Raw genomic sequence first — 124432 nt, 5'->3', positions numbered from 1 at the left:
CTGCTGTGTGAAATCTCGTCTCAAATAATTTTAATGTTAGCCATGGCCGGATGTAGATCACATTAATTTCACCATCGTTGCTAGCTTAGCTGTGTATGAGATTACGGAAACAACAGACGCTTGGACAGAAACAAATAAATAAAGGATTTATCTCCATCCACTCTGTGTGTGTTAATCCCCCAACACCGTCCACAATGTCCAGGCAGTCCAACCGAACAGCTGACAGCAAGAAGATGGTAAGAGATTAACCGCGAGTTTTCCTCCGTGCTAAAAGGAGCTAGTAGCTAGCCTAGCTTCCGCTGTGATGCTCGGTCCTGAGTCGAGCTCCTCTCCGATCTTTATTTCCTGTTATCGGGGGCAGATGTGATTAAAACATTCGGTGGAAATCTGACGAACGGACTGGAATGTTGTTTTGTGTTTTGGTTGTTTGTTTGGTTTCCGCGAGTTGTCGTTAGCTAGTAGTAGCCACTGCAGCTACAACGTTGCATTTTTCCCGGTTCTTATGCAGATCTAAAATGATTTGTTGTCATGAATTCACATAATTCCTAGATGACATTATGATATTTCATTGTTGCCTCTGAACCAATTATGTGGCGATTGAAACTGCAGTAGTTCTCGTCCATAGCATCCGCCCTCTTGAGACAGATACTTTCTGGACGTTAAAGTGACACAGCAGCAGCACCACCACCACCACCACCATCAACTAACTCTTCTTTGCTCTTTCTTCTTCTGCGCGCTGCAGAACTCGGAGCTGTTCACTCTGACCTACGGAGCTCTGGTCACTCAGCTCTGCAAGGACTACGAGAACGACGAGGAGGTCAACAAGCAGCTGGACAAGATGTAAGAACCTCAGAATACGACAGCCCGCAGCTGGTGGAGGTGGTGGCTCTAGTGATCCGAAATCTCTCTCTCTCTCTCTCTCTCTCTCTCTCTCTCTCTCTCTCTCTCTCTCTCTCACACACACACATTTAAATTTTTATTTATTTTTATGTATTTTCTGTTTTATACTTGATTCTGTGTCTATTTGGAGTGATCCGGTGGAATTCTCACATCACATTATGCATAGTAATCCACTTTTCTTTTTCTTTTTTTTTTTTATTTTTAAAAAAGAAGGAAAAATCTGATAAAGTCTCTTTGAAACATTAGTAAATGGCAGCACCCCCCCCCCCCCAAATGTTTTTAATAACTTCTACAGGATGCTTGTTGTAGGGTAAAACAGTATGAATGGCGATGACAAAAATATTTCTGCTGCTTGACACTCAGTCTTGGAACTAAATGATGTCCTGCTGCAAACATGCAATGGTCCTTGTGGCTGTTGACCAGCTGTGACCTGTGTTCCCTGTGAACTAAATACTATGCTCTCCACGTGTGAGCCAGAAGAAGAAGACTTCCTCTTCTTTTTTTTTCCTTCTTTTTCAAAAAAAGAACAGACCAGAACATTGATGTTTTGTTTTGTTTTCCTGGAAAGAAAAAGAAACCGGAATGTCTGGACGGCCTGGCTGCATTTCAGTTTTCCCCACAAAATAAGATTAAGACAAATGGGAAGAGTTCATACCTCTGGAATGCCAAACATCCTGCTGGGCCGACAGGACTGACAGTGGGACTCTGGGTGGACGTTCTTGTTGTTCTTCTGGTGAGCTGATTATTCTCAGCCAAACTTAGAAGGACGGCGGCTGTGGTGGAGCAGCTTCACCATTTTAGGATCGGAAAACACTTGAGCAGATTAAAATCCGCTGCTCGGAATCCTCCCTCGGTCTGTGTGTGTGTGTGTGTGTATGTGTGTGTGTGTGTGTGTGTGTGTGTGAGAGAGAGAGCCAGAAACTGGCGTCTCATCTCCACCTTCATGATCTCCTCTTTCTCCTCAGGGGCTACAACATCGGCGTGCGCCTGATCGAGGACTTCCTGTCTCGCTCCAGCATCGGCAGGTGTCAGGACTTCCGGGAGACGGCCGATGTCATCGCAAAGGTACATTGGCGTCCCCCCCCACCCCCCTCCGGTGGGAAGAGTTCAGAGGAGAGGTGCATGATGGGATGATAGGAGAGGCTCCTCCCATCCCATTTATCACCACATTATTGTTGGAACTTGCTCTCCATGTTTCTTCTCTCATAATATATAATATAAGTTGGACTCCCCTTCTTCCTCCTCTGCAATTAAAGTCAAAGGACCTCGGTTCCATTCAAAGTCTTGAAATATTTAAAACAGAAAGTTTGTGTTTGTAGCCAGAGACAGTTTTAAAAAGTTAATTAACTCCTCAGGCAAATATTATAAATAATCAGTTTTACTGCAAATAGTAATTCCCATTTCTTCCATCCCTATTGCCACAACGTTCAGGACACACAGATGGGAGGAGCCTCTCCTCCCATCATGCACCTCTCCTCTTGACCCCTCCCACCGGACCGCAGGGGGAGGGGCTTAATGCTCCTGTAATAGGAAGTAATGATAAAAAATAATGGCAATCATTCTTATTTTCAACACTAGTTTTCTACATCTGTTGCCAGAAGAATGGATTAAAAAAAAACACCCAACCTCACCATGTTGCTCTGATTTCCATGTTGTCCTGCCAGGTGGCCTTCAAGATGTACCTGGGCATCACCCCTAGTGTGACCAACTGGAGCCCAGCCGGCGACGAGTTCTCGCTCATCCTGGAGAACAACCCGCTGGTGGACTTTGTGGAGCTGCCCGACAACCACAGCACGCTCATCTACTCCAACCTGCTGTGTGGAGTCCTGAGAGGAGCGCTGGAGATGGTAGAGGAGGAGTAGGAGATCAGGGTGGAGCAGCTGGGAGCTCAGAACCCACCTGATGTGTGTGTGTGTGTGTGGTCCAGGTGCAGATGGCCGTGGACGTGAGGTTCGCCCAGGACACCCTGAGAGGAGACAACGTGACCGAGATCCGCATGAAGTTCATCAAGAGGATCGAGGAGAACCTGCCCGCAGGAGACGAGTAAGCCACACCCTCCCTCCATCGTCCAATCAGGCGGGAGGACGGGACCCCCAGGACAGGAGCAGCTCCAGGGACCTGGACCAGAACCTCAGGGTTCTTGTCTTTCGCGCTGCTGCAGTTTGAGAAGGTTTGTTTTTGAAACGAGACTGGAGAACCTGACTGGAGGTTCTGCTCCTGGACCACCAGAGAGGAAACACCTCAGACTGTTCAACCGCCTTGGAGGGAAGACTTCTTCTTCTTCTTCTTCTCCGTTGGGATCATATTTGTGGACTCCCCCCCCCCCCCCCTTTTTTTTTTGTTTCATTTGCTTTTATGTTTTATTTCTAATCATGACACTTCTCTGCCGCTCGTCTGCTCTCTTAATTTATGTCAGATGAAAAGATGTGATGTAAAATATATGACAGTATCCTGGTGTTTTTGTTTTTGATTGGTTTCTTTTAGCACACACACAAAAACACAGGCCTCTGTTCCGCGCGCGTGTGTGTGTGTGTGTGTGTGTGTGTGTGTGTGTGTGTGTGTGTGTGTGTGTGTGTGTGTGTGTGTGTGTGTGTGTGTGTGTGTGTGTGTGTGTGTGTGTGTGTGTGTGTGTGTGATCAGTGAAATCTTTCAAGCCGCCAGCAGGAGGTGCTGTGCACACATCTTCCCCAGGATCTCCTTCACGGTGGTGGAGGAGTTTTTCTTCACTCTCCAGAGGGTTTTTTTTTTCATGGTGGAGGGTGTGACGAAAAAGAAGGTGCAGAGGGCGGGTCATCAGTCAGGTGACCGGGTTCCTTTATTTTTATTTAGTTTTTCTATCTCTCAGTAGGATGACAGCAGGCAGATGTTGCACTTCAAAACCCCTGGCAGATCCCTCAGGAGGATGAACACACACACACACACTAGCACAGCGTTGTGTGTGACCTTTGGCTGCAGCAGCTGGAGGTCAATAACCTGAGGTGACCCTGAGGGAGGGATGGATGGACAGCAGCAGAAGGACCTGCTGACTGACTCCACCTGATGATCCACACACACACACACACACACACACACACACACACACACACACACACACACACACACACACACACACACACACAGGTGTGTTGGTCCAGCAGGTGTTCTAAGGCCATAGGAATGGGTGGGGCCTTGCCAGACTCGCTTTACGACTCTCTTCATGAACTGCTGCTGCTGCTGTTTTCCCAGCAGCCAGCGGTTTTAGACCTCCAATCAGCAGTCAAGCTGCCAGGACTTATTGATCAGCTTTATGTAACCGTGTTTTCAAAGGACTGGAAACACAAGTAGCCAGTCAGAGAGGAGAGTCGGAGCAGCAGCAGCAGCAGCAGCAGCGCTCCAAGAGGGATAAACACTTCCAGGTGTCCTTGATGGGAAACAACTGGAAGAGGGAAGGAGACTGTGGAGCTGCTGCTGTTCCTGTTGCTGCTGCTGCTGCTGCTGTTGCTGCTGCTGTTCCTGTTTCTGCTGCTGCTGCTGCTGTTCCTGTTTCTGCTGCTGCTGCTGCTGCTGCTGCTTTGTCCAGTGAACCACTCAGACGGCCAGTGTCGGCCTGCGCGCTCACTGCTCCGACGAACATAACTGCTGCTGTGATTTAGTGCGATCTCGGCGGCTCCTGCTGCTATTCCTCCCAGCAGATTTACGAGTGTTCACGCCTGGGCTGATCGCAGGTCATTAAGCAGCTGATTTGTTGTTGGGATGCAGCGCGTGCCCCGCCGCCGCCACCGCCGCCGAGGCATCTGGAGCCGATCTGCCGTGAATCATCAGCTGCTCCAGACGCTCCGCAGGGAGAACTTCCTCCTCTCCTCCTCTCCTCCTCTCTTCCCCTGTTCCCCCCTCCTCTCTGCTGCACAGCAAGGGTTGCGTCTGCGTCGGCATGGGAAGCCCCGCCCACTCACCTTCCCGGAGTATCGATCAGCTGCTGGAGCTCAAACGTCTCAAACAGGAAGTCCTGCAATATGTCGGCTCGCCAGCCAGGGCCTCTTCTTTTTTTTAACTCTCACAGAGGTCACGGCTCGACCCACACGCGTTCACTTGGGAAGTGCCTGCAACACGTTCAGACGTGTGTTTGGGGAGCATCGTTGGAAATGATGGTGGTGGCGACGGTTGCCAAACACGTGTTGTGTTGTTCTAGTTCAACACGCACACAATGGTGTGTGTGTGCTCCTGCTTCACCTGTGTGGGTCCCATCACTCAGGTACCACTAGTGGAGGTGCTGAGAGAGAGAGAGAGAGAGAGAGAGAGAGAGAGAGAGAGAGAGAGAGAGAGAGAGAGAGAGAGAGAGAGAGAGAGAGAGAGAGAGAGAGAGAGAGAGAGAGAGAGAGAGAGAGAGAGAGAGAGAGAGAGAGAGAGAGAGAGAGAGAGAGAGAGAGAGAGAGAGAGATATATGCTGGTCCAGTTGGTTGGTCAGGTGACTGGTTCTTAGGAGAGAAGAAGAAGAAATTAGCTGTTAACATGCTAGCAGCTTTTAGCTCAACCAGAACGCCGCTCCTGAAGCTTTACAACTTTCCCTTTTTTGCAGCACTTTCATTCCAACAAGGCTGATGTGTTGTTCCCGAGCGTTGTGTGTTTTCACAAGCCCGACCCCCTCCCACCACCAGTCACAGCGAAAACATCCAAGACCGGCCTGCTCACTTTTTCTTTTCTCTCTCTCTGTCTTTTTTAGGTTTTACTTGTCAGCGCAGCCTCTGAAAACAAACCAGCAGAGTCGTTAAAAAGGGAACGGTGAACGATGACAAAACAAACAAGTGAGTGTGTGTGAGCGGGTGGCGAACGTCACTCTGGGGGGGGGGCGGAGCCTCCCGTTGAACGGTCTCCTGTGTGGCGGCGGTGGCGGAACATACATGACGTGACTGGGAGTTTCCCACCGGAGTCGTTAACAGTGAAAATAAATGGGGGGGGGGCGCTGCTGCTAATGTGATGCTTTAACGTTGGGGGGCCGGGATGGTTCTAAAAGGGCGGCTTCTGAAAGGGCAGCCTGTTGGGCACCACACACAAACACCCCCACGTTGCCTTGCAAACAAACAGGGGCCTCCAGTGCAACGCCGCCTGGCGCGGGTCGCCGCACTGAGCACACGGCCTCTGGTGACAGAGAGACAGAGAGTGACGGCCGTTCCTCGGGGCGGCGCCGTGACATCATCAACCTACTCAGGTGTCACGAACTCTGTTTGCTTTTCCATCGCTAGCCACAGTTAGTGCGAGCGCCGCCGCCTGGGAAAACACGCCAACGTCAGCGCCCGCTGGCGGCTGCCTGTCAGTCACAGTGTGGCCCCTCCCCCGTCCCCTCCTTTCTGTCATCATTATTCTCCCAATGGTGGTAACTTTTGCCCCCGATGCCTTTTGACTTTTATCTCAAGTTTGCTGACGCAGAAGTTTGACCTCTGACCTCCAGAGAGAGTCCACAGTAGTCAACTACAAGATTTCTGAAAGTTTCAATTTTGACCACAGAGAAGTTTGAAGTTGAAACAACCAGCAGACTTGGGATTCCATCGTCACTCGGTGTAACTTATTGAAAGTTGACGCAACATAACGGCCACCAGGGGGCGACAGCACAAACACCTGCAGGCGTGGCAGATAGATGGCTTGTGACGTTTCGATCCCTCGACCTCCAGTCAGCTTTTCCCGACCTGCACCAGGAACAACAATGAGGCACTTGTGGCGGCGAGCAGCTCAGAAAAGGGGGTGTGTCCACACGGAAAAACTGACAGGTGTGGCTCCGCCCTCTGTGAGGTCACTCCGCTTGACAAGCTCGACAACCTGCTGCTGCCGTGGCCGCACCTGGAAATAGAAACACTGCTGAAAAATGAGGCCGATGTTTCCATGTTCTCACCGCAGGGTTTTCCTTTAAATGGAGGAGGAGGAGCAGGTGGAGGTGGTGAAGGTGGAGGTGGAGGCGGAAGAGGAGGAAATAGTGGAGGAGGAGGAAGACCAAGAGGAGATGGTGGAGGAGGTGGCCGAAGGTGTAGTAGGATAGGAGGAGGATAATGGAGGAGATGGTGGAGGAGGTGATGGTGGAGGTGGAGGAGGACAAAGTGGAAGTGGTAAAGGTGAAGGAGGTGGAGGAAGACGTGAAGGAGGTGGTGGAAGATGATGAGATGGAATACAAGGAGGTGGAGGACATTAAGAAGGTGGTGGAGGTGGAAGAGGAGGTGAAGGAGATTGTGGAGGAGGAGGTGGAGAAGGATGAAGAGGTGCACGAGAAGAAGGAGAAGGAAGAGAAGGCAGAGGTTAAGGAGTTGGAAGAGGTGGAGGTGTTGGAGGAGGAGGGGGAGACTGAACTGACTGTTTCTTCAGGAAAGTGGCTCATCATTTCTGGGAATTCTATGGAATTACTGAAGTTGTAGGAGCTGAAGTGCTGGACGGGCAGTGCAGTAGGATGCCGAAGTCTGCTGCCTCGGGTCACTCGTCTCGGGGGGTGTGGCCTTCTGGTCCGATGACATCACAGACAGGAAACGAGATGGTGCTCTGACCTCCGTCTGTGTGGACAGGAAGCTGGTTGACGCCTCAGGAAACACATCATTGTCATTTAATTCAAGGCCGGCCGGATCAGAACCAGCGAACCTACACAGGAAGTGGATCGTCTCCAGGACTGAGTATCAAGTCCTTGTTTGGAATCCAATCTTCTGTTCTGGTTTAATTTGTTTGTTTTTTTACAGCAACAATGTAGCCGCACAATTGTTTTCATTCTCTGCTGTGATAATCTTTGGACGTTTTCTCAGTGAAGAATTTCCAATGTCTCTCTCAGTGCGTCTTGTTTCGATGTTCCCGTCCTATCCACTATTTTAAATCTGTCAGTGGGACGACGGCTGTTTGCAGAGGCGCAACATCGTCCAATCACAACACATCGAAGTGTCATCACTCCTGCATTCCTGTGATAATATTTATCCAGGTGGTGAGCTCGGAATCCAGAGAGCTGGAGGAAATCCAGGCCTGGAGTTCCCTAGGAGGCCTGCAGGGGCGCCAGAGAGCCATTACTGGCTACCCATGACCTCAGCCCCGCCCACCCTCGGCCCCGCCCACCTTCACTGCTACCCTCTAATACAGGGGTGGACAAACTTTTTGACCGGTGGGGCCGCAATGGCATCTAAAATTTGACAGAAGGGCCGGAGCAGCGGCAGATGGATGGAGCGTTCCGGATTAAAAAGCTTAACGGGCCACACATGGCTCCTGGGCCGTAGTTTGCCCCTGCCTGCTCCAATACCTCAGCCCCGCCCACCTTCACCTCACAGATACTCATTTCAGCCCCACCCACCCACTGTGCCCCCTGCTGTCCCGCTGTGGACCTACTTTGTGAGACTCTCCTCAGCTCAGCAGAACCTTCTCAGCTCGGCCCCCACAAAGTAATCTAACTATCTCCCCTACTTGCTGGAACAAGGTAGGGGGGTGGGGGGGTGGGGATGGGGGCTCATTCTAGCACTACCACCCCCCGTCCACCCCTCCCGCCTCCTCCCCCCTCGCTGTTTTCAGTGTGGAGTTGTGGGTTTAACCCCCCGCTGCAGCCGTCATCGCACCTGATGGAGCAGAATCTGTCAGCCGCTGTTGGTTTTGGCTGGATGTGTGTGTGTGTGTGTGTGTGTGTGTGTGTGTGTGTGTGTGTGTGTGTTTCTTTTCTAGTCGGGTGTCTGGATGTGGAATGTCTGGAGCAGTTGTGTTGTTGTGTGTGTGTGTGTGTGTGTGTGTGTCACCTGGTTGGGGATGTGCTGCAGGTTGTGTAGTGCAGTTTGGTGTGTGTGTGTGTGTGTGTGTGTGTGTGTGTGTGTGTGTCACTGTAACTGAAGTGAAGTGGTTATGTTTTTGGGAAGCAGCAGCACTTTGCTGTTTTCAGCGGGTGGACAAAGGTTCCTGCTGCTCAGCTGCAAGCAGCAAAAAAAAAAAAAAACATACAATGGCTGAAACCGTTGCTGGACAAAAATATGTGCACACCAGCAGATATTTACCCCCGGATACATTCAGCCACACACACACACACACACACACACACACACACGCACACACGGCCCCAGATGTTCCCTCTCAGGCTGATCTCCAGGATCAGGAGCTGGTTTGAAGTGTCGGGCCAATGACGCGCTGCAAAGCCCCAAGATTTGGCCACCGGCTCCTGCCGGAGTCTTTGTCCTGCTCAGCTCCACTCAACTCCTCCTCCTCCTGCTCTTCGTTCTCCTCCTCCTTCTCCTCCTCTCCCCTCTCCTCCCAGGCTCCTAGACATCCCTCACCCCCCACTCGCACTGGTATCTGCCGGGACAAAAATAAGCATGGTACATATTTGAATGGTGAGCTCCTCCTCTCCCCCACTCTTCCACTTAACACCACCGCGAAACAAGAGGATTCAGCGCCACTGGCGGTTCTCAAGTGTGAGCGCGGATTCTCCTCTCTCACGTCCGTAGAGCTGGTTAGAGCTGTTACCATCGTCACAGCTGTTCGTTACTGTCGTGAGAATGTGACAGTCGTTAGAACCGTTACTGTCGTTAGCACAGTTACGGCTGTTTGAACCATTACGATTGTGAGAACTATTACAGCTGTTACAACTGTTACTGTTAATAGCAGTTACAGCTGTTAGAACTGTTACATCCATTACAGCTCTTAGAACCATTAAAGTCGTTAGAACTGTTACAGTTCTTAGAACCGTTACAGCCATTTGAGCCATTACTGTCTTGAGAATGTTACAGTTGTGAGAATGTTACAGTCGTGAGAATGTTACAGTCGTTAAAACCTGTTACTGTCGTTAGAACATTACATCTGTTACAGCTCTGAGAACCGTAACTGTTCTTAGCACGTTACAACCATTACATTTTTTTTACAATGTTACAACTCTTAGAGCCGCTACAGCTGTCTGAGCTGTTACGGTCGTAACCGTTAATGTGTTATTAGCAGTTTCAGCTGTGGAACTGTTACAGTTGTTGGAACTGTTACTTTCGTTATCTGTTACAGCCGTTAGAACTCTTACATCTGTTACAGCTCTTAGAGCTGTTACAATTCTAAGAACGTTACAGTTGTTAGAACCATTACATCTGCTACAGCTTTCACAACCGTTACAGCCGTTAGAACAATTAGAACTGTTACAGCTGGTCCAAACACAGAGCGCAATTACAATTACAGTCATTAGAATTGTTACATGTGTTCCAGCCTTTAGAACCATTAGAACCTTTAGAACCACTGCTAGAACTCGGTCGTGGAGGCACTGGTTCAGATTCCGACCTTCATGCGGCACAATTTCTAAAAAAAATTCCTGCGGCAGAGTCCTCGCTTTGATTTTTAACGGGATGAAGGCGGAGTTTGTCCCTGCGGTTGGTGGGTCTGACTTCCTGCCATCGGTCATCCGATCAGTTCTGGAACCCTGATTAGGTGGTGAACTGAGGCTGGACCGATGCCAGAACCAGAAGCTTGACCAGCAGTAGAACCAGAATCAGACCCTGGAAAACAACAAAAAGAAAAAACCTGCGCTGAAGCTTCAGAAACGAGCCGCCGCCGCTGCTGCTGCTGCTGCTGCTGCTGCTGCTGCTGATGCTGCTGAACTTTGTTTTGTTTAACATTTTGTTGCGCAACAGCAACAGCAGAGCTGCAGCAGCCGCAACGTGTTTCCACTCCAGCCCTGTAGAAGCTGCTGTGGAAACACAGAGGTGCAGCCAAGAACACTTTAGAAAACAAGGATATCAGAGGGGGAGAAAACAACCGAGGCCTTTCCTCTCTCTCTCTCCCGCTCGATCTGGACGACTTTCTTTAAATAGACCGCTGGTGGTGGGAGAGGGGAGCTGTAGGACTTCCTGTCCTGGCCCCTCCCTCCCCCCTCCACTCTAGAACTTTCCTCCCAAACATGTTCTGTGGAAACACCTCTCTGGAACCCCCATCCCAAAACAAAAAAACAAACAAAAAAAAAAATCAGTCTTGTTCTCAACTTTCCCAACGTCAAAATTAAGTTTTGGTGGATTCATCAAGGCTTTAGCATTAGCGTTAGCTTTAGCACTTCCCCACACCTAAGTCTTTGCATGGGAAAGAGCGCACCTAAGTCTTTGCATGGGAAAGAGCGCGGTTTGGATTTCACCAGTGAGTCAGTGAGTGACATCGCATTTACCGCTTACAGAGAACGTAGACCTAGCTATGCTAGCTAGTGGTGCTAGCAGGAGCTAGATAGCTAGTGTTCAGTGGTTCCCTGAATGAAAGAATGAGAAAACAGGTTTCACGTTTCAGTCCCAGCAGAAGAAGTTTTCATTTTTTAGAGAATGAAGCTAACAGAAACTGGCTGGCAAGCTCGCCAGCATTTTCATCGTCGGCTACCTTCTGTCGATAGCTAGTAGCAGTCAACAGTCGTTTCCTCAAAGACTCTGGTGCTCCACCACAGTCTGAACGCGGAGGAAGTAGCAGCCACCTGAGAAGCCGAGTACGAGGCGGCGGAGGGATTCTAACGAGGGCGAGGTTTTAACGAGAGGCTCCATCAATAATAATAATAACCACGGCGGCGGCGGCTGTTCAAGGACAAACCGCTTCACATCCACCGCTGCCCTTCCCCTGATTTCACCAAATTCCTTCTTGTTTCTGTGGTTTTGAGAAAGTTTCCACTGAGTCAACACAGTGTAAAAAAAAAACCAAAAACCTCTGCAGGCCCAGACGCGCGCACACACACACACACACACACACACACACACACACACAGACACACACGCGCTTGTGAAGGATGAGGATGGGATTCATTTTTGGGTTTGAAATGGAAAACAGACTCTCGCTGTGATTAAATCTGTGACAAAGCTAGGTCGGTAGAAATGTGTGTGCGTTCGGTGTATGTGTGTGTGTGTGTGTGTGTGTGTGTAAATAAATGTGTGTGCATTCCTATGTGTGTGTGTGTCTTCGGACACACTACATACACACACACACACAAGACCATTTTCACGATAATGAAGTCATATTTGCGATAGAATGTATGTGCATTGCAACCATCCCAGAGTTCCTCAGTTCCTCAGTTGCTCCCCCTAGCGTGCTCATTGAAAAATAATCTTTAATAATTATTAATTTTATTATTGCCTCCGTCAGCATTGTTGATATCGACTTTCTCTCTTGCAAATCTTCCCTTTCCGCGTTTCCTCGTTAGCAAGCTAGCTACTGAGTTTATATCTGAGATCCTATCACGCGCACCGCTGGGTAAGATCTGCACCGCAGCTCGACCTCCCTCCGGGGGCGCCGTCCACAGCAGCCTCTGTTTTTTGTGTGTGTTGTGCGTTGTATTTATGTGCTGTTGTGATGGTGTGAGTCCAACCGCAGCTGAGACAAAAACTTCATCATGTTTGCGGAGAGAGAGAGAGAGGGAGGGAGAGCGCCCCCTAGCCCTCACTGCTGACTGTTACCATGTGTTAGTGACGTAAACACCACATGTCATCAAACTAAAACAACAAGTGTCTGCATGACAATAAACAAACAAATAGATTTGTGTAACTTTTCCTTTATTGTGTTCCTCCTTCTCCTTCTTGGCTAGGAGCAGACTCCGCCCCCTCCCAGACTGACAGGAAACAGGAAACAGGAAGTGCTTGTTGCTGTCTGGACCGGAGGGGGCACACGTGCACGTGCACCAGGAGCACGTGCACGTGTTTCTCTGCTTTCCATTCATCTCTTTGTCTGTTGCATGATGGGAGATTAGAAGCGGAGACATAAAGTAACTGTAAAACTGGAGGAGTGGTCACCCCCCCTCCCCCCCACCTGCCAGTGATGTCACAGAGGGCACTGATGCGCTCAAGTATTCCCAGGTGAGTGACCATACACGCCACCCACCTGCCAGGTGTCGACTCCGCCCTCTTGTTTTGTTTTTTCTGTGGCCCTTTTTTCTAGACAGCAGTTTCAGTTTTTCAGAAGCAGGCTGCAAGCACAGGGCTAAATCAGCTGCTAGCCAGAGAGGGTTTTGGATGGTTCTTCAGTTCTCCAGCAGCTTCTCAGACTGAAGGAAATGTTTTTGGGGCGCCGTCTCAACATTCCAGCCAGCGACGGTGATGAGGGTCATTTGTCTTATGTGCTAACGAGCCAGTAACTCGTTAGCAGGCCGGACCGGATCTGATAGGACGCTGAACCGGATTCTGACCGGTGGGGGTAAGGAGACGGGAGTTGGGGAGTTGGGAGGGTGGGGCTTAGCGGACGAACGCAGGAAACACATGTGTGCAGACCGATAAAGTGAGAGGGTGGAGTTAGGGAATGATGGAGGTGAAGAAATGAGAGGTGGAGGAAGACTGGGAGGAGCCTGGAGGGGGCGGGGCTCTCTGAGGGAGGGGCGGACCTCTCTGGAAAACATTGAAACATTGTTTGATCACTCTGAAACAGTATGACCCAGTCCAGTCCAGTCTAGTCCAGTCCAGTCCAGTCCAGTCTACTCCGGTCTGGTCCAGTCCAGTCTTGCCCAGTATGACCCAGTCGAATCCAATCCAGTCCAGTCTGGCCCAGAATGATCCAGTCCTGTGCAGTCCAGTCGAGTCCTGTCCAGTCTGGCCAATTTTAACCCAGTCCAGTTTCATCTCCACATTCCCCTGGCCGCTGTTCCCCAGCGGTCCACCAGGAGCAGTGGCGCTCTGTGTTTGGACCTGGATCTTCTCTGTGATTGACCCGCTCAGCCTTCATCGTCCCGCGGAGGCTCAGGTGGAGCCTCCAACCGGTCCGGGTTGTGTTGGACCAATGCTGAAACATGAAGGAATGGCGGAGCGGAAACCAGAGCAGCAGAATGGAACATGGAGGAGAACATTGAGCAGAACATGGTGGAGAACATGGTGGATAACATGAAGGAGAACATGGTGGAGAACATGGTGGAGAACATGGTGGATAACATGGGGGAGAACATGAAGGAGAACATGGGGGAGAACATGGGGGAGAACATGGAGGAAAACATGGGGGAAGTTCTGCTGGCTGCCAAGAACCAACGTTCTACAGCCAGGGGCAGGGATCCAGAGATCCGTCCAATCAGGAGCTCTGAAGAGAGAAACAGCTGGCTGGAAGGGGAGCTGGAAACCTGCAGCCTGGAGTCATAGGTGGGCTAATCAGATTCCTTCTCTCCCATTTGGTAACAGAGCCAGCATTGCCATTGATTGGAGGGCGGAGCTAACTATGCTGACTGGCTGACTGTAGCTTCCTGCTTCTGTCTGTAGCTCCGCCCCTCACCCCTTCAGAGCACACTGATTGATACGGGCGGAAGTGGTTCAGGCCGAAGCTTTTCAAGGTGGATTCAGTAGTGAATTCTCTCGGTTCTGGGGCTTCTGGAGTTTCTGAAGGTTCTGGGGGGGTCGGGAGGTGGGTGAACTCCTCATTGAGGTCAATGCTGCCAGGGGGATCAGAGGAGGAGGAGCCTGTGGATGGTAGGTCTGGGCCCACAGCCCCTCGTCATCCATCACCTTGGTCCGCGCCGCTGGAGAGGTGGTCGTCACCATCGGCCTAGCAGTAAAGTGGAACCTCATATTTTCCGACGGTATGGAAAGTGGCTGTTGAACCCTCGTAAAGACCCGGAGCGCTGTGTCCAGGCAGCAAAGGAGGGAGGAGAAGAAAAATAACAACCTGGCGTCTCTGAGGGAAATATATCAGCAGTGAACCGTGACCTTCTGCTGCAGCCTGCAGGGGGCGGAGCTTCTCATCACTACTTTCCATCGCACGCAGAACCATCCAGAACACTCACAGATTTCAAGTTACGCAGAACTCCCAGGTGACTTAAAGCTTTTACATTTACACAACTTTCTCACGGTGTCTCTCAAGTTCTTGTTGGAAACAATGTAAATCAAGCGAACCAAACTTCTTCTCAAGTGTCTTCCTCCGTCTTGAAAAAAAAAAAAAACAACAAAAAAATCTGCGTCAGAGGAACATTGGGCAAGGAGCCGCTGGGTGGATGTCAGCCGAGGCTCCTGGCTGGTTCCACAGTCGGAACATGTTAGAAGGAGCAACATGACCACGCTGTGATTCACCAGGATGGCTTGAAGGAACCCTTTGAGTTGAGAACAAGAGCCGCTGTGATTCCTGGAGCAGGAAGTGGGCGACTCCCAGGGACTGGGTGGGGGAAGGGTCGGGTGGGGTAGAGGGTTACTGGGAGAAGTGACGGTGCAGGGGTCGGATGAAGGTAAGGACCATCAGCTGATGGAGGCTAGCGGAGTGAAGAACGGAGGCTCAGAACTAGAACTTATCATAAGAAGCGGCGAGGAAGAAATATTCGTTTTCGTCCCCAGGTAGAGTGGTCCAACCCAACTCATAGCAAGTGGGACCGCTCTGAAAACCCCAACCACAGAAGAAGAAGAGTTTGATTTAGGTCTTCACATTCTTTTCTTTTTTTTTTACAATTTATTTACAAAAGTAATTGGAAACTATGCACATTTTCACATAACACAAATTGGAAAATGGGAAAATAATGGAAAAATGAAGAAGTAAATAAAAATAAATAAATAAATAAAAGGAAATAATAAATAGGTAAATAATAAATAAAAACAAAAAGCCCAAAAGAAACCATCAATGTTTCAGAAAAAAAACAGTCCCGACTCTTGTCCTGAGCAGTGATTGGCTCTGGTCTGAAGGAGGATGAGGAGGCTTGCTGTGGGCATGTCCACCTTTGTTTGAAGCTCTAGATGATAAAATTGTTTGAACAATTAATTCCATGAGCTCTGGTTGATGGAGATTGTTGCTTCCAGATGTGGGTAAATGTTTGAGTTTGTCTGATTGGTGCAGAATCACTCGCCCAATGTTTCAGCAGCAGCATCAGCAGAAGGTCCTTCCTCCTCCTGTCAGGGTAGGAGACCTGGATGTGTTGAAGGCCACTGGAAGTTCTCAACAGGTCCACCTGCTCCACCTTAAAGCAGGTCCTGAGCAGGAGCAGCAGGAGCTGCAGGAGAAGCAGGAGGTGGAGGTGGAGTTGGAGGCCAGATCTCCCTCTGCTAGTCATTAGCCCGGCAGCCCACCGGTCCTGCTGCTGATGACGATGACGATGACGATGACGATGACGATGATGATGATGATGAAGATGAAGATATTTAGATATTTATTCCAGGAGACAAACATCACATTCCTCCGTCTCTCTCCACACTCAGAGTCTCCGCCCCCTTAATCCTGTTTTTTATTTTTAAAATAAACCCCATCAATCACAGCCGCCTTTCAACTGCTGCTGCTCTGCGCTGGAACTATGGCAAAAATGTGTGTGTGTGTGTGTGTGTGTGTGTGTGTGTGTGTGTGTGTGTGTGTGTGTGTGTGTGTGTGTGCCAGGCCCCTCCTGGAAGGAGGAACAAAGCCTCCAGTGCTGCTGCGATGTCACCTCACAGTTCTGCTGAGGAACCTCCACGGGTTCCGTGACCCTTGACTTTTGACAGCTGACTGATGTGGGAAGGACACGGAGACGGCGAGGGGACAAGCCGTGGTAGGACCTCAGGACCTTCACCCCCTCTGTAGAACTGAACCTGGAACATGGTGTTGTTGACCTCCTCCCAGACCTCCTCCTGACCTCCTCCTACTCCTCCTCCCAGGCCTCCTCCTGACCTACTTTAGACCACCTTTGCCACCTTGCCACCTTTTTTTTTTTTTAAAAAAGGCGGCAACACTTTTGACTTTTGGTTTGGCCCCGCCCCTCCACTCCCCATCCCCTCTTGTCGGCTCTGATTGGTCGTGTTTCAAGTTGTCTCTTTCAGATTTTTTGGGGTGTTTTTTCCCTCCACAGCTGGAAAACGTGTCGCCGCTCGGCAAAAACAGTCGACACATTTACATCAGTGGCCAACTCCAATCAAGCCCCTCCCTCTTCACCCTACTTCCCCCTCCCGCCCCAGGCTCCTGAACACGCACACACAAGAAGCCTTTCATTTGCCGCAGTCATGAGGTAAATGTGACGGAGCTTCTGGAGCTCTTCTGGGAGAAGAAGAAGGAGCTCTTGACAATTTGTCGAGTGACGTGGGACCAGAGCAGGAGGTCCAGCCCAGATTGGAGGTTCTGGAGGTTTGGAGGTTCTGTAGGTTGTCAGGGTTTTGCAGGTTCTGGGGCTTCTGGTGGTCGACTCCTCCTGGAGATCAATCCCGCAAGGTGGATCAGAGGAGGGGGAGCCTATGGATGGGAGAGGCCCAGCCTGGCGCCGCCCTGCAGGAGCTGCTGTGTCACTGAGGCCGAGAGGCTTTGTTCTTGGAATCACTGCCACTTTACCTCGATGGCAACCAGCTGGAGTCTCATCTATACCGCAGCAGAACTTCTAATCCAAATAAAGAGCCGAGTGGTGGGCAGGGCTTCCTCAGACACCTGCGGTGGCGGCACTTAGACGAGGGAATTTGCAGTGGCAGCAGAGATGAGAAGGATAATAAACCTCAGCTTCTGTCACTGATGGTGCAGATGTTCTGCAGGAACTCAGAAAAGGGTTTGGCTAGAACTTGCTGGTCCACTGGATTCAACAGAACTGTGAGAGTATAAGTTTGGACTGCATGGCCACACTTTAGTCAGATGCAGTATGATCTCCTGCTGCTAGTCAATCTTCCACACCTGGTTCTTCAAACATGATCACATTCCAGTTCTGAGAAACCAGTTGGACCGTTTTTTTGAAAGAGTAGCTGCACTAGTTGACCTCCAGGTTAGTGGTTGTTTTTGTAGTAATGTTGAGGAGAACCAGGAGGAGAACCAGGTGGAAAATCATGAGGAGAACCATGCGGAGAACCGGGAGGAGAATCTGGAGGAGAACTTGGAGGAGAACCAGGAGGATAGATAAATAGATGAATACTATATTAATCTCCAAGAGAAATTTGACAGACCATCCGTTCTCCTGAATGGATGGTCTGTCAGTGACTCCGCTCTCTCCCTGGCTCCTCCCCTCTTCTCAACAATAAACCCTGCAAAAATACATGCAGCAAGTTTCGTCCCAGTCAAACATGCGCAAGTTCGTCTTTTTTTCCTTTTTTACGGCCCCTCTGGTGGAACCACAGGGATTATTTAGGGGCCTGCTCGTGCATGTGCACTTCTGGGCGAGTTGGGTGGGTGGGTGTCGCGAGGAGGGGGGTGGGGGGTACGGGTTTGGGGGGGTAGGGGTTTGGGGGGGTCCAACCATGAAGTCCCCCATGACTCTTCCACTGTTTTGGTTTCACGTGCACAGCTCCTTGTCGAGGTCTCTGCTGGAGGTTCTGCTGCTGTTCTCCTGGACAAGTTTTGGGGGTGTTGGTTCGGGGGGGGCGGGGGGTTCCTGGCCCAGTTCCTGCTCCCTCCAGTCTCTGGACCTCCTCATCTCCTCCACTCTCCCTCCCGCAGAGCCGTTAAACTGCTGCCACTTTCTGCCGCCGTCCATCTTCAAAAGATTGGAGTTTTCTGGCAGCCGAGGCTCCGCAGCCACTCACTCCGTCCGGATCTCGCTGGAAATCCTCAAACACATTCTCAACTTTTTTTTTTCTTTTGTGCACGCGGCTGCTCCAAACATCAAAACAAAGTCAGACCACATGGCTCCAACCAGAGCAGCGATAAGAGCTGCCAGCCAGGGCCGCTGAGAAAGAAGAGGGAGGCTGCAGTACCTGAACTGGCCTGAGGGGGAATTGGGGTGCGATGGTGGGTTCTGAAGTTTGAAAATCTGGCTGCATGTAAAGACGGGCGGGGTCACAGTGGGGTTCGGAAGCCTAGACATTGCTTTTTTTCATTCACGGCCTGCGGCGCCATGTGTTTTGAAAGTGAAGGATTCCATATTTGGATGTGTGTGTGTGTGTGTGTGTGTGTGTGTGTGGGTGCGGGGGGGGCGACCAGGAAGTGAGCAGTGATTGGAGCATGTGACCCCCCCCAACACTTGCCCACCTATTGCCAGTTAGCCCCCCAACGTTTTTGCAACCAGCTGTGGTGCTCCTTGCTGGCCAAATGTTTTTGTCACTTCCTGTTTGACATCCTCTTTGGAAACCGAAGCTCCGCCCACCTTTTCCTCTGCAGTCGTCCCTCCTCCTCACTTGACCTGCTGGAAGGCTAGCTACAGCTAGCTAGCCAGCTATCTAGCTAGAACAACGCCACAGATTAAGACAGATTAAGAAGAAGAAGAAGACAAAAAAGTAGGAGAAGGAGAAGGACCAGAAGCCCTGCAGCAGGTGGAGGTGATTAGCGCAGGGGGTGGAGCCAGAGACCAGATCACCTTTTATCTCACCGAGCAGACCAGAGATTGTTCCAGAGGTCAACCGACTCTGCTGTTGAAGAAGGAAAAAACTGCCAGATTTGGGGGGGTCATTGGCTGCACCCACCCCCCCTCCACACACACACACACACACACACACACACATACACCACTACCACCACCACCACCACCTTCTTCTTCTCTGCTCTCAGGAATGTGTGCAATGCCTGGAGGAATCCTGCCTTGTTGACTTTGGTTGGGGATGAAAGCTGCAGCCTCGGCTGCTGATCCGGCCCCTGATTAGCCCCCGCCTCAGCCTGAGCCCGCTCACAGGCCGGCCGGCCCGCTCACACGGATTAGTCCACGTTCCTGCCGACCAGCAGGTGAAAGAGGGATGGATGGATGGATGGAGGGATGCATGAGGAGGGAGGACGCTGGTTATTCGATCGTAAGGTTTTATTTTCGGGGAGCCAAAAGAGGAGAAGGTCCAGGGCCTTGTGGGTGTGGCTTGTACAGGTGATGATGATGATGATGACGACGATGTTGATGATGGTTGTGATGATGATGATGATGATTATGATGGTAATGGTGATGATGGTGATGGGGGTAATGGTGATGATGATAATGATGATGGTGGTGGTGGTGGTGGTAATGGTAATGGTAATGATTAGGATGATAATGATCATGATGGTGACAATGATAATGAGGGTGGTGATGATTGTGATGATGGTGGTGATGATGGGGATGATGATGATGATGATGGTGGTGGTCAGGGTGATGATGATGATGATGGTGGTGGTGGTGGTGATGATAGTGATGATGATGATGATGATGTTGACCTTATATGGAGATGGTGCTCAGTGGAGGAACTGTCCTCCAATCCTCCAGAACCACAAAATGGAAATAATCCTAAGTGATTCAGATTCACTAAATCCTGAGTCGGGAGGTCAGGAGGTCGCTGTGGTTCCTGACTGCTGCAGCTAGCAGCTAGCTCCAGCTAACCAGAGTGCTGGACTGCATGTGAAGGCACCGACTGATTTTCTGGTTCTGAGTCTTCAGAAGAAGTGTCTCCAGGTTCACAAGATGTTTGTTGGAAGTGAAGCTGCTGCACATCTGCTCTTTTAATGTTGCAGCCAGAATCAGCCGGCCTCCCATTTTATGTTCTTTTTGGCTTTTTTTTTTTTTTTTTACATTTTACAGAAAAGCTTGACATCCGTTACAGTTCCACCAAAACTGCTTCTCCTTGCTGTCTGCAGTCCAACTGGATGTTTGGATGACGTCACATAATGGTGCCACATGATGATGTCACATGATGATGTCACATGACGTCACATAATGGTGCGACATGACGTCTCATGATATCTCACTGGTGTCCAGGATGTTTGCTGGATCACAGAGTTTCCTACAGAAGTGAGAAATTGATGAAATTGATGTTCTTCTTTTGTGCATACTGCCCCTTTAAATTTGGGGTCAAACAGCTTAAACTCTCAACCCCATTTGCTGCGGCAGCGGTCGATGCACCCCCACGCCCCCCCATCCCTCGTGGCCCCTCCACCGACCCCCCCACCCACCCATCCACTCTGCTGTTTTCAAATCAGGGCCATTTCCACGTTGCTTCCAGCCTCTGATGCACGGCCTGAGTCGGAGCACTCTGATTGGCCGGCGCCGGCTCTCCCGCCAACAATAATATTGTGTTTAATCTAGATATCATTACATGCAAAGTGAGACGGGGGGGAAATCCAAGGGCACCATTGTTTGGCAGAGGCCACGTTTCTGCAGGCTGCACTGATGGACTGTTTCCTTTAGAAACCCAAACCGGGCCGGGCAGGACGGACAGACGGACGAAGGTGGAGATGGTGCCACTCAGCAGAACTGACCCGGGGAGACAAAACAAAAGCGCAAACAGCTAAACGCTAAACGCGAAAAGCCCTACATGCTGCATTTCACAACGTCTGAATCAATCAGGAGCTCCTGAAGTGGAGACCAGAGTCCATTCCAGGAGGAAATACCTCGGCCTGGCAGGAAGTCCTGAGCCACAGCCTGTCAGCTGGTGGATCAGCACAGACCACTGGCATCACTACTGCTGCTGCTGCTGCTGCTGCTGCTGCTGCTGCTGCTGCCCTCACCAGCCAAGCATCTCCTCTAAAAAAAACAAAAGATGACCTGCAGCCAGAAGAAGAAGCTGCATGTGGCCAGAGGTAGCAAAATAAGTATTCACAGTATGCTGTACTTCAGTAAAAGTATGGATACTTGAGTAACACACACACACACACACACACACACACACACACACACACACACACACACACACACACACACTCTGGTAAAAGTGAAACTATTGAATTAACTCAATTAATGCCATTAATGAAACAACACATTTTTTGATAATTTTGCAAAAAAGGTCAAGAATCAGAAGGAAGGAAGGAAGTAAAGACAGAAAGAAGAAGGGAAAGAGGTAAGGACGTATTCAAGGAAAGAAGGAAGTAAAGAAGGAAGTAAAGAAGGAAAGATGGAAGGAAGGAAGGGAGCTAGGTTGGAAGGAAGGATAGAAGGGAGGAAGAAAGGAAAGATGGGTAAAGGAGGGAAGGAGAAGGATGGGAGCATCGGCGTCCTAATAAGTCCTGCGAGGGCGAGCGAGGGGAGAGGAAGAGGAGAGAGAGAGAGGACGAAGGCGGGCAGGCGGGCGAGCGGTGGCGCAGGATGTGATTAGCTCGGACCTCCGTTTATGATTTCTGTAATACAGCCGCCGCCGCTGCCAGACATTCCCTCTGTGGAAAGAATGTCTGGATAACCAGTTCCATGTGAACGGCTCAGGAGAGGAACCGCAGCGGGCCGGGCGAGAGAGAGGAGGGGTGAGAGAGGGCCGGGTCGGCTCCGTCAGACAGGGAGGGGGCGGAGCCTCCTGGCGCCGCTGGATGCTGCTGCTATTAGTGAGGAGGTGCAGCCAGGAAGTCCATGAGGATGGTTCCTAACAAACACACACTAACAACTTCTGAAGGGAACTTTGGCCCGGATAGAGCTGAGAGCAGAACCCAGTAGAACTGAGGAGAATCCAACAGAACCCCGCAGGAGCCAGCAAGACCCAGCAGAACTGAGTAGAACCCAGCAGAAGTGAAGTGATCCCAGGAGGACCCAGCAGAACTAAACAGAACTCAAGAGAACCCAGTAGGACCTATCAGAACTGAGGAGAACCTAGCAGAACCCAGTAGAACTGAGGAGATCCCAGCAGAACCAAACAGAACTCAGTAGGACTTGGCAAAACCCGGCAAAACCGAGTGGAATCCAGCCAGACCCAGTAGTAACCAGCATAACTGAGGAGAACCTAGCTGGACCCAGTACGAACCCAGCTAAACTGAACAGAACCCAGCATAACTCCCCAAACAAAACAAAAGGGGATCCCAGCAGAACTGAACAGGACTGAGGAGATCCCAGCAGGACGGAGGAGAACAACCCAAAAGAACCAAACAGAAGGACTGAACAGAGCACAGCAGAACCCTGCAGAATTGAGGAGAACCCAGCAGAACTGGGTAGAACCCAACAGACTACAGAATCACAACACCAAGGGCCAGATCCACAAAGGCTTTTGCGCGAATGATTTGCAGGCGCAAAAACACCCAGAAATGCAGCACCGAGGAGTCAGAAGTGCAAATGGCTCTCTAGTAGCGTGGCCGGGCAATAGCTTTCCACTCAGAACCAGGAGGTTCTTCTGAACCCCGGTGAGGAACCAGAGGTCCAGCTGGAGGTCCCAACCACCACCAACCGCCATCCAACTCTCTCTCCAGAGCCTCTCGATCCAAAACTGAAGAGTTTGGCAATGAAAGTATCGAAGCAAAAACAGAACATTCCACAGTGGGTTGAAAACGCAGGTGTGCCGTCCTAAATATTCCGAACAGCAATAGTGGTAATAATCATAACAGTCGGAATCATCATGAATTCCCCTGTCCGACTTTTGTTTTGTCTCGCAATGTCCTCTGCATCCTCACAGACGAGCGCGCAAACACACACACGCACATGCACACGTACGCGCACACACACACACACACACACAGCCAATGGCCTCTGTTCGCTCCAACAATAATGTTTGTCCGTCCGTCTCGGCGAAGAAAGGACACGCCTTCCGCTCGCCGCCTGCCGCCAGTCAAAGCAGGAAGTCCAGGGGTGAAAAAAAAAAACCCCGCTTGCACTAGTCATCGCTGGCGGTGATGTGTTTATGTGTCGCCGGCGACGGTAGAGGTGGTGGAGGTGGGGGGTGGAGCAGACGGACAGACAAACATCCAGTTGCAGAGAGATAAGCTAATGGTTGGAGCAGGAGGAGGAGCAGGTGGAGTGTCGGGTGGGAGGCGCTAAGTGCGACCTTTTGGGACCTTCTGAGACCATCATGGACCTTCAAGGACCTTCTGAGACATTTCTGGACCTTTAGGGACCTTCTGGGACCTCCTTGGACCTTCTGGGACTTTCTGGGACCTTCTTAGAACTTCAGGTTTTTCTGATGAGCAACATCGCGTCTCCAAAAAAAAACCTCCCGGAAGCAGAACAGTTAGCCCTGTGTTTACAGCTCGCTGCTGAACCTGAGGCTCTGTCGGACCCAGAACATGGTGGGTCTGAGAGGAATGGAGCCAAACGCCTGGCTATGAGGGCGTGGCCAGGAGTCGGTTGTCTGATTGGACGGGAGGTCTTCAGGAGGCCAGTGACCACACATACTTACATGTGCACACACACACAAACGCATGCACGCACGATTGCATACACGCAAATATGCATGCACATGCACACTTGCACAAATTCATGGACATCAGTCTGTGTGTGTGTGCGTGTGTGTACGTGTGTGTGTATGTGTATGTGTATCGGCCTGGCGGGACACGTGGAAGCAGCTGTTTTGGGAGGAACTTCCTGTGTGCCGCCGGCGGTGAGGAGGTCAGAGGTCAGGGACATGCTGACAGAGGTGGACAAGAGAGTCAGGTGGGAGCAGACGCATCGAGCAGGATGTGTGTGTGTGTGTGTGTGTGTGTGTGTGTGTGTGTGTATGTGTGTGTGCGTGTGCCTGCACGTGTCTTCCTCGTTTTGTGTCATTTACTGCTGCTTGCTGCGACACTGAATCGGCAGTGCAGAAACATGGGACGGGGTCAAAGGTCAGCATAGGGGATGTGCTGTCAGTCAGGGAGCTTGTGACCTTTATAAGCTAAGCCACACCCCTCCAGGTTGATTTGCTGGTGTTGGTTGGCTCCACTCCTGTGATAAACAGTTCAGTATGCATGATTAGCCGGTTAGCCAACAATAATAATCACCGCGGCCTCCCCGGCAGAGGGGGCACTGTTTCCCACCAGGAGGGGGTTTTTCCCCCACTTCATCTTATCAGGATGTGAATTGGATTTTTTTTAATCAACACATCTAAATGACTAGTTAGCAGGTTGGGTTGAGAGGGCGAAGGGGCGGGGTCATCCCAAAGCAGCAAGGGCTGATGGGTAGAGGGACATGATGTTTCCTTGTGTTGATGATGGTGATGTGATGGTGATGATGATGGTGATAATGATGATGGTGATGATGATGGTCATGCTTTTACACTTCTCACAGCCTCACATCCAGCAGCAGCAGCAGCAGCAGCAGCAGCAACAGCTCTGGAAACAATTACCAGCCAATAATCTTCACATTCTTTCATCCGGCTCAGCTGATTAGGATATTCACAGAGCGGCCTAGCACACACACACACACACACACACACACACACACACACACACACACACACATTTGGTGGGTACAATCGGCTGCTCTTGTTTCCTTTCACACTGCTGACATCTGATTCCTCACTGATGATTAATGTTCCAGACTTTCAGTCCAGACCACCCAGAGTCCAGCATCCGGCTGCAAACACCGGGCACAACAACACTGCGGCACCTCCTCCTCCTCTCCCTCCTCTCCCTCCACCCCCTCCTCCACCTTCATCTCTTCCTGTACCTCCTCTTTCTCCTCTGCCTCTTCCTCCACCCTACAGCCTTTCACCAGTGAGAGAGACGAAGACTTCCGGGGGGAAGGAAGGATGGTGTTCAGTCAGCCAGTCAGGTGGGTGGGTGGGTGGGGGCGGGGCTATCTGCTCTCTCCCTCCCACCCACTCTGTCCTGGCACGTCGGCGTCTCCCAGAAATGAATTTCTCTATTTTGTTCCCAGCGTGTGAAGGTCCATGATTCCTCCCTAGCTTCCCTGGTCCTCTCCATGGCCACGCCCACCTCCACCTCAGGCTCCGCCCCCTGACTAGTCCCGGCCCCGGCTAGCCCCGCCCCCCGACTGGCCCCGCCCCCTGGGTGTGTTCAGGAAGTCTCACAGTGAAGAAGTTTTTCCTGCATCAGAAAAAATAAACAAACACACAACACTGCAGTCATGAGGCGACTGTGTGTGTGTGTGTGTGTGTGTGTGTGTGTGTGTGTGTCAGTGTTGATGCACAAACAGCTCCGCCCCTTCACGCCACAGGAGGGCGAGTCGGCGTCGCACCACCACACAACACAGCACACAACATAACAGAGCGCCACACGCTGGCCGGATAGAGGGCCTGTGTGTGGAGGAGTTATTTTTAGCATCTGTAGGTGAAACACGGAGATGGGGGCGGGGGGGTTGGTTGGGCAGGGGGGGTGGCCCACAGTGATGATGTCATCACAGGGTTTTCCACTGAATGGCGCCACTGAGGTTGACGGCCAGGTGTTGGTGTTGTTCCGCCGGCCTCCACTAGGAATGTTTCACCTTGTAAAAGGTCGTCAGCGGGTGGGGGCGGGGGAGGTGGGGGGGGTGGAAGGGGGGAGGGTCGACAGGTGACACCCAGTGTGGAAAGGCCGGAGCTGTGAGGAGGAAGTGCAGTGTAACGACTCGTGTGACAGAGTGTGTGTGTGTGTGTGTGTGTGTGTGTGTGTGTTTGTGTTTCTCTTGCGTGCTGGTCGGCTCTGTGTGTGTACGTGTGATGAAGGTGTGAGCGGCCAACGCTCAGAAACTGGCCACACCTGGACCGATGAATGGGCGACCCTGACGACACACACAGGGTTCCTATTGATGACATCATTGCCGGGCGTCGGCCCACCCCACCCTGCTCCCCTTCCCTCCTGCCCCCCCCTGTCACGGGCCGCATTTAGCCTGGACACCGGAGGTCTTTCAGCGTTGCTGCTTGTTTTCAGCTGATTATTCAATTTCACCGCCGCCGCAGCCGCTGCTGGGGAGCGAAAATATTTTTCTCTGTGACTCACAATCGACAATCAGCCGGTTGACGAAGCTCAGAACAAGCATCTGTCAGCAGAGGGTCGGGGGACGAGGGGGGGGGGTCTGACATGTGACCTCTGAGTGCATGTTTAGCCACCCCTATGGATTTTTGATTGATATGATGATTTTTGCCTCTTAAAGCTTGCCACCGCCACCGCCGCTGACCTCCTGTGGGGGCCGCCGATCAAAGGCCAGACTGGCCTTTTCTGTGCCGCACCGTTTGATCGGCGCTGGAATGTTTGACTGTAATTGAAGTCGTCAATCAGAGGGAGAACAAAAGAAATAAAAATATGCGAATGAAAGTGATTAAATGAAAAAATCAAAAGATCAAAAGTCCGCCCCCCTTATTTTTCTTGACTTCTCCCCCACCCCTTCCCCTCCAGAACACCTCCTCACCTCCAGAACACCTCGGCCTGCCTCCCACCTGGTCGGCCAATCACAGAGCAGCACCAGCGGCGGCCCTGGCTAGCCAGCGTAGCACTAAAAGCTAACACTGTGCGGCGCCCGCTAACGATCGGATCCTAATGAATCACCTGGAGGAAAAGAAAACCAAAAAAAAAAAACCCCAGGGTGGCGTGATAGCCGTGTTTATTATTATTGATCGGCCGATGGAGGGAGGTGAGGGAGTGAGCAGGCACGGGATTGGCCAGTTGTGAGGCTCCACCCCCCTCAGAGTGAGGAGGGGGGCAACAAGGGTGGGGGACGGCGGTCAATAAAGTTTATCTGTAGAGTTAAAGTGACTTGATTCACACCTGGAGGAGGAGGTCACAGCGCCACACGATGGACGCAGCTGGTAAGTGATGGTTAAAAGAGCTACAAATAAAGATTATAAAGCTTCAAGAAAGTTAAAAAAACGGTGAAAATGAAAAATGTCTTTCAGCATCAATGAACAGTGAGTGAAACGTTCTGCTGAAACTTTTTTCTCCGAACGTTCCTGAGCCCCCCCCTCCCTCCTCCTTCCCCCCCTGGCTGCGACCCCACCCCGTCCTCCCCCTTCTCCCCTCCATCCTCCCTCCCTCCCTCCCGCCCTCCTGCAGCCCCGGCCGACCGAACCTCACACACACACTCACACACACACACACTTTGCTTTTTGTGCGTCTGGGAGGAGGAAACAATCCCGTCTGTCTTCCCTCCAAACAGCAGCCAGTCGGAGAGCCACGCCGAGCCAGCCGGCCGCTCCACTGCACCGCACGTTAAAAAGCCGCCACAGCTCCAGCTCCGCGTTCACTGCCTCCTGCTGCTGCTGCTGCTGCTCCTGCTCCTACTGCTCCTCCAGGAGCCCCCTGCTGCTGCTGCTCCTCCTCCTGCTGCTCCCACATGGATGGAATTTGACAGGTTTTGCTGGATTTCACAGAGATCAAAGTTTAACTTTCAGCTGAGAGATACTTTTCATTTTGAGTTTTTTTGTTTGCGAAGAAGGAGAAGTAGAAGAAGGAGGACGAGCAGGACGAGGAGGTGAAGGAGAAGAAGAAGAAGAAGAAAAAGAAGAAGAAGAAGAAGAAGAGGAGTTTTCCCCTTGCTGGAGCAGTTGGAGGTCCGACTCTGGTTGTTTTGTGTGATTAGCCGATGCGTCTCCTGGCGGCGGTGCGTCCCTGAAGCTCCACCCCCTTCGAGCTGATCCCGCCGCCGCCGCCAAGCACACCTGCACCTGCCGGGCGAGAGGGAGAGACAGAGAGAGAGAGAGAGAGAGAGAGAAGAGAGAGGTGAGCTCCACCTTCCTACTTTCTGTCCGTCTCTCTGGTTTTTCCTCTGTGTGTGTTTTGTGAATGTGTGCGTGTGTGTGACTGAGTGTGTGTGTGTTTTTTTTTCTTCTTCTCCTCCTCGTCCTCTTTCACATGTGGTCGCGGCGGCCGAGGCCAAGAGAAACACGGCGAGAGAGAGAGAGAGTGAGAGAGAGCGAGAGAGAACAAGGGAGGAAAAAATGTTGGAATAAAAAACAGACGGGGTGAGATCTCAAAGTCTCTTCGAGATCTTCGTGCAGTGTGACCCGCAGTGTCGTGCCAGGGCTGCAGGCTGGTCAGTTCAGTCAGCTCGGTGGACGACCTCTGACCCCAGTGACCCCCCGCCCCCAGTTGGTGAGGGCCAGGTGGGAGTGGTCTGATCAGCAGGCCTGGAAGGTTGTTGGTGCAGCTGAATTTCAACACAACAGCAACACATGGTGCGTCCATCGTCCGTCATCCGTCCCTCCGCTGTGACGCCACTGGCAGGCCGCACTGCATTCCAATGCAGCGGCATCCCTCCATCCCTCCATCCCTCCATCCCTCCATCCTAGTTGTGACTTCAACTCCTCAATTGTTCCTCGCAAAAGAAGTTTAAAAGGAGGTGAAGGAGAAAAATGGGATTTATTTTTTTGGATGGTGTGTGTGTGCGCCTGTGTGTGTGTGTGCGTGTGTGTGTTTCCTCTGCGAGAGGAAGGAGAGAGGTAGAGAGAGAGAGAGAGTCTGGAAAAGACAGCGGTGCTGGAGATCCAGCATCCAAAAACATTTGGCGGCATCCTAGCGTGGTTTCATTGGCTGTGTGTGTGTGTGTGTGTGTCTGTGTTACACAACCCTGAAGGTGCACGGACTCAGACTTGAGTCAGTGCCGCTCTGTTTCTGCTCCTGGCGCTGTGATTGGCTAAGAGCGGCCTCTGGTGTGTGTGTGTGTGTGTGTGTGTTTTACTGGTTTCCAGTGGCTCCTCCAGTTCAGCCTTTCTTGGCTTCCATTAAAATACCTCCAGGTCAGAAGATTTACGCCCTACGATCCCCCCGACCTCGATGACAACACTGCCCCCCCGTAACCACGGCAACTCGGCTGGCTGCAGCGCACACACACACACATGTACACACAAACACACTGGGAGCCCTGTGCTGAGACTTTATTGTGCACTTTGGACTCTTAAGACGCCATTAAGATGCCAAATCAGCTCTTTTTCTGTTGTTTTGGTCGGAAAATCTCTCAGTTGTGCTCTGAAGGGTCAAAGGTCATCTGACCGGACGCCTGAGATGGAATCTGTGACAGGTTCACATCCCGTCGTCTTGTCTCAGAGATGTGAGTGTCTGAGTGGATCAGGGCGACTCGGCCCTGCCAAGTAGCAGCTGCATGCACTTCCCAGCCACTAGGGGGCAAAGTAGCAGTTGGGTGACTGAGGGCTACTTTGAGGAGCTGCACCAATTAAAAAAGCCATCAACCTCCATTAAGTCTGATTGTGTGGAGGGAAACACAGCAACACAACCTTCTACCACTGCAATTTAGCTTCTTTATGGTCCTGCATATTTCTCTTTCTGTCTTTGTGTGTGTGTGTGTGTGTGTGTGTGTGTGTGTGTGTGTGTGTGTGTGTGTGTGTGTGTCCGCAGGTGTGTGTCAGGAGCCGCGCACATGTGTTTGTTTTACTCGCAGCCATAAGCTGTACGAGCAGGAAATGAAGGAGAATGCCGAAAGAGAAAAAAAGGACAAAATCCAGTTGTAGGGTTTTTTTTTCTGACTTCTAGGCAAGCTGACACACACACACACACACAGAATGTTCTCCCCATCTGGACGTCATAGAGTCGTCTATTTACGCACGCTGTGCAGCGCAGTCGTGAACAGAAGTCCTGTCTTGTGTTCTCCACCCTGAGGTTCTCCGTCCATCACCCAGGTGAGGAGATTCTCAGGTGTGGAGCTCCTGACGCTGCTCTGTTGTCAATCAATCAGACCGAGAGACTGAAATCTTATCGCTGGTGCTGAGTTTGAGGCCAAGATAATGTTGGGGAATCTGGAAGCTTTCAGGAGAATGTAGGTGAATGTTGGAGAATGTTTGAAAATCTTGGAGAAGTTTGGAGAATGTTGAGGAATCTGGAATATTCTTGGAGAATGCTAGAGCAGCTGGGAGAACCCTGGAGGATGTCGGAGAATGTTGGAGAACGTTGGAGGATGTCGGAGGATGTCGGGAATGTGGAAGATTACTGGAGAATGTTGAAGGGTGTCGGAGTATCTTGGGCAATGTTGTAGAATGTTCCAGGTTGTTGGAGGATGTTGGGGAATCTGGAAGATAATTGGAAAATGTTAGCAAATTCTGGAGAATGTTGAGGGATGTTGGAGTATCTTGAGGAATCCTGGACATGTGGATGAGCAGGAGCACTGGGAGTAAGAAGACCAGCTTTAGACAAGGGATTTCTCTTCTTCTCACACAGATTTATTTTCTCCTGCAGCTCCGGCCAGGCGGCTCATGTATCAGTGCATCTCTCCGTCACCCTTTAATCCCTCTTGTCTGTCCACCTGATCCGCCTTCATCCGTGTCCCGCTCGCTGTCCCGGCTCCGCCCCCTCATCAGTTTGTCTAGAGTGTCGTGAGGAACTCACCACAGGAGCCTCCAGCTGGGTGCCTCCTCCCTGCTCCTCTCCATCCTTCCCACAATCCTCTCTGCCATCGTCTCTATCCCAGTTTTCCGGGCCGACGGCGGGGGCTCTTGTTTTTCCAAAAGGGGATCTGACGGGAATCAAGAGGGCGGAGCCTGTGGGCGGAGACTCCATCTTCCTTAATGGGACGTGACCCTTGACCTCGCCCGGTTTCGGGAGTTCCCCCAATCCCTCCCAAAGCCCCCCAGAGTTCCTGCAGGAACGTCTGCGGCCTTCCACTGAGTCTGAGAGGGTCCCTGGATGGTTTATGTGGATGAGCATATGACCAGATGGGTGAGGCCAGTCTACCACCTTCACCCCCCCTCCCCCTCCCCCATGCAGTACCCTCCTCCTCCAGACAGGGGGCACTGATATTGCCTCCCACGGCTCCTGCTGGAACTAGCGGAGGAATGAGCTGCGAGGGGATCCCATGATGGCGGCCTGGGCCTGCTAATCCTCTCTCTAAATACTCTGAGCCCATTAGAACACATGTGTTTCAGAATGCGGCGCTCAGGCATTATGCAGCACAGCCACCACCACCGCGGCAGCACCAACACAAACAACACAAACGCCTCCTTCAAGGCTCTTTGCTCCGTCTAATCATTTCCTGTATTTAGCAGCAAAGAAATGAATTGAATGATGAAAAAAAAAGAATGATATTGTGTTCGTCTGAGAGGAACCTTTCCTGAGTGTGTGTGTGTGTGTGTGTGTGTGTGTGTGTGTGTGTGTGTGTGTGTGTGTGTCACTTCACTTGATCCCTGTGATATATGTGATGTTTCCTGGTGTGAGTCAGCGTAGCTAATGCCTGTTAGCTGCGGCAGCACCAAGTGCATGAGGAAACGAAATGACGTTTAAAATTCCTGGCTGTTATCATTGTTATTATTATTTATTATTATTATCATTATTATTATTGAATCTATCCGAAGCAGAGCTGTTTGTTTTTTTAACAACAAACACAGGGCTGACAAATCCAAACCGAGAGGCAGCGGGCGCTGCTGGAGGTCACATGATGCCGGTGGTCACATGCTTCCTCTGTCCCCTTGTGTCACCCCGCCACCAAAGTCAGTGGCCACACCCCCAGCCAGTTGCTGGCTCCACCCCCTTGTCTCTGCCTCCTTCCAGAGTCAATAAAGCACCAGCAGGCTTTAAACACAGGGCTAACACACTGCCAGGGGTGTGTGTGTGTGTGTGGGGGGGGGGGTTCTGGGGTGAAGCTGCTCCACTCAGTCCAGGATAAAACTGGTTCTGGTTAAATCCAGTTGCAGGGTCTGCTGCCCCCCCGCACACACCCAGACTGACTGACAGGGGGCGCTGCCCTCTCCTTCCCGGTCCTCCTCCTCCTCTTGTTTCCTCCTCTGGAAGCCGGTGGGGGAAAACCCAGCAGCTCCGCCTCCCAGTTAATCCAAACCAGAACCAGAACCAGGACCAGGACTAGGGGTCCGTCTCCTCAACACTGGGGCCCGGAACCGCTGTGATCTGACAAGACTGCCGGCGCCCCTGCTGAAGGAGGAGGAGGAGGTGGTGGGGAGGTACAGGAGAAGGAGAGAAAGGTAGAGGAGGAGGTGGAGGAGGTGCTGAACCCAGGAGGAGGAGGGGGAGGAGGTCGAGGAGGAAGTTGAGGAGGTGCTGAACCCAGGAGGTAGAGGAGGAGGGGGATGTGGAGAAGGTGGTTAAGGAGGTGGAGAAGGGGGAGGGTAAGGTAGAAGTGGAGGAGGAGGAAGAGGAAGTGGAGGAGGTGGCAGGGGAGGAGTAAGAGTAGGTGGAGGAAGAAGGTGGTGAGGGTGGTACAAGAGGAGGAGAAGATGGGGGGTGGGCTGAGGAGGAGGAGGAGGAGGAGAACCGAGATGAGAGGAGGAGAAAACAACCCCTGTCAGTCGAATCCCTGAAGTTTCTCCCTGTTAGCAGCCATGTGGCGTCTTTGATCGGGCCAAGATTTGAACTGCTGACAACAGAAACATGGCCGGGCCGCGTGGAGCTACATTCAGACTCACACACACACACACACGCACACACACACATCAATGTGCACGCAATGAGTTTCCCCGGATACAACCTCCTCATTGCTGCACTGCTGTGTTCAAACCATGAGGGGACGTTGACACGTTGTGTCTCTGCTGGGGAGCAGGAGGAGGAGAAAGAGGTGGATGGGGAGGAGGTAGAGGAGGGGGAATAGGAGGAGGAGGAGGAGGTGGAGGAGGAGAAAGAGAAGGAGTAGGAGGAGCTGAAGGTGGAGGTGGCGGCCAGAAGAACCTCGTGTTAGCAGCGAGGCGTTAAGAAAAGGTCTGGGGTGGGCGTGGCTTCACAGGCTAGTGTCAGTGGAACAGCAGAGGGCGCCAAAGAGACCAACAAAAACAGCACATGAGTGAAGGACAAGGCACTCTATCTAGTGCCATACCAGCAGGGGGCGCTGCATCACCCAACAGCACAGGGACTGTTCTCTCCCAGCCATCAGGCCATTCATCATCAAATTAAAACTCCCTGTCGTTTTAAAACAAAAACTCTTTGAAACTTTGTTGGCTGTTTCACTGACTTCCTGCCATGTGATTGGCTGAAACGTCCAGGGGTCGCTGGTTTGTGGGACAGAGGGGCGCTTAAGACCAGCCAGGCCTAGCCAAGTGGTGGGTGGCAGGCTCCTCTGATTCCTTGAAGAATTGGAACAGAGTGCAAAATTTGAAATAATAGAAATAATAGATTCATTTTACTTTTTTTTTTTTTCAAACTCGGCAGGACTTAAGATTCTTCTGAAGCTTTTAGGCACTTTGTCATGTGGTTCAAGTCAAACCCTGGCCTGCTTTCATCTCCCTTCCTCCCCCTTTTTGGGATTTGATGGAAACATTGTCATCATCATTGTATCATTGTTTTTAGGCGTCTTTGTGTGATGATGTCATAACGTGGCAACAACTACAACTACAACAACAACACAAAAATGTGCTGCATGTTGCTATGGCCACGGCCTTGCCATATTTTGTCTATACCACCACAAAACTGTGCACCGCAACTGCTTGATGGAAACACACGTTGAGACCAGGAGGGGGAGGAGCCAGAGACTCTGAGGGGGAGGAGCCAGAGAATCTCAGACCAGGAGGGGGAGGGGCCAGAAACTCTGAGACCGGGTGGGAAGAGCCATAGAGTCTGAGACCTGCCAGAAACCATATTAATCCAATAGTTGCCGGCGCTGGCAGGCAGCAGCAGCACAGTCACAGTGTTGGACTGACTTCAGTCTGGACTCTGGCTTCCTACTTTCTTCCTTTTCTTCCCTTTTTTTTTCTTTTTTCTTTCATTCTTTCTTTTTTCTTCTCTCTGCTAAGACCTGAACTGTTGGAACTTTGCTGTTTTCATGTCTCCTCAGGCCTCTTGTCAACACGTCTGCCTGTCTGTCTGTCTGCCAGTGCAGGACTCAGACCTGTCTGTTCTCAGTGATGGAGGTGATGAAATCTCTACCGGTCGTGACCTTCTCCTCCTCCTCGCCTTTCTTCTCCTCCCTCCTCCTCCTCTTTCTCCTCCTCCCCCCCCTCTTCCTCTTCTTCCTCCACTTCCTCCCTCCTCCTCCTCCACCTCCATCACTACCTCCTCTCCTTGCCCACCCCCCTTCCTCCTCCTCTCCTCCTCTTCCTACCTCCAACCCCGCCCCCCCGGCCACGCCCACAACCCTTTTCTTCCTCCTCGGGGCCGTATTGTTTTTCGAGGTGCCTGGACTCTGGAATGTGTCTGTGGCCACTTTTGCTGTTCCTGCCGACGTCCCCCAGAACTGTGAGTGGACGTCGGCCAAGGAAACCATTCGATCTTCAGATACTGAGGGAGAAGCTGGAGAACAAACAGCCTCTTTGTTTTCTTATTCAGCTTCCGAAAGATTTTCTTCACTCCAACACCCCCCCCCCCCCCTCCCACCCCACTGCTATCAGTCTAGACTCGCCTTGTTTTCACATCTGTGCTCCTGCGATAAGCAAATTGCAGCAATTACCTCCCGAGTGTGAAGAGGCCACTTGTGTTTTTTTTTTTGTTTTTTCTTCCTTCGGAGAGGAAACACAAGGAGGAAAAAAACAAAAGGCTGTTCGAGGGATAAGAGAAGGTCGGAGGAACACGACAGGAACCGCAGGGTTCTGGTTGGTTCTGTGGGAGAACGTCAGGAGCTGGTGGGTGAGACAAGTCTGGCACCGCCGACGGAAACCAGCACACACGGACGCACATACACACACACACAGACACACACACACACACACACACACACACAGGGGACAGGCAGCGGCAGCCATCATTGGAACGGCATGTTAACGGCCACTAGAGCCGTCCAATAAAAACTGCTGCCCTAATAGTACTGGGGGGGAATAGTGTGGTGCGGTGGGGGAGGGGAGGGGCGATGGGAGCGGGGTGGGAGGGTTGAGGGGAGGGCAGCTAAGGAGCGAATAGCAGGAAAAGAAAATGTTTGTGTTCAGGTCTGAGTGTCGGTGCTGCTGAAGGTCCAAAACCTGAAGGTTCCTGCTGCTGCACTCAGAGGAGCATCTTCTTCTTCTTCTCCTTCTTCTTCTTCTTCTTCTTCTCCTTCTTCTTCTTCTTCTTCTTCAACACGAGAAACCCCTCAGCAAGCATCACATTTAGCCCTCTGTTTGCACCCATCCTACTAGTAGAACACCTGAACACCACATGTGTGTAAGAGGGTGGAGCCAACACCTGGCCCAGGAAGAGCTGTCAGACTTTCCTGGGCTGTTTGTTGGTGGAGCCTGGGCTCCTGCTCCAGGGACACTTAACAGGAACAGGATGAGGGCTGCTTCCCATCACGACTGTAAACACTGGGCTAATACTCAGTGGGTTTGGAGGCTCTCTGCCCTGAACATCGTCATGTGACAATCTGTCTCTGGGAGGAGGAGGGGGGCTGAGGAGGGGTGGTAAGCGGGGGGAGAAGGGGGAGGAGCTATAGGCTGCGGTGTGGAAACGCTAGCGGTTAGCGGTATCAGTGGATCGGCGGAGGCTTTCCGCCCACGTCCTCCCCCCTCCTCCTCTCCCTCCTCCATCCCCTCCTCACCCGCAATTCCCTTTGAAGTCGGTGGAGGCAGAGGTTTTTCATCAGTGTGGCTAAGCTCAGGCGAAGGCCTGCTAAAGTGCAAAAACACACACGCGGGTCACATCTCCAGCTCCTGCTTATTGAAAATAATACCGACCAATGGGAGGCGGTGGTTTGAGGCTTTGATCGTCGCTGCTGCTGCTGCTGCTGCTGCTGCTGCCGCTGCTGGACTGAAAATGGCCCGACAACCACAGCAATTATAGCATTAATAAATACATCAATCAATCAATAGAAAGGGAGAAACATCCATCTGATGAAGAGCCCACAGGAAGAGTTTGGGGGGAAAAAGGGGGAGGGAGGGGCCAAGCAAAGTTTGACCAATCTGGTTTGTCAGTGCTGGTTTATCTTGGTAGTGCTCTGTAGGTGGGCGGAGTCAGCCAAGCTTCAGTGCCATGTGACCCTGCTGAAGGCGTTTGGTCTCCCGGAAGGTCAAGGTCAAGGTCAGACGTTCCAGGTGTGTGTGTGAGAGTGGGGTCCGGTGACCTTCACAGGGTCTGATCATGTGACCTCAGGAGGGGGACGGCAAGGCGGGGCTTGGGCCATGACCAATTGGTTCACATCCCTCTCTCATCCCCCGCTCTTGGAGCTGCGATGTGATTCGTCAGTGGGGGCAAGCGTGTGGATGGAGTGGGAGGGGCCGTCTGATGAAAAATGGGGCGGGGCTTCAGGCTGCTCGTCAGGGAATCGAGATTTTCAAGAGTTTGTTGGTTTCCTGGAGCTGGTCGACATTTCAGTGAGGTCAGAGGTCACTGGTGCTTCCTGAGCCGCTCCTCAGTGTGGGCGTGGCCACGCCCCCCACTCCTCCTCCTCCTCTCAACTCCTCCTCCGCTGCCCCAACTCCTCCTCCTCCTCCATATCCATCTCTTTCTCCTCCTCCCTCTCCAAATCCACCTCCTCCTCGTCCTCCTACTCTTCCTCCTCTCCCTTCTCCTCCTCCTCCTCCTCCTTCTTCTCCACAGAGCGACGTGTCTCACTACCACTGTCTGCTGTCGGTGTGGAACTTTGATCCTCTTCTGATTGGTTGGCTTTACTGCTTGCAGACAGGAAGCTCCTCCCCCTGAGGCCTCCCTGAGGCCCCTGAGGCTCCGTCGGGGCCCAAACTGGCACCAGACTGAAATATGTTGCTGAGGATCTTCTCCACAATGAGCCACCTAGCACTGTGTTTGTGTATGTGTGTGTGTATGAGTATGTGTAAAAGCCACCTCATTGGGCCACTGAAATCAAACCCTGACGTCTGATTGGTCGGCTTCCTGGCAGCGGCTGCACGGATTCCAGGAGATTCTAGGTGAGCGAGCCGCCCCCAGCCCCCCTTCACACCCTCTCCCGCTCGCCTCCACTGGCCACGTCCCCGTTAGCACCACCCCCTGGCGTCAAGAGGGCGCAGCAGAGACACTTCACACCCCATTAAGCAGAAATGTGGCTCCTCATTCGGCCTCTCACAGCTGCGGCAGGAGCATCAGGTGTGCTAACGCTTTGGGGGGGATCCTCCCCTTGACCCTCCTCTGTACCCGCAACCCCGATGGGCGGAGCCTCCTCTGAGACCAGGACACTGTCGTCCTGCTGCTGCTGCTGAGATCTTTGCTGCTTCTGAAAGTGACGCCACAGCAGCAGCAGCAGCAGCAACAGTAGCAGTAACAGTAGCAGCAGCAGCAGCAGCAGCAGCAACAGCAACAGCGACAACGCTGTCAACACATGTGATTCTTGATTCATTGGTTTTAAGCACAACAAACAAAAAATCAAATCCAGCAGCTACAACGTTGTTTGTCTGCACACAAACATGCTGTTCGTCGCTAACCACACACCGCACACACACACTGGGCAACACGAGCATTAAACAGAATCAGGCTGTTGGAACTTCTCTCGCTTCTCGCAGTCTCGTGTGAACCGCGCTGCCCTCTGGTGGCCTCCTGCACACACTGCACGGCCTGCTGCTGCAGGATGGTGGATGTCTCGCAGCACAGAGCACAATTCATACATTTTTACCTCCGAATGAATGAATGAATGAATGAAGTTCTGATAATAGATTCAATTTTCTAACTATGCTGCTTCCGCGTCAGTGTCAGTGGTGATCAGTGATACACCTCAACTCAACTCAACAACAATCTATCATTTCATAATGTTTTTCACCTTTTTAACTCACCTTTTTAATTATTTTTCTAGTTCCACAACAGTTTTAAAGATGCATGTTAATAATTTTTTTCCTTTTGCAAGCAGCCTAAAGCAAAGTATCTTGAGGCGGCCTGGTGGTGTTTCACAGCAGCACACACACACAGTTGGTCTGGGCAGCGTTGACTCAGTGCAGTGTTGCATTGTGGGAGGAATGAAAGGGTGTGCGTGTGTGTGCGTGCATGTATGTGCGTGTGTGTGTGTGTGTGTGTGTGTGTGTGTGTGTTCTCCTGTTACACAGGCAGCAGCTCACACACAGAGCTGCATTGATGCTGATGATGGGTGGGGTTGCACGCCGGTGGTCCGGCCAGGAGCGTGTGTGTTATAGCCCCCCCCAACTTTATTCCTGTGACTGTGTCCACTATCAGACGTTTTTGTATTCATTCAATCTGTAATTTTTTTGCTTTTGTTGTGTTATAATTGCCTTTTTGTGTTATATTCAGCTTTTTGTGTTGACGTATGTCAGAAGCGCCGCTTGGTTGTGTGTTGGTGCCACTTTGCCTCCTTTGCCGCCTGTGTGTGTGTGTGTGTGTGTGTGTGTGCGTGTGTGTGTGTGTGTGTGTATGTGTGTTTGTGTGTGACCCAGCCTGCAGCAGCAGCACAGAGGCATCTGGACTCCTCAGGCCGGATCTCAGCCAGATTTCCTGCCTCTTATTAAACCATAATCTCCTTTTCTTCTTCTGCTGCTGCTCTTTCTTCCCTGCAGTCCTGCGGGAAGACAGTCGCTGGCCTCGGCTCGCTGCTTTGGCTGCCAGCAGGTTGGTGGTGTGTCTGCGAATGACACGTGTTGCCTGGCGTGAAGCTCCACCCCTCTGAACCCCCCTCTCCCCACCCCGCATCCCTCCATCGCCTCTCTTCCCTTGGTAGGAAGATTAGCGATAGCTTCTGGCAACTACCTTCAGGTCTAACAGCGTGTGTTTATGACTGGTTGAGTGATTGACTCGCATTCGATTCGTTGACTCATTGATTCATTGAGTCATTGACTTGTTGACTCATTGACTCATTGACTCACTGAGTCATTGACTTGTTGACTTGTTTCTCCCCCGGACCTGTAATTCGTTGTCCAATTGTGTTTTTTTTCATCTTGTTTTGTTTCACCAGAACCGCGTTGCCAACTTTAAGCCACTTTGTTGCTATAGTAGTAGTAGTAGTAGTAGGACCTGCTAGCAACTTTTTTTTTTCTCCAAAAAGCAATTCAGGTCAAAGCTAGCAACTTTGTCTGCTGCTTTGGATGTGAAGCTGCAGCTCATCCATGCTTTATAAAAAGAGGAGGAAAAGAGTTGGAGATACAATTAAAAATGCGGCAGTGACATTATGTCATAGCACAGCCCGTAGCTTCTTGTCTCACTGTCAGCACTGCGCCACAGTGGGGATTTGTTGCGAGCTAACAGAGTTAGCGGAGTTAGTGGCTAGGGCGGAGGAGATCAGGAGTCTCTGGAGATTTCTGAGGAGGCAGAAGAATCCAGAGATGGACTCGGACTGTCGGAGGACTTTTCTGGGCTTTTCCCTCCTGGAAGTTTGAGGCTTTAGAACTTTAGAGAGCCGAAGCTCAGTACTTCCTGCTGGCTCGCCAACAACCAAAGAACCCAGACAGCCGATGGTCTGAGCCTGAGCTCCACCCCTCCTCTCCCTCCCTTCCTCTCCTCTTCTTTCCTCTCCTCTCCTGCGCTCTCCTCTCCAGGAAGAGAAGCTAGAGTAGAAGGTGGAGGAAAAGCAGGAGGAGAATGAAGCAGGAGGAGTGGGAGGAGGAAATAGAGGAGCTGAAGGTGAAGGACAAGGTAGAGTTGAAGGTGAAGTAGGAGCTGGAGGAGAAGGTGGAGTAAGAGCTGGAGGAGGAGCTGGACGAGGTGGAGGAGGAGAAGCTGGAGGAGAAGCTGGTGGAGGAGACACTGGAGGAGGAGCTGGAGGAGATTTTAGGTTTTCACCCTCAGCAGGAACGAAATACAAAATGCCTTCAGCTCTTCCTCCTTCCTATCACTGGTTGTTCTCGGTTCCTGCCTTCTGTTGCCAGGAGGGATGATGATGATGATGATGGTGATGATGATGGCAATGATGATGATGATGATGATCTTCCTCCACCCTCCCACCTTCTTTCTCTGTCGGAACACACCAGCCGCCTGAACGTGAGTTTGGTCTTTGAGCTCGATGCTTTTCTTGGATTCATCTCCACGTCCATGAATTTCTGGCTCTTTGGGTTTCAGACAAAACACTGCGAGCAAAAAAAACCTTCTCAACACAACACGACAGCCGGTGGAACGTTTCTCACTCCGAGTCTGAGTGAAAGGTGTGAAAACACCACACGTTTCTGTGTGTGCGTGTGTGTGTGTGTGTGGGTGCGTGTGCGTGTGCGTGTGCATGTGTGTGAGCATGTGTGTCTTCTGTAACACAAACATTGTGTAACTGTGGCTGAGCGACGGACGACCTGCGGAGGAGAGATGACCTCAGCAGGGACCAGGTGACTCTGTAAACACAGCCCCCGCACGCCCAATTTCCTCTCTCTCTCTCTCTCTATTTCGCTATTTCTCAAACACACACACACACACACACACACACACACACACACATGCACACACGTGTTGTGTAACAGCTGAGAACAAGGCCCTTCACACAGGGCAAATCTCCACAAGTCTGTTAACGCTGCCGTCTAGACGACGTCCATGAGAAAAGTGCAATAAATAAATCGGATGATTTTTTTTCTTTCTTCCTCCTCTTCCCCCCCCTCCTCCCACCTTTTCTCGTGCAGAAACTCTGTTTTTCACGGTGTCGTGTTCACTGTTTCGGCTCTGCTCACAGAACAAAAAGAAAAACAAAAAAAAACAACCTTCCACACTCGAGCGCTGCAGCGGCAGAAGCAGCAGCAGATGGAAAAATTCCCATAAACTGCAGTATTTATTTCACTACGTCCGTCTGGGAAAGAGCTCACGCAGGGAGAAAAAGGGGAGAGGGCTGGTCTCCAGACCAGAAGCTGATTGGACAAACGGTGCAATCAGCTTCCGCTCTCTACCAGCTACAGCCTGTTGGGTCACGGCACCGGGCCTCCTTCCTATTGGTGGAAACCTCCACGCTGACGGTGTTCACACTGCAGCTGCTTCCTGGTTTTCTTTTTTATTGTTTGTTTTTATTTTTTTACCTCATGCATAATGACCTTCCTGCTTCCGTCTTGACAAAGACACAAAGATGATCATCACTGAGTCGACACACAAAACTGACCAGAAACAATATGGAACCAGAGACTTTCAAGGCAGATGTGCTCAGATTCCAGCTCAGTGGTACAATTCCTGGTCCAGATTCTCCAGACCCTGATCTAATTAGCAGCTATAGTCAGCAGCCGAGGTGTGTGTGTGTGGGTGTGTGTGTGTGAGTGAGTCCTTCCAGGCCTGACACTTGAGACGCTGCTGATGAATGTTCTGGTCCTGGTTTTGGTCCTGGTTATGGTTCTGTCTCTGGTTCTGATTCTGGTTCCTGGTCCTGGTTCTAGTTCTGGCTCTGGTTCATATCCAGTCCTGGTTCTGTAGGTGACCTGGTGGTCTGCAGGTCTGATGGGCGAGCCCAGCTGGGCAGGAATTCCACCAAATAAACACAGTGGAATTGGATCCGTGTGCTCCAGACGGCCGTAATGTTCTGACACGGAACCATTAACGAGGCCTCTGGAATGGGTCTGACAGAAGAACCGCCGACTGGTTTCAACATTAAACACCCAGAACTCGCAACCAGGATGTTTGCCTGCAACGAAAGTGTTGCTCGTTTGCAAAAAATGTGAAATAATATTTTAACGTGCACCAACTCTGTAGCCGTGGGCATGAAACCAGAATCTCCCCTGTAGACTCTACATCCTCCTTCCTCCATTGGATGGCGAGGGGTCACATGTTACATGTCACATGACACATGTCCCCATGCAGTGCCCGGGTTTCTCATCGTTCACCAGTGCATGCTTTACTCAGCAGCCGTCTGGAAGTAGCAGCAGCCCGTTGGACCACTGGTGAAGTTCTGACCCTCTGCAAGGTTCCTCAGAGTTCCTCACGATTCCTTATGGTTCCCTAAAGTCCCTCAGAGTTCCTCATGGTTCCTCAGAGTTTTTCAGGGTTCCTCAAGGTTCTTCAGGATTCTTGCACATCTTCTGCAACACGTCCAATGAGCCTTATTATTAATTCTTAAAGTTTTCAGACGGAACCTTCGACAGGTCTTTGGATGTCTGAGTAGTCGTGTTGTGTTGTGTTGAGTTGTTGTGATGTTCTCCTTGCGCTGAGTGTTGTGGCGTCGCAGTCATGTTCTCTCAGCACCGTCTGCTGAACTCTTAGGCAGAAATATAGAAAAACAGATTGTGGAAGTGTGTGTGTGTGTGTGTGTGTGTGTGTGTGTGTGTGTGTGTGTGTGTGTGTGTGTGTGTGTGTGTATGTGTGTGTGTGTTTATGGACGCCTGCAGGGCGATGGGCATCCAGAGGCGTTTGTTAAATTACATGCGCGCACAAACCGCAGACGGCTTCGATTCCAGCCAGCCGGCAAGTCGGCCAACCTCCTCCTGTTTATTTCTCCAGTATCTGTCTCCCTCCCTTCCTTGTCTCTCTCTCTGTCTTGTCTGTGTGTTCTTTTTTTCTTCTTCATCTCCTCCTCTCACATGTTCTCCAAAACCTCGGCAGCTGGCCGAGCCCAAACCTTCTCCCCTCTCCCTCCCGCAGAAACAATACAAGCACGTTGATTCATCCATCACCATGCTGCTGACTGATAGTCCGATGGTCCGATGGTCTGATGGTCTGATCTTGGAGCTCGTCTGGTCCAGACGAGGCGCTCCGAGATCAGACCATCAGTCAGAAAATCTTGTTAAGAAAACAAACAAAAAAAACTGCTTTAGTTTTGTGCTTGTGCTTGTAACTTACATGAACGACTCCGCGACTCAGCGACTCAAGGTCGTTCGGAACTATTTACAGTCCTGCAGCAGCAGTTGTATCCTGATGGCTGGCTGGAGGGAGAGGAGAAGGAGAAGGAGGATGAGGAGGAATAAGAGGAGAAGGAGGAGGAAGAGGAAGAGGAGGAAGAATAAGAGGCGGTTGGGGAGGAAGAAGAGGAGGAAGGGTAAGAGGAGGTGGTGGAGGAGAAGGTGAAAAGGGAATAAGAGAAGGAGGAGGAGGAGAAATACGAGGAGTAGGAGGAGGAAGGAGGAAGCACAGGAGAAGGAGTAATAGGAGGAAGAGGAGAAAGAGGAAAGGACAAAATGTCGATGCTAAGCCAGCTGGGAGGGGATCTGGCAGCGCTGGCTGCTTTCACACCTCGTCATCATCATCGTCGTCGAGGTCTGAACACACCTGCGGTCGCTTACGTGTGCAGCAAACACGCCAACTGTCTGCCAGCGGTTTGGCTGCAGGAAAATATTTGGCCGCCGAGTCGACAGCAGGAAGTGACACAGCCAGCAGTGGCAGCGGCTCTCGCACCTTGTTTGCTGACTATGAAATTGTGGTCGGCCCATTTGAGTGTCACGTCCACTCACTGCTGCAGAGTGTGTTCAAGTGTGTACAGCAGAGTATGTGTATGTATGTGTGTGTGTGTGTGTGTGTTTGCTTCGAGTCAACACAACCTGAGAGCAAAAACCAAATTTTTAAAGCAGCATTTTCCGGCATCAGTTTTTTTTCAATGTGTTTCTAAAGTCTCTGAAGAGTTCTTGCAGTACCTCTGCCAGCCTGGTGGAAGCGCTGTATAATTGTGGCTGCCTGCCCAGCACCTTCTCGCTGTAGAGCGACACCAAGTGGGGCTAGCCAGCTGTGTGTGTGCGTGTGTGTGTGTGTAGAGGGAGGGTTGCGGGGTAGGTCCACCAAAGCTATGCAGTCCTGCACCACACTATAGGGGGGCGCTGTCTCATTGCCATGAGCGCCCTGTTTCCCTCACCCCCATACAAGAGTCATCGAGTCTTAAAAGGGAGTTGGAAACTAGCATTTTAAAAGCTAAATAAAAAACCACAATGTGCATCTTTAAGGTTGAGTGGAAATCTAATCTCTCTCTCTCTCTCTCTCTCTCTCTCTCTCTCCCTCTCTCTCTCTCTCTCTCTCTTTTATGTGTTCAGCTGTGTGTCTGTGTGTGTGTGTGTGCGTGTGTGTCTGTGTGTGACACCCAACGTCGAGGACTGAGGCCACCATGCTGCTGACGGGCGTCTGCGTGCTAGTGGTGCTGGCGGCTCAGGCCCAGGCCGGAGGATACCCGCCTATCGCACACATGAAGTACATGCAGCCCATGATGAAGGGGCCCATCGGACCTCCCTTCAGAGAGGGCAAAGGTCACTATGTCGGTGAGTGTTGGGTCATTTCCCCTCCATCTTCTGTCCAAAGAAACACAAGCAAGATTCTGAGAAACATGAGAAGATCCTCGAGGTTGAGTGTTTAAGGCTGTGAATCCAAACTCTGGAATTTTGTAGTTGATATTTAGATCATCATCATCATCATCATCATCCAGAAGAATTGAACTGAGGTCATGTGATTGCAGTTACAAGTGTCTCTGCTGCCACTCAGTGGTCATAAACTGACATTACAAGTCCTTTGGAAATGTCCATGCAGAACAGACATTGGCAGTGGCTTCTGAGATTAAAAACCAACACAACCTGGCGGGAATAAGAAAAACAACAACAACAACATGAACAAAGTTCTCTGAAATGATCATCACAAGTCAAAGAAATGATCAAACCCCAAAACAGAAATCAGAATCTGCTCCAGTGCAATATTATTTTTAGTTGGTCATCCCACCTCTCTCTGATTGTTGAGTCAAGAAATCCCTGATTGTTGAGTCATGAACTCCAAAGCAGGAGAGCAGATTTTAAATGGACGTTTTCATTCGAAGATCTTTAGTTCTTAGTGTGAGAGAATAAAAGGTCAAATGTTCTAACGGAAAATGTACATTTGATAGACTGTCTCACTTTTCTCCTTTCAAAACACAGTTGCGAAGAAATTTTTAATTTCATAATGTGCATTTAATACTTGTGTGAAAGTTATTTATGGATATATTTCAGCTGATAATGGAAGTTTATATCTGCAAAGCAGTAATTATGTGCAGAATTGCCAGGGCTTTGTCCTTCATCCAAGTTTCATTTCATGTTTGTTTGTTTTTATACTTGTTTAATTGTATGATAATGAGGAAATTGTACTTCTCTAGATATGCCACCAATGATAGAGGTGAAGGGAGAACCTGGCCCCCAAGGAAAACCAGGGCCAAGAGGACCACCTGGGACACCAGGACTTCAAGGAAAACCTGGACTTGGCAAACCCGGCCTCAATGGCCAGACCGGTCCACCGGGGCCTTCTGGATTTCCAGGAATTGGCAAGCCTGGACTTTCAGGCCTTCCCGGAAAGATTGGACTGAAAGGAATGCCAGGACACAATGGTGAGATTGGCCCTCGTGGTGAACCTGGCTCAAGAGGTCCTCCAGGGCCTCCAGGACTTCCTGGACCAGCGGGCCTATCTCTGAATGGAAAACCTGGCCTTCCAGGCATTAGGGGGGCCCCTGGAGCCAGAGGTGAACCAGGATTAAGTGGTGGTCTTGGCCCACCAGGTGAGCGTGGTCTTCAAGGTGAAAATGGAAATGGAAAACCAGGTCCTCCAGGTATAAGGGGTCCTCCTGGACTAAAAGGCAGCTCAGGACCACCAGGAATTCCAGGTTTTGGTAAACCAGGACCAAAGGGTTTGAATGGGCTGCCAGGTCCTAAAGGTGATCAAGGAATTCCTGGAGAGAGTGGACTACAAGGACAGCCTGGACCTCCAGGTACCCAAGGTTTGCCAGGACCAGTTGGAATCGGAAAGCCTGGAATTGATGGACTTCTGGGAGCACCTGGTTCGTTTGGTCCTAAAGGTGAGCAGGGGCCAAGGGGTCTACCTGGATTTCCTGGCACCCCAGGCTATGGAAAACCTGGTTTAAGTGGACCAAAGGGAGACAAGGGCCATGGTGGGTTGCCTGGTGCACCCGGAGAAAAGGGAGAGGCAGGAATGGTGGGACCGGCCGGGGAGACAGGCCTTGATGGACTGTCAGGACCTCCAGGGCTTCAAGGCCCAATGGGGCTTCCAGGAAAACATGGAATGCCAGGGCTGAAGGGAGAGCTGGGCCCGCAAGGTCCCCCAGGACTGCCTGGTATCAGGGGTGACCAAGGACCAAGTGGAATATCTGGTAAACCTGGCATCAAAGGGGATAAAGGCCTTCCTGGGCCAAATGGTCCTATTGGCAAAACTGGACCTAAAGGTGAGGCAGGGCATGGTGGCCTCCCTGGAAACCCAGGACCAATGGGAATTTCAGGGCCCAAAGGAGAAACAGGTTTTATTGGGACTCCGGGTCCTAGGGGGCAGTCAGGTATACCTGGTCTTCAGGGGCCAATGGGTCCCATGGGACCACAGGGTGCCCCAGGCCTAAAAGGTGAATCTGGACTTACAGGGCCGCCAGGACTTGGGAAGGTGGGAGAAAAGGGCCTAATGGGTCCTCAAGGACCTCCCGGGAAACCAGGTCCCGCTGGACTTAATGGAAATGCAGGACAACCTGGTCCTCCAGGGCCCCCCGGGCCTCCAGGAAATGGCCAAACAGTTGTTGCAGGTCCAACAGATTCTCAGATAGAAGGAGATGAAGTACCAGGGGACCGGAAGGGACCTGCCTACAGTCAAGTTCCGCTGTCTGCCTCCGTTGCTCCCGCCTTCACCGCCATCCTCACTACACCATTCCCCCCCTCGGCTATGCCAATCAAATTTGACCGGACCCTGTACAACGGGCAAAACGCCTATAGCACCACAACTGGCATGTTCACCGCTCCCTTGTCCGGTGTCTACTACTTTGCGTACCACATGCATGTAAAGGGAACTAGCCTGTGGGTGGCACTGTACAAGAACAATGTGCCAGCCACCTACACCTATGACGAGTACAAGAAAGGCTACATGGACCAGGCGTCCGGTAGTGCCGTGCTGGAGCTGAAGGAGGGTGACCAAGTTTGGGTCCAGATGCCTTCAGATCAGGCAAACGGCCTCTACTCCACCGAATACATCCACTCCTCCTTCTCAGGATTCCTGCTCTGCCCCACATAACCCCGTCCCCGTCCTTGAATTGGCAGCGCAAATACCTGCAGCCATGAAAGAAACATGAAAACACATAGGATTCTTAAATATTCCTGCCATCCTCTTCATTCGTCAGTAAACCGTAAAAAAAAAAAGAAAAACTTTGTGAACGACTTAAGGAAAGTTCTTAAAGGCAGGGGAAGAGGAAACTTCATACTGGGCCCTTTGTTTCTTCAAAAATTAGGGTTTGTGTGGTGTTTTATGTTGTTGTTTTGTTTTGTTTTCTAGCCTGTATTATTTTAATAATTATATTGTAATAATTTTATTCACATTATTTTGTTCCTCCTCATTGCTGTTTCTTGGGATTGAGACCATTGAGTCTCTTTGTATTGCCCTGCCTTCTCGTACCTTGTATCCCCCAGACGTGAGAGGTTGATCAGTGCCTCCAACTGCAGTCACGTCCACCTTGTTTCCCCCCAAAAAACATGCCAACGCAAAGAGTAAAACGTTTTTGGGATGCCGCAATACATTTACCCACCTACCTGCTTTTTTGGGTACTGCAAGCTGCTTCCTACCTTCAGATGGGAACGTTATCAGGAATGAATCATTCTCTCTGATCATTTTGGTGCTTTCTTTCCCACCCCTTTGAGTTTGGTATCAGTCCATCCAAACTACCGCAACCTTACTTTTGTAGTAGTAACAAATATGACTTCCCAGTAGTTGTTGTCACAACCAAACTGCCTTAAGACACAAACATCACGTGGGGGGAGGGGTGTTTTCTAGTTTTTCAGCATGAAGTTGACGGAGGATGTGTATGCATAGAGTCATTGTTTACATACATTATGATACCGATACTGGGAGGAGGGGGTGGGCAGCTAGCAAATGGACTGGTGATGGGTTGCAGCTAAAAGGTGGATCAATGTCCTGTTTCCTCGCATTGATCCGGTTCTCCCAACCACCGGCTCTCCGGCACCCATCCACCCCCCACACTCCTCCCCACACACCAGACTCCTCCCCACCCTAACCCCTCCCTCGGCTGTGACATCACTACCTTTAAACGGCAAACTACCTATGGATAAATTAGCGTCCCAATATATGGAGTCAGGTATTTTTTTGCAGAGGGCTTGCTCTAAAAAAATGGCGTCTTTACGTAATGCCTCTCGGCAAGCTGGAGCTTTTCTGAATCAGGAGACGGTTGATGAGTTATTGTCAAGCTGTGTGGAACGACAGCGGCAGCGGCATCGGGGTAACAAAATGTTTCAGGGGGGAGGGGGGAAAAGTCAAAGAGTAACAGCTGGATAACAGAGAAACGTTCTGCATGCACACCGTGACTTGGGTGAAGGGACTGACGGAGGCCCAACAGGTTGTGAAATGCAGCAGGTTATGTAATGTTTTAACAGACTCCTGCCAGATTTCTGGGAGAAGTGCAGGCTAGTGCTAGCCGGAGGTGAGAGCTGCGTATTTACTCAACTCTGATAGATGAGGCTGTGTGTGTGTATGCATGCATGGGTGTGTGTGTGTGTGTGTGTGTGTCTTTTTTTTAACATTGTTCCCAGGTGGGCCTTGAGGTCACACACCTCGAGTTAATCAGAGATCAAAAAGCAACCTGGTTCGAGTCGCAGCAACATGAGAGAAACTCCAAGCCCCGTTAATGTTCCACAGGAAGTCTTCAGACGTTCAGAGAGGAGAGGAGAGGCTCCGCAGGAAATTCCAACACCTTCAGTTTGGAATTGACCAGGGCCGAATGTGTATATTGTGCAACAGGTAGACGGGTTTAATTAGGAAAAACTCTGGCAGGGGGAGGGGGGGTTGAATAAAATCTACATATTATCAGGAGTTGACGGAGAGCATTTTTTTTTCTGGAACATGGCGGCAGTCCCGTGGAACAGTCGACACGTTTTGAGGCAGAATAGATACATGTTACTTCTTTTTGTAGGTTTTGTTTTTTTATCTCGTTTCTCGAGTCTTTTAGGTTCAGACAGGATTGACCTCCATCCAACCCTCCACAGAGAACCACAGAGAAATATCTCTGCTGTCAAGGTGACGACTGTGCCAAACGCTCAGCTTGGCGGTCATGACGAAGAATGTGAGCCCTTTGTGTGACCTGTAGGAGGCGCTGAAAGTCATACACCCCACAGGCTTGTGTCAGTAGCAGTGAAGCAGCACCGCCAGGGACTCGGCCCAACCAGTATTCTGCAAACATTGCACTTGTTTTTTGTCCCCCCCCAACCCCCCGCCCTCCTCTCTGACCCCAATTCTCAGAGACAGAGACAGTGCCACCTGCCTGCAGTGTGTTGCAAATCATTCAACAAATGTCCGAGTTGCGCCCCACCTTCCCCTGAATCAATCATCAAGGTGTTTCTCTTCTGCTTCTATCTGGATATAAAAAATAAATAAATTAAAAAAAAAAAAAAAAGAGGAAACGAATTAAATGAAATATATTGCTTCGGTTCTTAAGGGATATTTTGTTTGTGCTAGTTATACGATGAATACGAATGGCCGTTCGCATTTGCACATGAGTTTGATGAAGATGTATTTATACATTTATGATAATTTAATAGGGATGCCAAAAACCGACCACCGAAGCCAAGAACATATAGATGGTATTTAACAGCATCGACGAGTTACCAGCATTTACAACATGTAGTTAGCATTCTAGCATCGTTTGCAAAGGATTTGGTTGTGATTTTTTTTTTGGTTTTGTTTTCCATTGTGTGTGTAATGTTCATTGTATCAACCTATAGGATGGTTTGTTTTGTTTTTCTGTTTTGTTTTTTTGTTTTTTTTTGGCATTCGAGACAATTGCCGGCACTCTGAGCAATAGAATTTGGGTTATTATTAAAATGCACACATGTTGATTGAAAGAAAAATAAATATTTGTCAGCTTATACAAAAATCTACAGTACTTGATTGTATTGATACCATGTCAATAAAATCCTTCTTGTACGTCAGTGTCAGACCTCTGCTTTATTTCTACAACAGAGGAGGCAAGATCCGACATAGGGTGAGGTCCCACAAACTGCAAATTGATGCCTTTTGTGATTTAGGAGGACAAAGGAGGAGGGGGGGTCGGGGGACTCTTCTCGTTTATGAGAAGTTTTAGAGACAGAGGAGAGAGGCGTGTGTTATTGTTGAAGCGCATGCTCTATCTATCTTCCTGGACCTTTGATAATATTAATTGCGGGAAATCGCATTCGGCCAAATTAACACTAGAGGGAGACACTCGTTTGTAGAAAAAAAAAAAAAGAAAGAAAAGAATGTAATGTCTCGCTTGTCTCTTTAAAGCAGGTATACGCGGAATAATAAGGTCACCAGGTCCAGCAGCGGAAACTGTGAAACCAGAAGAGTGGTGGCCGTTAAGAGTTGCTGGAGATAATTTATTATATTTATACAAGTTATCAAATACCTTACATAAAAGAATGTGTGTGTGTGTGTGTGTGTGTGTGTGTGTGTGTGTGTGTGTTGTAAGTGAACCCTTGAGAGCAGGTTTTTTTTTTCTGGAACTGTCGTCACCCTGATGAGCTGTCATCGTGCAACCCGGATTCTTCGTTTTACGTCGTTCTGACGTCAGGCACTCCACGCGGCGTTCGCGTGACAGTGGTAAAGCTTGTACATACAGACGGCACGACGGCGGAAGGGTGGGGGCGGGGGTTGGCAAATTTGACACACTTTTATTTGATCCACACCCAACCGGAAATAAAAAACAAAACAAACAGCTTAGACTGTTAGGACCGCTGATCTTAAAATCACTGTGTTACAAATAAGAGCCTTTGAGACGCTGGAGTGCAATAAGAAAAAAAAATCATGGTGCAGAGGTGCTTCCGGTTGGTGGATAAAAGAGACGAGGCCACAATTCATCCCGGTGGGCTTTGATGTCTGAGCTGGTTTTCCTTAAATGCACACGTCCCTAACGTCAACATGTCACGTAAGTTAAGAGAACAAGACACACTGGCGGTTTGTTTCTCCGTGTCGACGGCGCTGGGTCGGGGAGGTGCCCGGATGTCCGACAGCCCGCGAAGGCGCCTCCAAAGAGAGGGAAGCTCCGCCCCCCGAGGAACAGTTGCCGACCTACGCCGAGAAGAACTCGGACTGCCACATTGAAGAGGAACAAAAAAGGCGAGCGAGCGAGCAGCGCGTCCCACCCTCCCTCCGTGTTTCTCCGGCGTAGTCACGGGATTTCAATGTTGAGCCTGTCGTTCGTAAGTAGCCCGCTAAAAACTTTATCTTACACAACGCACACACGGACAGAGACGGCTGTGCGCTGGTCAAGCCGATACGACTGTCCACGATTGCAACACACATACACACAGCCCCGGTGCAAAGTTGGCTCTTCAACCGTGGAGCGATTAGCAAAACACACACCAGTGACTCCACTTGAGGGAGAGACCCTCTCGGGTGTGTGTGGTTACATTAGCCGCGTTAGCTCGCAACCAGAGCCTCGGCTAGCAGAACCGTTGAGAAATTGTGGGTTCGTTGCAGCGGTCGGTTGCACTCGAACTGCTCGCCGTCGACGGCTCAATCTCTGGAGTTGACTGGTTATCGTGAGCCCGCTGAGCTGTTTGCTAATACCCATTGTAAAGGCGGCGGGGGCTAAGCCTAGCCGCGTTAGCTTCAAGTAGGGGGCTATGGCTATGGCTATTTCCTGGACGGGGTTGAAGCCCAAATCCTTGGCTAATGTTCGGACCGGTGTCATTATTCCCCACTTTCGAACCGTCTGGCGACACGGGCGACTGTTTGTTGTGTCCCCTTAAATCACTGCCGTTTGCCTCCAACGAAATGTCGAGTATTTTTTGTTCTTAAACTGGGACCAACCTTGATACCTGTTAGCTTTTCCGTAAGCTCTTTGTAGTTCGCGCAGTCAACCGCTAGCCTAGCCTTACAGGGAAAGTGGTTGACGTTTCACCTCCTGTTTTCTGTTACCCACTAACTGTGTGTTAATATATGACGTTGTCAGTTGTTCTGTCCTAGAGTTGCTTGGTTTTCTCTGGGCGTTTTGTCTCTGGAGGCTTTTGCTCGCTTACACCGCTGGGTGATATTTGAACCAGCTGGCTGCTGCTGCTGGTGCAGCTGCCTTCCGCCCTTCGGAACAAATCTTGACCCACACACAGCGAGTTAGTTGGGCACGTTTATTCCCATCCAAACCGAACTAACACGGTGTTTGTAGCCTATCGGATGCGTGAGCAGCATGACAGTTGTCCCAGTTCCGGTCGCTATCTTTGACTTTCTGCTCCCCTTTGTCTGGTCAACTATCTACTCGAAGTCGCTGCTGTGACTCAATAAATTCGTCAGCGCTCGGTTGGTGGAGGGAGAGGAGGGGAAGGGAAGAAAAAAGAAAAAAGAAAATCCAGCGTGAGCTAGCTGACACTGGTTTTAGGTGGGGTCCATCATTTAAAGCGTGCTCGGCCGGCCGGGCCTCTCTGAGGAACGGGGACGGCGGGCCGACCTCTCCGCCGTGTTGGCGCTCAAGTGAAACGAGGAAACGGCTCTCGCTTCGGGAAGGAAGTTGCGCGGGGGAGCCAGCTGTGTGACACCGAGGCCGCGGCTCGTTCCCATGGCTCTCAGCTTTCAACTGGTGACCTTCCCGAGGAGCTCTGCTCAGCTCGGAGCTCGGCCCCACCACCACCACCACTACTACTACCACCACCACCAACTACAACACACACACACACTCAATATAAAAACGAGCCCTGCTCTCGAATCAACACTTTACTCGCTGACTCATCCCGACCACATGAGTCAATGAGTGACTGACTGACTGGTTGAACAGGTAAACTAATTATACATTCCCCCCTGCGTGAGTCATGGCAAGGTGACCCAAATCCACTGTGTGGAAGATGAGCCGCTGACTAATCATTTATCAAAGCAAACAAGAGAGTGGGGCCTTGTGTTCTAATGTGGCCTTTCAAGTTATCAGAGTGACCAACCAATCATTTCATGTTTGAGTTTTTTTTTAAATTATTTTTAATGGCTTATTCTGGACATTTCTTGTGCTGATAGGAGCTCAGCCAGGACTGAACTCCCACAAGAGGGTGTATTATCATTATTATTAATAATAATAATAATAATAATAATCTTTGTACACGCTCCTGACGTCGATGCCAACGGCGGCAGTAGCAGTGGCGCTCTGTGTTTTTGTTCACGTGACTAATCAGCGTTCACATACATATGTCACCACGCCGCTGCTCCTGTTGTGCCAAGTCCCAACAGAATTTCAGGAAGTTCAGATAGTCTGTTTCCCCCTCGTCCAGGCCACCTGGAAGCACACGTGCAAGTCTCCAGACTCCCGGGACTTATTTTACTTTCTAAACGCACTCAGTCAGGTTGAGCGTCCTGCCAAAAAAGTACATTCTGATCTCCTATTCCTGTTTATTTTAACCAAATTAACTAAACAAAATCTATCAGATTAGGTTTTTGTGCAAGCCCCGTCACGAGCAGCTCCGCTATCAGCAGCACCGCTCCCATTTTTCACATTTAGTGTGCTTGCTGGAAGTAGGCCACTGGCACCGACAACCTGCGCTGACACATGATGCACAGCCTGCACTAGAAATAGCCAAAGTCCTCTGGAGTCACGTCGAGCGCCGCCTGCAGCTCCATACAACCACCGCCACCACCCCACACACCCCTGATGGGAATGTGTTCACGGGATGCCACCACCCGGCCCGTTCAAAGCGCCTGTAAATTGTAGGTCCGCGTCTCGCTTGACACAAATTAATAGCTGTGTTGTCGCACAGGCTGTACGAACCTGCGAGGCTAGCTTTCGCCTTCGCCAGCCAACAGCTTGCCAACAGTTCCTCTTCCTGTCAGAGAAACCCCAGGTGACCTCGTTCTGTGAAAACTTGTTCCATCATCAGGTTTTTATCTGTGTCATTTTGCTGTTGTGTTGCTGTGGTGTTTGTCAGCCCATAAAGCCAAATAATTGTCCTCTTCCCACAAGCGTGTTGTTGCCGTGATGTCATTAAAAAGCCGGCGCACCCTTTAAAACGGTGCGCTAGCCGTGTGTTGGCGCTGTATTCATACAGCCACGGAGGGGACGGTGCGTGTCGCTGTGTTTTGTGACACAGTGCTTTGTGTCTGCAGTTCACACAGTTCAAGGTTCTAGTTGTGTCGAGGAACCTGCTCCAGAGTGCAGTGAGCGCGTCTTGTGTGTGCATCCGTAACCACGGACACCCCAGCGCCGCCGTGGTGCGGCTTCACTGTTGTTGCTGCTGCTGCTGCTGCTGCTGCGGGATAAAGCAGCTGTGTGTGTGTGTGTGTGTGTGTTGCTGTGTTTGGACTAGCAGCAGAGTGACGGCTCTTCTTCTTCCCTCCTGGAACTATAGCAACAGGTAGGAACCAGGGCACCGCTTTTCTATCCGCTGGCAGCTCGCACAAACACACGACTGTTGTTGCCGTTGTTTTGATGCGGGGTTTTTTTTGTTTGTTAGTTTGTTTATTGTGTAGAGGAGCTTGTTGTTTTTGATCCAGAAAGCTGCTTCTTGTTTTCGGAGGCCACTGGTCTAGAAACTGCACCGTTCTTACACACATGCATATAAACAGACTTGTTGTGATGTGTTGCGTTGCGGTTGTTGTTTCTGGACATCCTTATCGGCTTGTTGGGTGCATTACACACAAACACACACACGTGACTCTGTCTCATCCAGCTTCCTCAGCCTTGTGTGTGTGTGTGTGTGTGTGTGTGTGTGTGTGTGTGTGTGTGTGTGTGTGTGTGTGTGTGTGTGTGTGTGTGTGTTCTGCTCTGATCGCTTCTTTATGGGGGGGGGCGGGGGGGACAAACCGTTGTAGAGCAGTTGTTGCTACTGCTTTGATCGCTGTTGTCACGGCGACAGGTGCCCCCCCCCACCCCACCCCACATACGCACACACACATTCTGCCGTCTAAGGGTCTCGTTTTGGTTTCCCAAATGTCAGAGGAGTTGATGTCGCAGCGGGACTCTGCAGCTCGCAGCCAGGAAAGTGAGTCGACATTTTAGTCTGTTGCTGAGCGTCGTTGTCGGCATGATGATGATGATGATGATGATGATGATGATCCCACCACAGATAGTGTGTGCGTGCGCGTGTAACTGAGGATGTTAGCCGCTAATTTAGTATCACCTGGTTGTTCTTTTTACCCGCCTGTGGTGTGGTACTGTGAGAAATCTAAACACCTGTGATTTTGTCACTGACTTTTGGACGTCAGCACGACGTCATATTGATTGTTTGTGTGTTCTGGAATAATACACAAACGTCAATATGACATCATCATATTTCAACTCAAGACAAGTAAAAGGTTTCAGGTACAATAAACTAATTGTCAGCACGTTATTGCAGCATATGGTCACCTTTCTTATGACATACTAGTTCCAAATATTGTATAAAGATTCAAATTCTTCCAGAAAAAAAATCTGATCAGCAATTGTAAAATGAAATTTGCCTGATTTTTATTAACACCGGATGAATTGAAAATACAAGATGTCCCTGTCGAGGCCCAGCAGCTCAGGCTGTGACACTGCATCCGTGGTATTGGTGGTGGTGGCGGTGGTGGTGGTGGTTCCGGGCGGCCGACTCCCCCTGCAGGCGCTCGCTCACCTATTAACATGTCTGAAATGTTCCAACGGGCTCCGGCTGCCTTCCCCTGTTTAATGTTTTATCTCTTTGAAATTCCTCTGTTTTATGCCACAAAATGTTCTCTCTCTCTCTGTCAACGTCCCCGGCCTCCTTTCATCCCTCTGAGAGGCTTTTTGCTTTGTGTCTCTACTGGCTACAGGCTGCCGTCGCCCTGCAACAAGTCAGCAGAGGCAATACAAAGTGGACACTTTAATACATGCATGCATACACACGCGCATACATACAGACGTGCATAAATACGCATGCACATGCATACATATGCACGTACCCACACACATACATACATATATACAATACATAGGCACGCACAACATGCATGCATACATACAGACATGCGTAAATACGCACACACATACATATATACACACGCACATACGGTGCATACACACGCACAACATGCATGCATGCATATGCACATACATACATAGGCATGCATACATACACATGCACATACATACAGAGGCACAAGCCCAGGCGTGCATGTATAACACATGCATACATACACACAAAAATATACATACACACATACACTTGAATACATACACTTACATACATACACATACATACATCACAGTGATTTGGGGGATATATTGTGAGAATTAAAGCACAAAGCGGCAACCTTGCACAACATAAAAATGAAAATTATTAATACGGAGTTGATGTGTGACAACTGAAACTTTTGTCTTGGTCTCGTGGTCGTTCAGAGAGGGAACTGGTTTCTATTTATTCATTCTGTCTTCTTCCTTCATGCAAATCGCCAGTCAAATGTCATGTCTGCCGTTTGACTTCTTCTATTCAACTCACTGCTGTTGGGTTTCCCGTCAGTGTTACTTGAAGCGCAACACTGTTGCTGGTGTTGCGTTTGAATGTGTGATTTTATTTTATTTTTGTACTCTCTTTCTCTCTCTGACTACTGCTGCTGTTGTGAGTCTAGTGTGTCTGCGGCAACAGAGTGGAGGTCCGTCCTATCGCACGCCTTTGATCGACCACGCTGTTTATCTGGCCCCTACAGCGACCGTGATAAGTGGCCCTGTCATGGGCCACTTGTGTGCGTAGGTTTGTGTGTGTGTCGGTGTTGGGGGAGAAGAGGGCGACCTGTTCGTGGAAACGCTGGGCGTGTGAGTGTGTGGGACAGAGGAGCGACAGATGTTCTGTCGAAGTCAGAAACGTGAAGTGGCAGCAACACCTCACATCTTCTTATCTCGCAGCCTGCAGGGTTTTTTTTGTTTTGTTTTGTTTTGTTTTGTTTTGTTTGCTTCGTAACTTCTGACCAAAAAAAAAAATTGCAAAACAAAGCGGAATCAGCGTGCGAGTACGCAATGTGGAAGTTACACATAATAAACATTAAACCCCTTCGCGTCTGCTCTGTCAACAAGTGCAGCAGGGCATCATGGGACTGTTGTCCTTTAGCTGGGCAGAAGTTAGCTTTTAAACGCACAAGGTGTGAGTTTGTAACTCATCTTCTGGCCGGTTGATGGCTGATGCATGTGTTGGACCCCAGAGGGTTGTTCTTCTCGTGTTTGTGTGTCACGTCAGACTGGCTGTGCACGACCGTCCAGTTTGGTCAGGTTGGAAAGTATTTTGCCCCACCAGTTGTTGCCGCGTCCCCCATCATTATCATTGTGATTAACAGTAGCAGTGACTGCTGCAGCAGTCGCCAGTCAATAAATAGCTTTTCATCTTCCATCCCTGGATCTTAGTGGAGCAGCAGTGTTTGTAGAAAACCTTGGTTGGTAAAGGGAATTTTTTTTCACAATGCTAGTGTTCTTTATTTACACACAGTTGGGTGTGTGTTTGTATCGTTAAGCTTCTTCACTGCTGAGGAGGAGGAGGAGGAGGAGGAGGAGGAGGAGGAGGAGGAGTGGTGGCTGAAGGTCCTCCTGAGAAGCTGCCGTGGTTCCTTGCCCTGCTCCTCCTCACTCTCCTCCTCCTCCTCCTCCTGTCCTACTAAACACACCAGTTTCATTCTATTCCCGAGCCAGACGACCTCAGGGTCCTAAAGCCAGACTGGTCACCTTGACCGTGCAACAAAAACAGCCGGTGCCAGGGTGACTCTCTCTCTCTCCAGTCTCTCTCTGACTCTGGTGGTGGTGACCAGGTGTGGAGGTTAAACGTTGGAAGTCAGCTACCTCCTAACCAACCACTCGTGATTGATATTGTTGTTGTTATAGTTGTGTACCCTGCTGTCCCAGTGGATCAATCACATCAATCAACAAACACAACAAATATTTGTCTTAGCACGGGCCTCTCTCTCACTACTGCCCCCTGGTGGCTGCTGCTGTCACAGCCTTCATTGGTGTTGTGAGAAAAGCTGCAGGTGAGCATGTTGTTGTGGTAGTGGTGGTGGTTGTCGTCCCTCCGTCCACACACGCTGCTCGTATCAGTTTCAGAGCTGCCCCTGCAGGAGTGCAGCTCCCTGCTCGGCGGCACCGCCTTGTCCCAACATGCCTGCAGTGGTTAGCGTTTAGCGTCGTTAGCTCGTTTTACTGGAAAAACCGACCGGGACTCTGCAAAAGGTGTTGGAGAACCTGCTCGGACAGCTTTGACTTGAAAGGCTTTGTGTTTTCAGTCCCCCTTTTCAGGACGTGTGGCCCCTGTGTGATGTTTTTGGGCTCTCGTTTGGTCGGTCAGTCAGTCGGCCAATCAGCTGGAAGGAAGGAAGGAGATGATCTGATCCAAAGCATCTGCGTGTGTGTCACTGCCAGGCAGCACCAGCAGCAACAGCTGCTGACCTCTGCAGCAGGTGCAAGCGCCTGTGTGCTATCAAGTCTTATCTTTTATTTGGAAGTAACAAAGGCCATAAAAAATAGAAGAAGAACAAGTCGGAGTTGGAGGGGAAGGCTGAACTCGGTGACTGGCTTGATGGCCTTGTTTCAGTCACTCTGAGTTTTGTCGCAACCACCAAATGTTCCCCCAGGTGCCTCTCCTGAACTTAAAAATAACGCCAACCACAGTCTGGTCTGGTCCAGGCTAAACACACACACACACACACACACACACGCACACACAGACAGGAGCTGTTTGATTGAACTCCAGTTCTGGTGCTGTTTGTGACTTAGAGGAGCATGATGACCCAACCGTGGTCCTCCTCAAAGGTCAAAAGTCTGAGAAGGTCAGGTGACAGGAAGTGGAAGCTCTTCAGTTGACCAACAGATGAACGAGTCTTTTGGTTCTGGTTCTCTTTCCAAGGTTGTTGATGCAGCGCCGCCCACAGGTGTGGAGGTGGAAAGTGCCATTCAGAAGGTGCAACCCCCAACACCTCCTTCCAGTTGACCTCTGACCTTTAGCATCCTTCCAGAAATGTATTGACTGTCCACGCTATCTCAGTCCATCTCCGTCATCACATCCTCCTCCGTAATGGTATAGCGGCGACCCCTGCCCTCTGAAGGTCCTTCACTAGGTCTTTCTCTTTCACCGTAGCCTCAGCCAGAAGATGGTGAAGAGCATTGCTCCTCCCAGAGACGGAGGCTTGACTGAGGGCGAGAAGACGCTGTGTAACAGTGTGTCGTCTGCGCCGCCATCGTCTCCATGGAGACGTTAATCCTGCCGTGGTCGCTGTCAGCTCTTCCCAGTGTGGCTCAGTGCCGTTTAATCGTGGCCAGACAGAACCAGCAGCAGCAGCAGCAGCAGCAGCAGCTGATTGGTTTCCTCAGACCACCTGACCTCCAGGTTCCTTCAGGTTCCTCAGAGGGCCTCTGGAGATATTTTCTCTTCTGGCTTTTTGCCTTTGTGACCATCCAGACTTTCATCCTCCTCATCCTTTTTTTTTGCTTTCCTTTGTTGTGAATGCAACAATTTTTTTTTTGCTTTCTAAATTTAGCCGCCGCCCCCTTCACCCTGGTAGCCAGCACTTTGCTCCAGCTAGATTGTGACGCAAGTCAGGCTACTGCTGATGAAGCTGTTTGTCGGCTCTTTTTTTAAGAATGCCTTTATTTATTCCCCATTTGGGAAATTTGAGTTCTAGCAGCATGTACAGTGCAAAGAGAAGAACTTTAAGAGTGCAATAGTGATTTAGTAGTCATATTAAATAAAATAAATAAAATATGTATACAAAATATTTACACATCTGTTTAAGTGTTAAAAAGAAGTGTTCATAAATAAGTGTTTTATTGCACTTGTCGTGAAAATGTCAGAAGTATTTTTACTTCTCTTTTTCTCTTTTTGCTGCTGCGCCTCAAATTGTGGCCTGCTGACCTAGCGGAGGCGGAGCCAGTGATGGTGGTGGTGGTGGTGGTGGTGGCCACCACCTCTGCCCTGGTTCCCATTCTTCCCCCCCCCCCGCAGCCTAATCACCTGTTTGGCTTCTCCTGCTTCGCCTCACTTCTGAGATAAGGGCTCCTTATCAGCTCATATGGCTGCTCGCCACTCTCACACTCGGCACCCCTTCCCCCCTCCTCTCCCTCCACCCCCATTCACCCCCTCATCCCACTCCTCCCTGCCAGCTGATCTGGTACTTTCTCCCTGTTTGGACTCCTCCCCCTCCGGCAGCAGCCAGGCCATGTGATTGGCACTGATGATGATGATGGAGGGAGAGGCGGGGGAGGGGGGGGTCTCTGAGGGAGTTCTCTCCGGGCCTCCCTCTGTGAACTTTCTCCTACTTTACTATACATAACTGCAACACAGCGGCCGCAGCTTAAAGGGCCCAATGCTGCTCTGCTGGGCTCCTCTGAAATTCTGCCGCTGCCCCTACTGGCCACGCTGGGGTACTGTAAATCACTTACTCGCTTGAAGCCATTTGTACTTCTGCAGTGTTGCACAATGTTATGATCATTATTATTGTTATTATTAGAGCTTCACAGGAAGCATGTCCCTTTTTAAAGGCCCATATTCTGCAGGGGTGTGACCACCAACAAGGCAGAGGGGTCGCTGCCCTTTGTGACATCACGTTAAGTCTCAACTTCCCCACACAATGTGTTTTAAGGGACCTTTAACATTGAACATCTCCACTCATCAACACTCACCTGAGAAGGGGGAAAAAAGTGTGTGTGTGGTGTGTGTGGTGTGTGTGTTAAAAGCTGCTGCAAGCCTTCGTCCACCTCCTCTTCCTCCTCCGTCGTCATATTAAATCACTCTGCTCTCTCTTGAGCGCCGAGGTTCCTGTTTGCTCTGCATCTCATTTCCTGTGCGGTTGAGCGATGTTTTGTTTCGACCAACACATTTGCCGCGTGTGTGGTTGTGTTGTGGCGCTCGCTGCACCTCCTCGCAATGCAACAGACTCGCTCGTTTCCACTGTGATTTGCATCCCTAGACGAGCCGGCGTTGGAGGAGAGCCTCTGCTGGTTTTATTCATCCATCCTTCTGTCATTGTGAGCTGGTTCAACACTCCAGGGGGTCCAGTCCCAGGGTCCAGTCCCAGTCCCTGGTTGTAGTCCCAGGTTCCAATGTGAGGTGACTCCTGTTTGCACTCAGTAGCTCCCCTCCTGTATGAGGCCTTTTTGTCTGACAGTTTTGTTTTGCAATATTATTTCTAGATTTGGCCTTTTGGGGGCGCTAAAGTCAGTCACACAGGTGCCACCTAGAGATGGCACTTTCAGGCCTTGGTCATTGGAGAGATAAAAACAATTGTTGGGTTTTTACAAGGAGATGGAAGGAAAAAAGTGGGTGATGTTTGACTGGTCTGCTCATTGACCAGTACTCGGTCTGCTCTGTAGTGACCCCTACTGGAGGGTGCTGGTGCTGGTGCTGGTGCTGGTGCTGGTGCTGGTGCTGGTGCTGGTCTGAGGGACGACCCAGTTTACAGGGAGTCTTGGTTGAGTGTGAAGGTGAACCCGGAGCGTGAGACCCAGACAGTGCAGCTCCTGGAGCTGCTCCCGCCCTCCAGTCCTCACCTTGTGACTGGAGACACGTGGCTCAAGTCCGACCCCCCCCCCCTTCCCCCTCCCCCGCCGGGCTGCTCCCAGACGGTTCCAGCCAGTTTGTGGCGGCTGGGTTTAGTCTGCTGGCTGCTGGCAGGCGCAGCAGACGTTACCTGCTCTGTGAGCCACTGTGTGAGCTTCACGCTGGGGATATTATTAGTTTCCATCCTGGACCACAAAAGGTGATTTGTTGTAATCCAAACAGATTCCAGGCCGAGCCGGAGACTCCTGGCCCTGGGAGTCGCTGCTGGTGAAAAACACTCTTGAGCTGCAACACCTTTATATGGTCACCATGGCGACCATGTTAAAGTTCCAGGAGACACTTGTTCGCAATGTACCGCCATATTGACATAGTACTGACATCACCAGCTTCCAGGTTTCAGCCCCGGGTCGTCAATCAGCTGGCTGAAGTTCAGTATCCGTGTTCAATTAAATGCTGCAATATATTTTTCTACCGTCGGCTGACAACGGCGTGTATGTTTTATACATTGCACAGTGTTTCATAATAGATTGGCCATTTCACTGTGTGCCCCTTCATCGTGCGTATGTGTATGTGTATGTGTGTACACACACACACACACACACACCAGTTTTTGCTTAGAAACTTCTGCAGTGTGCTGGATTATCATTGTTATTTTTTTGCGGTTTGAATGTTTCTTCTCTGGAGGTTGCACTTACTTACTTTCACTGTGGGTGGAGCTGTCGGAGGCGACCAACCTGTCCCTCCACCCCCACCCCTCGGACTCTGGACCAATAACGACCCTCTCTCTCCCTCTCTCCTGCAGGGTTTCCGCGTCGACGTGAGCCTGCGCTTCTATATGGCGTGTGTGAGTGGCGACTTCTGCCAGGCACAGCACCTCACCGCCGAGTGAACCGGCCCCCCGCCCAGGGACTACGCTACCCACAAGCCCCCCTGACTGACCCCCACACCCCGTCGCCACCTGTCTACCAGCCTGTCTGCCCGACTGGCTCGTCTTCAAGGCCCCACCCCCTTCTACCGGGATACTGCATAGTCCTTGGCCCCGCCCCCCCTCGCTTCCCGGCCCAAGCCAATACGAACACTCGCTTTTGCCGCTTTCTCCTCCGACAAGCACATCACAAACAGCTCTCCTGAATGGGGTAAACTGATTGGATGACACCTGGATAGTTCCTCCATCTTTTTTCCCCTCCTTTTTATTAATTGATTATTTTAGTTTCTTTTTTTTCACTTGTTTTAATTCATTTTTTTATTTCATTTTTTTTCCTGAGCCCACCACGGTCACTTCCATGGACTAGTTCATCCTTGTCCTTGTTTTTTCTCTGTCCTCCATCACCTGTTAGTGGCCTCGCCCCCCTCAGCCCCTCCCACCCTGCTCCCACCTACCTGTCATCTTGTATTTTTATTTTTTTAATAATTTATTTTATTCTCCCCCTGTGTTTTTCCTTGAACACTCGACTACAAGCAGATTAAGTCTCTCTGAGCCGTCAGTCAGTCCGTTTTTTTTCTTTTCTTTTTTTGGTTTAGTAAGATTTTTTTTTGTCTATTATTGTGACTGTGTTTTCGTCCCTCAAGCCGTCTCGCCAACATGCACCGCCCCGCCGCTGTAGAGATCGCCTACAATTGCATGAGGTTCCTCATCACCCACAACCCCACCAACGCCACGCTCAACAGGTTCACCGAGGTACGGCTACTGGCACTGGTACTGGCACTGGTACTGGTACTGGTACTGTCACTGGCCCCTCCCATCCTCTAGCCCCGCCACCCCCTGCTCACTCGCTCTCTCCTCCCCTCTGTGTCTTCCAGGACCTGAAGAAGTCCCACGTCAACACACTGGTCAGAGTGTGCGACGCCACCTACGACAAGGCGCCGGTGGAGAAGGAAGGCATCCAGGTGGTGGTGAGTAGACCCTGCCCCCCGACTCCTCTCATTGGTTCCTTTTTATTTAATTCACTCACTCACTCACTCACTGAACTATTTTTTTTCCTCCTTCTTCGCTCCCTCGCCAGGATTGGCCCTTCGATGACGGGGCTCCGCCCCCAACCCAGATCGTGGAAGACTGGCTCAAGCTGCTCAACACCAAGTTCCGAGAGGAGCCGGGCTGCTGCATCGCCGTGCACTGTGTGGCTGGGCTCGGACGGTGAGTGGCTCCGCCCCCTCCGGAGGGCTCCACACTGCCCCCCTGTGGTTGCATTTTGTGCCCCCTAGAATTTGAGAAAGTGCGAGTACGTTTTCCATCAACTTGTGGTGAAGAAGAGATGGAAAATAAAATATTTGTAGGGTGAAAAAGGGAAAAAACAAGTTATTGACATTTTATGAACAGCTGGATTATTAACAGCATTGTGACATATAAATAAGTTTGTAATTTAGATTCTCGAAATGTGTTTGTGGAACTTGTCCTTGTCCTATTATTACTTATCATTCCATTATTCTGAAAGTCTGGACCCACTTCCTCGGCCCTCTCCTTTCCTCTCGTGTCCAACATCCAAGCAGCAGCCGCTTGCTTGCTAAAGTAAACAACAGTCGGAGTTGGTCATCATGCCCCTGCCTCCTCCCCCCACCCTCCACCACTCAAGGGTATAGCTCCGCCCCCCGCCTCCCCCCAGCAGGTCCGCTTGGGGGTCTGAAAAAAGGAAAGGCAGCACTAGTTGGGGACTAAATTTAGAGGCAGTTGGGTTCCTGCGGTGGGAACACTGGGAGCTGGAGGAGCTCTGGAGGAGGAGCTCTGGTGGAGGAGTCCTGGTGGAGCTCTGAATCCTGGTGCTCCTCTGGTAAGGAAAGTGTCTCCTGACCTGCTGCTGCTGTAGAACCTCACTGGGTCTGTACTCAGGTTCCAACCCAACCAGGAAGAAGCTGGCGTTGTCAACTAACCTTTGCCGCCTCCTCCTCCTCCTCCTTCTGCTGCTTCTTCTACTGCTGCTTCCAGCCATTTGCGCTCATGCACAATCTTTAAAAAAAGAAGACAAAACGGAATGTGATCATGTGACCGTCTCAGTCACAGGGGGAGGGGCGAGTTGGGGGCGGTATTTCCTTGGCAACATGTCAACAGTCATCTTGAGGTCAGGGTTTGCAATAAAGTAGTTGGCAGAGTTGGAGACAAAGAGGGGGCGTGTCCTCTCTCTCTCTCTCTCTCTCTCTCTCTCTCTCTCTCTCTCTCTCTCTCTCTCTCTCTCTCTCTGCCCTCACTTCGTGTTGTGTCGGAAGATGTAACTGCTCATGTAAATCTGATTGGACGGCGTCCTGAGTGACCTTTCACACATACTTCAGAGTCCCGACCCTGAAAAAGATAAGATAAGATAAAATAAAGTAGCGCACTGTCCCTTTAAGAGCCGGGCATGCGCTCTATATCGCCCTCTGGATTTTTATTTCTTTTTCTTCCTATATTCTTCAACTTCTGCTTCACTGAATTTTTGAACGCAACCTGCTGGGGGGAGGGGGGCGGGGGGGCGGTTTCTTCCCGTAAACCTCGGCCGCAGCAGGAGGGCGTGAACTCACCGCCGCCCCCTGCTGGTTTCCCAGGCTCCATTTCCCAGGTTTTCTTTTTTTTTATGGCCTCACCGTCCTACCTGCAATAGTGTGTGTGTGTGTGTGTGTGTGTGTGTGTGTGTGTGTGTGTGTGTGTGTGTGTGTGTGTGTGTGTGTGTGTGTGTGTGTGTGTGTGTGTTACACGGTGTCTAACCTGTTGGTGGCGCTCTCCTCCTCAGAGCTCCGGTCCTGGTGGCCTTGGCCCTCATTGAGAGCGGCATGAAGTACGAGGATGCCGTGCAGTTCATACGGCAGTAAGTGTGTGTGTGTGTGTGTGCGCGCTGATTTAAGGGGCTTAACAGCCTGGATTTATTGGCTGTAATTAGATCATAAAACAAATGAGTGTCTGTCCGTCTGTCTGTCTGTCTGGTCTCCATGGTAATGGCCTCCCTCTCTCCCCTCAACCCCTCGGCAGGAAGAGACGCGGAGCCTTCAACTCCAAACAGCTTCTCTACCTCGAGAAGTACAGACCCAAGATGCGTCTGCGCGTCAAGGACGCCCACGGCCACACCTGCTGCGTGCAGTAGCTCCTCCTCCCCCGCAACACCGCATCCAGCCAGCGGGGGGGTCGTCCGCGAGGAGGAGGAGGAAGAGGAGGAGGAGGGGGGGGTGGGGAGCGGGATGGGCGGAGACAACAGCAGCAACAACAAGAAAAAAAAATAAAGAGCGTGCTATCGATAATTATTGTGATTTGTTAACTCTGAAATAATGGAAGAGGAGAGAAGTGAGCAATGATGGATGGGTGACGGATGGACGGACGGATGGACGGATGAATGAATCCAGGTCTAAGGGTGGCGGGGTGGAGATCCACCAGCTGAACCAATGAATGGAAAGCACACAGGCAGGCCCCGCCTCCTGTCTGTCTTGACTGTCCAATCACAGGCCAGAATCACGCCACATTGAATCCATCCTCTTATTTTTCTCTTCTCAGTTGTAGTCATGGGATAATTTTTTTTTTCTTTCCATAGTTGTGAATTATTTTACATTTTTTACACCACGGTGATGAAATGTTGAAAACCAATATTTTTATTTTCACTTTATTTTATTTTAATTTTTTTTTTGGGGGGGGGGACGAATCATAATCAGGCCAGGATGACAGGATGGAGGTGGGAGGGGCTGGGGAAGAGGGGGTGGGGGGGCGGAGCCTGTTTCCACTAATGTCCACGCAGTGACGTCATTGTTTTGTTTTGTTTTTTTGCCACGTTGCTTCCGGTCACTTTTCAGTTTGTCTGCGGTATTTATTCACAACACGACTGGTGTGACGGTCTGGCAGCGGCGCAGCACAGTGTCTTTTCTTCAGAGCCATTTTATATTATCATTATTATTATCATTATTATTATGCATCTTGTTGGAGTGCAATAATGGATCCACCTCAAAAGCCCAAGAAATCCTGCTGGCTGCCCCGCGCGCGCACACACACACACACACACACACACACACACACACACACACACGTACACACACGTACACACAGGTACTCCTCCTGCTCTCCTCCATTCACAGGGAGACGCCAGGACGCACCTGAACAGGTTCATCACAGCTTGTGTTCATGGAGCCAGAGGTCCAACATGAGACAAAATGTGGAAGCGACTGAAAATGTTTTCTCTTTTCTTTTTTTTTTCTTTCTTTTTTTAAAAAAAAATTTGTTGTATCCAGTTTTGACAAACATCTCCATTCGTATTGGTTCTTTAAAGACAAATAAATCGAAATAAAAGAAAGCTTTGTTCGTTATTATTACACTATCCCCGTTCACCGGTGGAAGGACACGCCCCTTGCTGTCGTCATCGAGGAACTGCAGACCGTCACCGCCCTGCGTCCAGAGCGTGGATTCCTGCAGGCTTGATGAACCCTGGTGATCCAATGAGAACGGTTGAAACCACCGGGGGCTCCTGTTCCCATCACACACCCCACAGAAGAAGAACCTTCTAGTTCTGATCGGTGAGTTCTGGTGTCTGGCTGGTCTCAGCAAACAGCAGCGACACCGTGTGGTCTCACTGCGTCTTTGTCCAAACCACCTCAGTTTTGTGTCGTCCTCCAAACGAAACCGACTGTTTCTCTCCTCAGGTAGTTGCTAAGATGGACAGCAGGTGGCAGCAGAGGACTGTCTGTTTATCCAACGCCGCCTGAGCGAGAGCTAACAGTAGCCAGCTGCGGACTCGGGGGAGACAGTTTCAGGTACCGGAAACTGGAAACACTTTCAGGCACCTTTATTGTCAAATAAAATGTATATTCATCACGTTTATTATTTTGCGACCCGACAAATTGGATGACTCCAAATGCAAACAACATTTTATTAATCTCAATTTTTATTCGCCACCCAACGAATTGGATGAATGCAAATGAAAGGGTTTACTAATAACTGTTACTTCAAATGGTCAATTTGTGTTTTTTTGTTTTTTTAAATAGTTCAAACAGACTTAAAATAGGTTTAGTTTATTCAAAGTTAAATAAACACAAATAAGGACAGTTAAATATACCAGCTAAATATACATTAATTTATTCTTACTCAGTGAATGGCGTACAATCTGTGAAATCATATGTGGTCATAAGATATTTGAAGGTTTGTGGAGACGCGGATTCATTATTGAATATGTCAAAGGGTTTGTGACATAATAAAATTATTATTACTATTATTATTACAACAACCTGGGTTCCTGCATGTTTTCATACGTCAAGTTCATATCGTATAAATATGAATTACAGTCAAAAGACTTTTTTTTATGGCCTCACCGTCCTACCTGCAATACTGTGTGTGTGTGTGTGTGTGTGTGTGTGTGTGTGTACACATGCACTGTATATACATACATACATATATGTATGGAATGAACCTCAATTTAAATAATTTAAACAATAGCACATATTAAATCTCTATTTTAAAGAGTGTTCAAAAATCAAACTCACAAGCTCCTTGTGATAATATTTATTTTTCACTCGTACACACACGCACACATACACACACACAATGTAAGTAATACGCGCACCACCAAACCCCCACGATTTTTCCACTACATACAAATAAAAAACATATTGACTGGTTTTGCCTCCAGAAAAAAAAATATGCTAAAAGCAGTGCCAGCCTTGCAGACAGCGCCTCAGTGTGGGGAGGTGGTGGTGGCGGCACTGTTGGCTCCGCCCCCTCGCTCCAGCTCGCAGATGAAGCGGCGGTCCATGCTGCAGGGGCCGTCGTACCAGCTGCGGATGGCAACCCGAGTCTTGACGATGTAACCGCAGTCCTCGTCATTGTGGTCGTTGGGCTCGCCCACTTCCCAGAACCTGGGGAGAGGCGGGGGATGGGCAAAGATACATAGCAGAATGGCAGAATGACACCAAAAAAAACACAGAAGAAGAAGCAGAGGAGGGGAGGGGGAAATGACATATGAAGTGTTTAGAAAGAGTTTCCAGAATGAGGAAGAGAAATGGGAAGTTCGACTGCAAAATGTGATGAGCTGGTTCAGAGTCAGAGAAAAAACCAACTAGACCAGCAGTTTGTGGCTACGCAGCAGCACTTCTAGCAGCCACTGGGGGCACGTGGGGTCGTTACGCTAGCGGATCAGAGTGCAAGTTGAGAAGAGAAGAAGAAGTTTCAGAAACTGCAACAAAACAAATTGAATGTTGAAATATTTTGATGTGTGAAATGATGTGTTTCGTCTTCAGGTCGGGCCACATTTTCAAAGCTTGTGCAGCCACCAAGTGGATGCATTGTAAAGTGATATGTTTCAAAGCACCCAACAACAACAACAATACAACTGCCCTAATTTTGATTAACAGGAAAAACAGGTTGCGTCAACAACTTTTTTTTTTTAGATTTTGCCTCTGAATCTTTTTTTCTTAGCCTCAGATTTGGGAAAGACGCAGCAGAACAGCAGTGGATCTGTTCACTGGGCGAACAGAAATCAAGTTTGAATTCTAACTGTTAAGAGGCCAAAAGAGGCCCTCGTTCACCTTGTGAGGGAGGAACTTCACCGCCAAGGCACCAATTCATTTCACCACCAGGGGGCGCTGCATTGGTGGCCAACAAGAGCTTTTTTTTTTCAGTGTGAATCTTAATTTAATTCAAAGGCATAAAGGCAAAAGATTATTGCTTGTTGTAGCTGTTTGACCTTTGGCCCCTTTGGCCCTCAATGCTTCAACTTGTTCCTCTAAGTGTTATAATTATTGGAGCAGGAAGCTGCTGCTGCTGCAGGTTGGGATGCGCAGATGAAACTGGAGCATCAGCGGTCCCGTGGTGACAGAGCAGCTCCAGGATGTGGCTCCGGAGCAGAAGACAAAGCAGGAGGTAAAAGAGTTGGTGGAAAAGGAGGAGGAGGTAAAGAAGATGGAGGAGGAGGAGGAAGAGGAGAAGGCAAAGAAGGTGGATGATCAGGAGGATCAGGAGAAGGAGGAGAAGGTGGAGGTTGAGGAGGAGAAGTAGAAGAAGGAGAAGGGGGAAGAGGGGGAGCAGGTGGTCCTACCCTCCGACCAGTGGAGTCCCGTCCACCCAGGTCCACTGGTCCTCGGTGTCCTGGTCAGTGATGCCGAACCAGAAGGGGTTCCAGCGGCCTCGGGGCAGGAGGTTCCACACGAAGCTCTGGCAGGAGGAGCAGCAGGAGGTCAGGGGAGGACTTCCTGCTTCCGCCCAGCGGTGGCGCTGCTGAGTCCTACCTGCTCCTCGGCCGTGGTGATGATGGCCAGGTGGCCTCCTTTGCTGCTGCAGTCGTCCTTGCTGCCGCTCCAGCTCTTCGACGTCTTCGACACCATGTAGCAGCTGCTGTTGAAGGTGTGCCAGCCGTCGGGGCAGGGCAGCAGCGTCGGCGGTGGCCCAGAACTCTGCTGTCCAATGACTTCTGGACCTTGAGGAGAACCAGAGAGCAGAGGAGCAGAGGTGTGTGGTTTTTTAAAAATATTATTTGTCATCATTGATTTCATTTAGCCCTGCCCACCTTTAGTGGCGCTCAGCCTGGACAGAAGCTCCGCCTTTTCCTGCTGCAGCTGCTGCTTCTCCTGCTGCAGCTGCTGCTTGTCCTGCTGCAGCTGCTGCTTCTCTTGCTGCAGCTGCTGCTTCTCCTGCTGCAGCTGCTGCTTCTCCTGCTGCAGCTGCTGCTTGTCCTGCTGCAGCTGCTGTTTCTCCTGCTGCGACTGCTGCTTCTCCTGCTGCAGCTGCTGCTTCTCTTGCTGCAGCTGCTGCTTGTCCTGCTGCAGCTGCTGCTTGTCCTGCTGCAGCTGCTGTTTCTCCTGCTGCGACTGCTGCTTGTCCTGCTGCAGCTGCTGCTTCTCCTGCTTGTCCTGCTGCAGCTGCTGCTTCTCCTGCTGCAGCTGCTGCTTCTCCTGCTGCAGCTGCTGCTTCTCCTGCTGCAGCTTCTTGATGGAGGCCACCAGAGTCGACACGTTCTGGCCCTGCGTCTGTAGTGCCGAGGAGGAGGAAGAGGACTCTTCAGCGCCCCCTTGAGGCTGGTTCTTCTCTGTTGTGGTGTTGAACGCCAGGACATTTCATCCAGAACATGAAAAAAAAATAATTAAAAACTGGTTGTTAATTTACAAGGTTCATAAAATTTCCGACTTATCTTTTCGTGGAATATCAATTATTTCCACCAGAGGGCACTTTCTCCTTCAAAATTAAACAATATCAGATTAGGATTCTTTCCACTTATCTTGTTGACTGTCAAAACCAAAAAAAAAACATAGATGCCCATTTCCTCCACATGACTCTACTACGACCACTCCCCCTCCCCTCTCGCAGCCCATTGCCTGTGAGAGGCGAGCCAATGAGAAGCCTGAAAAAGCATAATCAGCAACTTAAAAGTCACAGATGACCTATTGGCTAACAATGTCCACCATGTGAGTGTTGCAACCGCACAGATATAGATACACAAACTCGACTAAACTGAATTCTGATGCTTCAATCACGTCCATAGTTACTAATATTTCCTGTTTGACCTCAGATTTGAGCAGTTTGCTCAGAAATAATTCTCACAACTAATTTATTTATTATATATTATATATATCATATAATGGGCTAAATAGCAAATATGTCATAATTAGTGTGTGTGTGCATGCGTGCATGTGCGTCCTCACGGTGCTGAGCCGTGACGATGATGACGGCGACCAGCAGGGCGGCGCTCAGCGCGACCAGGCAGAAGGTGGCGAGGCAGTACGGCTGGGCGACAGCCAGTGGGCGAACTGGTCGGAATCCGGGACGAACTGGGAGGAAACATGATGCTGGTTTTTAAATCTGTTTTTTATTGTTCAAAACCTGGGGAACTTTAACTACAGTTGATTGACTAAAATTATTACTTTAGACCCAAATTATTAGTTTAGCAGAATCAACACCTTTTTGTTGAAAAATCAACACCTTGCTAATAGTAGGTGCTCCTGCCTTAGCCCCACCCACACCTCCTGGTGGTTAAATACCTGGGGCTCTCCACTGAAGAAGCCTTTCGGATGAGAGGCGAGATCACAAGAACAAGTCCAGTTGCCCTAACGTAACCCTTCTACCCTTCTGATCTCGATGACTGTGAACCTTCACAGACTTTGCTGGTGTCCATTTAATTTTGAACTCCAACCGGCAAGAAACATAAATCGGCGCTTAAAGGTATTTTTTAAAAATGCCTTCTTCCTTCTGTCCCTCACAGAAGTTCAATGAGGCGCCCGAAGTGGCTGAAACGTTGCCGGTAGTTTCTCACCTCCGACCGCCGGCTCGATGGTGAAGGTGCCGTCCTCGTCCAGGACGTGGCTGTACATCCCCTCACCAGCAGGGGGCCTCCCGGGACTCGACATCCTGCTGCACCGGAGAGTAAGACCCCGGGGAGCCGCCTGGTTTTATAAACAGACCCCGGCAGGCGGAGAAAAATGTGACTTCTGGTCCGTTCTTTCAAAATAAAAGCCAGCGGAGCGTCACGCCAGGTGGAAAACGTATGAAAACACCGAGACACACCGAGAGGTAGTGGGGAAGGACACAATCAACACAGTTGCGGTCACCTGTTATAATGCTGACATGTATTTATTTATTTATTTTTGTTTATTTATTTATTCATTTATTCACAGTCATGAATCCATATGAAAACACATTGCAGACCTGGCAGTGCGATGCTGTGACGCCTGTGTAAACTACCGTGTAAAATACCATGTAACTACCAAACTACTACTTTTGCTAGCAATAGTAGAGAAACCACAACAAAATCAAACACAATCACCAACATGTTAATGACTCATTTTAATGGAGCTCTGGACCTCCTTCCTCTGCCTCCTTGTCCTCTTCCTGCTGCGCCCCCTCCACCTCCTTCACCACCCCCAAACCTTCTTCCTCCTCCTCACTGCTCCCTCATCCACCTTCTCACTCCCCTCTGTACTTCTTCCTTCTCCTCCCTCCTCTTCCTCCTCCTCCCCCTCATCCTCACTCCTCCCTCCCCACCTCTTCACTGCACTCCTCGCCTCCTTCCCTCCTCCTGCTCCTCCTCCTCTTCACCCCTCCATCCCCTCCTCCTCCTGTCCATCCTTGATGACGTTCCTGAACAGAGTGATCAGCGGCCGCTGGCTGCGCTCATCTCCACCCTTCATGAAGCCGCCGTAGCGTTTGCTGGCCAGTAGGGGGCTCCAGCGAAGCTGAACCCTCCTTCCCTCTCTGTTCTTGCTGAGCTGCTCCTCCTCCTGCTGCTGCTCCTGCTGCTGCTGCTCCTCCTGCTGCTGGGTCACATCAGCTTCTCGCCTCCTCGTCTGTCCAGCCGTCCCGTCCTCCTCCCACTCCCCGTCTACCTCCCTGGGGAAGATTCCAATTGGATGTCGCTTCCTGCCCACCGGCTTCCCCCAGCGGAAGTGCTCCAGGGAGTAGGAGGGCATCCTGGCCCCCGCAGAGGGGGAGATGGAGGGGGGTAGGGGAAGGAGGAGAAGGGGAGGGGACGTGGAGAGGAGGTGAGTCGGGGTGGATTTGGCTGAGTGGAAAAAGGAGAAACATTCCTGCAGAGCAGAACAAGTGCCATGGTGAGGGGGCGGGGCTTAGTGACAGGTGGCCCCGCCCAGTCATCAATACATCAAATCAAGAAACTGAACATCCCAAATGAAGGAATCAGACTGATTTGTGTTTATTATCCAAATGAATCACCATCAAGCGGCACTCAGAGTCGACCTCCGCACACCTGGAAGGCTGCAGGCACTGACCGGTGGCGCCCGTGACCACGCCCACCCCCATCAGGGCCACCAGTAGCAAAATGGGAGACATCCCCGGGCGACCAGACACTGCACAGCAGGACAAGACACGACACCAACACTGCGTTCACATCTGACTCGGAAAAAATGTATCTGATCTGGTTAAAGTTTCAATTTAGAAAATAGAATGAATAAAACAATAGAAAAATAAGAAAGTTGGGATAGTGTATGAAAAGGTAAAATATTAATACTCACCTAGTTCTGATTCTCTGGCAATCTGTGTTGTTGTTGTTTGGAGGATGTTCTGCTTCTGAGAGCGTCTCCAACCAGCCGCCGCTTTATAGGCTGTCAGTCAAGGACACACACAAACACACACACAAACACACACACGCATGCCTGGATGACAGCGTCACTGCCTAAAAAGCTCCACATCATATTACAAGTATGATAAAACAACATAATGCTGTAAAACAAAATACATTTCAATCAAATTAATTGTTTTTCCTAATTTCTCCTAATTGGGTTACTGCATGTTTTCATACGTCAAGTTCATATCATATAAAGATGAATTACAGTCACAAGACTTAGAACTAGCATAGTGCAGAAGGCTTTATGGTAGCTGTTGTGTATATGTGTATACATGTACTGTATATCCACACATACATATATGCATGGAATGAACCTCAATTTAAATAATTTAAACAATAGCACATATTAAATCTCTATTTTAAAGAGTGTTCAAAAATCAAACTCACAAGTTCCTTGTGATAATATTTATTTTTCACTCGTACATGCACACACACGCACATGTGCGCGCCTGCACACACATACACACACGCACACATACACACACACAATGTAAGTAATACGCGCACCACCAAACCCCCACGATTTTTCCACTACATACAAATAAAAAACATATTGACTGGTTTTGCCTCCAGAAAAAAAAACTATGCTAAAAGCAGTGCCAGCCCTTCAGACAGCGCCTCAGTGTGGGGAGGTGGTGGTGGCGGCGCTGTTGGCTCCGCCCCCTCGCTCCAGCTCGCAGATGAAGCGGCGGTCCATGCTGCAGGGGGCATCGTACCAGCTGCGGATGGCCACCCGAGATAGAACCCGAGTCTTGACGATGTAACCGCAGTCCTCGTCAATGTGGTTGTTGGGCTCGCCCACTTCCCAGAACCTGGGGAGAGGCGGGGGATGGGCAAAGATACATAGCAGAATGGCAGAATGACACCAAAAAAAACACAGAAGAAGAAGCAGAGGAGGGGAGGGGGAAATGATATATGAAGTGTTTAGAAAGAGTTTCCAGAATGAGGAAGAGAAATGGGAAGTTCGACTGCAAAATGTGATGAGCTGGTTCAGAGTCAGAGAAAAAACCAACTAGACCAGCAGTTTGTGGCTACGCAGCAGCACTTCTAGCAGCCACTGGGGGCACGTGGGGTCGTTACGCTAGCGGATCAGAGTGCAAGTTGAGAAGAGAAGAAGAAGTTTCAGAAACTGCAACAAAACAAATTGAATGTTGAAATATTTTGATGTGTGAAATGATGTGTTTCGTCTTCAGGTCGGGCCACATTTTCAAAGCTTGTGCAGCCACCAAGTGGATGCATTGTAAAGTGATATGTTTCAAAGCACCCAACAACAACAACAATACAACTGCCCTAATTTTGATTAACAGGAAAAACAGGTTGCGTCAACAACTTTTTTTTTTTAGATTTTGCCTCTGAATCTTTTTTTCTTAGCCTCAGATTTGGGAAAGACGCAGCAGAACAGCAGTGGATCTGTTCACTGGGCGAACAGAAATTAAGTTTGAATTCTAACTGTTAGAGGCCAATAGAGGCCCTCGTTCACCTTGTGAGGGAGGAACTTCACCGCCAAGGCACCAATTCATTTCACCACCAGGGGGCGCTGCATTGGTGGCCAACAAGAGCTTTTTTTTTCAGTGTGAATCTTAATTTAATTCAAAGGCATAAAGGCAAAAGATTATTGCTTGTTGTAGCTGTTTGACCTTTGGCCCCTTTGGCCCTCAATGCTTCAACTTGTTCCTCTAAGTGTTATAATTATTGGAGCAGGAAGCTGCTGCTGCTGCAGGTTGGGATGCGCAGATGAAACTGGAGCATCAGCGGTCCCGTGGTGACAGAGCAGCTCCAGGATGTGGCTCCGGAGCAGAAGACAAAGCAGGAGGTAAAAGAGTTGGTGGAAAAGGAGGAGGAGGTAAAGAAGATGGAGGAGGAGGAGGAAGAGGAGAAGGCAAAGAAGGTGGATGATCAGGAGGATCAGGAGAAGGAGGAGAAGGTGGAGGTTGAGGAGGAGAAGTAGAAGAAGGAGAAGGGGGAAGAGGGGGAGCAGGTGGTCCTACCCTCCGACCAGTGGAGTCCCGTCCACCCAGGTCCACTGGTCCTCGGTGTCCTGGTCAGTGATGCCGAACCAGAAGGCGTTCCAGTGGCCTCGGGGCAGGAGGTTCCACACGAAGCTCTGGCAGGAGGAGCAGCAGGAGGTCAGGGGAGGACTTCCTGCTTCCGCCCAGCGGTGGCGCTGCTGAGTCCTACCTGCTCCTCGGCCGTGGTGATGATGGCCAGGTGGCCTCCTTTGCTGCTGCAGTCGTCCTTGCTGCCGCTCCAGCTCTTCGACGTCTTCGACACCATGTAGCAGCTGCTGTTGAAGGTGTGCCAGCCGTCGGGGCAGGGCAGCAGCGTCGGCGGTGGCCCAGAACTCTGCTGTCCAATGACTTCTGGACCTTGAGGAGAACCAGAGAGCAGAGGAGCAGAGGTGTGTGGTTTTTTAAAAATATTATTTGTCATCATTGATTTCATTTAGCCCTGCCCACCTTTAGTGGCGCTCAGCCTGGACAGAAGCTCCGCCTTTTCCTGCTGCAGCTGCTGCTTCTCCTGCTGCAGCTGCTGCTTGTCCTGCTGCAGCTGCTGCTTCTCTTGCTGCAGCTGCTGCTTCTCCTGCTGCAGCTGCTGCTTCTCCTGCTGCAGCTGCTGCTTGTCCTGCTGCAGCTGCTGTTTCTCCTGCTGCGACTGCTGCTTCTCCTGCTGCAGCTGCTGCTTCTCTTGCTGCAGCTGCTGCTTCTCTTGCTGCAGCTGCTGTTTCTCCTGCTGCGACTGCTGCTTGTCCTGCTGCAGCTGCTGCTTCTCCTGCTTGTCCTGCTGCAGCTGCTGCTTCTCCTGCTGCAGCTGCTGCTTCTCCTGCTGCAGCTTCTTGATGGAGGCCACCAGAGTCGACACGTTCTGGCCCTGCGTCTGTAGTGCCGAGGAGGAGGAAGAGGACTCTTCAGCGCCCCCTTGAGGCTGGTTCTTCTCTGTTGTGGTGTTGAACGCCAGGACATTTCATCCAGAACATGAAAAAAAAATAATTAAAAACTGGTTGTTAATTTACAAGGTTCATAAAATTTCCGACTTATCTTTTCGTGGAATATCAATTATTTCCACCAGAAGGCACTTTCTCCTTCAAAATTAAACAACATCAGATTAGGATTCTTTCCACTTATCTTGTTGACTGTCAAAACCAAAAAAAAAACATAGATGCCCATTTCCTCCACATGACTCTACTACGACCACTCCCCCTCCCCTCTCGCAGCCCATTGCCTGTGAGAGGCGAGCCAATGAGAAGCCTGAAAAAGCATAATCAGCAACTTCTTGTTTTTGATTTGTTTCAACACGGTGAAGATGACCGACGTGTGCAGAAACAGAGCATAAAAGTCACAGATGACCTATTGGCTAACAATGTCCACCATGTGAGTGTTGCAACCGCACAGATATAGATACACAAACTCGACTAAACTGAATTCTGGTGCTTCAATCACGTCCATAGTTACTAATATTTCCTGTTTGACCTCAGATTTGAGCAGTTTTCTCAGAAATAATTCTCACAACTAATATATTTATTATTTATTATATATTATATATATCATATAATGGGCTAAATAGCAAATATGTCATAATTAGTGTGTGTGTGCATGCGTGCATGTGCGTCCTCACGGTGCTGAGCCGTGACGATGATGACGGCGACCAGCAGGGCGGCGCTCAGCGCGACCAGGCAGAAGGTGGCGAGGCAGTACGGCTGGGCGACAGCCAGTGGGCGAACTGGTCGGAATCCGGGACGAACTGGGAGGAAACATGATGCTGGTTTTTAAATCTGTTTTTTATTGTTCAAAACTTGGGAAACTTTAACTACAGTTGATTGACTAAAATTATTACTTTAGACCCAAATTATTAGTTTAGCAGAATCAACACCTCATTGAGAATCAACACCTTTTTGTTGAAAAATCAACACCTTGCTAATAGTAGGTGCTCCTGCCTTAGCCCCACCCACACCTCCTGGTGGTTAAATACCTGGGGCTCTCCACTGAAGAAGCCTTTCGGATGAGAGGCGAGATCACAAGAACAAGTCCAGTTGCCCTAACGTAACCCTTCTACCCTTCTGATCTCGATGACTGTGAATCTTCACAGACTTTGCTGGTGTCCATTTAATTTTGAACTCTAACCGGCAAGAAACATAAATCGGCGCTTAAAGGTATTTTTTAAAAATGCCTTCTTCCTTCTGTCCCTCACAGAAGTTCAATGAGGCGCCCGAAGTGGCTGAAACGTTGCCGGTAGTTTCTCACCTCCGACCGCCGGCTCGATGGTGAAGGTGCCGTCCTCGTCCAGGAGGTGGCTGTACATCCCCTCACCAGCAGGGGGCCTCCCGGGACTCGACATCCTGCTGCACCGGAGAGTAAGACCCCGGGGAGCCGCCTGGTTTTATAAACAGACCCCGGCAGGCGGAGAAAAATGTGACTTCTGGTCCGTTCTTTCAAAATAAAAGCCAGCGTAGCGTCACGCCAGGTGGAAAACGTATGAAAACACCGAGACACACCGAGAGGTAGTGGGGAAGGACACAATCAACACAGTTGCGGTCACCTGTTATAATGCTGACATGTATTTATTTATTTATTTTTGTTTATTTATTTATTCATTTATTCACAGTCATGAATCCATATGAAAACACATTGCAGACCTGGCAGTGCGATGCTGTGACGCCTGAGTAAACTACCGTGTAAAATACCATGTAACTACCAAACTACTACTTTTGCTAGCAATAGTAGAGAAACCACAACAAAATCAAACACAATCACCAACATGTTAATGACTCATTTTAATGGAGCTCTGGACCTCCTTCCTCTTCCTCCTTGTCCTCTTCCTGCTGCGCCCCCTCCACCTCCTCCACCACCCCCAAACCTTCTTCCTCCTCCTCAATGCTCCCTCATCCACCTCCTCACTCCCCTCTGTACTTCGTACTTCTTCCTTCTCCTCCCTCCTCTTCCTCCTCCTCCTCGTACCCCTCCTCCTCCCTCCCCACCTCTTCACTGCACTGCTCGCCTCCTTCCCTCCTCCGCCTCTTCACCCCTCCCTCCCCTCCTCCTCCTGTCCATCCTTGTTGATGACGTTCCTGAACAGAGTGATCAGCGGCCGCTGGCTGCGCTCATCTCCACCCTTCATGAAGCCGCCGTAGCGTTTGCTGGCCAGTAGGGGGCTCCAGCGAAGCTGAACCCTCCTTCCCTCTCTGTTCTTGCTGAGCTGCTCCTCCTCCTGCTGCTGCTCCTGCTGCTGCTCCTCCTGCTGCTGGGTCACATCACCTTCTCGCCTCCTCGTCTGTCCAGCCGTCCCGTCCTCCTCCCACTCCCCGTCTACCTCCCTGGGGAAGATTCCAATTGGATGTCGCTTCCTGCCCGCTGGCTTCCCCCAGCGGAAGTGCTCCAGGGAGTAGGAGGGCATCCTGGCCCCCGCAGAGGGGGAGATGGAGGGGGGTAGGGGAAGGAGGAGAAGGGGAGGGGACGTGGAGAGGAGGTGAGTCGGGGTGGATTTGGCTGAGTGGAAAAAGGGGAAACATTCCTGCAGAGCAGAACAAGTGCCATGGTGAGGGGGCGGGGCTTAGTGACAAGTGGCCCCGCCCAGTCATCAATACATCAAATCAAGAAACTGAACATCCCAAATGAAGGAATCAGACTGATTTGTGTTTATTATCCAAATGAATCACCATCAAGCGGCACTCAGAGTCGACCTCCGCACACCTGGAAGGCTGCAGGCACTGACCAGTGGCGCCCGTGACCACGCCCACCCCCATCAGGGCCACCAGTAGCAAAATGGGAGACATCCCCGGGCAACCAGACACTGCACAGCAGGACAAGACACGACACCAACACTGCGTTCACATCTCTGACTCGGAAAAAATGTATCTGATCTGGTTAAAGTTTCAATTTAGAAAATAGAATGAATAAAACAATAGAAAAATAAGAAAGTTGGGATAGTGTATGAAAAGGTAAAATATTAATACTCACCTAGTTCTGATTCTCTGGCAATCTGTGTTGTTGTTGTTTGGAGGATGTTCTGCTTCTGAGAGCGTCTCCAACCAGCCGCCGCTTTATAGGCTGTCAGTCAAGGACACACACAAACAAACACACACACACACACACACACACACATGCCTGGATGACAGCGTCACTACCTAAAAAGCTCCACATCATATTACAAGTATGATAAAACAACATAATGCTGTAAAACAAAATACATTTCAATCAAATCAATTGTTTTTCCTATTTTTCTCAGGATTTCACCTTCAACATTTAAACAAAGATCCTTTTCATTCTTTTCATTCGTCTGTGCTGCTGCTGTTGCTGTTGTTGTTGTTGTTGTTGTTGTTGTTGTTGTTGTTGTTGTTGTTGTTGTTGTTGTTGTTGTTGCTGCTGCTGCTGCTGCTGCTGCTGCTGCTGCTGCTGCTGCTGCTGCAACTAGCCACCAGAGGCCTCAGTGACAGTGACGGTTTCAAAGTTCAGTACCTTCAGAAACATAAAAGTTTCTTCGGAAAGCCAGAGGAAAACCATCGTAACAAAAATAATGATGCTAAATGATATTTTCCATCCATTCAGCATGTGTTTGCTTCATCAACACTTGAAAACTTTGGTGTGTTACACTGACAGTATAACCTGTCTGGGCTAGTGATGCTAACAATGCTAAAAACACAAGCTTCTCCCTTACTTTGCCATCAGCTGGGATTTTACAATGCTATCAACATCATTAGTTCACTGCAACACAACAGTCAACAGCATCTGAGGAACCTGACACCTGGTGGTGGTATGTGCTGTCGGTCGACGGTTGCATGATTTCTTTGTCTTCAGAAGTTTGAAGATTTTTAGTTTTTTTCCTGGATTCTGGACGCAATCAGAGAGTTTCACCGTGTCGCTCTGGCAGAACACACTGATGGCCGGCAGGTAAAAATAAACCCATTAGACGACTCAGTTGGCCTTGAACCTCCATTCCATCGATTACATGTACAGTCTGCTGCTGCACCGTCCATCCGTCCATCCGTCCAGAACATTTTGGAAATGTTCAGTGACATCAGTCGGTAAAAGTCAAGATTTCTAGAGGTTTGAGTGGACGTGACCTGCTGCCGAACCCCGAGTCCCTTTATCCAACCCTCCCTGACCTCTGCTGGCCCTGCCCGCACATCCGACACCCCCCAAAAATTTTTTTTTATCTCTGTCTATGTTCAGTCATCATCAATGTGGCTCCTTTCACATTGTAACTGTAACTTTAATCCCATTGTGAGTAATCTATTAACTCCCGGGCCAACAGATCCCAATCCTCTGATGGGATTATCAGGATAGGATGTCATCAACACAAAAACACACACACACTGACACACACAGTCTGCTGGCCATCCTCTCGTGGAGGTGCAGTGCGTCATCAGGTAGCTCCTGCTGGAAGTAACGTTGGTAGTTCAGGGTTTTGGATTTGGTTAGTTCAGTCCCAAACTCACAAAGCTCTTTGACTGATCGTGATCGCTGACAAAGATCTTCTCTTTTTTCATTCATACCACTGCAGTGGTATTGGAACTATTTGGTCTCTGTGTCTCGCGCCATCTGGACGGTCCTGGATCTGAGTGGAACCGCGGAGGTCCTGAGATTTGAACTGAGATGTTGGACCAAGATGCAATCTGGTAACCTTGATCCAGGGACGGGTCGGAGGTCACAGTGACAGGGGCACTTCCTTCTGAGTGCACGGGATGAAGTGGAGATGTGTTTTTATGGTGGAGTGGGTCCTGCTGATGGGCTGGTCGGGCCTGCAGTGTCCCACGGTGGCCACTGACGAAAGGCCCGACGTGGGGCACAATGAAGACGTTCACCCCAACACTCTGTTGGAATCTACTAGGGATGTATTGGATTTCGGAGACTCCGACCTGGAGGAGGGGAGGAACTGGGACCCTGACTGGCCTCCTCCTCCTCGCTCTTCCCTCCAGGAGAACCGCCCTCGCCTGCCACCTGATGCCTTACCCATCATCCCTGACAGCGTCCCAGCCATCGACAACAACAACAAGACTACCGACAGCCAGAACACGCGTTGTGGCGAGTACAGTAGCCGCCTGACCGCCAACCGCCAGTGCCACCTGGTGGCCACGCTTCCCCCCGTGTTGGTGGGAACCTCCCAGAAGCGCTGCCCAGATATGTTCCGGTGCACCGATGACATCTCGCACTGGCTCCAGGAGAACCAGGAGAGGAAGGAGCAGCTGGAGGAGCTGACTGAGACTATGTCGGAGCTGCAGGAGGAGCTGAGGAACCACCGGCACCGGGTCAAGGCCCTGGACACGCAGGTCCGCCAACATTGACCCCAGACCATGGTCACTGTACACAGTAAAGTAGCTCCAGAGTGCCCCCCACCAGTAGGTTTTAGTTATTACGACACTGGATTTTCTTAAAAGAGTAATTCAGAGACCATACGACGGTCAGACAGAGTGACTTTGCTAATTCTGGACCAGCGATTGTGTGTCTCTGGTTCCTGTTGAACAGACCAAATAGCAGCCAGGCTGGTATTACACACTCTCTCTCTCTCTCTCTCTCTCTCTCTCCCTCTCTCTCTCTCCCTCTCTCTCTCTCCCTCCCTCCCTTTGTTCCTGTCTGTCTCTCTTTATCTCTCTTGTCTTCACACCTGCTAAGACCTCCTTGACCCTTAATGCTAACAGGATTAGCCGCAGGCAGTTGCGAGTCCTGTCCGGTGTGTCTGGACTGAACTTTTTTTTTTTCAGATGCTCACCAGACACACAGTCATCCTCCACGCCACTCTCACGTCTTCTTCTCCCCAACCCTTCCCCCTCCCCTCCTCCTCCTCCAGAACGAAAGAAGCGCTAGCCTGAATGCCACAACATTGGACCGGCGGCTGCACTTCCTGGAAGCACGTCATGCAGAGGCCGACGCCCTCCTCCACGTGCACGCCTCGCTGCTGTTTGAGCTGCAGGTGCAGCTCCGTAACCTGTCGGCCACAGTGCAGCAACAGCAGCAGCAGCAGCAGCAGCAGCGTCCCGGCGGTTGTGGTGTCATCAAGAGGCCGTCTCTGCTCGGCATGCGGGATTTCCTGCCGCCAGGTTGGCCTTCAGCCACTGGGGGGCATTTGAGAGGATGGGAGGGGTGAACATAACTGTTGTCTGATTGATGAAACTCTCTCTCTCTCTATCTCTCTATCTCCCTCAGGTGGGCAGTACCTGTCTCTCTGCCAGACTGACTGTGCGTCCCTCTATCACAGTGGCGTTCGGCGTTCCGGCGTTTACAACATGGTGCTGCTGCCCGGAGAAAGGCTGCCCGTCTACTGCGACATGGAGACAGATGGTGAGACACGTCAGTCGGCGCCCACCCATTCAGAACCATTAACCACCGTGACCCCCGTCACAGAAGGCCATTCAGAGTTCTCCCTCACCAGTGAAGCCGCCAGTTGGCAGCAACTCCAGAAGGTCCGGAGTCTAACTCAACCTGTCCAAATCCAAAGCCACGCCCCCAGGATCTAATATGGCGGCCCATTCATTTCAATGGAGTTGTTAGTTAGTACAGTTACATGGCTAGCTAGCGCATATGCTGAAAAAAGTCCACCACTTCCGAAATCGCTTCCTGGTTTCTTCCACATCATTCTGAGCCCATAGGGCATGTAGCAGTAGTGTCACTTCCCACCATGCCTCTGTAAGGCACGTGATGCATCAGCCAAGCAGAACGAGCCGGGACACAGCAGTATGGACATCATGTGACGTCATGCTGGGAACATAAAAACTCTTTTGTGGAGATTTTGTAGCCCTTATTACAAGTAAAACAAAAATATTAAAAGTCCAGGACTTCAGTAAGATCCGTTGAAAGATCTATTATGAACCATGATTCCAGGTCACATGGTCGTCCTGTTAGCCACGGACATTTTTTTTTAATTGCGGTCTCATGGAGTAAAAATGCTTTTTGGCGCCGTATGGGATTTTTGGTTGCAGAACCTCGAGTGACCACTAGAGAGGGAAATCGCTACACCGCCAGATTGGAAGTCTGGTATCCACCTCGTTATAATACATCCATGGGTCACATTGACACTGTTGTCGCTCTTAATGATCTAGCAGCAGCTTCCTGGTTCTGGCTTTTGAAGCCCCGCTAACCAATCAGCTGGAAAACATCTCCAGAGCGGAATGAGGTTCTCAAGATCGCATCCGTGTTTCTCCTCTAGGCGGCGCCTGGACAGTGTTCCAGCAGCGCCGCGACGGCTCGGTGAGCTTCAATCGCGGATGGTCGGACTACCGCGATGGCTTCGGCGATCCGCGGGGGGAACACTGGCTGGGGAACCAGGCGATCCACCTGCTGTCTAACCACGGCCACTACAGCCTCCGCATCGAGCTGCAGGACTGGAGCCGTGAGCGCAGACACGCCTCCTACCACTCCTTCAGGTACGGGAGGGGGTAGAGGGCCTTTCTGATTGGAGGATAAAGACAGCTGACTAATCGTATAGTTCCAACCGTCCAATCATGGGTCACCTTTATTCCCGAAATTAATTCCACTGGCAGTTGGCACAAAGAGTTCTTCTTCTTCACATTGAATGATTCATTAATAAATGTATTGATTTATTTATTTAGTCACATTTATTTTTCTTTTGCTTATTAATTTATATACTATTAATTTATTTATATTATTATTATTATTATTATTATCATCATCATTATTATTATTAGAATACATTTATTGTGTATGTAAAAAAAAAAAAAAAAAAGAAGCATAAATAGTAATAAAGTGCGGTTGTAAAAATCTAATCTTCTTCTCCTCCTCCTCCTCATCGTTCCTGCTGCAGAGTGGAGAGCGAGGAGAACCGCTACCGTCTCCATGTGTCTGGTTTCAGTGGGACGGTGGAGGACTCGTTCGGCTGGTACCATAACCGGCGGGCCTTCAGCACGCCGGACACAGGCAACATCTGCGCCGAGATCAGCCACGCCGGCTGGTGGTTCCACCAGTGCTTCAGCGCCAACCTCAACGGCGTCTACTACAAGGTGGGAGTAACCTGACTGCCTTCTGCCTCCAGGGGGAGCAGCGACCCACTTTGACGTGGCATGACCTTGACCTCTTCTTCCACCAGGGGGGGCGCTACTCGCTGAAAGCCCAGAACCTGCTCGGGCCCGACGGCATCGTCTGGTTCTCCTGGAAGAACTCGGACTTCTACTCGCTGAAGGCCGTCACCATGATGATCCGGCCGCGCAATTTCCGACCGCGCCTGTCACCGTAGCGACCGAGTGACTCCTGAGTCCTGACTCATGACTCACAGCCCCTTTTGATCACTAGCCAGCAAGAACTCACAACACTTATTGTTACACTGCTAAGATTTTTTTGTTTTCCTTTGCGTGGCAGAGGTTCGCTGTGGAGACTCAACAGTGCTCCTTTTATCTGAGGGCTCCCTCTACAGGACATCACGGAAGCAGCTGGTGTTTAAAAGATCCATTTTCTTCAATCTTTCCCTTTTTCCTGCTTGTCTTACCAAGAGACACTTCCAGAAAAGTCCACCCTTCGCTTCTCCTGAGAAGTCACAACATACAGTTCAGGAAAGCAGCCCTCTGTGAAGTCACCGAGGGTGGCACTGCTACCTCCCCCAGGGTTAGGAAGCAAACCCTTTTAGAGGATTGGCTGCCGACTATCTGGTGACCTTGGAATAAAATGAGATGCTGAATTATTATTTTTTTGGTTCTTGTTGGTTTGTTGTCAGTAACTGATTGACTATTTTGCTGCCCTCTACTGGCCGAGTGAGGTTTACGGTTTCTCCACCACTTCCTGTGTGGGCTCTCAGAATTCACAAAACTATGTTCTGGATGATAAAAGTCTATTATTGTTCAAAGTTGGTTGACTTGAATGGCAGTCAAATGTAGACATAGTGTTGGACACAAAAACGCACATCATTTCCATTGTACACATATTTAATAGATCATCAGTTATTCAGTGATTCATCCACAGGACTCTGTCATCTTCTCCCAGTGCTGCTGCTATTGGGAACGCTGTAATGGTGCCAGACACCCTCTGGTGGTGTGTGTATGTGTCTCTGTGTGTTTATGCGCTGGGGAAGGAGTTTGTATTTATATTTTACACGGGGCGTTCCCTGGCGCGGGTGACAAACTGCCACCACATAGGGGGCAGGTCGCCCTCCTTTCGGGCCGGAGGCAGCGCCTCCGTCTTGGGCCCCTCGGCCGGGGTCTCGGCCTGGAGCTGGGCCACCTGGAGGAGGCACAGAAGAGGAGGGCGGAGCTTAGAACCAAAACACCAAAACATTTGCTTCCCCGTGACCCCGAGCAGCTCGGCTGACAGAACTCACCTCCTTGTCCCAGCTCTGCATCCTGAGCATCTTCCACTGCTCCCTCTTGGCAAAGTAGTCTGGGTACATTGCCTTCTCAGAGGGGTGCCAGCTGTCCAGCGCCCACTCAGGGACCTGCAGCAACAGGGCAAAGTTCACACGTTTTACGGGATTTGAGGAGAAATGTCTCGACCAAGCTGTTTAAAGCCGAAATACGCACCAACGCTAAAGAAAATATATGTTGGTTTGCTCTTGCGGAAAGCTCACCTTGTAGCAGTCGTATCTCTCGTACGAGGTCCCTCCAGGGGAGTCAGGGAAGATGTAGGGCTGAGTATGCTGGTTGGCCCAAAACTCCTCCTCACCTGCCTTCAGCATCATGGTGGCCTTCACCATGTTCTTCTCGTTCTTGTTGTCATCGAAGCGAGCCCGCATCAAGCAGGCGTAGAACCGGTATTTATCTCTGGAAGAGCAGAAAAAGAATAAATAAAAGCAATAACTGAATATCTGAAGAGCATGGTTCCCAAAAGGTTAACAATGTTTAGTCAGCTGAAAGAATCTGCTAATCATCAATGAAATTCTTAGATATTGATGTCCAAGATGTTAAGAGATTTTCATTTAAAGTTAAAAAAAAAAAAAAACAACAACAAAAAAAAAACCAAACAAATAAAAACAACAAACAGACATGTAGATATCTGATTTAGGGCTTCATTGACGGAGTAACATTACGATTAGATTTGATAATATTTTAACGCCGATCTTATCGTGATAATAAACAAAAATCTAAAATAAGTACATCGGCAGGTGTTGCATGAAGTCAACACTAGGTGGCCTCTCCTAAAAACAGCCGTGAATCTCCCGTCAGAATTCGCCCACTATATTGTTTAAAATCAATACCTGCTGCTGTTGTTACGCACTCCTGACGGATTGCCACTGCTCAACTGAAGAGTCATGCACGATATCACCATTTAACATGACATGAAACACACTTAACGAATGAGTGACCTAACTAGCGGTTAGCTTAGCCGCTAGCGTTGCAGATGAAAGTGGCGTTCCGCCTGCAGTTTTAGCGAACCTGGCAGCAGAGTTCGGCCGCGGTCGGTTCGTCCTACCTGTAGATGCACCACGACTCCAGGTGCCTCAGCGACTTCTTGTACAACCGCAACACTTTCTGCTGGTGAGTGAGGTAGGCCGAGGCCATTTTCACCGTCCCCGCTGTCACCTTCTCTTTACACTTAAAGCCGCGGCGAGCGGAGGATTCTGGGATTTTGTGGCGATTTGAGGCTGTGTACCGTAAATTGTAAGCAAAGTGCGCAAACAACTTTTTTTCCCCTCACACTTTTGTCCTGTTATTATATTGACTTGGCAACCGTTGTCAACAGGGTTTCCGCTACTTAGTCACTTATTACAATAGAAATGTACTTAGAATATTTTGCAACAAAAATAAGTAAATACGTGCAACTAGCAGATAGTGGTGGTCGTTAGGTGTCCCTCCGCAATAGTTTTTACGGTAATGTAGCACAATGACACCGGTCAGACATGCGTGTGTAGTTCTTTCCAGAGGGTTTACCCGCTCAACAATGGCCCAACCAAAGTTTATTGGTAAGACCTGCGTCTGTTGAACAGCTTCAGGCATAAGCATTGGCCAATGAGCCCCTTTATTTGTTGGGTTTCATGTCTGTTGACTGTTTGGCTAGTTAGCCAAACGAGCCATGTGTTAGCCCCACGGATAAAATGAGCGCAGCAGCAGTGCGTGTCACGCTGATTGTTTTTAGCATTTAGCACTGTCGACAGTGAGTGACGTCGAAGGCAAGTGTCAGCTGGTTCTATGTGTTGGCACACCGGGGGAAATGTGTTAAAGCTAACAGCGTAAATGATAAACGCCAAGGGAACAAATCATCCCATAACACAGCAAAATTTGTGGATTTCCACAAATGGGGGTGAGAAATGAATCCCCCGAGTGGGTCTGAGTAATATTAAACTACTCCCCTCTCCCAGATATCGGTGTCAACCTGACGGACCCCATGTTCAGAGGGGTCTATAGAGGGAAACAGAAACACGACGGTGAGCCACAAGCAGGTTGATTAAACAAAGTGACCTGAGAGCAGCTGGAAGTCTTCTTCTGTTTTAGTTATGCTCTCCCCCCCCCCCCCCCTTTTTAATTTAAACAGATGACTTTGATCAGATCATCGACAGAGCTGTCAAAGTTGGTGTGGAGAAGGTGAGCCACAGTGAAGAGATGTGAAAAATTAACCTTTTTTTTCTTTTTCTTTTTTAAATTTACCTTGAAGAACAATGTAAGATGTTGGTCAGTGGCACCTGTAGGTAACCTCTTGGTTCTGTGCAGTTTATGATCACAGGAGGAAGTCTGGAGGACAGCAAGGAGGCGCTGAAACTGGCTGAGACGAGAGGTAACGGCTTCATAATAATCCGTGTTGTTTTCCTCTCTGTTTCTGCCCGACTAACGACATCTTCTCTTCCCTCCCACGATGAAGACGACTTCTTCTGCACCGTCGGCTGCCACCCGACCCGCTGCAGTGAGTTTGAGCAGAGTGGAGAGTCGCAGTACTTCTCAGGGCTGAGGGAGCTGGCGGCGGCGCACCGAGGGAAAGTGGTGGCCGTGGGCGAGTGTGGACTCGGTGTGTGTTTTTACTCCACGACACATCGCATCTGAAAAATGAAAGAAAAAAAAAACTTCAACAACAATAAACATGCTTCCACACGAAATTATGTGGGTTTTTTTCCCTCTCGTTGCAGATTTCGACAGGTTGGAGTTTTGCCCCAAAGAAACTCAACTCAAGTAAGTTTTGGGGCGAGAAGTGCATCTGCTGCAAGTTTGGTTTGCTCCTCAACTCTCACTTCCTGCTAGATGACAAGTTTCAAATGTTTCATATATGAGACTTTGTCTTCTGATTGAGATGTTTGATTTTTAGATTCAATATTTTGGTCCACCCAAACCTCATATCTCTCTGTGTTTGCTCCTCCTGCGGTCTCCTCTCCGGCAGGTACTTTGAGAAGCAGCTGGACCTGGCGGAGGAGACCCGGCTCCCCATGTTCCTCCACTGCAGGAATTCACACCTGGACTTTCTCGGTGGGTCTGTGCATCTTCACAATCCAGTTTGAGAGACGTGTTTTCACAATAACTTCATTTATCTGTGTGTGTGTGTGTCAGAGATCATGAGGAGGAACAGGGACCGATGTGTCGGAGGAGTGGTGAGCAGGTTCCAACAGTTATTTCAGATGTATTTCAGTGTTTTCGCCCAACATTCTGCAGCCATACAACACAACGTAATGCATTTAATGCATCGTGGAAAATTAAAAGCTGAAGGCACCTTTACATTTGCCCGGCCAGGTTCACTCGTTTGACGGGAGTGCAGAAGATGCAGCTTCCATCCTGGACCTCGACCTTTACATCGGGATCAACGGCTGGTGAGAAGATCTGCGCTTCCCCGAGAGATCAGATATTCACTGTAAACCACCGCCGCTCTGCTGGAATCTCACCTGTTTTTTGTTTTTTTTGTTTTTGTTTTTGTTTTAGCTCTCTAAAGACGGAGGCCAACATTGAAGCCATGAAGTCGATCCCCTCGGAGAGACTGATGATAGAAACCGGTAAGCAGCAGCAGCAGCAGCAGCAGCAACAGTAGCCTCTTTATCTGCCCACCATTAACATCTCAGAGCTTGTGATTATAACCTAATGACCTTCCTGTTTGTGTGCAGACGCTCCGTGGTGCGGCGTGAAAAACACTCACGCCGGCTCTAAACACATCAAGACAGCGTTTCCCACCAAGAAGAAGTGGGAGGCGGGGCACTGCTTGAAGGACAGGAACGAGCCCTGTCACATCACGTCAGCACTCGTTTCCTTTGCTTGCTGCCGTCCAAGCAGGCGTTCAGTCATGTTTCCAAAAATATTTCGCCTCTAAATATGACCGACTGAAACCCAGATTTTCCTCTTTTCAGACAAGTCTTGGAGGTGATGGCGGCGGCGAGGGAGGAGGAACCACTGGAGCTGGCCAACACCATCTATAACAACACCGTCAGAGTGTTCTTCAGCTCCAGATGATCCACACCCAGACTGGCCCAGCACTGCTTTACGTGGTGTAGATATAAATTTGTAAAGTGCCAAATGTAAGAAACTCTGAGTCTGTCTTCATTTAAAATGTAGGGGATTGTTTTCTTGTTCTTGTTATGTTCTTCTATATGAAGGGATTAATTAACTACTTAACATTTTTTCATGAGATTTAGTGTTTTCTACCTGTGAGCACGACAACACAAAGACACAAAACAAATACAGACATTAACTTTTTTTTATTTATTTTTTTACAGACATTAACTTGTTTACAAAAGCAATGAGCAGTATGGTAAGAAAAATGTGAACGCTGTGAAAACTCTAGACAGTGTGTGATCCCAGATTTTTCTTTTATAACAATATTTTCAATTGGATTTAGCATGAAAAAATAATAACATAAAAATAAAAATGCAAACGTGTTTTACAGGTAGGTAAACAACGACTATAAACTGAGATAGCTCTTTTACCTCGTTTACATCAATATAAGATGAGCCTTACTGAATGAGAAACCCTCCGCGTAATATTGCGTCACGTGCCACACCCTCCGACGTTGCGAGGTCACTTCACGTCACGTCACGTTGGGGATCAGCAGGCAGGCAGGCAGCGTCGCAACTTCTTGCGCTCCCATCAAAGTCGCGATACCTGGTGGAGGAGTTTCCTCAAGGACCGTCCGTCTGGCCGAGCCTCGTGTCCAGGGAGAACCACTGCTGACAGCTGCCTGCGTGGCCGTCAGTAGACCCCGCGCACGAAAGCAAACAGGAGCAGAAGAAGAAGAGGAGGAAGCGGCGGCAACAGGAGGCGGAGCTGCGCGGACATGGCGGATCGCAGCAGGTTCCCGGTCACCAGATAATCGACCGGGCAGCGGCTGGAACCCGCTGACGGCTCCTGAGCTCTGGGAGGGAGGAAGGAAGGGAGGGCGAGCCGCGCCTCCACTGGACCCCGGAACCTGTCCCGTTCCGGCCAGCCCCGAAGCCCCCATGGCGTCCACCCAGGTGCGGCTCGGCCAGCAGGCCCTGGCGGTGCTGGATGTGGCTCTCCGGGTTCCCTGCATCTTCATAATCGACGCCATCTTTAACTCGTACTACGAGCCCGGTTCGGGATGGGCCGGCGCCACCGGGAAGGTGCTGGTCCGAGTGACGGGTAAGAGCTACCGGGAATAGAGGCGACATGTCAACAAGCTAGCTGGCTGCTAGCTGTCTGACCGCTGCTACAGCTGCTGCTAGTCGTGACGTTAGCCGGTAGCGGTGTTGTGCAGGATCACCGCCACCTGTCAGAGCGGCTTAAGCAGCTTTAACTTCCTGCTTCAGGATCGAAACAGGCCGGATTTGTCACCAGTGGTGCTGCAGGCCCTTCATTTTTATTTATTTATTTTTGACTCTGAAAAGAGGTGGAAATTGTTTTTGGTGACGTCGCCAGCTAGCTGCTAGTAGCGTCTTGTTATGTGATCCACAAGGTGTTGTGGTGAATGATGCAGCCCCGCTGGTGGTGGGGATCCAGTGGAAGTTTGATTCAGGGGGTCGTTGAGGGTTGTCCGGCCGTCTGCCTGTCAAAATATACCTTTGAACCCAGACTTTTAGTCTGCACCTCTGGTCTGTACACCGCCCTGTCCCGGCCCGGCACATGGGGGTGGATAAACGTTGTTTTGATCAGTATCAGTGAGACAGTTTACAAATCCGGAGGTTTTTGTATATTCAAATATATATATATATATATATATATATATATATATATATATATATATATATATATATATATATATATATATATATATATATATATATTCAGTTTCATTTTCGACCTCTGCCAGAGTGCCAGAGAGCCTCAACTATTCACACAACAGTCTCTTTTCCTTCTAGCTCGCTGGTGACTCAACAACATTTACTGACAAACAGCGGCAAGATTACATAAGGCTCCGTTTACACTGTTTATTGACCTTTGGATGGTTCAGCCGGCTCGACATTCCACCTGTTGCAACAAGGCCAAAAGTTAAAAGAGGCAAAGAGGCTAAACGACGTCCCGCTAACGGATGTGAACTCAAAATGACTTTCTGTGTGGACGACCATTCTGCCCGCGTCCATTGGGCTGTATAAAATATGCTATGGCGGATACTGAGTAATGATCATGAGTCAGTGAACGCCACATGTTCTTTTAGTCAGATTTATTTTATTTTTTTTTTTATAAGACAACTGACTTCCTGTTTTTGGAGTCATTGCTTAAAATTCACATCTGAAAACTTATAATTGTGATTTTACTTTTCATCCTCCTGCAAGAACCAATGAACAGAGAGAGGTTTTTCTTTGTTTTTTTCCAGCCTTCGTGTTGTGTTTACAGTGCAGCTGCAGGATATTGATTTCGCTCCTGTTTAGGGATACCGGTATTGGATATTGACACCTATACTGGGGTTGAGTACTCTACTCACAGTCGTAAAAAATAACATGCAAATATGTTTATGCATGTATACGACAATTTTGTTAAAATTCTGTTTGTACTGCAGTGAAACTTGTGACAGTCAGAAATAAAAAAAAACATGCTAAAGAAGTGTTGATCAAATAACCGAACATCTGTGGAAATTAAAAAATAAATAAATAAATAAATCGAAGGAATTCTATTAAGTACTGAAATGCAAATACTGTTACTCTACTTCCTCTCTTAAAAAAAAAAAAAAAAAAAGTGTTCCTGTTGATGCTGATGCTGCTCCTGGACCAGTTCTGACCCCCCTCCCCAAATTGTGCTGCAGGTGTCCTGGTCTCCACCGTGGTGCTGCTGCTCTCCCAGAAGGCCCTCTTCAAGTTCTACACGCTCTTCTTCGCCATGCTGCTGGCCGCGGCCGCCGTCCTCTTCAACTACTACGCCACCTCCCACGCCGACTTCTACGGCGCCTACCACAAGGCGGCACTGGGCCTCCGCCTGATGCCCCGCGGCGGCGCCACCCTGTGGCTGGCCATGGCGGCCGTGCAGCTCTCATTCGCCGTGGCCTACGTCTTCCTGCTGCGGCTGCGCTCGCTGTTCGCCGCCCTGGTGGTGCTGGACGTGATGATCCCGCTGTGGGGCCTGATGATGGAGCTGCCGGCCGACGTGCGCCACCTGGTGGCCGTGCTGTCAGGCCTGGCGCTGGCCCTCAACACGGCCGCGTGCCTGGCAGCCCGCCTCAAGTGGTTCTACTACTCGTGCCGCTACGTCTACCTGCTGGTGCGCCACATGTACCGCATCTACGGCCTGCAGCTGCTGCTGGAGGACACCTGGAAGAGGATCCGCTTCCCCGACGTGCTGCGGGTCTTCTGGCTGACCCGCGTCACCGCCCAGGCGCTCATCCTGGTCTACGTGGTGCGAGCGGTGAGGAGGGAGAGCGTCGACGCCGCCGTGGCCGGGGGCGGCGGTGCCGACGGGAGCCCGGAGTCTCAGGTGAGGAGGAGAATCCTGAAGGTGTGGAGACGACGGGATGAGTCGTGTCAGACTTCTTCAGCTTTAGATGATCCAGAGCCAGGCTCGCACTAGTTTAGAGGAGATATATGTGTTTGTGTGTGTGTATATATAAATCTATATTACATCATTTATATATACATCGGCGACCTTGAGTGCCTTGAAAGGCTCCTTATAAATTAAATGTATTATTATGATATATATATAAATATATATATATAGGTGTATATATATAATGAAAATAGATTTTTATTTATATTGTGTATTTAGATCTTAATTTAAAGAAAGTGTCAGTCCACCTACATTAAATATGTGAAAAATTATCTTTTGCTCAGATGTTCTAAACTGCTTGATTTTACTTTCATGAGATTTTGTGGGGTTTTTTTTACCCGTGAGCACGACAAAACAAATACCGATGCTGAGTTGTTTACAAAAGTAACAAAACAACGTAAAAAATAGTAATCCCAGATTTGAATAATTTCTTAAAAATATTATAAATGGGATTAGTTAGCATATAAGACAAAGAAATAACATTAATAATAACAACTGTAACTGCAATCTTATTGTACGGGCAGAAAAACTGAAATTGACCTTGTTTGCGCCGATGGAATCAATAGAAACGTCTCGTCAGCTTGGATATTATGATTTTATCTAAAAAGCTCTTTTTCATTAAAAAAAAAAAAAAAAAAACGCAGCCGTGACCTCAAGAAGCTCACGGCTGCAAGTTTGTTCTGAGCTTCAGCAAAGCTCCAGACCTCCATCATGTCTCCATGGTCCTGCTGGTGTGTCTGGACCACTGGCTGGCTGTGTCTGGCCAGAGTGATGAAGGCTGATCTGCTGTTGGGTCTGCAGGGCCATCTGCTGAGCTGGGACGTCTTCTGGGAGCTGAGCAGCAACCTCATTATCTCGGGCTGTGACTCCACCCTCACCGTGCTGGGCATGAGCGCCGTCATCTCCTCCGTGGCCCACTACCTGGGCCTCAGCATCCTGGCCTTCATCGGTAACCACCTGCTCTGTTGTGGTTCCTCCTCCTCCTCCTCTTCCCTCCGTTCTTCCTCCTCGTCCTCCACCCCCCGCTGCTGCTCCTCCTCCTCCTGGTGGAAGGTCTCCTGAAGGTCGGTGTGTTTTCTTCTCTCAGGGTCGACAGAGGAGGAGGACAAGCGTCTGGGCTTCGTGGCTCCCGTCCTGTTCTTCATCCTGGCCCTGCAGACCGGCCTCAGCACCCTGGACCCCGAGGAGCGCCTGGTAATCATGGAGCTCATATCTCCAATATCATGATGATGATGATGATGATGATGATGAGTGTGATGGTGCTGATGAAGATGATGATGATGATGATGATGAAGTTGAGGATAATGGTGATGATGATGGTGAAGGCGATGATGATAACAATGACGGTGATGATGAGGTTGAGGATGCTGGTGAAGGTGGTTGTGGTGATGATGATGGTGAAACTGATGATGAGAATGATGAGGGTGATGATGACGATGAGGTTAAGGGTAAGGGTAATGATGTTGGTGGTGGTGATGATGATGATGATGAGGATGGTGATGAAGATCTTCATACAGGTTCTGACCCACCTCTCTCTCTCTCTCTCTCTCCCTCCCTCCCTCTCTCTCTCTCTATGTCTCACTCTCTCTCTCTCTCGCTCTCTCTCTCTCTCTCTCTCTCTCTTTCTATGTCTCTCTCTCCTCCGCCCCCCCACCCCCCCAGGTCCGCCTCAGCCGCAACATGTGCCTTCTGCTGACGGCCATCCTGCACTTCATCCACGGGATGACCGACCCCGTCCTCATGTCGCTCAGCGCCTCCCACGTGTCGTCGGTGCGGCGCCACCTGCCAGTGCTGCTGGTGTCGGCGACGCTCTTCGTGCTGCCGGTGGTGCTCAGCTACGCCCTCTGGCACCACTACGCCCTCAACACCTGGCTGTTCGCCGTCACCGCCTTCTGCGTGGAGCTCTGCCTCAAGGTGAGACCACGACCTCCGGCAGCTCCTGAAGGTCAACGGATCTGAAGAACTAGACCTTCAGGATTCGGGCTGGTGATCGGGAGCTGCAACCGGCCGGTTATTTTTTTTAATGCTTTATTTTCTTCAGTGAATCGATGAATTAATCTGCGAATTGGATAACAAAAAAAACATTAATTTCTGGCGGTACAAATTCTCAGTGCAGAACGTCTTCAGAAAAGTGCACAAATGGGTTGATAAATAATCTCCATGAATTCAGTGTGGAAAAAAATACAACATGGGCTGGCAAAAAAGGCAACATACACACGAATGCTTTTTAAATTAATGGAAGGAAAAAATGAATCAGGTTCAGGTCTGTTTTTGTTTGAAATGGCCCTGGGCTTCAGAACAATCAGTGATAAACAGCAAATAGAAATCAGATCACTTCACTCAATTTGTCACACTACTTTCTAATGTTGCACACTACATTCACAAAGACGCACACACACACACACACACACACTCACACCCTCATCCGTTTTTGTAGTAAGTGTGAGTAAAGTTAATTTATTTGTTTATACACAATATTTAAATGCAACATTTCACTGAAATAAAAGCAAGTACAGAATGTATACATGACAATATAGTTCAAAGATGACTGGCTGGGCCAAGGAGGGCAACAAATGAACCAATGATAAAAATGTGTCTTCAAGTCTTGCAAACTGATCCCACCTTCGCGAGTCGCGACCCAGTAGTGTTTCTTGATCTTTCTTTGTCACGGATTGGCTGTTGCGGCCCTGAGTGTTGGTGATTTAACCTTTGACCCCCACCAGGTGGTGGTGTCGCTGACGGTCTACGGCCTCTTCATGGCCGACGGCCTCTCCAGCGCGCTGTGGGAGAAGCTGGACGACTACGTCTACTACGTGCGCTCGGCCGGCAACGTGGTGGAGTTCCTCTTCGGCGTGGTCATGTTCGGCAACGGCGCCTACACCATGGCCTTCGAGTCGGGCAGCAAGATCCGCGCCTGCATGATGTGCCTGCACGCCTACTTCAACATCTACCTGCAGGCCAAGAGCGGCTGGCGCACCTTCAGCAACCGCCGCACGGCCGTGCGCAAGATCAACTCGCTGCCGGAGGTGCGCGGGCGCCGCCTGGCCGCCGTGCAGGACGTGTGCGCCATCTGCTACCAGGAGTTCTCCAGCGCCGCCCGCCTCACGCCCTGCCGCCACTACTTCCACGCCCTGTGCCTGCGCAAGTGGCTCTACATCCAGGACACCTGCCCCATGTGCCACCAGCGGGTGTACGTGGAGGAGGAGGAGGAGGAGGGCGGCGGCGGGGGCCGTGCCGCCTTCTCCAACAACAACGGGGGCTTCGCCGCCAACCGGGACGGAGGCCCCGCCCCCCAGGCCGAGGCCCCGCCCCCGCCAGAGGAGGGGGGCCGCGCCCAGGAAGCGGCGGCGGCGGCGGACGAGGACGAGCAGCCCGCGGGGCCGGCGGCGGCTGAGGACTACGGCGCGGCGGCCGGCGTTCATCCGCCAGGGGGCGCTGCCGAGCAGGAGCTGCTGGAGGACAACGACAGCATCGAGTTCGACAGCATCGAGTACGACGACGACACGGACGAGGAGTGGGGCGCCCAGGGCGGCAGCACGCCCCTGGAGGAGGACTACATCAACGACCACGACGACGAGCACGACGCCGACTCCACCCGGGCCTGACCCCACCCGGGTCTGACCCCACTGACTGCACCCCTACCCACGCAACACACAGAGAAAATATCTATCTTTATTATTATATTTAAGTAAAAAAAAAAAAAGAAAAGAAAAGAGAGAAAATTATAAATGTGACTTATTTTGTTGAAAAAGAAAACAAACTGTCAGGGATGTTGTTCTGGCTTCCTGTAGCTCCCTTTGTCCTTTGTCTTTGAATCCAGGGGGGCTTTAACTCTTAAAAGGGCTCAAGGAAAGAGTAACTGCTGCTCACACCGTGTGTGTGTGTGTGTGTGTGTGTGTGTGTGTGTGTGTGTGTGTGTGTGTGTGTGTGTGTGTGTGTGTGTGTGTGTGTGTGTGTGTGTGTGTGTGTGTTGAGGCTGCGGTACCAAAAACTCTTCTTTTTTTTTTTTTAATCCCTGTTTTCACTAAAAAAAAAACCTGTGTTTCACTGCTGCTCCGTCGACTGTTCAAACATCACCACGACTCTCTAGAGCCCCCTCTAGTGGGCCACGGGCGCCATTGTTCTTGGCCAGTTCACAAAGCATTAGCGTAGTTTAGATTATTTTAGCAACGCCTTGACTTTGTCAGTGGGCGGCGGGAAATTAAAGTTAAACTGGACGTTTGTCTGGGGCCTCCTGGTGGCCGCTGGAGGAGTCACACGTTAAAGAGGGGTTTCCACACAGCTGGTGCATCCAATATTTACTCCATGGTTGGAAGATGGAGGAGGAAACCAAAGTTTCTGGCCAAACTAGCAGATCGTTGTTGGGGTCACGAGTCTGTTGGTGGTGTCACAGTTGCAGCGTGTGTGTGTGTGTGTGTGTGTGTGTGTGTGTGTGTGTGTGTGTGTGTGTGTGTGTGTGTGTGTGCGTGTGTGCGCCTGCCGACAACAACAATGTGTTGAGCTGATGTCTTAAAAAGATGCAGAAACACCTTTAATGTTCTTGGAAGACAAAACTGTGAAGCAACATCCGACCACCTGAGCTTCAGCCAGCCAGTCAGTCAGTGAATCAGTCAGTCAGTGAATCAGTCAAACAGATTCATCAGCACCAAAAGCAGCGCTTGTCTGGTTTCCTGCGGAGCCGAAAACCATCAAGTCACGCCTCTCTCAGAGTGATGTAAATACACACACACACACACACACACACACACACACACACACACACACACACACACACACACACACACACACACACACACACAGGGCCTTCAGCAAAGCAACCTCGAGTGTTCCCGACAGGATTGCAGCTCTTGTTTGTTGCCACTTGCTTCACAGTTTTGTCCTGTGAAGGAACAGAGGTGTGACACTCGTCCTGAATGAAGACAGAAGAGAGAGAAAGAGGAGAAAGTTTTTTTTTTGTGTGTGTGTGTTTCTTTTATTTCCTGATCAGTCTGACTTCACAACCGCAATCTCTGAAATACCTCCACCGCCTCATTACTACTACTACTACTACTACTACTACTACTACTTGGTCTCTTGTGCGACCTGGCTTACATTTTGTGTACGTTCTTGTACATATAAACACAACAAACGCGTGCACACAGACGTCCTCCTGCTGTAGGATCACCATTCTCACTTTCATGTCTCCGCAGATCATTTCAGTATTTGGGTTTTTTTTCCCACTTGACGGCTCAAATGTTACGTTCAGCAGAGCGAAAGACGTTTGTGAGTCCAGAAAGGTGCCACGCTTCCTTCCCATCTCCACTTTTGTACGTTAGTTTCAGTCTTCAATGGTTTTATTATTATTATTCACGAAATGCACCTTTTTGATTTTAGTTTCTAATTGCTGGTACAGACAAGTTGGCTCAGACTGCTCCTAGTCTCAGGGTCAGAGTATTTCTGAATTAAAAGACTTCTTCTGCATGTAAAAATGTTCTTTTGGAGGCTACACTTACATGTGTTGGACGATGGGGGGGTGGCGGGTGGTCTTTTCCCAGCGGCGGTGAAACTGTTTGAGTGGGAACTCTTTCTGGCCGTCCTCCTGAACTTTGACCCGCCGCTTTTACTGCACAGCAGCAGGAAAACCTTCACCTTTTACTGACGGGACTGCTGAAGAATTTTTATTTAAAAAATTTTTTATTTTTTTTTTTAAAAAAAAGCTCCTCCTCGAGCACACTCATTAGTCTGAAGTATTCTAAGGTTTAGACTTGCACAGCCTGAACATCTTGAAAGGGGGTTTGACTTTGACCCTGCACTTGTTGCTCTCAGGTGCTCAGAGAGACGTCAGGCAGTAAGGACAGAGAGGAAAGGCTCCGACTGTGTGGAAAAGCAGTGCTTTTATTGTTTCAGCTATGAAGGACTTTGATTCCTAGTTTGATTGTTCTGGGAGCTTTTTAAAAGAAAAGAAACATAAGTTGTTCATTTTGCCTTTTGTTTATTTCAAAGAAAAAGAGAAATTATGTAAATAATAAAAGTTAATCTTTTACATTGTCCCAGGAGTGAATATATCTGTTTTGACCACTTCGTTCACGCCAATATAGAACAGATTATACCTGCTATGTGCAGTACAACAAATTTACCGGCAGATGGTAAGGTGGTTCTGCCATCTGACGGTGGTATTGACGGCGAATTTAAGGCACTAAGGCTGGTTCTTTAAACTCCTTTTCTGTGAAGGATTTAGCGGAAGTGCGAGATCTTATTTTGAAAGGTGTCGCGGAAGCATGCCGCGGGTTCCTTCCGACTTGACGGAATCATCCAGGCGGTGCTCGCTCTCCTTCCTCGGCAGCAGCATAGCAGGAGAAGTTGAGGCGGTGAAGTCCTGACCGGCGGCTGGCCAGGGAATCATGCGAGCGCTCTTCGGCAGGGCAGCGGAGGCGACCAGAGGACGTGTCGGCGTGGCCGGAAGTTAGAAGAAAGAAGGCTTCGGACTGAAGTCACCGTTTCACGTTTAAAGGGGCCGAACACGGCGAACTTGTGGCCGGTCCTCCCTGACGGACGACGTGTTTTTTTTTTTTGTTTTTTTAAAGCAACTACAACAATAACAACAACAACAACTCCCGGCACTTTATTTTTATTACTCGTCTCTTTTTTTTTGGCTTTGCGCCGACTTGTGGTGCTGTTTATTCGCGCTGCTACCATGTTGCTGAGAGCGCCCACCCTGCTCCTCCTGCTCCGGCAGGCGCCGGTAGCCCTACACAAGTTACCGGCGGCGGGACCGTGGCTGATGCTCGAGGCCGCGGCGGGAGCGCGCTGCATGGGCACGCGCGGGCGGAACGAGCCCAAGGAGCCGCTCAACTCGCCGAAGGGCGCCAAGGAGTTCATCTACCGCCTCCAGCCGGCCGAGAGGAGGTGTCTGCTCCACGAGCTGCAGACCTTCGAGTCCATCGCCGTCGCACAGGGTAGGAGACTTGAGGGCGGGGCCTCCCCTCCCCCCAGCCAGCCGCGCACATACACACACACACGCACACACACCATACCAGTGGAATCATTACACTCCGCCCGGTGTAATGATTCACAGGTGTGTGTGTGTGTGTGTGTGTGTGTGTGTGTGCAGGGTGAAGGATAGTCACGCGCCGGCGTCTTCCCGCCTTTTATCGACAGGCGAAACAGAGAAACTTCCGTGGGAAATGATTCCAACGGGGAGACTCAAGCAGTTGGGCGGGGGCAAGAGGGCGTGCTCTGCTGCTGCTGGACACGCCCACCACACTGTGAGCCTCGTTTACATGTGCGCCACTATTCCGTTTTACCCAGATTATTCAAACGCTCGCGTGACCAGTGTAATCACATAACCTATGGATATTTGATTTTGAGAATATTTTAAGACACCTTGATTTTAAATTCTCAGTGTCCTATTTAAGTCGTCAAATGTTTATGGCCCAGATTTTACTAGGTTATTATTATTATTATTATTATTATTATTATTATTATTATTATTATTATCTGTACATGTGAACTGCAGACTCATCTGCTTGTGCTTGACGACGCTGAAGTTGGCACCACATTCGCCGCGGTGCTTCTTAGGTTTCAATTCCACCTTTAAAAAAATTCCGCAATTTGACCGCTAGATGGCTGTGCTTATCCCAACACTTTTCAACATAAAATTCAGCAAATCATTATGTCTATGTTGAGGTGGATTTTTTTTTCCAAAATTATACAGTAGAAACGGACATGTGAGGTATCATTGTAAAGCATGGGAGCTCTACTATCACAATCAGTTGAGATATTTTATGGGAAATCATTTTTGGCCCTTTGGTGGGACTCCAAAGTTGACAACTTTACCATTGACATCACAGTATTTTTCAGTATTTCAGGTGGATTTTTTCCAAAATTATACCATAGAAATGGACATGTGAGGTATCGTTGTAAAGCATGGGAGCTCTACTATCACAACCAGTTGACATATTTCACGGGAAATAATGTTTGGCCTTTTGGTGGGACTCCAAAGTTGACAACTTTACCATTGGCAAATTCGGCGTGGGTGCTTCTTGGGGGCTCCTGATGAAAAAGCAAGTGTCCCAGAGTCTCTAGGACATAGTTGAACTTTGACCCCCATAGACTTGTATGGCTTTAGGGTTAGCGTTAAGGCTGAAATTAGGGTTAGGGTTACACTTAAGGCTGAAATTAGGGTTAGGGTTTTTGGGTTCCTCACGCGCTAGAAGCCCCAAATCTGGCGTGTGCACTTCTTGAGGGATCCTGATGACAAAGCAAGTGGCTCCAAAAATTATTTCCCGTGAAATATGTCAACTGATTGTTATAGTGTATACAGTGTATACAATGATACCTCACATGTCCATTTCTACTGTATAATTTTGGAAAAAATCCACCTCAACATAGACACAATGATTTGCTGAATTTTATATGTTGAAAAGTGTTGGGATAAGCACAGCCATCTAGCGGTCAAATTGTGGAATTTTTGTTTAAGGTGACATTGAAACCCAAGAAGCACCGCGGCGAATGTGGCGCCAACTTCAGCGTCGTCAAGCAAAAGCAGATGAGTCTGCAGTCGTGAAATCTTCCCTTTTAAGAACAGTAACCCAAGTTGTCAGAGTTTTGTCCTCAGTCAAACTGTTGACTTTATAGTTGTAGAGGTACCATTTAAACATGTTGATCTGATTATTGCAATTATATCACTATGCTGTCTTTATTATTGTTGCTGCTGCTTCATCAACAACAACTGTGTTCATGCAAACATTCTGGCTGACTGGCAGTGAAGGAACCTTCACATCTAATTTTGGCTTTTGGCAAGGTCACAACATCTCAGCTGACGTGGAAATCCGACACTCGCTGGTCATGATCTGTGTGTGTGTGTGTGTGTGTGTGTGTGTGTGTGTGTGTGTGTGTGTGTGTGTGTGTGTGTGTGTGTGTGTGTGTGTGTGTGTGTGTGTGTGTGTGTGTGTGTGTGTGTGTTAAAGTAGACCAACACGCACCCACCCACCTGGAGTAAAACAGTTAATTTGCAGGCGTGTGCGCAGCCAAACCGGGCCAACGTGTTGTGAACAAATATTCCTTCCAACAGACATTCCTGAAACATTCCTTTAACATTCCAAACACTCCTCAGCGCTGAGCTTGTCTTATTTTATCACCAGGTCCTCGTTGTGCAGTGTTTGTTTTACCATCTCGGTGGTTTTTTAACCACCTGAAGGTGTTTTTCATTGGTTCAAGAGTGGGAAAAAGAAGCTCTGGAAGTGGAAGGAAGTGGAGTGACTCACTCTGCAGTGTCGCAGGAAAAACCAGCGAGTCAAGTCTTTTTCTGAGCGTCTCAGTCACAGTATAATTCCTGCTGAGAGCCCTCAGGGTTTTGTTTTTTTTTTTAAACGGAAGCCCTCGATGATAACTTAATACATTTTGACTTCAGAGGGCTTTTACTGAAGCATCAATGGAAATACAATCTGTTTGCTGCTTCCAGCTCAACAATTCTTTTCTGAGTTTGATTCAGGGAGCCACTTTTGCAGATTTTCTTTTTGCTCCAGTCGATGTTCACTGTATGCTTGTGTGTGTGCGTGTGTATCTGTGTGTGTTTAAACTGCAGACTGCATTGATTTGAAGTCGTCTATTCCCCCGGTTTCCTGCGCCGGCTGAGCCGATAATCGTCCTGCTCCTCTGCTTTCGAGGGGCCGGACGGTGGCCGCTCTGGCCGGCCGCCGCTAATCTCAGTCGACACTCTGTGGCAGATTTTAAAGGTCGCAGTTGTGCGTTTGTTGTTGCTCTTAGGTCTCTTGTTGCTCGTCAGTTGGAAGGTTAAGTCAAGCCCAAAACAACAGTTTCTCTGTCTGTAATGGTAATAACAATAATGATAAGCTTTAATCAGATGTTCCAGACTACATCCAGTCAACTGGTCAGTGATCACAGCTGCCTCATTGACTTCAAAGCTGGAGTCTCAGTTTGGAGAGTCACCAGATCAATTTTGACCTCTAGGAGGCACTACGTTGTCATTGTGACATTGCTTTGGCATCTACTGCTGTCAAAAAATGTGAACACATCAAATTCATTTCTGTTCTCCAGGAGGAAAAAACCTTAAACAGGCATTTTACCACTTTTGTTTATGGGACAAAATGATAATCAGCTTCCAGTTCTAATATTAATGTGTTGCAGCAGCAGCAGCAGCAGCCTTAGCTGTTCTGGACTGTTGATTAGCAGGCTCGGACCTTCACATGCTAATTGTGCAGGAACTGAATCCAGAGTCCTCACTAATAAGCAGCTCTATGGTCTCCCTAAACCTCCCCTTCCTTTTCGCTAATGAGCTAAACACCAGAGAAGAAGAAGAAGAAGAAGAAGAAGAAGAACAGGAGGCCTGACGCCAACGTGGTGAGATGTTAGCGAGTGCTGCCAGAGCCTCCTGACCTTCTCTGCAAAGGCTGCTGGGTAATGAGCAGCTTCTTCCGCTCCGTCAGACTGCTGCAGCTCAGTCATGTCAGCGCAGAACCAGAACCAGAACCAGAACCTGTTGGTTCTTCTGTCTCTGGTGTTAAGTTCAGACTCACTGTCTCTCAGGAAGTGAGAATCAGTCCCATATCAGAATTAAATGTTGTGTTTTCATCTGTGTGTGTGTGTGTGTGTGTGTGTGTGTGTGTGTGTGTGTGTGTGTGTGTGTGTGTGTGTGTGTGTGTGTGTGTGTTGGTCCCAGGTGTAGAATGCGTGTGTTCTATTCCACTGTGCAATGTGTCCCTAAATTCTGGCAGGAGACATCTGATGGAGCATCTGCAGATCGCTAATTAATCTCACACACACACACACACACACACACACACACACACACACAGTTGCCAATAGTGGCAGATCTGGAGTCGAGATGAAGGAAGTCAGCTTCACAAAGAAAGTGTGTGTGTGTGTGTGTTGGCTCTGATGTATCTCTGCTTGCTTTTCCTCCCGGCTCGCTGTGTTTGTTCTCTCGCCGCCGCCACTGCTTGGTGGAAGTGGGTTATTTTATTTCCCAGAGTGCAGCTGGTTATTTTCAGCTCCACGCGTGAATTGAGATTCATCTCCTGAGCTGACGCAGTGTCGACGGCCTCCACGCCAGGCTGCCGCACTCGACACCATGTTTGCGGGAAGTTGTTTTTTCTCCCCTGCCACTTCCTCTTTGCTTCCACACAGGAAGTAGTTCAGGCATCTGAAACGGCTGTGAGCTGTGCTTTCATTTAATGTTGCCGTGTTCAGACAGGGAATAGTGATTCCCTGTCTGTCGGCCAATCACAGAAGGCCGTCCTTCCAAATCAAAACAGCCTCTTCTTTAAGGAAGAAACACATCCTGCTGTTCAGAGCATAAGCAGATATAAATCTATGTGTGTTTGTACATATAAATACATGTGTGTGTTTGTAATGTGTGTATACCTGATGCATCAGGAAGGGGGAGGGGCCTTTGGGAGGTTTTCTGGACCCTGATTGGTTGACGCTTGTGTCTGTTTCCACGATTCTGTGCTTCTTTATCTCCTGGTTCTCTATGGAAAGCATGTTTTCTATGCAGACGTAGATGTAGAGAATGTAGAAGCTGTCGATCGCTGAGCTCTGATGTTGCCTCCTCTTCTTCTGCCTGCAGAGACGTTGGAGCCGTCGCCGCCCACAGCAGCTCAGATCAGATATGGTGAGAGACGGAGCATCATTATCATCAGCTCCAAACACACACACTAACCCTAACACACACACACACAGACACACACACTGCCTTTCCTCTCGTCCAGGGCCAGAGAACTCTTAAAAAGCGGAGAGAGCAGAATCAATAATAATGAATAAATAAATAAAAAAAGGCACTAAAACGCAGCAAACTCTCCCTTTATTGGAGGTGAAACTAAAAAAACCTTTCTCATGTAAGAATCACTGCATTGCATTTTGCAGCAGCAGGTCTGGAGCTGGAACAGCTGGCAGTTTGGGCAGCAGCTCCCCTCACTGACCAGGGGTTGTAGCTGCAGTCTATTGTCACACAGTTTGCACAGACAGACAGACAGACAGACAGACAGACAGACAGAAGGTCCAGCCTAGAGACTGTGTCATATTAATTTGTCTGCTGCTCACTAGCGCCACCTGCTGGTTGTCTGCCTTTGAAGACGCCACAGCTCAATTGGTGTTGGGCTGTAGCGTCTAAACATAAACTCTGCATTAGTGATAAGAATTTTAAGTTTATTAGAATTTTTTTGAAGTAGAGATTGAACTTTATTTTGTCTTTGTTTGTTTCCCTCCAGTGGTGTTGCACAACTGCATCCCCTTCATCGGCTTCGGCTTCCTGGACAACGCCATCATGATCGCCGCCGTGAGTCCACAATGTCTGCACGAGATCTCTGAGGATCAGCTGAGGCTCAGCTGACTGAGTGTGTGTGTGTGTGTGTGTGTGTGTGTGTGTGTGTGTGTGTGTGTGTGTGTGTGTGTGTGTGTGTACACCTCTGCAGGGGACCCAGATCGAGCTCTCCATAGGCGTCACGCTGGGGATCTCCACCATGGCCGGTGAGGCTCCGCCCCCTTTTCTCTCGCCTCCAGCCTCACCTGATGGGTTTTCATTGAGTAGAAGAGAACAGAATAGAATTTAAAGTCTTTATTGATCCCTCATTAGTGACATTTAAATAATTACAGCCACAATATAGTGCAAGGAGAAGAACCATTAGAATTCTAAATTCTGTTGATTTCCTTCTTGAATTCATTTTGGAGGTTTCGCCGGAAACTGTTGAAGGAGATATAGATGGATGGATGGATGGATGGATAGATAGATAGATAGATAGATAAATGGATGGATACTTTATTGATCGCCAGTAGAAATTTGTAATGTTGATGTAAAAAAAAAATTCTGGCACAGATGGTCTGTAGATCAGAGTCACGTTGTGTGTCAGTCTTTAAATCCAGTGTGTGTGTGTGTGCGTGCGCAGCTGCAGCTCTGGGGAACCTGGTGTCGGACCTGGCCGGCCTCGGGTGAGACTAAACTCCTCCCTCTTCTCTAAGTATTGATTGATGAGTGATTCCATTGTTGTAAATGAATTTATTTGTGTGTGTGTGTGTGTGTGTGTGTGTGTGTGTGTGTGTGTGTGTGTGTGTGTGTGTGTGTGTGTGTGTGTGTGTGTGTGTGTGTGTGTGGTCAGCCTTGCAGGCTATGTGGAGGCTCTGGCCTCCAGACTGGGGATGCAGGTTCCTGATCTGACGCCCAAACAGGCCGACATGTGGCAGACCAGGCTGAGCTCCCACATGGTTAGTGAATCAGTCAGTGAATCAGTGAATCAGTCAGTGACTCAGTCAGTCTGTCAACCAGTCAGTCAGGATGTCGTGCTTTTATTTTGAGAGTCAAAGGTCAAACTGTGTCCCTGCAGGGAAAAGCCATCGGGGTTTTCATCGGCTGCGTTCTGGGGATGTTCCCGCTGTTCTTCATCGGGGATGACGACCACGGCAAGGAGGCGGGGCCAGGCCAGCAAAAGGAGGCGGGGCCAGGCCAGCAGAAGGAGGCGTCGGCGTCGTCCTAATGAAGATCGGACCGACTCTGATTGGCTCATCTGACTTTTTTTTTTTTTTAACCCTACGACTTCCGTAGGCTCTCAGCCGTCTGGAGGTCAGCTGACCAACAGACCCGACGAGTCGAGTCGACGAGCAGCAGGAACCAATCAGAGCTCAAGGATGGGATTCTTCCAAAACACTAAGAACAGTTGGCCTGCTGAGACCAAATAAGGATAATAATAATAATAGTTATTATTATTATCATTATTATGATAATTAAAATAATGCTAAAGATAATAAGTTGTTTCACTTGTTCAAATTTAATTTTGCTTCCAAAAACCAAAGTGGGCTGAGGAGAACAGCTGTGAACCTGATCAACCTGCCTGTTGCCCCCTGCTGGTCAGTTAGGATCTGCAGACTCACAGCTGAAACTCCAGATTAAGAAGCCCCGGCCTCGTGCATCTTGAGGTCACGTGACATTCACACAGTGTGAGCAGCAGCAGCCAGTAGGGGGAGCGCTCTCACCAGTCGCTGAACTTTGACCCTCCTGACAGGAAACTGGAACTGCCCACTTTTATGGTCCCTCTCTTTCTGTCGCTCGTGGGTTTTTATCCTGAGGAGAGTTTATTTAATTTATAAAGTCAAATACTAGTACATCATCATCATCATCATCATCATCATCAACACTAGAAGAAGAAGGAAAAGGTTGGCGTTAATTTAATGTTTTTATTTTAATGGAAAAAAAAATCATGTTTAGTATTGAACAAATTTTAAAATGTTTCTGTTCTCGCAAAATCGACAAAATTTCATTGTGTCAATATTTGTTTTGTTTGCGGTAAAAATATCACGTTTTTGTCTGGCAGAACACGTGAGACGCGTGTGTGTGTGTGTGTGTGTGTGTGTGTGTGTGTGTGTGTGTGTGTGTGTGTGTGTGTGTGTGTGTGTGTGTTTATTATTTTTTCTTCCGCATCATTTGCAGCTGTTTGGATGTGATGACGGGTGGAAAAAAAAAGTTGCTGCCACCTAGTGCACAGGAGCTGTTTCACAGCCTGGAAGTGTAGTGTGCGTTGGTGGGTGACGTCATGGACCTGGAGTCACAGCGGGAGTCCCATCATGTCCCATCATTCTTGTTGCTTCATGCGGGAAAATATCAAGTCAATGTTAATTTTATGAGAATGATTAGAAATAAAATTGGCTAAAAGTGAACGAGTGAATGTTTCGTAAATTTCAATTCATTTGTATTTGGTATGAACACTTTTTAATTATTTTTGACCCTTAAAAAAAAAAAAAAAGATGAGCAGTAATTCCTGAGAGTTTCAGGATGATTTGGGACTTTATTTCTTGGCCCCTGGAAAACATTTATAGTGTATACTATGACTTTTTTTCCGGATTTTGGAGATTTTGCCTTTTTTATGCTAAACTTTCATAGAACACTCTTTTTATGTTGAGTAAATCCCGCTAGCGTTTCCACACCGCAGCCTATAGCTCCTCCCCCTTCTCCCCCCGCTTACCACCCCTCCTCAGCCCCCCTCCTCCTCCCAGAGACAGATTGTCACATGACGATATTCAGGGCAGAGAGCTAATATTTATATCTTTATTAACTAAGAAAATACTTCCATTTGTAGATCGCTTTTTTCATCGCCATTTTACGCAATGCCTTCTGGGTGGCCCTTACTCCCAAGGGCGGTGCCGGAGAATCTCAATATTGAGGGCGATACAGCCCTTAATCTCGTCCCTCAACTTGACGTTCTTAGAATTGGGACAGCAGTCGCACCTCGCGGGAGCGCGCATTTTTGAGATTGAGGGTGAAGGGAGGAATTGGAATTCACCCTTTGTCTTGTTGTTGAGGGACATTTTCCACTGTCTAATAAGAATCCAACCCTCAGCTGTTGAGGTGAAAGTTTACACCTCAGGTCTTCGTTGTCCTGTTAAATCTTCCTTCCAGTTGCTGGGCCGAACGTGAAGTGTTGGAAACGTTGACATTGTGCAAACACATTCATTGATGAGTGAAGAATCAAGCTAGCAAACGTGATCATTTATTGTCCTCACAGGTTCAAACATTCAGCTTCATACGCGTCACACGGTCGCATCAGCTGCACGATTGTTCTCGTTGACCTGCGCGCACACACAGAGAAACTTCAGGCATCACAACGTCAAAAACACGGATAAACATCGACGGACGTGGAAACTGGATCAGCTGATGCCAAAAAACAAAGTTTCAGTAGAAAATAAGAATTTAATTGTAAAAATCTGTATTTTCTTAACTTAGAAAAGACAACATGCATATTAAATCTACCGCTCAAGTTATGACAAAGAACATTTTGAGGTTTGGAAACAAAAAATGAACGATAATTAAAATGAGGGAAAAGGTCTGAGTGGAAACCAGGTTACTCGATGAACGTTGGTTTAAGTCTTCGTACAACTCAAATATTTTTATTTCCAAACTGGAAAATATATATTTCTCAGATCTCTGCAAGTTCATTCACTTGAAACAGGGAAATTTTTCTATTTCTAACTTGTTTTGCTAATCAGTCGCTAACACACGTCAAGTTTATTAGCTCACAGGGAATCAGACATTTAGCAGGAACAAGCTAATACATTGTTTTTACATATATATATATATATGTATATATATATATATATATATACATATATATATATATATATATATATAAATAAAAATTTATATATTTTAAGGTATTACATGTACATCATTGCACAGCAGGATATACTTGTTTGTCATCAACGCGTGGTAATTTATATGATTCAGTTACTCAGCCTCATCCGGCCGCATGTTGGGGGTTGATGCTGTAGAAAATGTTCAACAAAAAGGTCAGACAGTCAGTTTGGTTGCTACACTACATTGATGTTAGCTAATTAAAATGATGAATTACATTTCACTAAAAAAAAAAACCCCACAATGACAGGACAGGACGGTTTGAGTTGGACCGTCCTTGAAGTTTGATGAAAACCCTGAAAATATTTGATGATTCGTTGCAATGGAAATTTCTGCACAACTTCTCACAACTTTAGGAACTCTGTTCACAGCAAGAGTAAACGCTGTTACTTTGCTATTGAATTATTAGCCCCCAGATAGCTAGATAGCTAGCGTGCTCTGTTCTTGGGCTAAAACAAATGCTCGGCCTAATGATCTTCAATTTAGCTTTAGCTAGCTAGCTGGCCACAGAGGGAAAAAGTCTCAAACTTTGAAAAGGATGACAATGAAACTCTCTTGTGGCCAACGACCTCCAACATGGTGAAGACTGAAGCATTTGACCACCTGAAAAACACGTCGCACTGCACCATCGCAGGTCGCCGTCAGACCGAGGAAAAGATTTTCCTCAGGAATCGTCCGATTTCTCTCGTCATTTCGTCAGCACGGTGGGATTATTTCTACAAATTAGCCGAGGTTTACCTGATGAGCTAATCCAGAACCAGGAGGTCATCTGGACACTAGAACACATCGACGCTAATCCAGAACCAGGAAGTCATCTGGACACTAGAACACATCAACGCTAATCCACACAGCTAAACCGTAGCAAAAGCGACATTTGCGTTAAATCTAACTCAATAAATGAGCTAATTACATTGTTTTTAAATCTAATGATTGATTGTGAGAGGGGACTCTTATAGCAGCAGGTGGATCTAAAAATACTATAATAACTCATGTAGACAAAAAAGTCTTTTTTTTTCTCCAACGATTTCTGAACACCCAGAAATGTAAAAAAACCCAAACAAAATAAATAAATTTCAATTCAGTTTGACAAGCAGTCTTTTGGCACCTCTAGTGGACAACGGGGGTGGGACTACAGGGTCTTGAAGCTCCTTGGAACAGGAAAACGGTTCAATCTTCAGATCCCATGAACGCACCATCGTCAAAACATGGCACCTTTGAATTTTCAATATATTTTCAGGTCCTCCATGTCGCCCCCTGCAGCTGACATGGTGAAAGGGTTTGTTTATTCACTGTGATGAGTCCGTTTCCCCGCCTTTTCCTCCAAAACGTTGGCATTTATGTACGAACTCTCAAAAGTCCTCGTCTTTTCCCCTTCTTCTTCTACTTCTTCTTCTTCTTCTTCAGCAGTCTTCCTCAACTGGTGGGTTGCAACCCAAAAGTGGATTGTAGGGCTGTTTTGATTGGTTTTGATTGGGTCGTGGCTTTGCAGGCCATTAATTATTTATTTTTTTGTTTTTTTCTTTAATTTTCAGGATACACAATTCAATTCAATAATTTTATTTACGATGCCTGAATGAAAGTGGGCTAGCGTTGTTATTTTTGTGAAATAAATTTGGGTAATTTACGGAAGCACATTGCTGCTACAATAGAAAAAAATTGTTCTCCGTATCACATTAATCGCATTATAACGTGAAACTGTCATGTTGTTCTGTGTGTTATTATTACGAAATAACGTGACAGTTTCACGTTAAAACTTGATAATGACCCCGGTGTTTTATTTCCTAGTGTGGCAGCAATACGCTTCCATTGATCGTGACTTCACGATAAGGAAAAAAGAATGTGGGTCCTGAGACTCCACCAGCTGAGGATCTGAAACCTCCTCAACGACTACACCGATGACATCATCGTGTTTTCTCTCTCTCCCTCAGTGGATGAGCGGCGCCGAGCGGTCGTCGGTCTCTGCCTTGCGGAGCCGCACGCCACGCCGGATGGCCACCAGGAAGTCGTCCACCTCGCCGAGCTCCACTTCCTCCTGCAGCTCCGGGAGGGGGAGAGGAAGAGCGTGGGGGAGGGACTGCCGCTCCCACTCGCACTTGCTGCGCCCGCCGTGCTGCTGCTGCTGCTGCTGCTGCTGTGGGGGCGGCGGAGTAGGCGGGTCCAGCCCCGCCCCCTCCCCGGAGGGCCACGCCCCCCAGCCAGGCGACGGCGGCGTCCGCGGCGTGCTCCCACCCTCCTGCGGCACCGCCCTGCTGGAGAGACCCGGCAGCTCGGGCACGGTGGGGGTCCTGACGGGGATGACGGGGGTCCGGATGGGGATGGGACCCAGCCCTGGGCCGGGGGGCCGGCGCAGGAGGAGGGGCTTGGAGGACGGCGTGCGACGGATGGTGGCCACGCCCGGCGTGCTGATGGAGGGGGCGGGGCCAGGGGTAGAGATGGAGGAGGACGAAGAGGAGGTGGAAGAAGAGGAGGAGGGTCTCTTGGACGGGAACAGGCGGCGGTGGGAGGGGCCCTGCTCGGCGCTCCGTGGGAGGGTGGAGCTGCACCTGTCAAAGGCCTCGACGTCCTGGTCGACCACCACCGAGTAGAAGTCACAGTCTGGAACAGGAAGTTCTGGTCACATGGTGCGTCTCCTGTGTGTGTGTGTGTGTGTGTGTGTGTGTGTGTGTCTGTGTGTGTGTGTGTGTACCATGTGTTGGGATGGCGTCCTCGCTGCAGCAGGGTGTGGTGGTCTGGCTGCTGTAGCCGCTGGATCCCTGCACTGAGTCTCTGCTGGAGCCGTGAATGTCCAGCTGGAGGCCCCGGGCCAGGACCCGGGCCAGCTCCTCGTGGGCCTCCCGCTCCTCCTGCAGGGGGGAGTGGGGAAAAGTTTAGTCTTTGGTTTGTTGACACGACAACTTAAAAACATCACAGACAGACAGACAGACAGACAGGCAGACAGATCAATAGATATTGTCATTGCACAGAAATACACTGAAATTCAGTGCACTCACTTACTGGACTCAAAAAAATGCAGCATTATGAAAACTCACTTTTTTTGTCACTTTTAACTCTTTACTGCAAGGTAACATTTGTTGGCGAGGGGGTGTGGCCTAATGAGCTTATCAACATGGTTCCATGAAAAAAAGCAGTCGTTCAAACCTTTAGCAGTCAGATAAAATAAAAAAAGGCGCCTCCGGACGACCCCTGACCTTGTGTGATGTCATCGAGTGACTCCCCCTCAGCAGCCGAGGGTCCTCCCCCTGGCTGTGGGCCATGTCGCCGCCCTGCTGGTGTCCGCTAGGATCCCTGCTCCTCTTCACGGTGTTGACCAGCAGCGCCTGGTCGTAGGGACCCGGTCTGGTCCAGTCCTGCACACACACGGCCAGGCAGGCAGGGGGCGGCGTCATGACGGCACAGCTCTCACGCTTTCAATTGTTTTATAATTGTGTTGAATTTGGTTTAAATTGAGCAAATAAAAATACCGCAATCTATCCTTTATTTGAAAAACGGTTATTTGTTTGATATTTGTCGAGACACGTTTCCTTTTGTTCTGAGTGACTATGATAGTCCATCACAGCCTGAGGAGGCGCTGAAATGAGTTGAAGCAGGATGATTGATTAAGTGACGATCAAAGAAATAAATGTAAAAAAAAACAAAAAAAAAACAGACTCAGAGCTGATATGAACATGAAGAGGAACAGGAAGTGACATCAGCAAGGGGGCAAACCTTCCAGGACGGTACTCTGGACGATGGCAGGAAGTCCCCCGAGTGGGCGGAGCCAAAACAAGACCATGGCCACATGGGTGAGGAGGAGGAGGAGGAGGAGAAGGTGGTGGAGATGGTGGGGATGGAGGTGGAGGAGGAGGAGGAGGAGGTGACGTATGGAGGGTGGAGGTCCTGCAGTACCCCTTCCTGCAGGCAGGGGGCAGCATGATGGTCGAAACCACTGGACGACTGATGGCAAGCGGATGAGGGGAGAGGCCGAGGGAAAAGGTCAGGAGGTGATGGACAGAAAGGAGTGTGTGTGTGTGTGTGTGTGTGTGTGTGTGTGTGTGTGTGTGGTGCTGCCCTCTGCAGGCAGGAAGGAGCAGAAACCGCACCACCACCGCAACCGCTGCCACCTCACCTGCGAGCCGTCCGGTGGCATTGGCGAGGGCGACTTGGAGGTGCCGGCGTCCTGGGAGATGAAGCCCGAGTCGTGGGAGGAGACGGAGGAGAGGCGGGGCGGAGCCTGTAGGGGCGGGGCCGAGCACGACCACGACGACGACGATGACGCCCGGAAGCGGAAGTGGGCGGAGGGGGAGTGGCCGTGGGAGCCGCTGGAGCGGGAGTCGCTGCTGTTCACACTGTTCAGGCTGCTGCAGACACGCAGCGACGGGACACACACGCAGGTGGACGGGCAGAGGTCAAAGGTCAAGGGTCAAGCCGTACCGGAAGAACGTACATGAAAAAAAAGCACCAAGCGGCTACAGTCACATACATTTTCAATTACGGCAAACACCAATTTGTTTTCAGGACTATTTATTACCATCTAGTGGCAGACTGGAGGTACTTCCTCAGGGTGAAAGTCACTGAGGCAAAAACTCAAAACGTTTATAAGACAATTTAATGTCAGAATAAATCTTTCCATCAAATATTCTTAGAATAATGTTCTTTTTTTTTTTTTGTAGTTTCACATCCTGACCACCAGGAGCAGAGTACACATTAAAAAATGTTGCCATTAGCTTGTTAGCGGCTAAAACGTGTGGACTGTTTTTGGACGGTAGCCATCGGGAGGTTAGCTGAACTGCGCCTAGGCTAGGCCAGGCCAGGCCAGGCCAGGCTAGGCTAGGCTAGGCTAGGCTAACCAACCTGCACATGCTGGATTTCCTGGACGTGGTGGTGCTCGGCGAGGAGGGCGGAGTCTGATAGCACCAGGTGCAGTCGGAGCCCTTCAGGTCCACGATCACCTGACCAGGAGAGTGGGTGGGACCCGGTTAGAGAGGAGGCAATTCTGATTGGACAAGACACAGTGTCGGGGGTGGGGTGCGGTTTGGGGGGGGGTCTGAGAATTAGTGTACAATAGAATAGAATAGAATAGAACACCTTTATTTATCCCAAATTGGGGACCTTTGCATAATTGCAGCAACATGTAGTGCAATAGAGAAGAAAAGATGATATGAATTAAAAAGAAATTTAAGAAAAAAAAAAAATTATAGACTGATTTTTTTTTTATTGTGTGTTTTTTAATGCTTTTGGGAGGTGTGTGGGCGAAGGGGGCGGCGCCGACCTGCTCGCTGGAGGCGGGCAGCTTGTGGGGGTCAAGGGTCAGAGTGTGGAGGTCGTCTGTGAGGGTCTGCAGGTGACTGATCTCCCCCAGCATGGACATCTCTTCCTCCTGACACACACATACACACACACACACACACAGCAGAGTCAGAGGGGGCGTGGCCTGGCGCAGTGTGGGGGCGTGGCCTGGCGTGCGGACTGACCACGACGGGCCGCAGTAGCGACGCAAAGCAGCAGAAGCGGCTTCGCTCCTCCACCAGCGCCTTCCTCAGCGCCTGCTTCTCCGCCTCCTCCAGCAGGTGGCAGCGCTCGCTCACGTCCTGCATGGCCACGTCCAGCTGGGGCTGTAGGTCCCCGCGGCCTGAACGCACGCACACACACACACACATGGTTAGGACGGCCCACTTCTTGCAGGTGAGCAGGATAAAAAAAAAAGAAGAAAAACTTAAAATCAAGTAAAAGCCACTTAGCAACGCTAAAGGCTAGCTCCTAGCCGCTAACCAGAAATCTGTTTTATTGCCCTTGTGTTCTAGACGAGATTCTGAAGAGATTCCCAACATTCTCTCCTCTTTTGTTTTCTCGCTTCCTTAAAATGAAAAAAACAAAACAACTTTGATCCATTTGACCTGTACTAGAGCTTCCTCAGGGGGGCGCTGCTGCCCCCTCCTCTGGAAAAACTGACAGAATTAATGCTAGTTTCCTAAGAAAAACAAACCGCCAGCGTGATGATATCACAAGGTCGGATGTTTCAGATGTTTGGAAACAACTCACCGAACACGTCGGCTGCAGCGGAGGGCAGAGGATGAAGGGAGGAGGAGGCGGCGGGGGAGGTGAAGGAGGAAGAGAAGAAGAAAACAAACATGAAGGTTTAAAATTCTCAGATTTTCTTTTTTTCCTGTCAGATCCTGAAGTGAGGAACGTTTCAGACCTTTCTTTGCCTTCTTCTGCAGCTTCAGGGTGTCGGAGTTCCTCTTCTTGATCTCCTGACGGGCCTTCTTGAACTCTGAAGAGCAACACAACAACATAACAACACACATTTACTACAGCAACACAACTTCAATGCAACTGCAATAAGATGGGTGAACCTCCTCACACGCCCACCGACCCAAACCATCTGCTGACAGGGTTAGTGTCCAAGTGTGTGTGTGTGTGTACCTTTGGAATGGTCCTTGTCCAGAGTGTTGGCCACTCTCTTCCACTCCTCCATCTGCTCCTGCAGAGGGTTGATCAGACAGTCCAGGAACACCCTGAGAGACACACACACACACACACACACACACACACACACACACACACACACACACACACACACACACACACACACACACACACACACACGAACGTCAGATGGAACATACTGTAGTTATTTTCTGTCATCAGAATGAGAAGATCAGACTTCAGGCAAACGGAAGCTTCTCCAAGAATGTTTCAGCACGCACGCACGCACGCACGCACGCACGCACGCACGCACGCACGCACGCACGCACGCACGCACGCAGGCGGTGCACTCACATGGAGAACTGCCGTAGTTTGGCCTCGATGCTGCGGTGCCTCATGCACATCCTGGTGAGGGCGGAGCCAATGTCTCTGGTCCCACCTGCACAGAGACAGACAGACAGACACTGTGAGAGGCTCATTGGCTCTTTACACACACACACACACACACACACACTTCTGAGGTCAGAAGTCACAAAACACACACATTCACAACCCAGCTTGATAACAACACAAACACACACAGAGACACACACACACACACACACAGGCTCTCCTGACACTGCAGCCTCCCAGTGTGTGTGTGTGTGTGCGCGTGTGAGCACTGCAATGCACCACTGACTGCCCCCCTCCTACTCCCCCCACATAAACCCCTCACCTCCCAACCATCAGATTTAAACCTATCAAGGGCCAGCAGAGGGCGCCAGAGCATCCAACAAACTGCTGCAAAGCCCAACAGCAGCAGCGACTCTCTTCTTTTTTTCTGCTGTGAGCAGCAACAAGTTTGGGATTTCATTCATCATCATCATCATCATCTTCATCTATCCATCCATCCAGACCTCTGTCCTGGTTTTCAAACGTGCCCTGATGCTGCAGAGTCAAAGCCAATTATCTTCTGGTCAATTCAGCTGATTGACTCGACTGCAGACAGCGTGTGTGTGTGTGTGTGTGTGTGTGTGTGTGTGTGTGTGTGTGTGTGTGTGTGTGTGTGTGTGTGTGTGTGTGTGTGAGAGAGAGACCCAGCTGACCCAGTTGGCAACCAGTTCAGACCTCCAAGCTGCAGTTCAGAGCCAGACAGGGAGTCAGCTAACCAAACAGGGAGGAGTTGACCAGCAGCACAAACCATTTAAAACCATTTAAAACCATTCACCTCCAGCTTCTGGAACCCAGACAGGTGGAAGTTTGTGGGGTTTTTTTTTCCAGCTTTAAATTCTTTAACATAATTCTAATAAAATGATCACTAAATGTCGAGCAAACACTGGGAGGCGGAGCAGACAGGAAGTGGGTGTGACTTCAAGCTGGTTAACTGGAGCACGAGAGCAGAACTTAACCTCCCATCCAAGCCGCCCTTAAGCCCCCTCCCCCCACCACCTCTGACCCCGACCCCTCCTTTTTTTATTCCAGGCCAATGACTCTGCTGGAAACAGGAAGTCCCGCCCCCTTAACGTCCCGTTCTAGTAACTGGGAGTGACCTGGAATCCCAGACTGGAATTTGAAAACTCTGATGTATGTGAGCAGCTGAACACACACACACACACACACACACACACACACACACACACACACACACACACACACACACACACACACAGGGCACAGCTGGAGTGCCAACAGCTGTGTGGTCTTGCCTGCTGGTTGCATCAGTCGGAATCTGCGTGTGTGTGTGTGTGTGTGTGTGTGTGTGTGTGTGTGTACGCGCGTGCATGCGTTTCAGTGTCCACTCGGCCACAAGGTCACTTCACTGTGCCTCTAATGTAACAACGGGCAGCCAATGACAGGCAGAGAAGAAAAAAGGTCACATGGTCGAAGGAAGACGGACACACCCACTTCTTCCTCTCAGTAAAAACAACACAAGAGGGTGGTGAATCCAGCAGCCTGTCAGTCAGTCAGTCAGTCAGTCAGAGCTAGCTAGCTAGCTGTCACGCGATCCTCCCTCTGACCTTTGACCAATCACAGCAGGGAGATTTATGAGGAGGAGCAGGTGCTCGTTTTCCACCTCTTAGCTTTGATTTCAGCTCCAAACAATCTTCATATTTCACAAGTCCTCCACCACCCCCCGCCCCCCCACCCCCGACTCCCTCCGTGCCAAGACTGATGCTAAAAACAGTTAGCGGCTGTGCTAAGAGCTAAAACCTCCGCCACGAGGTGGTTCAATCAGCGGAGACAGCAGCAGAGTGAATTGGTTACTGACCCTGTGCGCTGTTTGTGAATGTTAGTTTGCGCCCCCTGGTGGTTGGACATCCACCATAGTGAGCTAATGGACCACCGCCACCGATACCTAAAACTGGATTAGCTACAGTATATGGGTCGAGCAAACCCACACCTGCTAAAGCTAGCGCCACAAATCTAAAAACAACTATGTATGTGTATATATATTCACATAAAGTGGGAGGTGTGTGTGTGAGCCGCTGCCTGTAACTGGGCCACACAGCAGTGAGGTCAGAGGTCAGGTGGATTGAACCACATTCCTCTCAGCTCCTCCTGGAAGTGACCCGGTCCTGGAATAACGCCTGGCAGAGGAGGCTGCAGGCTTGGGATGCCTTGTGGAGGCGTGCGTGTGTGTGTGTGTGTGTGTGTGGTTGTCTAGTCTCTGGTTACATCCTGCACGGTCGACCAGTCCGACCAGCAGCATCATCACTGTTTTGGTTCTTTGCAGCAGATCAGACAGGACTATAACTGCATATATCTATATAGACACTCTATACGCTCTATCTCTAGTGGCTGCTAGATCAGCTGACTGGGAAGCAGCAGCAGCTCTGAACTGTGCTTGTGTGTGTGTGTGTGTGTGTGTGTGTGTGTTGTGACTGCATCCTGCAGTGATTTCCATCTTGTTGCCATGAACACCAGCAGCAGCAGCAGCAGCAGCAGCAGCAGCAGCCAACTGGACATGATGGACAGCAGCCCCCCCCCCCCCTCCACCCGCACCCCCTCCTCCAGCCATCACTGTCACCTCCCTCTCTCTGTTTTTTCCCCTCTTCTGATGGGACATTTTATTTATTTCTCAGCCACATTTCCACTCATCACCTCCCCCTCCTCCCCCTCTCTCCCCCTCTCCTCTCCTCCTTCTCCCCCCGTCACCGCCAGCACACACCCACCACACTGATTGGTTGTCAATAACTCACCACAACCTGTCAGTCGCTGCTGACGAGAACCAATGAGAGTCGACGATGCTGCTGCTGGCATAGTGCACACACACACACACACACACACACACACACACATACACATACACACATACACACACACACACACACCTCGGCTGCTGGTCGCCAGGTCGGCCACCTTCTGGAAGGCATCCAGGAACGTTGCCACGGCGACGACCGTCATCCTGCCGGGGACGGGGGGAGGGGTGGGGAGAGAGAGTCATCATCATCATCAGGTGTGTGTGTGTGTGTGTCTGTGTGTGTCTGTGTGTTACCTGAGTTGTGACTGTAGCTTGCTGGCCTTGCTGATGAAGTCGTCCCACACTGGGTAGCTGCCCTGGAAACACAACAACAAAACACATAAACACAACACACACATTCATTTTTGACGCACAATAAGTCTCCGCACACACACACACACACACACACACACACACACACACACACACACACACACACACACACACACACACACACACACACAGAACATTGGGCTTGGTTTGGGCCAACACTCATCAAAAGAAGGAAAATGTCACCGAGGTGAAGCTAAAATCCGTCTGTTGGCCCCCTGGTGGCAGGCTGCGGTGCAACAGCCTCACAGCCACGTTGGCAGCAGAGGGCAAAAAAATAAAAAACAAAATCAGACGTTGCCACGACAAAAGCAGAAAATTAAAACGAAAACCTGCAGAGCCAGAAACAAACAACATTTTTTTTTTTTTTTTTTTTTTTAACAACTTAGACGATGTGATTCCGGATCAGCATCGCTCGCCACTTTGTGGGCGTCGCCTTTTGTCAGCAGCAGCTTGTCCCTGTGTGTGTGTTTGTGTTTGTGTGTATACGTCTTTTGTTTTCTACAGTGATGCCCGGCGTCATCGCCTGGTTACCGTTGCCATGGCGACTCTGCAGCAGCAGCCGAGAGGAGGAAGGAAGGAAGGAGGGAAGGAGGGAAGGAAGCAGGGGGGAGGGGGAGAAGGAAGGGGGAAGTCACACGTGCACGTGCACGCACACACACACACACACTTTTTTCTCTCTCTCTCTCTCTCTCTCTCTCTAACCAGGGGGTGTGACAGCGTTCCCACGCCTGCTCCTGATGACATCATCAGCATCAGCCAAACAGGTGTGAGCACTGCCCCTCCCCACTTGCCCTCTCTCACACCCACAAGGACGTGTCACACAGCGGCGGTGTCTTCAAGGTGCTAGCCAACTAGCAACAATCGTAGACATATAGAGGCTTTTGCTAGCAGTGAAGGCGTCACCAGTGCCCCCTGCCGGCCGCCTGTGGTACCAGGACCATGTTAGCCAACAGGACTTGGGGCCCAAATTGAAGAATCCAAAACAAATGTTTCTCAGGAGATTGTTTCGCTTTTTAATTCTCAATGACATGATTTTAAAAGGGGGTGGGGCTAAAGCCACATTCTGATACCAAAAGTGGGGGTGTTTTCCTTCCTCTTGTCGCATCAGTTAAAGCCTGATGTTTGGTTGGAGGGGGGCTACAACATAACAGATCCTCGTTCATTGAATTTCACTCATGAAACTGACATCAGTTGTCGCAGAAAATCTTTTGTTTGAGCAGCAAAAAAAAAACCCAGATACAATCACAGCATCAACATATAAAGAAAGATAGAGGGTAGAAAGCTAACGTGGCTATAAGCCAAACCTGCAAGTCACCTAAACACCACCATGACGATGTTTAGACGGCCAGATCCACTCAGTTTATTGATCAGTGACGTCACATCAAAGGCAAAATAGGTCAAATCCAAAATTCAGCCCCTTCCAAAAATAATATGATAATAATACTACGTAGGAGCACGAGATCAACATGTGTCTCTCCCTCTCTCCCACAGCTACGTCATGTTTTCTCCTGATCGATCACTCACTAACTCTCTGGGGACACTGGTGAAGCTGCAGTGGGGGAAAAAAAAAAAATCACCTTTCCTAACACACACACTCTCACACACACACACACACACACACACACACACACACACACCGCAAATCGAGTCGCAAATCCCGCAATTACAAACACACGCACGCACGCACGCACAGACACACACACCCAGTGCGTGAACCCGGCCCCCGTTGGGTCCGTGAAGGCAGCACGGTTCTCCTACCTTCATGTCCCCGATGACGGTCTGGAAGAGGCCCCCCAGCGCGCTGCACTCCCGCTCCATCTTGTGCGGCTGCGCTCAGTCGGAGCTGCGCAGCTCCATCTGCGGCAGGAGGAGGAGAACAGGAACAGGGCGGGCCTGCCGCCGGTCAGGTGTGGACAGGGAGGGGGGGCGTGCAGAAGAGCGGAGGCTCAGAGGCTCGCGGGTGGCTCCCCACCTCCTGCACGGGCTGCTGGTTTACGGGAGAGTCTCATCGCTGCGGCACGTTGGAGCCGCACAGCTGCGACTGGACAGCACGGAGGTCCGCTCCTCACTGGAGGGAGAGAGGGAGGGGGGGCTGTGAGCGCGCCTGGAGGGGCGTGGAGGCGCGTGCGTGCATCGTCCCCGCCCAGCCCCACCGCAGCTTTTGACGTTTTAGGAGGAGAAGGGGGCGGAGCCAAATAGATGATCAGCCAACAGCTGAACCACACAGCCTGACTTTTTTTTTCTTCTTCTTCTTACACTCCCCCTCCATCTGGTCCAGAAGGCTGTGGGTTCGAATCCAAGGGCACCTCAAACTTCAGGAAGATTTTCCTGAGGAACCTTGGAATTCCAGTGTCCTAGTCCTCAGAAACACTGAGGCACCCTCGGGCTCCAGTGTCTTAAGGAACCTTGGAGGTCCAGGGGAACCCTGGAGCTCCAGGAGTCCTGTTCTTGACAAACCCTGGAGCTCCAGGTCCTGGTCCAGTCGTTCTTCTGGAACTCGATGTGTGGTGATAAAACACAAACATCACTGAGTCCTCAATTACAACAGGCCACACTGAGTCTCCTTTCATTTTGGAGGCTTGGTGGGTGAGATTTAGCAGCACCTAGTGGTGAAAAGGCAAAGGTCCTGAACCAAACAGAAGCAGAATAATAAATAGTGGCACTACATTGATCACACCAATCGTGTCTTTTGGTACCACCTAGTGGTCAAAACCAGGCAGAGACACTGACTACGTTGAAGTATGTCAAGGCTTTCGTTTCAGGGGGAAAAAAAATAAATATTTTTTTAAAACCAGTTCCTGATCACATCAGGCATTTAAGGCACATTAAATAGTCTTTTTTAATCAAATCAGTCAATTATTTAACAGGGAGAATCTCCCCATGTGTGATTATCATTGGCAATGCCTTAGGAGGCTCTAAAACGTTTTAACCAACTGCAAAACTGCTCGAGCACAGATGAAAATTAAAAACAGAGTCCAAAGAGGATTTAATGTCCCGGTGGAGCAGTTAGATGAAGTGACGCTTGAGTGCACAGTGAGACAGAACAGTGGCCGACCCATCAAATGTCTCCTGCTTCCTGTGCTTAATGACAGGAAGCAGGAGACACCAGCTGTGGTTAGGACCCTAATAGCAGCAGTCGGCCAGGTGGAGCTCAGCGTCAGGACAGAAGGTCAACTGCTTCCATCAGAAAAGTCTGATACTGTTTCAGAGTCCATCCTCCAAAAAAAAAAAAAAAAAAGTCAACTCCCCCTCCCTCCACAAAAAAAAAAAACGAACAAAAGACTCATTAGAATTAGTCATCATGGGAGAGAAACTCTCCAGGTCACTTTATTAAAGTTCACTTAAGTTGACGTCCCACCAATGGCCCCAGAAGCAGCGGCAGCAACAGTCACCTGGAGCAGGAAGAATGGGCGGTCAAAACATTGAAACAATGAAAAAGAAAATGGAGAAAGTTGATACCTATGGACGCTGGAAACTGTAGAACACGGGCGCCACCTGCTGCTGAGGTCTCAGGTGGCTCATAAACATCCTTGGAACTAGTCCTTGATTGGAGGCCTTACTATGGCTGGGTGACTGCTGCTGCTGCCGTCGTCTACCCTCTGTAGACAAGCTCGAGGATGGAGGATCTCTAGAGAGGTTGCTTTGTGGTCGTCTCATCCCAGGCCAGGGCCTGGGAGTAGATGGGGACCCATGAGGGCTGCTTTGCTTCAGTTTCTGCCTTGACCAGGAGCTGGGTGGGTTCCTCTGCGTTGGTTCTTGGTGAGTCCTAGATAGGTAGCTCTGCTTCGGTTCTTTGGAGGACCTCAACGGGTCGCTTCGTTTTGGTTCTTGGTGGGCCCCAGACTGGTAGCTCTGCTTCGGTTCTTGGGGGGTCCTAGAACGGTAGCTCTGCTTCGGTTCTTGGGGGGCCCCAGAACGGTAGCCCTGCTTCGGTTCTTGGGGGGTCCTTGAAGGGTTGCTCTTTGATGCAGACCAGGGGCTGGGCAGGATGCTCTCCTTCGGTTTCTGGGCCAGCCAGGAACTTGACGTTTTTCTCTCCTTTGGTTTTGGGGCAGACTGGGATCTGGATGTGTAGCGCTGCTTCGGTTCCTGCGCAGACGAGGAACTGGACGGGTTGCTCTCCTTTGGTTTTGGGGCAGACTGGGATCTGGATGTGTAACGTTGCTTCGGTTCCTGCAGGGACCAGGACGGGTTGCTCTGCTTCTGAGCAGACACGGGTCTGGGCAGGCTGCTGGGCTCCTGTGAAGACTCGGGGCGTTCGGCAATTATCATTATCCCACGGCTTGAAGTAATACCCAGGCTAATTATATTTCCATCTGGGAACAGATCAGACTCCCGGCTGTTGGTCTCGGACGCTGGATTAGCCACCTTGGAGAGCTGTGGACGGCCAAACTGCTGACGGGGGTGAACTGGACTGTCAACCCGTGGACCATAACGATCTTGGGTTCTTGATGCTGCAAATCTATGGACATTCCTGGCACCCCCAGCAGTCCCAGGGAGCTCCCGAGGAGCACCTCCACTGAACTTGGAGCCGAATAAGAGGTTTGCAGGTTTCCTCATCGTACCACCTTCACCTCCGTGTGTGGACGCTACAAACACAAGCGCATCTCGCATTACTGTTTTCACCTTTACAGCCAAGACCTGTCATTTGTGACTTGAAGTCTTACCGTTGGCATGGAGGCTAAATGCTAACAGGAACAGCAAAACAGGCCTACGGTGGAAGCAGAAGGTCAAGAAAACTCTTCAATCGGTCAGAAATAAAAACAAACATGGAGTTGAAAAAGGGGAAGCAAACACTGACCTGACGGGAAACCCTGAAGCCATACCAACTGAAGGTGAGCCAAAACTGTGGTTCAGCCGAGAAGCTCAGGACCTCTGGTTCAGGTTCCAGCTTCAGGTCCACCGCCAGCTGAGCTCTTATCAAGCTGACGAGATGATAGGCACCAGACCTTAACCGCACCCTAGCCAGGTGTCGGCCCTCAACACTTGACGAACCTGCCGCTTGTCTGGTACTTTGACTCAGACTTATGAGTTATTAAGTTATCAAGTCAGTGAATCCAGATCAGACAGTCCTGAGATTAGAGCACAAAGACGTTTGGTAGAACTTAACATTTTTTTGTGAGTTGTTGGTGGAATCTTGAAATGAGAATCATTATGAAAATCACATTCAAATGGTGCAGTTAGAGTTGCACTGGTCTATTAAGTTACATCATAACATTCACAACTTGAAATGAATATGTTGATGGGAAATTTCGTGTTTTAGAAAGGCTTCCTGCAGACTGTCTGCTCGCAGGAGAAACACACAGACATTTCAGGAAGGGTGCAGGCCAACAGAAAGGAGGTAGAAGAGGAGGA

At 49.7% G+C, this 124432-nt stretch overlaps 13 protein-coding genes across 16 annotated transcripts; 7 read left to right on the top strand and 6 right to left on the bottom strand.

The window, feature by feature from the left end:
• The first annotated feature begins 60 nt into the window (after positions 1-60).
• On the top strand, positions 61-3355 carry trappc3 (trafficking protein particle complex subunit 3). The gene is made up of 5 exons (XM_076043954.1): positions 61-236; positions 743-840; positions 1866-1965; positions 2565-2747; positions 2828-3355. The coding sequence occupies exons 1-5, from the start codon at positions 96-98 to the stop codon at positions 2945-2947; spliced, it is 642 nt and encodes a 213-aa protein (XP_075900069.1). The 5' UTR covers positions 61-95; the 3' UTR covers positions 2948-3355.
• A 23919-nt stretch (positions 3356-27274) lies between these two features.
• col8a2 (collagen, type VIII, alpha 2) lies at positions 27275-49737 on the top strand. Of its 2 annotated transcripts, XM_076044050.1 has the most exons (4): positions 27275-27541; positions 27629-27909; positions 43839-44060; positions 44918-49737. In XM_076044050.1, exons 3-4 carry the CDS (start codon positions 43910-43912, stop codon positions 46819-46821), a joined length of 2055 nt encoding a protein of 684 aa, XP_075900165.1. In that variant the 5' UTR covers positions 27275-27541; positions 27629-27909; positions 43839-43909; the 3' UTR covers positions 46822-49737. The 2 variants fall into 2 exon arrangements, with proteins under 2 accessions (XP_075900165.1, XP_075900167.1); XM_076044052.1 differs by lacking the exons at positions 27275-27541; positions 27629-27909 and adding an exon at positions 28719-28729.
• A 1094-nt stretch (positions 49738-50831) lies between these two features.
• On the top strand, positions 50832-66469 carry ptp4a2b (protein tyrosine phosphatase 4A2b). Its single transcript, XM_076044101.1, has 7 exons — positions 50832-50990; positions 62035-62368; positions 62802-62910; positions 63033-63125; positions 63236-63366; positions 64931-65005; positions 65167-66469. The coding sequence occupies exons 2-7, from the start codon at positions 62364-62366 to the stop codon at positions 65276-65278; spliced, it is 525 nt and encodes a 174-aa protein (XP_075900216.1). The 5' UTR covers positions 50832-50990; positions 62035-62363; the 3' UTR covers positions 65279-66469.
• Positions 66470-67685: 1216 nt separating this feature from the next.
• Positions 67686-71529, bottom strand: LOC142900093 (uncharacterized). Its single transcript, XM_076044127.1, has 6 exons — positions 71411-71529; positions 70803-70928; positions 69671-70189; positions 69393-69580; positions 69203-69318; positions 67686-68024 (listed from the first exon to the last, which is right to left on the bottom strand). The coding sequence occupies exons 1-6, from the start codon at positions 71502-71504 to the stop codon at positions 67844-67846; spliced, it is 1224 nt and encodes a 407-aa protein (XP_075900242.1). The 5' UTR covers positions 71505-71529; the 3' UTR covers positions 67686-67843.
• A 572-nt stretch (positions 71530-72101) lies between these two features.
• LOC142899946 (pro-opiomelanocortin A-like) lies at positions 72102-73522 on the bottom strand. Its single transcript, XM_076043907.1, has 4 exons — positions 73125-73522; positions 72826-72959; positions 72420-72680; positions 72102-72383 (listed from the first exon to the last, which is right to left on the bottom strand). Exons 2-4 carry the CDS (start codon positions 72940-72942, stop codon positions 72189-72191), a joined length of 573 nt encoding a protein of 190 aa, XP_075900022.1. The 5' UTR covers positions 72943-72959; positions 73125-73522; the 3' UTR covers positions 72102-72188.
• A 105-nt stretch (positions 73523-73627) lies between these two features.
• Positions 73628-77627, bottom strand: LOC142900094 (uncharacterized). The gene is made up of 6 exons (XM_076044128.1): positions 77476-77627; positions 76850-76975; positions 75694-76170; positions 75416-75603; positions 75226-75341; positions 73628-74049 (listed from the first exon to the last, which is right to left on the bottom strand). The coding sequence occupies exons 1-6, from the start codon at positions 77567-77569 to the stop codon at positions 73857-73859; spliced, it is 1194 nt and encodes a 397-aa protein (XP_075900243.1). The 5' UTR covers positions 77570-77627; the 3' UTR covers positions 73628-73856.
• A 623-nt stretch (positions 77628-78250) lies between these two features.
• On the bottom strand, positions 78251-79004 carry LOC142899945 (pro-opiomelanocortin A-like). Its single transcript, XM_076043906.1, has 3 exons — positions 78888-79004; positions 78449-78742; positions 78251-78394 (listed from the first exon to the last, which is right to left on the bottom strand). Exons 1-3 carry the CDS (start codon positions 79002-79004, stop codon positions 78251-78253), a joined length of 555 nt encoding a protein of 184 aa, XP_075900021.1.
• Positions 79005-80714: 1710 nt separating this feature from the next.
• LOC142900074 (angiopoietin-4-like) lies at positions 80715-84859 on the top strand. The gene is made up of 6 exons (XM_076044098.1): positions 80715-81497; positions 82016-82265; positions 82372-82506; positions 83372-83588; positions 83987-84182; positions 84269-84859. Exons 1-6 carry the CDS (start codon positions 80913-80915, stop codon positions 84413-84415), a joined length of 1530 nt encoding a protein of 509 aa, XP_075900213.1. The 5' UTR covers positions 80715-80912; the 3' UTR covers positions 84416-84859.
• A 220-nt stretch (positions 84860-85079) lies between these two features.
• On the bottom strand, positions 85080-86736 carry ndufb9 (NADH:ubiquinone oxidoreductase subunit B9). The gene is made up of 4 exons (XM_076044100.1): positions 86578-86736; positions 85736-85928; positions 85490-85603; positions 85080-85392 (listed from the first exon to the last, which is right to left on the bottom strand). Exons 1-4 carry the CDS (start codon positions 86664-86666, stop codon positions 85261-85263), a joined length of 528 nt encoding a protein of 175 aa, XP_075900215.1. The 5' UTR covers positions 86667-86736; the 3' UTR covers positions 85080-85260.
• A 294-nt stretch (positions 86737-87030) lies between these two features.
• On the top strand, positions 87031-89598 carry tatdn1 (TatD DNase domain containing 1). Its single transcript, XM_076044102.1, has 12 exons — positions 87031-87067; positions 87464-87529; positions 87637-87686; positions 87813-87876; positions 87961-88104; positions 88223-88265; positions 88471-88556; positions 88638-88678; positions 88818-88894; positions 89004-89074; positions 89183-89309; positions 89423-89598. The coding sequence occupies exons 1-12, from the start codon at positions 87046-87048 to the stop codon at positions 89523-89525; spliced, it is 894 nt and encodes a 297-aa protein (XP_075900217.1). The 5' UTR covers positions 87031-87045; the 3' UTR covers positions 89526-89598.
• Positions 89599-89790: 192 nt separating this feature from the next.
• Positions 89791-96861, top strand: rnf139 (ring finger protein 139). Its single transcript, XM_076044097.1, has 6 exons — positions 89791-90671; positions 92269-92933; positions 93804-93951; positions 94090-94196; positions 94665-94916; positions 95726-96861. The coding sequence occupies exons 1-6, from the start codon at positions 90509-90511 to the stop codon at positions 96605-96607; spliced, it is 2217 nt and encodes a 738-aa protein (XP_075900212.1). The 5' UTR covers positions 89791-90508; the 3' UTR covers positions 96608-96861.
• Positions 96862-96931: 70 nt separating this feature from the next.
• LOC142900075 (transmembrane protein 65-like) lies at positions 96932-107648 on the top strand. The gene is made up of 7 exons (XM_076044099.1): positions 96932-99937; positions 104572-104616; positions 105212-105279; positions 105416-105470; positions 105887-105929; positions 106097-106202; positions 106322-107648. The coding sequence occupies exons 1-7, from the start codon at positions 99676-99678 to the stop codon at positions 106469-106471; spliced, it is 729 nt and encodes a 242-aa protein (XP_075900214.1). The 5' UTR covers positions 96932-99675; the 3' UTR covers positions 106472-107648.
• A 2779-nt stretch (positions 107649-110427) lies between these two features.
• On the bottom strand, positions 110428-121162 carry LOC142900103 (protein MTSS 1-like). 3 transcript variants are annotated; one of them, XM_076044151.1, is made up of 15 exons: positions 120836-121162; positions 119000-119061; positions 118836-118909; positions 115879-115963; positions 115522-115613; positions 115295-115369; positions 115138-115149; positions 114570-114727; positions 114368-114475; positions 113950-114047; positions 113225-113453; positions 112825-113052; positions 112308-112466; positions 111806-111962; positions 110428-111714 (listed from the first exon to the last, which is right to left on the bottom strand). In XM_076044151.1, exons 1-15 carry the CDS (start codon positions 120893-120895, stop codon positions 111044-111046), a joined length of 2268 nt encoding a protein of 755 aa, XP_075900266.1. In that variant the 5' UTR covers positions 120896-121162; the 3' UTR covers positions 110428-111043. The 3 variants fall into 3 exon arrangements, with proteins under 3 accessions (XP_075900266.1, XP_075900265.1, XP_075900267.1); XM_076044150.1 differs by having other exon boundaries at positions 113225-113456; positions 120836-121161; XM_076044152.1 differs by lacking the exon at positions 112825-113052 and having other exon boundaries at positions 113225-113456; positions 120836-121161.
• Positions 121163-124432: the final 3270 nt, after the last annotated feature.

This window comes from Nelusetta ayraudi, unplaced genomic scaffold, assembly GCF_046127955.1.
Source record: "Nelusetta ayraudi isolate G7.1 ecotype Tasmania unplaced genomic scaffold, CSIRO-AGI_Nayr_v1 ptg000079l, whole genome shotgun sequence".
Classification (NCBI taxonomy): domain Eukaryota; kingdom Metazoa; phylum Chordata; class Actinopteri; order Tetraodontiformes; family Monacanthidae; genus Nelusetta; species Nelusetta ayraudi.
The sequence above is the reverse complement of the archived record's forward strand: the minus strand, read 5'-3'. Positions and strand labels throughout refer to the sequence as shown.

Coding starts and splice junctions, on each gene's coding strand:
- LOC142899946 (XM_076043907.1), bottom strand. CDS start 72,942: ATGTCTCCCATTTTGCTACTGGTGGCCCTGATGGGGGTGGGCGTGGTC. Junction 72,681..72,825: donor ACTCTGAGTGCCGCTTGATG/GTGATTCATTTG, acceptor TCTGCTCTGCAG/GAATGTTTCTCCTTTTTCCA. Junction 72,384..72,419: donor CGAGGAGGCGAGAAGCTGAT/GTGACCCAGCAG, acceptor CAGCAGCAGGAG/CAGCAGCAGGAGGAGGAGCA.
- ndufb9 (XM_076044100.1), bottom strand. CDS start 86,666: ATGGCCTCGGCCTACCTCACTCACCAGCAGAAAGTGTTGCGGTTGTAC. Junction 85,604..85,735: donor AGAGATACGACTGCTACAAG/GTGAGCTTTCCG, acceptor CTGTTGCTGCAG/GTCCCTGAGTGGGCGCTGGA. Junction 85,393..85,489: donor TGCAGAGCTGGGACAAGGAG/GTGAGTTCTGTC, acceptor TGCCTCCTCCAG/GTGGCCCAGCTCCAGGCCGA.
- LOC142899945 (XM_076043906.1), bottom strand. CDS start 79,004: ATGTCTCCCATTTTGCTACTGGTGGCCCTGATGGGGGTGGGCGTGGTC. Junction 78,743..78,887: donor ACTCTGAGTGCCGCTTGATG/GTGATTCATTTG, acceptor TCTGCTCTGCAG/GAATGTTTCCCCTTTTTCCA. Junction 78,395..78,448: donor AGGAGGAGCAGCAGCAGGAG/CAGCAGCAGGAG, acceptor AGGAGGGTTCAG/CTTCGCTGGAGCCCCCTACT.
- LOC142900103 (XM_076044150.1), bottom strand. CDS start 120,895: ATGGAGCGGGAGTGCAGCGCGCTGGGGGGCCTCTTCCAGACCGTCATC. Junction 115,370..115,521: donor GGACAAGGACCATTCCAAAG/GTACACACACAC, acceptor GTTGCTCTTCAG/AGTTCAAGAAGGCCCGTCAG. Junction 113,053..113,224: donor TGCCACCGGACGGCTCGCAG/GTGAGGTGGCAG, acceptor GCTTGCCATCAG/TCGTCCAGTGGTTTCGACCA.
- ptp4a2b (XM_076044101.1), top strand. Junction 62,911..63,032: donor CGCTCAACAGGTTCACCGAG/GTACGGCTACTG, acceptor TGTGTCTTCCAG/GACCTGAAGAAGTCCCACGT. Junction 63,126..63,235: donor AGGAAGGCATCCAGGTGGTG/GTGAGTAGACCC, acceptor CTCCCTCGCCAG/GATTGGCCCTTCGATGACGG.
- col8a2 (XM_076044050.1), top strand. CDS start 43,910: ATGCTGCTGACGGGCGTCTGCGTGCTAGTGGTGCTGGCGGCTCAGGCC. Junction 44,061..44,917: donor GGGCAAAGGTCACTATGTCG/GTGAGTGTTGGG, acceptor GTACTTCTCTAG/ATATGCCACCAATGATAGAG.
- tatdn1 (XM_076044102.1), top strand. CDS start 87,046: ATGGCCCAACCAAAGTTTATTG. Junction 88,105..88,222: donor CGTGGGCGAGTGTGGACTCG/GTGTGTGTTTTT, acceptor CTCTCGTTGCAG/ATTTCGACAGGTTGGAGTTT. Junction 88,266..88,470: donor CCCAAAGAAACTCAACTCAA/GTAAGTTTTGGG, acceptor CCTCTCCGGCAG/GTACTTTGAGAAGCAGCTGG.
- LOC142900074 (XM_076044098.1), top strand. CDS start 80,913: ATGAAGTGGAGATGTGTTTTTATGGTGGAGTGGGTCCTGCTGATGGGC. Junction 81,498..82,015: donor TCAAGGCCCTGGACACGCAG/GTCCGCCAACAT, acceptor CTCCTCCTCCAG/AACGAAAGAAGCGCTAGCCT. Junction 82,507..83,371: donor CTGCGACATGGAGACAGATG/GTGAGACACGTC, acceptor TTTCTCCTCTAG/GCGGCGCCTGGACAGTGTTC.
- LOC142900093 (XM_076044127.1), bottom strand. CDS start 71,504: ATGTCGAGTCCCGGGAGGCCCCCTGCTGGTGAGGGGATGTACAGCCAC. Junction 70,190..70,802: donor CATCGTCACGGCTCAGCACC/GTGAGGACGCAC, acceptor ACACCACAACAG/AGAAGAACCAGCCTCAAGGG. Junction 68,025..69,202: donor GGGACTCCACTGGTCGGAGG/GTAGGACCACCT, acceptor GCCTCTCCCCAG/GTTCTGGGAAGTGGGCGAGC.
- trappc3 (XM_076043954.1), top strand. CDS start 96: ATGAGATTACGGAAACAACAGACGCTTGGACAGAAACAAATAAATAAA. Junction 237..742: donor CAGCTGACAGCAAGAAGATG/GTAAGAGATTAA, acceptor TGCGCGCTGCAG/AACTCGGAGCTGTTCACTCT. Junction 1,966..2,564: donor CGGCCGATGTCATCGCAAAG/GTACATTGGCGT, acceptor TTGTCCTGCCAG/GTGGCCTTCAAGATGTACCT.
- LOC142900094 (XM_076044128.1), bottom strand. CDS start 77,569: ATGTCGAGTCCCGGGAGGCCCCCTGCTGGTGAGGGGATGTACAGCCAC. Junction 76,171..76,849: donor CATCGTCACGGCTCAGCACC/GTGAGGACGCAC, acceptor ACACCACAACAG/AGAAGAACCAGCCTCAAGGG. Junction 75,604..75,693: donor CAGGCTGAGCGCCACTAAAG/GTGGGCAGGGCT, acceptor GTTCTCCTCAAG/GTCCAGAAGTCATTGGACAG.
- LOC142900075 (XM_076044099.1), top strand. CDS start 99,676: ATGTTGCTGAGAGCGCCCACCCTGCTCCTCCTGCTCCGGCAGGCGCCG. Junction 99,938..104,571: donor GTCCATCGCCGTCGCACAGG/GTAGGAGACTTG, acceptor TTCTGCCTGCAG/AGACGTTGGAGCCGTCGCCG. Junction 106,203..106,321: donor CCAGGCTGAGCTCCCACATG/GTTAGTGAATCA, acceptor GTGTCCCTGCAG/GGAAAAGCCATCGGGGTTTT.
- rnf139 (XM_076044097.1), top strand. CDS start 90,509: ATGGCGTCCACCCAGGTGCGGCTCGGCCAGCAGGCCCTGGCGGTGCTG. Junction 90,672..92,268: donor GGTGCTGGTCCGAGTGACGG/GTAAGAGCTACC, acceptor ATTGTGCTGCAG/GTGTCCTGGTCTCCACCGTG. Junction 92,934..93,803: donor ACGGGAGCCCGGAGTCTCAG/GTGAGGAGGAGA, acceptor TTGGGTCTGCAG/GGCCATCTGCTGAGCTGGGA.